The 144179-nt window shown below is 42.2% G+C and overlaps 1 protein-coding gene, 2 long non-coding RNA genes and 1 pseudogene across 7 annotated transcripts; 1 reads left to right on the plus strand and 3 right to left on the minus strand.

Moving 5' to 3' along the window:
- The first annotated feature begins 6076 nt into the window (after nucleotides 1–6076).
- Nucleotides 6077–117668, plus strand: LOC144091218 (ephrin type-A receptor 5-like). 5 transcript variants are annotated; one of them, XM_077623383.1, is made up of 20 exons: nucleotides 6077–6346; nucleotides 8622–9152; nucleotides 23572–23636; nucleotides 34283–34991; nucleotides 58486–58641; nucleotides 59337–59675; nucleotides 65846–65970; nucleotides 68442–68531; nucleotides 70204–70273; nucleotides 70461–70563; nucleotides 83744–83811; nucleotides 93568–93693; nucleotides 96409–96594; nucleotides 97120–97181; nucleotides 100564–100631; nucleotides 100697–100838; nucleotides 106644–106793; nucleotides 112311–112504; nucleotides 112744–112911; nucleotides 113103–117668. In XM_077623383.1, exons 2-20 carry the CDS (start codon nucleotides 9107–9109, stop codon nucleotides 113212–113214), a joined length of 2979 nt encoding a protein of 992 aa, XP_077479509.1. In that variant the 5' UTR covers nucleotides 6077–6346; nucleotides 8622–9106; the 3' UTR covers nucleotides 113215–117668. The 5 variants fall into 5 exon arrangements, with proteins under 5 accessions (XP_077479509.1, XP_077479507.1, XP_077479508.1 ...); XM_077623381.1 differs by lacking the exon at nucleotides 8622–9152; XM_077623382.1 differs by lacking the exon at nucleotides 8622–9152 and having other exon boundaries at nucleotides 112747–112911.
- Nucleotides 54455–55847, minus strand: LOC144091220 (uncharacterized). The gene is made up of 3 exons (XR_013305651.1): nucleotides 55798–55847; nucleotides 54645–54701; nucleotides 54455–54571 (listed from the first exon to the last, which is right to left on the minus strand). It is a non-coding gene; the product is annotated as an uncharacterized LOC144091220 (long non-coding RNA).
- Nucleotides 117669–118898: 1230 nt separating the features above from the next.
- Nucleotides 118899–119953, minus strand: LOC144091336 (girdin pseudogene; annotated as a pseudogene).
- Nucleotides 119954–140649: 20696 nt separating this feature from the next.
- LOC144091257 (uncharacterized) lies at nucleotides 140650–141481 on the minus strand. The gene is made up of 2 exons (XR_013305656.1): nucleotides 141411–141481; nucleotides 140650–141214 (listed from the first exon to the last, which is right to left on the minus strand). It is a non-coding gene; the product is annotated as an uncharacterized LOC144091257 (long non-coding RNA).
- Nucleotides 141482–144179: the final 2698 nt, after the last annotated feature.

Consider the following 144179-nt stretch of genomic DNA (forward strand, 5'->3'; position numbering starts at 1 on the left):
AGCCTTTATTTTCATCATACACAGCTGCGTATAACGAAATAGGTGGTGCCACTTTGTGGAGTAGTACCACTAATTTCATTATGCGCAGCTGTGTATGATGACAATATAGGCTTTTAATTGATTTTGATGTTGTTTATCTTAAAATCCCCCAGAACAGGAAACTAGCACATGGCATTGAAGGTACGAGGTAAAGACACAACGCTAACAGCACTAAGTACTAGTTCGTTCACAAGAAGTAGTAGGTGGTGCGCACAAAGTATTAGCTCGTTTGCACAAAGTATTTAAGCGTGCACACAAGGTAATTTTTTAAAATTCATGTCATGTTTGTGGCTCCATTGTTATGTTATTGTAGCACTCACACAAGGATACAATTATGTGTGTAACTCATGTTTCTACGCGTGCAATATGTACCTCTGTGTGTTAGCAGTTAACGTAAATTAATATACAGTGCTCTGTGCAATAACCAAGCAGGACGTTAGAGGGCAGCGTTAGCCTGTCACATTCTGAGTGAAACAATTGTTCACTTGATAAGGAGGTGACTTCCAGACGCCATTATCAGATGATTCTTGCAAAGCTGCAACACATCTCTGTTCTCCATTTATTCATGTCCTGCATTTCAGGTTACTTATGATAAGGGATTTAGAAACAGGGTCTTTTCGAAACAATGGACTACTATTGAGACAGTTGCCCTGAAATGAATCACTGTCTCGAGGCATTTAACACTCTGCAAAGCTAGGCATGTTTCTGTTTTAACCAAGTGCTCAAAGCCTCATTCCATGTTCAGCATTTACGTAAAATATGTTCAATAAAGTTAATTAAATTTCATTAATCTTTATTAACCATGTGATTGTGTTTTCCTTCTCAAGTGTGATTTACACAAACAGACTATTGATGTCTTCAAAACAGTGTTTGTAATTCATGATAATGCTACATTTGTGTAAGTAACATTGATGTTGGAGACTACATTTGTATTGTTATATGTATATACGGTGGGCGGCCCGGTGGTGCGAGTGTTTAGTGCGTCAGTCTCACAGCTCTGGCGTCCTGGGTTCAAATCCAGGTCAGGTCCACCTGTGAGGAGTTTGCATGTTCTCCCTTAGCCTGCGTGGGTTTCCTCCGGGTACTCCGGTTTCCTCCCACATTCCAAAAACATGCATAGTAGGCTGATTGAACACTCAAAATGGCCACTAATTATGGGTATGAGTGTGCATGGTTGTCTGACTCCTTGTGCCCTGCGATAGGCTGGCCACCGATTCTGGTTGGTATGGTACCCGGTCGTTTCGTCGAAAGACGTTTGGTCGACGGACGTTTGGTCCCCGGACCTGCCGTCAATGGCAGCTTATTGATAATGTGTTTAATTTGGGACAATAATAGTACAAAAGAGGCAAGTTTGTCTATACCAGGGGTAGGCAAACTTTTTGAATGGCAGCTTATTGATAATGTGTTTAATTTGGGACAATAATAGTATAAAAGAGGCAAGTTTGTCTATACCAGGGGTGGGCAAACTTTTTGACTTGTGGGCCAGAATGGATACTAAAATTTGACAGCATTTGGACACGCAAAGGAATTTATCAAACCTGGGGATTGAAATATAAGAAAAAAGACACAATTGAACTTTCCGGCGGCGAATCTGTCGACCAAACGTCCGTTCGACGAAACGTCCGGTCGACCAAACGTCCAGTCGACCAAACGTCCAGTCGACCAAACGTCCGGGGACCAAACGTCTTTTGACGAAACTGTTATGATCGCAGCGCGTCGTCGTAGCACGATCGGGAATGGATTCGGACCCAGGCGCGGGGAAGTAGGATTTGACGAGGTATTAGCTTCAAAACAACATCTTTAATAAATCAAAAGGGCTTACAAAACAACAAAGGCTTGGAACAAAACGGGATCATGCAGGAGCATGCAGGAATATGCAGGAATATGCAGGAATATGCAGGAATATGCAGGAATATGCAGGAATATGCAGGAATATGCAGGAATATGCAGGAATATGCAGGAATATACAGGAATATACAGGAATATGCAGTAGCATGCAGGACGCATGCAGGAGACGGTCCAACAATGATAATAGAACTAATTGGTGTTTAAATACAAACTCAGGAAGTAATCAACAGATTGATTCCAGCTGCTCTGCCTTTACGGCAAGCCTGGAGGGACAAACGGCCGCTCCTGACAGTACCTCCCCTCTAAGGGACGGATTCTAGACGTCCTAATGCCGAATGTCCATGAAAAGCAAAAAGCAGGCTAACCGTTATCATTGTCCGGCAGGCGTCCGCGCCGGCCGGTGACGAGGCGTGGGAGTGGCCGTTCCGGCGGGCGTCTGTGCCGGCCGGTGACGAGGTGTCGAGGTGGGCGTTCAGGCGGGCGTCCGCGCCGGCTTGAGACGAGGCATCGGAGTGGCCGATCCGGCGGACGTCCACGCCGACCCGAGACAAGGTGTAGGCGAGGCCGATCCGGCGGGCGTCCGCGCCGGTCTGAGACGAGGTGTAGGAGAGGCCTATCCGGCGGGCGTCCACGTCGGCATTTGGAGAAGAGTGGGAGTAGCCGGGCAGGCGGTCCTCCCCGCTGGTCCTTTAAGTGCTGGCCTTAACAGACACCAGAATCTTAGAACGGTCGTCGGGCACCTTACCCTGACTGCTCGGGTGGCCGCCAACCCCCTCGGCCGGTAGGGCCGGAGAGTCGCTCTCGCCGCCGCCGACCCCCACGTCCAGGGGCGCCGGAGAGTCGCTCTCTCCGCCGTCGCCCTCGTCCAGGGGCGCCGGAAAGTCGCTCTCGCCGCCGCCGACCCCCTCGTCCAGGGGCGCTGGAGAGTCGCCCTTGCCGTCGCCGAGCCCCTCGTCCAGGGGCCCCGGCGCATCACCGCCGCTTCCGGGCGGGCAAGAGCTGGGCGGGCAAGAGCTGGGCGGGCAAGAGCTGGGCGGGCAAGAGCTGGGCGGGCAAGAGCTGGGCAGGCAGGAGCTAGGCGGGCCAGCCGGCACCGTAAGTCTGGTTCGTGGCTTCGGCACGGGTGCGACTGGCGGCCCAGGTGGCAAAGGGAGTATTTTGCGTGGCTTCGGCACGGGAATTTGGGAAGCTTGGAACGGCATGGTCGGGCGAGGCGTCTGGACGGGCGTGGTCAGCCGAGGAGCTTGGATGGGCGAAGTCGAGCGAGGAAAATGGTCAGGTGCCCGAGCGTCCAGGCCCTCCTTTTGCTTCTCCCTGCGGCGCTCGCTGCCTCGTCCGGAAGGACGGCACAGCACACCGGCCGCCACATGGTGGCCCATTGTAGATGGCCAGCCGACACGGTGAAAGACCTCGCTGCTGCACCTCCCCAAAAAGACAAGTCGGGCGGCGTTCGAAACTCCTCCCTGAGCCTCCCCGCCGGTCGCTGGGTCCATTATGGTCGGATCGTTCTGTTATGATTGCGCCGTGTCGTCGTGGCACGATCGGGAATGGATTCGGACCCAGGTGCAGGGAAGTAGGATTTGACGAGGTATTAGCTTCAAAACAACATCTTTAATAAATCAAAAGGCCTTACAAAACAACAAAGGCTTGGAACAAAATGGAAGCATGTAGGAATATGCAGTAATATGCAGCAACATGCAGGACGCATGCAGGAGACAATCCGACAATGATAATAGAAATAATTGATGTTTAAATACAAACTCAGGAAGTAATCAACAGATTGATTCCAGCTGCTCTGCCTTTAGGGCAAGCGTGGAGGGACAAACGGCCGCTCCTGACAGAAACGTCCGGTCACGGGCTGGGATAGGCTCCAGCACCCCCCGCAATAAAGTGGTTCAGAAAATGAGATGAGATGAGAGGTCATACCTCTTCCTAAGAAATTAATTGGTTCCAGAACTTTTTCGTAAGTTGAAAATTTCATAAGTGGAGCAGTACTTTATATGTAAATTCTCTAATTCATTCCACAGTCCTCACACAACTACCAACTAAACCCTTTAAAATTGGTTAAAATGTCCTAATTTTGTAAGAAAGATGTGAGAAACACACAAATGAGAGAAAATGATCATAACATTATTTATTAATGTCTTAAAATGAATAACAGGTATATACAAAATCTACCCGTATTGAAACATAGGGGAACAAGAGGAAGCTAACGGTAGGCAACATAGAGAGAGCACAAACAGGAATACATAAACATACATCTAATAAACACAGCATTAACAATTCTAACAACAACATTAACAGCATTAATCAACAACAAACTAACATTTTATGGTGTCTTTGGAATGTAATTTTATTAGTCGCTACTGGTTCTTACCTTCTTGGATTTAACTTCACCTTCTACAGTGCTGGTTGACGGACATTTTGAAAAAAACATTCAAAGAAGATTGCCTTTGACGACTTTTAATAATGTTTCTATAGTGCAACTAACAAGCATCGTCAAAATGGGCGATCACACGACCCGTGAAGACTTTTTCTTAGACTTTTTTATAAATTCTTCTGCCGCCTCATTGTCTCACCATGCCGCACAAATGAATGGATTCCACTCCTTTTCTTAAATGTTTTGCTTTAAAGTCCAGGGTATGGACTTGGTGTTCCGAAGATCCTTCACCCTCACCCCCCTCACCAGGTCGCTAAATATGTCCGCTGCTTTTGCAGAAATGGCAGATTCCGTCAATTTATCTCCTGCAATTTCTTTTTTATCCACAGAAGTAAAGGTCTCTCCATCTCATAATTAAGGGATGATCTCTTTTTTCGAAATCAGAATGAGGCCATGTGAAGGATTCCTAGCTTTTAATGCTTCCTTCTGTTTCAATATTGTCACAATTGTGGATGGGTTTCGGTTTGGCCATATTGCCTTGCAATTTCAGTCAACCACGTCACCTTCATATTTTTTCAACACTTTCAATTTTTCTTCTAACGATAACGGGGCACGCTTCTTTTCATTCGCGCTCGTCTTTTTCTTGGGAGGCATGATGATAAAAAAGATGACAAAAAAACACTGTCAGATCTCCGTGACGACGGACGCCAGTCAAAAGTACAGAAGAGAATCTTGAAACATGGATAGTGGTTGTTGTGAGACACCCAATGAGAGCCCAGTTGAGTGTAATGAGGTTATAAAGTGAAAATCAATGCATCCGCCACAAATAAAACAATGGATTTGGGGGGGATTTCATAGCTTGGATCTTTTTCATATCTCGAGGCACTCATTTCGTAACCTGAAAATTTCGTACCTTGAGACATTCGTAAGTGGATTTTTTTTCCCGCTGGCGCTCACGCTGAGGGGAAATTTATATATTTTTTAAAATGAGAAATGGCATTTATTGAGATACTTGGAAGTCTCGCGAGATCTTAGATAGGGATATCTGCTCGCGTGTGCGTACCCGAGTCCACCCTATATAAAACTTGATTGCGCCGAATAGACTGAATGGAAGGAAGTGTGTACGCGAGCAGAGATCCCCCTCTCTAAAATCTCAAGAGACTTCCAAGTATCTTGATAACTGCTACTACTTTCTTGTTTTTTGAATGAATTCTTTTTCCTGGCGAACAGGTTGAGGAAAAAAATAAATAAACGCAAAACGAAGATAAAAAAGTAATTACCCCCCCGCCCCCAAATAATTTAGTTTGAAAAAAAAAATAAAAAATAAAAATAAAAAAACGAGAACATTTAGAGTAAAAAAATAATTCAAAAAATAACCCAAGAATACATTTGTTTAAAACACAAAGAAAAAATAATTCAAACAACAACCTAGAAAAATAATTAATATGAAAACCGAGAAGAATAAAAAAATAATTCAAAAAACAACCCCAGAAAAGAAATTATTTTGAAAAACAGAGAAAAAAAATAAAATAATAACTCCAGAAAATACATTATTTTGAAAAACGATGGGTAGCAAAATATGCCAGAACACTGCCGTGGGGAAATGCAGGGAAGGCCTAATCAAATGCCGAATCCCTTCCAATTAAATAGCCTCACTTGTGCAAAAATGTCAACGCAAGGAGGTATTTGCGCCATTTGCCCGAATGAAAGCCCTGTAGTGGGGTTTACCTGTGGCTGATACACGATTGGCGGGGTTTGGATCCTAAGCCCGCCCCCTCCGGCGGGCTGCCCGTCTTTCCAGCTGGTGAGCAAACAGTTGCTCTCAGCTCTGCTCCGAAGAGGGTGATATTATACTTACCCACGCGGAGCGAATCCTTCACCACATTCCTAATTTCACCGCTCGAAGGTTAAAAGAACCTGCCTCTCTTTAGGCACCAGCTCATCTACGATTCGGCTTCGTTATTGTTTTCCTTATCCCTTTTTAATGCGCCATGAAAGCGCGTTGGAGGAGTTGCGGAGCGAGGCTGCTGGCGTGGACGTGGTTTTGGAGTATGGCGTGGTGCATTCCTGCAAATGAAGGTAAGACCACTCGTGGTTCATGTTGATTTCGACTCACGAGCTTGACAAGTGTTTCATCCGTGAGTGGACCGCAACGCACGCGTGGCTCTCTCCTTGCCCTTGACATGTTGTAAAATGTGTATCAAAGGGTAAAAACATAAATAAAAATGAAGAAATAAAAGTACGTTGTCACAGAATATATATTTAACATTTAATCCGTTACTTGTCTGGACTGCGCTATAACTGTCCCATTACTGCCTGTTCGCGTTATCAACACCTGCAGAAAAAGACATGATAGTGTCTCTTTCACTGTGTTCTCTTTTAGATTGCGGCAGGTCTAAACTGATTTTCTGGCATTGTGTCAACCTACAACATTTAGTCCTTATTTTAGATGACAAAAACAGTTGTTGTCATATTGTTTCCTCAGCAAACATGACGACTTAAGGCACCCTTCCTCAACCAATCCGTCACATTCACCTGTCACAGTTAACATCTAACAAGTTGATGTCAATCCCACATGGAATGGAGTGTCGGGTTGTGTTCCCACGCTTTATCTGCTCACTGTGTAGAATTCGAATAGTGGGATATGACGGCTATTGTCGTGGGTTGTTAGTCGTCATTATCCCGGTAAGGAGAGAACATTCTCCAGCTTTCTTATTGTTCACATAATGGATTTTTTGGGACAATTCTTCAGAGTGAACCATTGTCCGGCTGTAGAATGGATTGGTCTTCATATTGGTTTTTCTAAAGAGCATCCTTCATTTATAAAGTTGTAATTTACCTGATATTGCCGTGGCCTTGTGTGTCCATGTGAGGTTAAGTTGAAAACGAAATCTTAGAAAAATAGTTTCAAGTTCAACCTTTTTGAAATTCTAAGCTAGGAATTGCCTCTTAAAACTCCCAGTAAAAGGATTTAGTAGGAATTTGCTCCAGATAAAATACTTGATGAGTGAGACAAAGCATTCTGAATTGGGAGTTGTTAATGTCGCTTCACCATTTCCAGGTGTGCACCTTTTAAGTCGAAGATCCGAGTTGAAATTGTCAAATACATACCAGCTACTAAAAAGTACAACATTGATTTCAAATATTTGAGGGAAATTGCTTTGCTTTTATTCATATGCTCCAAATTCCTGGAGCAATCCCTGACCACATGACTAACAGAAGATTTACTTCTTTAGATTTCCTCCTCATTCTATTTAGGCAACAAACGAGTAGAGTGCCATTTACAAGGCAATGCTGCCAATTACTGAACTGCCTGAATTTTTTGCATATATTTGGCATGTACACATTATATTCTAACTGATATGACAGTACAACTAACTCAGGGGTGGGCAAACTTTCCAGCACGGGGGCCACATTGACTTGTAAATTTTACAGACAGGCCAGGTCAGCACAAGATACAATATATATAAAAAACTGCGTTCGTTAACAGTACATATGAAACATAAACAGAAAAAAGCATTAGCGTATTAACATACCTTTTAATGAGAACAGTGTTGTTGAGCACCCATTTTAACCAGTGCATTGAAGTCTGGTGTTAATCCTGTTGTGGGCTATTTGTGGGGTGCGCTGTTGGTGTTCATCACACCAAAAGTCTGTTCGCGCACATATGTAGAGCCAAATAACACTAGAATCCTCTTTGCCATCTTCTGGATGTTTGGAAATTTAGCTGCACTTAATGATGCAAAAAACTCATCCAGTTTCAGCGAGTTGAAATTGTCCTTTAACAACATGACACATTGGAGATCAGTCAGTTCAAATCCAGGTCGGTCTACCTGTGTGGAGTTTGCATGTTCTCCCGGGCCTGCATGGGTTTTCTCCGGGTACTCCGGTTTCCTCCTACATTCCAAAGACATCCATGGTAGGCTGATGGGACTCTCTAAATTGCCCCTAGGTATGAGTGTGTGTTTGTTGCTTGTGCCCTGCGATTGGCTGGCGTCCAATTCACAGTGTCCTCCGCCTTTGGCCCGAAGTCAGCTGGGTTAGGCTCCAGCACCCCCCGCAAACCTAGTGACGATAAAGCGGTTCAGAAAATGAGATTAGATGAGGTGAGATTTTGCAATGCAACTCAGAGAGTGGCAGCCTGTCACTGAAAAGCGACAACAAACGGTAGCTCCAGATACAAATATGATTAACACTGAGTTCAGCCAATGATTTCATGCGGTTCATACCATCCATGCATGTTTGCTTGCAATCTTTGAGTAAATTTTAACTACATTGATTGGCTGTGTAACCTGCGTTAGTTACACAGCCAATTAATGTAATTAACAGCACTACATGCGTACGCGTTTTGCAGGTTAGGATATACCTAACAGTTCGGTGGAACTGCTGCCAACCCTCTTTGAAGGCGGAAAGACGGGCCTTTGGCAGAGCCACTCAAGAAGCCAAATTAAAAACGAAATGCGGTTCATTTAAGATGGAATGGCTGTCGGAGTACGTGCAAATCGAAGAAGTAAAACTCGGTGACATTTTTTCTTTTTGAAGTGATAAAGGACTGGTCTGCAAAACATGTTGCGAAGCCAAAGTAGCAAGCGACTTCTCGGAGAAAAAAGTGCGGACTGAATGGAAGTTGGACAATCTCAAGCGTCACACTCAGTACAAAACTCATTTTAATGCTGTTGGAATTGTACGAAGACGCAAGATGGGAATGGGGATCAGTACATTATTGCAGGAAAGCGCAAAAGATCGAGAGAAGAGAAACGAGCTGTCACCCAAAAAAGAAATCCGACCCCGGGCAAGTCAAAGTTCTCATCGACAATATTCTACTCGGCATCAAAATGAATGCAGCAATGCTGTCGGTTCAGCAAATCCACAATCACATGGCAAAGTATGTGAGTATACCGGAAAGCTGACGAAGTAAAAACTATGCCTTTGAATTTGTGAACTCAATCAGTGAGTGCAGAATGAGACGATGTCCAATGTTAAAAATGCACCATGACATATCCTGATAGTAGACGAGAGCACAGACATAACAGTGAAGAAAATGCTCGTCTTATACATCAAATACAGGGAAAAAATGACATCAACTATAAAACTGTTTGATGGCATCTAGCTGACAGCACGCACTACTCACAATATTGCGCAGGCAATCACTAAGTTTTACTCCAAGCATGGACTGGACTTGCAGAGAATGGTGATGCTGACCGATGGTGCCTCAATAATGCTAGGAAAGCACAACGGAGCTGCCGCTTTATTAAAGCGGCAAATACCCCACCTAACGGAACAACATTGCGTGGCACATAGAGAGGACTTAGGCATTGATGCCTGGAAAGATGTGCTCTTCATCCAAGATGTGGAAACTTGTCTTAGAACTGTATATTCCACTTTCTCTCGGTCCACTGTAAAAAGGTTTTGCATGTTTTGTGTTTGTAGTTTGTCATCAACCCCTGTATGTGTATTTAAACCCCTGTGTTCTGGCACATCTTTGGTGGGAGTATTGTTTTGCGCTTCGTGTTTCCTGTTGGATTGAGTGAGTAATGTTTTGCCTCTTCATTTGGTGTGCGTCTTCCCTGTCTAGTTTGATTAAGTTAACTTTGTCCCAGGTTGTATCATTTTTGTATGATTATTTTGGCAATAAGAGACTAAGTTGTGCACAAGCACTTCCCTCTCATTTTTTGCTTCCCGCATCCTGAGTTCGACTTCGCATCATGACAGTGGTCATAGCGAGCACTTCTGATGTTGCTCACAGTGGTCCTTAGTGTGCTCAGAGAGCTTGTCTGTATGCCCAGAAATGTGAAAAATTGGAGGGAACTTTGCTTGTGAGAAGGGATATGACACCACCTGAAGTGCCCTGTCAATTTTTCCAAAATCACCAAACTGACGACAGAAATCCTCATGCAAGTCATCCAGTGATTTCCAGTATTTTTTCCACCTGTTGCGTTTAACAGGAAATGAGCAAATGACTTGTCTAATATTTGCTTCGAAAATAAAACCAGTTTGGTTTAGAAGGCTCTGACGTTTGCTTGCATTTCATGTACAAAGTGTTTTTTCCCTGGTATCTTCACATTCAGCTCGTTCATGTGTGGCAGTATGTCCACAGAAAAAGGTAAATCACAAAGCCAAACTCAGGATATTTGTCAGTATATTCTCAAGTAGCTCCAAAAATGAAATCTCCTGTTTGAGCTCCCACACACATTGACATACTTTTCCCCAAATTTAACCAGCCGACATTAGAATGATGAAGTAAGTCTGTGTTATCTGCGTCAATTTCTTCAAGAAAAGTAATAAACGATGGTGAAATCCTCTCGCTCGAATAAAGTTAACGAGTTTCACAACTGGCTTCTCTACGTGGTCAAGCTGCAACATGTATTTACACTTCTTGGTGAATTATGCAGTGTAGGAAAATTACCTCCTGCTCAGGGTTGTCCTTTTTCATCCTGTACTGAATTCTCTTGAGCATCCCAACATTTTTTCCTGTCAGATTTGGTGATCCATCTGTGGTAACGTTAGCGTTAGCGTACTCCAAGGTAACTTGTGCCTCTGGAAAAAAATAAAAGCTGAGTGGTGTCCTATATATCATTGATTTTGTCTAGTACCAATGAATATAATCTAAATGACTCCAATCTTTTGTTTAGCTTGTTAGTTAAGTGTTCGTCAATTACTTCAATACGTCGAGTCACTGAACTGCGTGATAAGCTAATTTTTTCAAATTTGTTCTTGCTCTCAGGACATACCGTATTTACTCACATATAAGCCGCCTGCGCATATAAGCCGCACCCTGAAAATGGCCTTGACATTTTTGAATCTTACAATTTCTCGCGTATAAGACGCCCCCCTGATTCCCAATTTTCACCTCCATATTCATGGTTTTAATTGTTTGTACAAATATCGGATTGGATTGGATAACTTTATTCATCCCGTATTCGGGAAATTTCATTGTGACAGTAGCAAGAGGGTGAGAATGCAGATACAGGAAAGGCATAGTTACACATAGTTACAAGTTAGACAATACAGTCGCAAAGGCCGAAGAACAACAAAGCAAAAGGACAAAGTACAAAGCAAAAGCAAAGTATATAGGATCATTAAGAATCATTAAATCAAATCATTAAGACAGAAAAGCAGCAAAAACACAAAACGAGCAAGAGGGGACGGACCACTACCGACTGCCACCTGAGCGGTGCCATCTTGGTTGCAGTAGCAAAAACGGATACAGACTCAAGAAAAAGACGTTGTAGAGTTGGATAAAACTGGAACCACACACCGGAAGTCACAGGAAGTCTATATGTTACTTAGAAATATGTTACTTTGAAGGGAAAATCTTAAGAAATATCACGTGGTATTTCTGAGATACTGTATTAATCAAAAGTGCATTATTAGGGTCAATATCATAAGGAAGTTAATTTGCCTGTCTTTGTAAATGCAAAATATCAAATTATTCAATTTGAAAGAAGAAATAAGTCTATCTTGAAGAGAACCTGATGCTTTCTAATGACAGATATTACAATTTTCTTACCAGAAGTTTAAGATGTTGTGGCAGCCATATTGCTTCTGTCAAAATATCTCAATTCGTTCAATGGTTCATATTACTCCAATAGTTGTCACTTTCGAACAAGAAATAAAAGGAAAAATAATCAATATTAGCGAGTTAGCTTAGCGTTGCGATGTTCTTTGATAGCGGTGGAACACCTCATCTACCCAGATACTCCGTCAGAGAGTGAAACGAAGGCACACAGATGATTCTTCAGCTCCTTTTATATCAAATCCAAGTAAATGACAATGTAGAGCATTCTTCTTTAACAGCAAATTCCATTCAACTTTGATGAACACTGAATCAAACGCCGCTGGAAACGTTCGCAGTGCTCTCTACTAAAGACTACAACTATAGGACCCCAAGCTATCCGCCTAGGTGCCTCAACGAAAAGAAGGATATAACCTGCCTTTTAATGAAAACAACGGAAAACATGGAACATTTATAACAATCAAAGAGGAATTTTGTTTTATTTCTAAATTAAGGCTACTCGCGTCTGGCCAGTCAAAGCACGTTTAACTAGGTTTATACGTCATCGCCCTAGGTAAGATGGATGTGCCCCGAGCGGGCAGTGACGGCAATGTGAGCTTTTTCACGTTTTATGCAAGATACGTACGTTTTTTTGTTGAATTTCATTCATGGACGTCAAAATAGATTTTGTTTAGCATTTTATCGGTTTATCTTTCCTCTATTTTGAAATAAAGTATCGGCCGACTTGACTTCGCTTTTGTCGTGACGTCACGCGCCGACGCAATGGCACCATTTTGAAGTGACGTCATTGTGCTGTGGCGCCGTCAATTTGCATTTTTTTTTGCGTGTCGTGTTTTTATGCGCATATAAGCCGTACCCTCTATTCAGTCATAATTTTTTTTGTCAGAGAAAAGCGGCTTATATGCGAGTAAATACTGTAACATACTTGCTGTCTCTATCATGCACTCTTTAAAAAGGTCCCATTCAGAGAAAGGCTTGTTGATTTGAATGCCAGTAAATTACTTGTCTTCGTGCTTTCTCCTTGGATGGAATTTGCCCAAATAAAGATGTTTTGCTGAGGCTGTAAGCTAGTAACCAACCTTTCAGCAGTAGCCGCACCTTCTCATGTTGAAAGGTTGCTGGCGTAATTAGAATGCTTGGTGGAAAAGTAACGGCTGATGTTGTATTGGCAAATAAGACATACAGCCTTGGACCGGATTTCAGTAAAAGAGAATTTATCCGTCCATTCTTTGTTAAACACGCGGCACTGAGTGTCGACTTTTCTTTGACATTGCTGCAGATTGGTTCTGATTTGACCAGTAGAAGAAGCGCGTTAATTGGAAATGGGTCTCTCAAGTTGCTGCGCCTACGTTCCACCTGGTGTTCAAATGCCGTCATTACAATTCAAAATGATATGAATGCAATTATCTACATCAAACCTTAATACTGTACCAATCTTCCGCGGGCCGGATTAAAAAGTAAAAAATGTGGGCCGTAGTTTGCCCACCTCCGAACTAACTAAATGAATAATGATCCATAATGAGCAGTACTGTAATCCCTCGAATATCGCGGATAATGTAGACCAGACATGGCCACGATAATCGAAAAACCGTGAAGGATCACCCCTATAATTACTACCATCCGTTTTCATGCCTATACAGAAATACAAGTACACAAGTACAATTATCAAGAAGTGTATTTATTAAATATTACAGTTATAATCATATAAAAAGACTAATGTATTAATATCTAAATATAATGTATATATACAAAAATTAGAAATACGTTAAATACCCAGTGAAAATAGTTCCCCTCCGCTTGATTTAAATAAATAAAAGGATTAATGGGAGTTTTAATTCAAGTTCTTGAAGGGGACCCCCGTTTCAGTGAGGTACAGCTTCACGTCTGTGATGAAACAGTTTGAAGGCTTCCGTGATCCAAGCTTTCCGGTTGCTCATCCAGTAGACAGGTGGCAAGGCTTTGTTCTTGTTTTCTAAAGCATGAGGACGGACGATCGAACTTGTAGAGTAAGCCTGGTGCCACCATGAAGCCAGCCAGCAGCATCCCCACACATGATGGAGGAGGATCAGGCAATCCGTGTGAACCCTGCCACTTTCAGTTCATCTTTGAATAAGAATATCCGGGTAGGCATCCTCTTCCAAAAAACTTGCTCCGCAAGACAACCATAAGGGCAGACCTCGCTCGCTCGCCGCCAGCACGCGCCGCCGTATCGCCCACCGACCGGCCCCTCGAGGCGTCGCTGTGGCTCCGCTTTTTAGCCAAAGTCCCTGCTTTTCAACGGGGAGGCGGCGGTGGCTCCGGTAATGATTTTTCTACAGGATGCTTAGGAGGCGATGCAAAATCCACACAAAGCTGGAAAAGGCTCGGGGTTGGCTTTGTGCAAGTGGTAAGGTGCACGATGGGAACAAAACAGGAGAAGGCAAGAGCTCGTACTCCTCAGTCTTTTATATTGTATGTCGCATCATTCTTCTGTGTCTAAATTCTTCGTCGCGTCATTCTTCTTTTGCTGTGAATTTTTTCTTTGGTGATGAGTGCCACCTAATTCAGCGCCAAAGAAGCGCAGCTCTGACTTCTGCTATTTTTCATCTCCCGTTTTTCAGTTGCGATTTCAGCGTGAATTTTGACATTTTTATGAACTTTTTTTATACGTCTGCGTTGTACTGAAGTTGAAAGTTGAAGCTGCAAAGTGGTGAAAGATCCCAGTGTTCTGCTAAGACCCCAAATAAACAATTGCGATTTTGACATCCAAATTATTATTTTTTCCCCCACTAATCTCTCGACTATCTTTACGATTAACTGGCACCTCGGCGCTGAGCAGGCATTTAAACAGCTCTACTGCCAAAAGTGTTGTCTGTCAAACGTCAATATTATGATATAAAGGTGCTCGGATGATTCGCCTAAAGACGTTTCGCCGACGGACGTTTGACAGACGCCCCGCCCCCGGATCGTGTGTGTACAAGTTTTGCAACCTCGGCCCGCGGGCCATATACGGCCCGTTAGGATTTTTAATCCGGCCCGCCGAGTAGGTAAATCATATCCCTACGGTCATCGCAGGGGTTTCTCCCCCGGAACAGTGCTTCGTGGGCGGATTTTAATGACACATGCTGAGTTTCATTATCGAGCTCCATATATTTCCCGAGTTTGAGCACTTTAAAAATCGGTGGGGGTTCCCCCCGAGCCTATCCGAAAATAGTGCGCCGTGAGCGGACTGGGTTGGACGACGCCCCGCTGAATTTCTGCAGCTCCAGAAATTTTTCAAATTTGAGCCCCACACACATTGGAGGGGTTTTTCACCGAGCACAGTGTTCTGTTGGGGGACAGGGGTGACACATGCCCCGCTGGAATCCTGAGCACCATATTTTTTTTCTAAGCGTGAGCACCACACATCGGTGGCGTTTTTTCCCGAGCGTAAACAAGGATAGTGACACATGAGCGGATTGGGTTGGCTGATGCCCCGCTGAAATCCCGAGCTCCATAAATTTTTCAAAGTATGAGCACCACACACATCAACGGTGTGTTTGCCCAGTGCCTATCCGACATTTGATGTCGCAAATACAAATACTAGTATTTGTATTTAATCATTAAACGCTGTTTTCGGCTGGATTTGACCGAATTTGAGACCATTTTGAGCCGTTTGGCGAATGGCTCTGTTCTTAAAATGGCCGACAAGCGACGACGTCGAGCTCCGTTGCCTCACAACGCGCATCGGACATCTAGTCTGTATACACGAAGAATATGTGAATTTCCTTTGTCTTCTTTTAAATAAAATACTAGTATAAAATACAATACTAGTATCGTATATACAAATACTAGTATTTGTATTTGATCATTAAACGCTGTTTTAAGATGGATTTTGAAACATTTCTGGAGCTGCAGAAATTCAGCGGGGCGTCGTCCAACCCAGTCCGCTCACGGCGCACTATTCTCGGATAGGCTCGGGGGGAACCCCCGCCGATTTTTAAAGTGCTCAAACTCGGGAAATATATGGAGCTCGATAATGAAACTCCGCATGTGTCATTAAAATCCGCCCACGAAGCACTGTTCCAGGGGAGAAACCCCTCCAATGACCGTAAGGATATGATTTACCTACTCGGCGGGCCGGATTAAAAATCCTAATGGGCCGTATATGGCCCGTGGGCCAAGATTGCAAAACTTGTACACACACGATCCGGGGGCGGGGCGAGCGCGCCGGTGAAACCTCCGCTCGGCCGAAGCTCTGTTCGGCCGAACAGCCGTTCGGCCGATTGACCGTTCGGTGGAACGTCCATTCGGCGACCTGTCCGTCTGTCAAACGTCCGTCAGCGAAACGTCTTTAGGCGAATCATCCGGCCACGTGATATAAAAGATCTAAATGTTTATAGTCTTGTTTAACTTAGATTTTGTTACCAAAGACAGGCTTTAATTTGTTATCATAAATCTCCCCTCCTTCTCACGACTCTGGAGTCCCGAGTCCTCACAAATAAAATATGAAATTTCGCGTTTGCTTCGGGCTCGGGCCTGCAAATCAAGATAATTGGTCAGGCTCGGGCCGGGTCGGGCTTTAGTACTCACGGCCGAGTCGGGCCTGGCTGGATTTTTTTTCGGCCCGATCTTACCTCTAATATTAACTTCCTTATGCTATTGACCCAAATAATGTGCAATCCAGCAGACGATCCTTTAGATTCATACATCTTCTCTTTCTCATCTCATTTTCTGAACCGCTTTATCCTCATTAGGGTCGCGGGTGGTGCTGGAGCCAATCCCAGCTGTCTCTGGGCCAGAGGCGGGGGACACCTTGAATCGGTGGCCAGCCGATCACAGGGCACAAGGAGACAGACAACCATCCAGAGGCAATTTAGAGTGTCCAATCAGCTTACCATGCATGTTTTTGGAATGTGGGAGGAAACCGGAGTACCCAGAGGAAACCCACATAGGTGGACCGACCTGGATATGAACCCAGGACCCCAGAGCTGTGAGGTCGACACGCTAACCACTTGTTCCACCGGGCCGCCATTGGATTCATACAGTATCTCAGAAATAACACATACGATGATTTTTCTTAAGATTTTGAGATGTGTTAAGATGTTAACACATTTGTACTCCCTATTAATACTATGAATATGGAGGTGAAAATTGTGAATCAGCGAGCGTCTTATACGAGAGAAATTGTAAAATTAAATGTTTTTAAGGCAATTTTAAGGGTGCGGCTTATGCGGCGGAGGCGGCTTTTATGCGAGAAAATACGGTACAGTGGTACCTCGAGATACGAGCTTAATGCGTTCTGGGACTGAGCTCGTATGTCGATTTTCTCGTAACTCAAACTAACGTTTCACATAGAAATGAACTAAAAACAAATTAATTCGTTCCAACCCTCTTAAAAAAATCCCAAAACAGGATATTGGATTGGAAAAACATTTTTATTTTTTCTAATTCGCCATTTATTAACAAAGTAACAAATAACTAGGGGTTTAACAGTACTAAAATGTGTTTAATAGTACTCAAAAACACTCTCAATACTTAAAGAAGCCTAACATACGCTAGCATAACATACGCTAGTGGATAGCATAACATAAGTTAGCGGCTAGCATAACATAAGTACGCTAGCAGATAGCATAACATACAATAGCCTAGTGTCATGCTAGCGCCCTATCTGACGAGGCGTATTGTATTGACAAAAAACAAAAATATACAGACGCTCCCCTACTTACGAACATACGACTTACGAACAACGGTACATATGAACATGTCTGCAAATTGCGTTTATGTCGAAAAATGTTCGCAAGTTCGATTTTGTATTTTTTTCCGAGTAGTGCTTCTTTCCGCCGCTAATACCGACGCCTGGCGCTGTGAGGGCTCAGCTCACCCAGCATCTACCTTCTTCTGTTCAATGCGGAAGCGCGTGAACGTATCTCCAGTGCGCAAAGAACCTTTTTCATTTGTATCATTAAATATCTCGTGCATCCATTATTGAATATGGTTGGTAAAAAGCGAAAGGCTTCTATTGAGGGAGTTGCAAGGAAGAGGCAAGCCATTTCATTTGAAACGAGTGGCAATAATAACGAAGCTTGATGCGCGTGAGAGTGGTGAGCGTTGCACATATACAACTTGAATCGTTCGACCGTCAGTACCATTTATAAACAGAAAGATCGAGCAGCAGGACCCAAATATTGAACGTTGCACAAAGTTTGCAAATCAATTGAATGATGCCATACAGTGCTACCGCATTATTTATGATGAAAAAAAAAAGAAAACTGTGCAATCGTCGTTAGATCGCTTCTTTCGGCCAGTTTCTAATACATAAATCTCTCTCTCGCTCTCTCTCTCTCTCTATACAGTACTGTACATATTCTCTCCATTTTATTAAATGTTTTTTTTCAGTACAAACCAATGTGTGTTACTTATACAAGCCTTAAACATAAAAATGCACTCATATAAACCTTCAATATACTTATATAGGCCTGAAACATAAATTATAATACAAAATATAGCACTGAATCAACTTACAAACAAATTCAACTTATGAACAATCGCTCGGAACCTAACTCGTTCGTAAGTAGGGGAGCGTCTGTACCCGCAAATGCGACTGCGCCCAATCACATGGTGCGCTTTATAGGTGTGAAAATACGGCAGTTTGTTGCCAAAAGCTCAAAATCACGTTAGGTCTGGTGAGTTGAGAGCCACAGTTATTCCAAGAGTTTTCCCAGTTCAACAGTTCTATACAAACAAGAGCCAAGAAATTTCACCGCCAACTTATTGCGGCCCATAAAAGCATATTTAAACAGTGAGACCTCTACTTACAAATGCTTCTACACAAATATTCAGGTTACCAAAACCCTCAATGGCAAACCTTTGTGCCACTTTTCAAAAAAATCTGAATTACAAAACATCAAACGGAATCAAACGTCCCCTCAAACGTAATACACCTTACAATTTTCAAAATAATAAATGATACAGCAGGATGAGATTGGAACATTCCCTTTTATTATCTGAGTGCATACATGTGAGCCAAGGTTCGACATTATGACTAGTGAGGTATCAGTGATAAGGTCAATTGAATCCTGCCCTCACGTCTCAGTTGCCGTTCGTAGTGCATGATGTGTCAACACATGCTGCTTTCATCCATGTTTGTCAGTGTTATCAGTATAGTCTGCAATATAAAAATGACCTTTGTGCACTTTATGTAATTTCCATTTTGCAAAAGAAGAACCTTAAAAATGTTCAATAGCAAGATAATAGAAATAGGAAATCACACAAAATGTTCACCCATTCATTCACTAGGGTTTAGCCATCTGTGTGTAGCCCAACCAGAAGCGGGCACAAGTTTTTACGTTTTATAAAATTGCATTTTTGTTTGTGGATGGGTCGGAATCAAATTGGTAGGATGTACTTGAGGGAACACTTGAGGGATGTAGATGCATTGGTCCTTTGAGATTTTTGATGAATTAATCTCCAAACATGAGCTCAAAGGCGTTGCGTCTGGGCTGTGTCTTCTAATTTGTCTGATTTCGATATATTTAATACATCTACTTACAACAGTTCTACATACAAAATGTTCAGGTTACGAAAAGCTTTGATGGAAAACCTTTTGTTCCAAGATACAATAAACAATCCAAGTTTTAAAAAACTTAAGCAAATCAAACATCACCCAGTACCTAAATACACCTGCATCGTTTTTTGTTTTTGTTTTATTGTGCAAGATTCGCTATTCCCAACACCTTGGTCTCCTACTCGCTATAATGACGTTGCGTTCCATGATTCCGGAACTGAGATAAGTGTGCTGTGGGTGGACACTCTAGAGCAGACTCAGACTCGGGTTGGTTCGCGGGCCGCGTTCACGTCAACTCGATTTCATGTGGGCCGGACCATTTTAGATATAATATTTAGATTTTTTTTAAATAAATGGATTAAAAGAACTGAATTAAAAGTCCTGAATATTCAGTTTTTATAGATCTAAAACAATGTTTATTTTAGCTTTTTTATATATATTTTTAGATTTTACAAAATGATTTTTGAACTAAAACACAGAAAAAAATGATTAAAAAATTACTATTATTGATTTAAAAGGGGGAAAATCAGGAAATTTAACATACATCTATATTCTTCATTTTAATTTGATCCTAAAACAGAAAGTCGGCACTCATGATTTACCTTCCCGGGCCACACAAAATGATGCGTGGGGCCAGATTTGGCCTACGGGCCGCCACTTTGACACATGTGCTCTAGAGCCAGCACTGTGCAGGGTAGCGGCCAGCCGGTCGTTCGTGACAATAATTGTTTTTCTGAGTGTGCGTAACAATTTTAAGTTGTTAAGTTGTAGGTCACATGCGTGTGCACGGATGTTTACTCGGCTGCCACTGACAATTCCAGCCCGTTGGAAAAATGTCTTTGCATTTTTTATTCATTTTAATGGCTGAGTAAATAATTTCTTAGCTTAGTTTCTCTTTTTCTCTCATTTGCATACATTTTTCATTCAAAATGTGTACATTTTTATAATTTTTTTAAAGGTAGTAATATTGTGGAATGAATTATGCAAATTCAATGCTGAATATGCTTCTGCTTGCGAAATAGCAACTTTATGAAACCACTTCTGGAACCAATTAATTTCTCAAGTAGAGGTAACACTGTTCTTAATATTTCAGGTTTTTTTTTTATTTATGAATCTGCCATAAAGATCAAACTTAGAAACTATAGAGTCAGGAGTGGGCAAACTATTCCACAAAGGGCTGCAGTTGGTGCGGTTTTTCATTCCAACCCGTAAGAGGGGAACCCTTTTCACCAATCAGGTGTCCTACAAGTGCAGTCAGTGGATTGCAGTCAGGTGCCTTTTGTTTTTTGCAGAAATCTCATTGGTTAAACTTCTGTGCTGGATTGGTTGGAACAAAAACCTGCACCCACAGGGGCCCTCAAGGAACGGTTTGCCCACCCCTGGTAGTTCGTTTTATTCATATATGAAGTGAATCTCAACATATTTGGGGCATTGAGTCTTAAGTTTCTCACCCCTCCAAAAAAAATCACTTCTTATGAGTCGATATTTTAAAACAGTAGGCCCAAAAATCATCTCATATAATTTCTGAACTGCTTTATCCTCATTAGGGTCGCGGAGGGTGCTGGAGCCAATCCCAGCTGTCTCTGGGCCAGAGGTGGGGGACACCCTGAATCGGTGGCCAGCCAATCACAGGGCACGAGAAGGACAACCGCACAATCACCTAGGGGCAATTTACAGTGTCTAATCAGCCCACCATGCATGTTTTTTTTAATGTGGGAGGAAATCAGAGTACCCCGAGGAAACCCACGCAGGATTGGGGAGAACGTGCAAACTCCACGCAGGTGGACCGACCTTGGATTTGAACCCAGGAGCCCAGAGCTGTGAGGCCGACACGCTAACCACTCGCTCCACCGGGCCGCCCGCTCAGAAATCAAACATAAAAAAAAACAGTCCCTCATGAATAAAAAAGGTTTTAGCCAAATATAATTAGGAAATTAACAGGTTACAGGTTTTACTGGCGCTGTTTTTCTGAGGGAATGTGGGGAAATAAGTGAACTCAGCAGCCAGAGATGCATGACACCAAAAACAGACACTTTTACACCTACAGAATATTGGAAGTCTTGAGTTAACCTCTTATGTTTGATTTTGGAATCTGAGAGGCCCAGAGAAACCCCACAAAGGCACGGATAGAAGATGTAAGCTCCAAACAGGAGGACAGGAGGAGTGCAGATTTGAACCTGTGAGCACTGAGCTATGAAATGAATGTGCGAACCAGTCATCGCACATGTAATTCTTGTCAATTTTGGCTATTTTCAGCAATGCAACTGCTTCCTCTCATTCCAAGTTCAGGACTAAAATTTGTGAACTAGATGCAAAAGCTATTCCTGCTTTTTAACTGCGTAAATGGTGATCAAGTGTCAGTCTAAATGTGGTGTTTTTACAAAATAAAAAGTTTTATTTTAGTTTCCAATGGGGTTAGATTAACCAAGGGAAAAAAGGGAAATATTGATAAAATGATAAAACCATCCGTGTGCCAAATTGTCACTGTTATCGTGAAACAGGAACTAAACTTGGTGGGCTTGCTTACTGTTATTTATGAAAATGAGAATGTGGTTTGAAATTCCTCTTTCCTGTTCAAAACAGCTTGCTGAGTGAAATATAAGGAAATCATTTTTTTCCTTAACAAATCGGCATCCAAAAGATGTCCACATCACAAATATTATTTTCACGATTTGTTGCATTTTTATTGATTTCAATTTGATTGTGCTTAAATTCATATATTGATCCAGATATATAAATAGATGATTGATCAAAATTCATGATGATTGGGCACGCAAGCCAATGTTAGCGTTGGTGCTTCAAAAGAGCTATTTACCATAGCTGTTATGTTGGTGACATGACTTAGTTAAGAATGTTACAATAACAGATTTTTAGGTTTTTTTTTTGGAAGGGGTGTGCTTGGGATTGTTTGTATATTAACAGAAATATCTAAAAAGGTGAGGCATTCCCATGTCAAACTAAAATGTTGCTAGTTATGTGGGCTTCCTGAATCTTCTCATCTGCATGAGGTTCCTCCAACACTGAAAGGCAATCCATATCCTTTCTGAAAGTATTGTGCTTTTAGGTGTGTTCACGACACTTTAATCACTGTAGACACATTTTTTTACCGCACTGGATAAAGCAATAGGAACTCTGAAGACTTGCGAGCGATCCTTCACCACTTTGTGGCTTCAACATTCAGTACATTCCGTTTTTTTATATTAAGTATAAAAAAAGTTCATAAAAATGTCAAAATACACGCTGAAGACACTTCCGCTTGCACATGAGAAAATGGCGGAAGATGGTTGGAAGCCGCGGAGGAGCAACGTGGAAGTTGAGTTTAAGTCCGGGCAGCATGCTGACGTCCTTGCTCTTATCTGAAAATAGAGCTCCCTGCACGGGTAATTGACGGCTGGACGGCGCGGAGAAGCAAAAGGAAAGTTTAATTTTCCCCAAACAATGACGGCAATAACGATGTAGAACGTGGTCTTAGTACTTTGAAAAATTGGCAAGAAACTTTCAATATGGCTCACTGTTCGAAGCCAAGTGTCCCAGAGATTGATGACAACATGGTCATAGCCATGAAATATGGCAATCGTCTTGACAGTTTCATGTCGTTGACAAAAGCATATTTGTACCAAAAAAGAAACACCGGTCACAACTCCCCATCAACATCTTCCTTGTGCGCCGAAAACATCTCGCAAAAGCTCTGACACCTCCTGAAGATTCCATCGATTTTTATAGACTATATTTAGATATTAGTACATTAGTCTTTTCATATGTTTGTAGATGTAATATTCAATAAATACACTTCTTGAGAATTGCACTTGTGTACTTGTATTTCTGTAGAGGCGCACAAACAGGTAATATGGTAGCAATAATAGGGGTGATCCTACTTTGCGGATTTTAGATTATATTGGCCATGTCTGGTCTACATTATCCGCGATATTCGAGGCATTACTGTCTATGGACTTTCCTAGAGGGATATGAGATGGGTTCTGTTGAAATGATGTGGTCAGCTACTTGTGCTTGACAGCTTTGAAAAAAGACGCTGATATTGGAAGATTCTAACAGCTGTGTGAGCCATTCTTTATCTGCTTTAATGTATGTAAATCGATGGTCCTCTTAACATGATCTGTAGGACAATTGCATGCAATGAAGATTTGCATTCTGTCAGCAAGTGAAATTCACATGGAAACGATGCTCTACCTTCTCATGCATTGAGATTGGAATGGCTAGATTACTTATATAATGTCTCAATTTACTGTGATTTTTATTTTACAGTTAACTTGCTGGATTCTCACTCCGTGATTGGCGACCTTGGATGGGTCTCATACCCGAAAAGTGGGGTGAGTATGTTATGTTGTGTTGTTTATGTATGGATTATAAATGAGCACAAGATGAGTTATCCACCATATAAAATCTCCACATAGTCTAGTGAAACACGGAACAAGTCATTCGCCGACTGCTCATTAGCCGTTAGTTCCTCCTGTCCTGTTTACTTATAGACCATCCCTACGCTGATTAGTTTTAAGGTATACCGTATTTACTCGCATGTAAGCCGCCCGCCCGTATGAGCCACACCCTTAAAATTGCCTTGAATTTTTTTAATTTTACAATTTCTCACGTATAAGCCGCCCCCCCTGATTCCCAATTTTCACCTCCATGTTCATGATTTTAATAGGGAGTACAAATGTGTTACTTTGAAGGGAAAATCTTTAAAAAAATCATCACGTGGTATTTCTGAGATACTGTATGAATGGTTGGCTTTTTAGGGACAGGGATGATGGTGGCAGATTTCAGGCAGGGTGGGATGATGGATTGTTGCAGGGAACAATTGAAAATCTTTGTGAAAACCCCAGTCAGCTGGTCAGCACAGGCTTTGAGGACCTTCCCAGGTACTCCGTCAGGGCCAGCAGCCTTCCTGGTGTTCACAGTCCGCAGTACCTGTCTCACTTCATGTTCCTGAAGCTTCGGTGTACTGCTACAAGGTGGTGGATGTGTTGAGATTGAATCCGATTTGTCAGTCTCAAAGCGTCGCTTACGAATATGGGTTACTTTTCTGTCCTTGACTGGTACTCCTTAATTTACACTTTCATACTTAATAATGTTGACACTTAAGTAGACCTGTGATTAGAGGTGCTATTTTTGCAGACTGTTTTCAACTTTTACATTGAAATAATTCTGTTGACTTTGAAATTTATTGTTGGCATTTTTTTTCTTACTTCAAAAGCTGTCATCCGTTTTTCTTAAATTGTTTAATTTTAACTTAAAAGCGCCACCCATGCCAGAATGTCAGAAAAGGTGATGACACTCTTAGTAGAACAAACACAGATGTAAAGCTCTTGCTATTTAAAGGAGGCATTGGCAGTCGTCCCACTTTTATATGAAATGTTCAAGGTTAGGTTTTAACTTAGGACAAAGAACACATGTTTCACTCACAGTCGGTCAATGCTTTTGAGCCAAACAGTTATTATGTAACTCCACAGACTTTAGCTCAAGTTGAAAATTTGATCACTGCAACCACACTCCAAAATTTCCCTACAAGTTCATTTTTGAAAATACATTGGAGCAAAAACTGGCACGCGCGCTTGAACAAAATTCAGACTCGATTGTCTTGCTGATTTAGCTGGAGATGCCAGCCAGCAATAAGAGCAGAGGGGTGAAAAAAGTGCAGTTAACAAACAAATACACATTCACAGAAATGGCGGAGAGTTAAGCATCAATGCCAAGCGGTAGCCTGGATCTGAAGCTGAATTGTCCAAGAAAATTAGGACAAAAGAGTAGTTTGAACCAGAAAAGTAAACTATTTTCGATATGACTGATCCTCATTTTCCAATCCAATCATTTGAAATATGATGGATTTTTTTTCTGATCAGCCATTTATGCCTGTGTACATGAGGACAAAAATGGTGAAATAAATCCAATTTCTGGCTGTATGAAGAGAAAAATGGGCATAATTTGGAAAGAAAGCTCAGCCTATGTGATAGGTTCACCAACATGTATTCCCAGATGCACGCACAAATAAAAGAGACATGAGACTCATCTGTGGTGTTCTTGCAAGAGAGAAATCGAACCTGACGCGTCTTCGTCCAAAATTCATTCTGCCGTTCGACGCATCTCTCTTGCTGTTTATTACATCAGATTTACAACATGCATCTCAGTTCTCAAAACAATTGAAAGTCCTCCGGATCTTCCCAAGGGAGCGGTGTGAACAACAGTGTTGAGAAGTCCAGCTGGAGAGAGGAGTGACCTTCCCGCTGCTTAGGCCAAGTGAAGCAAAGCGTTCATTGCAAATATATAATAATGTAAGACTAATAATCCTAAATGAAGCAAAGCGTTCTTCATTGCAAGCAAATATATAATAATGTAAGACTAAAAATCCTTCTCGTCCAACTCATTTTCATAATTTGCATAATCCTGGACATCAATGTTATCACCAGTAGGCTGTCTAATAAGCAGATACAATTCTTGCAATTTGGAATTTGTTAGAACAATTTCACTAACCATAAGTCATTCTAGCAAAAAGCGTAAGCAGGGGACAATACCCACACATTGTCAAAGTATTAGCCAAAACAGCCATTGATATCACCTCGGTGAAGGCCAATTTTTTTACATTTGCCGAAGGTCTTATCCCATCAGTCTGTCAGAAGGTGGACAGTTCCACTCCAGGGTGCTTCTTCATTTCCGGTTCAGGGTCTGCAGGCTTTCAACAGCTCTGGTTAGGGACCCATTGGGGGACGTGTCGTTGAGTGCAACATTTTCAAACATTGCCTACGCCCCCTGCTCCATGAAGAGCACATCAACCGCCAGAAGCATATCAACCGCTTTGCGGTCTTGGAAAGTCATGAGACTGGTGGCTGCCAGCTGTTCCTTCATTGCAAATCCAATTTCTTTTTTTTTGACATTGTAATGGATGTTGGTCATCCTATTCATATTTTTATTTGGCATAACCCAAAGAAAAATAGACTCCTGCTGCAATTTGGCAAACCAACCCATAAGTCAGATCGCCATCCCTCGATGAGGCAACGTCGTCGAGAGAGGCCAGCCGCCGCACCGGAATTCCGAGCCACCAATTGTATCTCCTCCACTCTAAAACAGACACTGGTAAAAACAGTGAAACCAAAGCACATAGTCTTCATTTCTTTTTTTGACAGGAGTTATATAATTTATTTGCCCCACTTCACCACCATAAGCCAAAACGTGGAATCAGTGGCGCAGTTTGCCTTGGACAATAGGCACACCATGTCTCATCGTCCGCACCCAGATTCAGATTCCTGTAAGGTTCAAACAGGTACAGTTAGCACAGTGGAAAAATTGGCTTGTCATTCATTGCTTTCGTAACAGGATAGACACCGTTTCAATATTTTTCCTTTTCTTTACAAGCAGGACACTTTTTTTCTTTTGTAAAAACACTTTCCCCAAAGAATGATGATTGAGCGAGTTGTTATATCCGATTGCATTTTACCTCGTCTGGTCGTTTGTTTTAACCCTTTGTAAGAAGGTTTAGTCTCAATTGAAACGTTCACCTTTTTTCGAAAATAGAATTTGCTCTTTGAAAGGACAATAGATTGCTTGATTTAAAATCAAACGTGTGCATCTATATCAAAGTCAGAGATGCAGTATTTTTGGCATACTTCATAACAAATATCAGCATCCAGTCAGAATCGTAGCCACATCAATTTGCGATTAAAAACCAAAATGTTAATAGTAATTTAGTGAAGTCACTCAGTGCCCCCCGAGGAACCAAATTTCCTTTGTCTTCTTTTTAATAAAATTTGTAATAAAATTAATTTATTTATTGCCTTTTATTTTAAAAATGAGCGCTCAACGTAGGAACCCCGTTTCGTGCGTAGTGTGTTTAGAGACAGTTCCTCTGCGGGCACTGAGTGACTCCACTAAATTACTATTAACTTTTTGGTTTTTAATGGCGAATTGATGTGGCTACGATTCTGAATGGATGCTGATATTTGTTATGAAGTATGCCAAAAATACTGCATCTCTGACTTTGATATAGACGCACACGTTTGATTTTAAATCAAGCAATCTATTGTCCTTTCAAAAAGAGAATTCTATTGACTCTATTAATAGGAGCGAATGAGCCTGTTCTTAAGATGGCCGACAAGCGACGACGTCTAGCTCCGTTGCCTTACAACGCGCATCGGAAATCTAGTCTGTATACACGATACTTAAGGGAATACCAAGCAAAAAAAAAAGAAGGAAGACGACGAATAATATGTGAATTTCCTTTGTCTTCTTATTAATAAAAAGTTTAATAAAATAATTTTATTTATTGCCTTTTATTTTAAAAATGGAGCACTCAACGTAGGAACCCCGTTTCGTGCGTTGTGTGTTTAGAGACGAGCCCATTTAGTACGCACACGCCCAAATGTTAATTAGTTTGTGTTGTCAAGCGAGTTTTTGCTGTTTTATTTTCTTTAATAAAGAATATGTGAATTTCCTTTGTCTTCTTTTTAATAAAACTTTTAATAAAATAATTTTATTTATTGCCTTTTATTTTAAAAATGGAGCGCTCAACATAGGAACCCCGTTTCGTGCGTAGTGTGTTTAGAGATGAGCCCATTTAGTACGCACACGCCCAAATGTTAATGTGTTTGTGTTGTTGTGCGAGTTTTTGCTGTTTTATTTTCTTTAATAAAGAATATGTGAATTTCCTTTGTCTTCTTTAATAGTGGTTAAGGTTAGTGGTTAAGGTTAGGCGAACTGTCTGGCGACGAAGTATCCGGCGACGAATTGTCCGTCGACGAAGTGTTTTCTGTGATTGAGTGATTGAAACAGATACTTCTTTGTCACAAAAAACATTCATGAAGTTTGGTTCTTTTCGGACTTTATTATGGGTGAACAGAAAAAAGTGATGGAATCTGCTGGGTCAAAAATATACATGCAGCAGTGCTTATATTTGGTAACATGTCCCTTGGCCATTTTCACTTGAATTAGGTGCTTTTGGTAGCCATCCACAAGCTTCTGGCAAGCTTCTGGTTGAATCTTTGACCACTCCTCTTGACAGAATTGATGCAGTTCAGTTAAATTTGATGGTTTTCTGACCTGGATTTGTTTCTTCAGCATTGTCCACAAGTTCTCAATGAGGTTTAAGTCAGGACTTTGGGAAGGCCATTCGAAGACCTTAATTCTAGCCTGATTTAGCCATCCATTACCACTTTTGATGTGTGTTTGGGGTCATTGTCCTGTTGGAACACCCAACTGCGCCCAAGACCCAATTTTCAGGCTGATGACTTTAGGTTATCTTGAAGAATTTGAAGGTAATCCTCCTTCATTATCCCATTTACTCTCTGTAAAGCACCAGTTCCATTGGCAGCAAAACAGCCCCACAGCATAATACTACCACCACCGTGCTTGACGGTAGGCATGGTGTACTTGGGGTTAAAGGCCTCACCTTTTCTCCTCCAAACATATTGCTGGGCATTGTGGCCAAACAGCTCGATTTTTGTTTCGTCTGACCACAGAACTTTCCTCCAGAAGGTCTTATGTCTCCATGTGATCAGCAGCAAACTTCAATCGAGCCTTAAGGTGCCTCTTTTGGAGCAAGGGCTTCCTTCTTGCACGGCAGCCTCTCAGTCCATGGAGATGCAAAACACGCTTGACTGTGGACACTGACACCTGTGTTCCAGTAGCTTCTAATTCTTGGCAGATCTGCTTTTTGGTGATTCTCGGTTGAATCTTCACCCTCCTGACCAATTTTCTCTCAGCAGCAGGTGATAGCTTGCGTTTTCTTCCTGATCGTGGCAGTGATAAAACAGTGCCATGCACTTTATACTTACAAACAAATGTTTGCACTGTTGCTCTTGGGATGTGCAGCTGCTTTGAAATGGCTCCAAGTGACTTTCCTGACTTGTTCAAGTCAAGGATTCGCTTTTTCAGATCCATGCTGAGCTCCTTTGACTTTCCCATTGTAGCGTTTGTGGGCGTTTGCATCCAATCAGCCCTATTTAAATGGCCTCAGAGAAGTCACCTGCTGTAGTCACTCTTAATCACTCACAAGAAGTTAAGAGGCCATGCTATGAAGCTCATTTCACTGACACAACTTTCTAAGTCACCAAAATTGCTAATTTGTGTTGCTCTATGTATATTTTTGACCCAGCAGATTTGATCACTTTTTCTGTTAACCCATAATAAAGTCATAAAAGAACCAAACTTCATGAATGTTTTTGTGACAAAGAAGTAAATGTTCCAATCACTCTATCAGAGAAAAATCAGAGTTGTAGAAATAACTGGAAACTCAAGCGAGCCAGGACATTATGTTCTTCACAAGTGTATGTAAACCTTTGACCACAACTGTATTTATATATCAAATCAAAAGCCTTTATTGTCATTATACACAGCTGCGTATAACGAAATTGGTGGTGGTACTCCACAAAGTGCGTTTTCCCAGCAAAAACATAAATAAGTAATATAAAAATATAAAAAGTCACGTCCGAAAGGTAAATTCTAAAATATTGCACAATCTAAGATATTGCACATTGTTATTGCACACCCCGAAGTTATTACACAGAAGGGATTGTATGTCCTGCTAATGCAAGTTCAGAGCCCTGATGGCTGTGGCGAAGAAAAAAAAAATACACACACCATATTTACTTGGATATAAGCCGCCCCGCTTATAAACCGCACCCTTAAAATTGCCTTAAAATCGTTGATTTTTACAATTTCTCGCGTATAAGCTGCCCCCTGATTCACAATTTTCACCTCCATATTCATGGTTTTAATAGGGAGTACACATTTGTTACTTTAAAGGGAAAATGTTAAGAAAAATCATCATATGTGGTATTTATGAGATTTCTGAATCAAAAGCACATTATTAGGGTCAATATCATAATGAAGTTAATATGCCTCTCTTTGTAAATGCAAAATATCAAATTATTCAATTTGAAAGAAGAAATATGTCTATCTTGATGAGAACCTAATGCTTTCTAATGACAGAAATTACAATTTTCTTACCAGAAGTTTAAGATGTGGCAGCCATATTGCTTCTGTCAAAATATCTCAATTATTTCGATGGTTCATTAATATTAACCATCGAAAGTGACAACTATTGGAGTAATCTCCAATAGTTGTCACTTTCGAACAAGAAATAAAAGGAAAAATAATCAATATTACCGAGTTAGCTTAGCGTTGCGATGTTCTTTGATAGCGGTGGGACACCTCATCTACCCAGATACTCCGGTGAGAGTGAAACGAAGGCACACAGATGATTCTTCAGCTCCTTTTATATCTTTGTGCAAAATGCAAAATATCAAATTATTCAATTTGGAGAAAAAAAGATCTTTATGAGACCCTAATAATAATAATAATAATAATCGGACATAGGCCCTGTCGTCATTATCACAACACAAAAGCCTACTTGTCATCACACGCAGAAACTGCGTGTGACGAAATTGATGGTGCTTCTCCATAAGCTACGTTTAATCGGCAAAAGACCTAATAAGTGTAAGTTACGGACTTGTAATTTGTCATTCCGCTGTTGAGGATACAGGTCGCTTACCTCGCGCTTACCTTTCACTGTCTTCCACTTACCTTTCCTCAGTCAGCTAGTAGGAGGCAGATCACCAACCAAACATCTGTTCATATACCGCAGAGGGGAATGTGTGTTATGTTAGCGCGAGTTTAGATTCCTGATGGATGTGGGGAAAAAACTGTCCTTAAGCCTATTTGTCCGTGCTTTGTGGGACCTATAGCGTCTGCCAGAGGGCAGCAGCTGGAACAGATTGTGACCAGGGTGGTAAGGGTCCCCTATGATGTTCTTGGCTCTGCTGAGGTAACGAGGGCTGGCAATGTCTTCAAGTGAGGGCAGAGAGCAGCCGACAATCCTCTGGGCAGTGTTAATCACTTTCTGCATGGCCTTTTTGTCTGCCGCCGTGCTTCCAGCGTACCACACTGTGATGCCGTACGCCAGGATGCTCTCTACAGTGGTTCTATAGAAGGTTCTCAGAAGATTGGTGCCCAAGTTGTTCTTCCTAAGTACCCTGAGGAAATGGAGTCGTGTCTGAGCCTTCTTCACCACTGCCGTGGTGTTTGTAGACCATGAGAGCTTGTCCGTGACGTGGACCCCCAGGAATTTAAAGGACTGGACCCTGTCTACACATACTCCATTTATGAGGAGTGGGGCCAGATCTGTGCCGTGTTTGCGAAAGTCCAGGATGATTTCTTTAGTTTTCGTGGTGTTCAGTGTGAGATTGTTCACCGAGCCCCACGAAGACAAATTGTTGACCTCATCTCTGTAAGCCGACTCATCCCCTCCTGAGATGAGTCCGACCACAGTGGTGTCGTCAGCGAATTTGATGATGGTGTTAGACTGGTGGGTGGGTGTACAGTCGTGGGTGTACAGGGAGTACAGAAGAGGACTCAGTACACAGCCTTGAGGGGAGCCAGTGCTAAGAGTAATGGAGGAAGAGAGGTGGGGACCAAGTCTAACAGTCTGTGGGCGGTTGGTCAAGAAGTCCTTTATCCAGCAGCAGATTGAAGAGGATAGTCCAAGGTGGGAGAGTTTGTCAGTCAGAATGTCCGGTTTTATGGTATTGAAGGCTGAGCTGTAGTCAATGAAGAGCATCCTAACGTAGTTCCCAGGGTGTTCCAGGTGGCTCAGTGCTGTATGAAGAGCAATGGCAATAGCATCATCAGTGGACCTGTTTGCTCTATAAGCAAACTGGTGAGGGTCAATTGAGGGAGAGATTGTATTCCTGATATGGCGGGCTATCAACTTTTCAAAGCACTTCATGATCACAGGCGTGAGGGCAACAGGCCTATAATCATTCATGCCGCCAATGGTTGGCTTTTTGGGGACAGGGATGATGGTGGCAGATTTCAGACAAGATGGAATGATGGATAGTTGCAGGGAACAATTGAAAATATTTGTGAAGACTCCAGCCAGCTGGTCAGCACAGGCTTTGAGCACCTTCCCAGGTACTCCGTCTGGGCCAGCAGCCTTCCTGGTGTTCACGGACCGCATTACCAGTCTCACTTCCTGTTCCCGGAACGTCAGTGTATTGCTGCCGGGTGGTGGTGGGGGTGTTGAGACTGGGTCTGATTTGTCAGTCTCAAAGCGGGCAAAGAAACGGTTCAATTTCTCCGCTAGTGAGGCATCTGCATTAACAGACATATTATTGTTGTTGTAGTTGGTAATATGTCGTATGCCTTGCCACATCTTCTTTGGGTTATTTTCTGTGAAGTGCTCCTCAATTTTTTTGGTATATGCTGCCTTGGCCTTTTTAATGCCTCTTTTCAGCTCAGCTCTGGCAGCGCTATATTTTATCTTGTCCCCTGATCTAAAGGCGGAGTTACGGCCTTTGATGAGTGCCTGTGTCTCATTGGTCATCCAGGGTTTTTGGTTAGGAAAAACCCGTATTCGTTTATCCGTAGTGACGTTGTCAATGCAGTTTTTTATGTAAGAAAGTACAGAGTCCGTGCAGTCCTGGAGGTTGTCGTGTAATCCTTTTTAAAGACAGAAATTTCAATTTTCTTACCAGAAGTTTAAGATGTTGTGGTGGTCATATTGCTTCTTGGTGCAATAATAGCAAGAGATACACATTACGCAAGTATCAAGGCTGATATTTTAATGATTGACCGCAAGACCTTCGATCAGCCTTAACAACTATTGGGATGTGCTGACATGGTAAACGATACGAACAGATGTACAGTAATACCTCGACATACGAGTGCCCCGACATACGAGCAATTTGTGAAACGAGTAAAATTTCGAGCAATTATTTATCTTGAGATACGAGACAAATTTTGATATACGAGCATGCAGCGGACGCGAGAGGCTGCTCATAAGAACATCATGGGGACTGTCATTCTCCCCGCAACTCCGTCGTGTAATGTCTTTACGAGCACTGGGAGGAGTGTTGCATTTTTTTTCAGTGTTTTTTTTCCCGTTAGTCAGTGCAGAATGGCGGATCTTGATCGCTAATACAAGAGGAGTATTCTACTTCTCGTGGTCGTGCGTTATCCTATTGTGAGGACATTTGTGTTATCATTTTCGGAATATTTTGAAGGGAAGACAAAAGCAAACAACCCTCGATACGTTCCTTTTAGCTGGAGCTGAAAGTCAGGGTGTAGGTGGGGCAAATAGAGCCAACCCGGGAGAAGAAAGCTATCAAAATTTAAAACAAAATTAGAATTAAGGTTAGATTAAACTTATTTTTTAGTGTCTGCATCGTAATCCAAGTTCATTTAAATTTGTTTACGTTATGTTACGAGCGCGTTGCCGTGCAAAAAGTCTCTAGTACTATTAAACATCATATCCACTAGTTATGTGTTACTCTGTTAATAGAATTAGAACAAATAAAAATGTTTTTCTAATCCAATATCCAGTTTTTGGTGTTTTTTCAGAGGGTTGGAACTAATTAATTTGTTTTTAGTTCATTTCTATGGGAAACGTTGATGTGAGATACGAGTAAATCAACATACGAGCTCAGTCCCGGAACGCATTGAGCTCGTATCTCAAGGTACCACTGTATCCAAGTTACTCGCATCTGGCAGGCACAAGTTAATTTTTTCACCTTTTATGCAAGATACATTTTTTTTTCTTGAATTTCATTCATAGACGTCAAAATAAATTTTGTTTAGCGTTTTACCTGTTTATCCTTTCTCTATTTTGAAATAAATGACCGTATCGGCCGCATTGTCTTGGATTATGGCGTTTTGTCTTTGTCACCTTGCAGTTTCGTGCGTGTCATCTTGTTATGCACATATAAGCCGTACCCTCGATTCAGTCATCATCGACAAATACGGCTTATATGCGAGTAAATATGATATATATATATATATATATATATATATATATATATTCACATATACATATACACATATACATATATGAGATAGGTATAGAAATAATTTATGGTGTATGGTTTTTAACGGCGCAATTCTGCCAAAAATTAAGTTAGCTCTGTAAAATCTGTCTTGAGCAACTCAGCATTAACTCAGATTTTGTTTTTCGTTTTATTTTTTCCTGCAAAAGTGGGAAGAAATCGGTGAAGTAGATGAAGATTATGCTCCAATCCATACCTATCAAGTGTGTCGTGTCATGGAGCAAAACCAGAACAACTGGCTTCACACCAACTGGATACTGACGGAGGGAGCACATCGGGTATACATCGAGCTGAAATTCACCCTGAGAGACTGCACCAGCCTCCCTGGTGGCGTTGGAACTTGCAAGGAGACCTTTAACATGTATTACTATGAAACGGATGGGACCGAATTGGAGGATGGAGAAATGGGGGGCGAAATAACAGAAGAGGAAGACAGGGCATTGAAGGAGAGCCAGTACATCAAAATTGACACCATAGCTGCAGACGAGAGCTTCACTGAGCTCGATCTTGGGGACAGGGTCATGAAGCTTAACACGGAGGTTCGTGATTTAGGCCCTTTGACTCGGAAAGGCTTCTTCTTGGCCTTTCAGGATTTGGGAGCCTGCATTGCTCTTGTTTCAGTGCGAGTTTTCTACAAACGTTGCCCATTTCTTGTGAAGAGCCTAGCCGAGTTCTCTGATACAATCCCTGGATCGGACGCCTCGCAACTGGTGGAGGTTGTGGGTCGGTGCATCAACAACTCTCTGCCTTTATACGAGCCTCCCAGAATGCATTGCAGCACGGAAGGAGAATGGCTGGTTCCCATAGGCAAGTGTGTGTGCCAGCCAGGTTTCGAAGAAGTCCTTGGATCCTGTCAAGGTGAGTGCAAAAACTTTAGTTGAACTTTTCATCGCACTCTGCCTGCTTTTGTTCATCTGGCATCTTTATTTATCTAAGAGTGGCCTTTTCTCTTTTAACCTAGTGCATTTGTTTTCCCTCAGATTAGTAGAGGGTTTTGCCCCTGAGTCTTGAAACACGTTGCTGCGCTCATCCGGCAGCCTTTCTGCTAAGCCTAGGACCCAAACATTCCCACCTTCGACGTCAACTGACATTCCCGTGTGCACGGACGGTGTCCTCTCGTTTTCTCTGATGGTCTTTTTAATATGGCTGTTTTTTCTGCACGTGATTAACCTTTTGGGCAAAACATACTGAAATCGAACAATCAGGGTGCGATGCGACTGCATAGCAAGCGACAACCGCAGGTACCATGCTCTGCTTGTGTGTCATAGCTTGTCTCTCATTGGCTATGTATTTGAAGGGAACAGATATATTTTTTTATCGAAACTACGCTCAGGCAGAAGTTTTTGAAAAGCTAGGATGGTCAACATCAATGTAGAATACCAACGATATTTTTATCCCATGGTTTTGTTTGTTTGTTTGTTTTATCCTGGAAAACATGCCGTGATGTATTATGAAGTATGTGCTGGTCGCACACGACTAAAATTATGTGCTCTTTGTTGACAACGTTTGGAACATAGACATGATATCCAGGATGGCCAGTGTCCTCGCAGGTAATTTGTCGATCAACAAACCCATTGCTGATTGGCTGTAGTGATAGGTGACAGAAATAGAACACTCCTATTCTCTTTATTTGTGTCGCAGGCCCTCACATGCACTGTTTGTCATGTGTCACCTCGCTGCAAGAGAGGCGATTTTTGCCTCGTCGCGGTACTTTCATAGAAAATGAACTGAACACAATCGCCGTCGCCTCCTACATGTCTTGCTTATAATTCTGCACATTTTCAACCTCAAATAACATCATTTGAACACAAAAGTCTATCAACTCTACATGGGCAGCCAGGACCTCTGATAGTATGTAGTGTCAATATCCGCTGCATCCGCTAATATACAATGGTACCTCTACTTACGAAATTAATTAGTTCCAGAACTTTTTTCATAAATTTAAAATGTCCTTAGTAAAGCAGTACCTTATATGTAAATTTTGTAGTTTGTTCCACAGTCCTCAAAAAACTACCAACTAAACCCTAAAAAAATGATAAAAGTGTCCCAATTTTCTAGGAAAAGTGTGAAGACACAAAAAATCATGATAAACTGATTCAATAAGCCATTAAAATGAATAACAAACATGCACAATTTATTCATGTTGAAGCGCAGGTACACAAGTGTCAGGAAGCTCACGTTAGGCAACAGAGACAGAGTACACAAACACATGCACACAATTAAAAACAACATTACATTGAACATTTACCGTAATTACTCGAATATAACGCGCACTCGAAAATAACACGCAGGTAATTTTGGGCCAAAAAAATCTGGAAAAACGCAGTACTCGAATATAGTGCGCACCTAAAATTTCCCGCTGACGAAAATCAGAAATCTTACCTTTTTTTCTTCGTTTCACGATTGTTTTGTTCAAAACCGGATAGAGAAATCTTCAGGTACGAGCGTGTCGAGTGTCGTGCAGTTGGGAGTTATGCGTTTGAATTTTAGGGCAATAGATGATACACAGAGTGGACAAACATATCATGTAGACATGTTATGTTGCAATACCTTTTAGACTTCCTTGAACATTGACTACATTTCAATTGACAATACCATGTTTTAATTCAAATATCTATTGTCATTCTCAAACAAGAAAAGGAACATACAAATTGAATAAATAAATGATTTGAAGATATGCACAATGGAAAAGACTATCACATGTAACAAGGGAATGTACTGCCCCCCGCTGGACATATTTTTAAATACAAGTACGTACTACACTACAATGTAGTATTCTACTTTCCAGCTTATTAATGCAGGATTGTGATGTTTGTGAGGCTTGACGATCTTTAATATGCGTGTATTTTGAATTCAAAGTTGGAAATTGCACAATGTCCGTGCATCAAAGTGAGTTTGACAATGCTTTTTTCGATCGAAAATTTGTAATTTATTTTAGTTATTGATTATAACACGCACCCCCAACTATTGGAATTAATTATATAGCAAAAATATGCGTGTTATATTCGAGTAATTACGGTAATCTTTTGCATTAACGATTTATGATTTCTTTAGCATCTAATTTTTCACCCTTTTTATTTATCACCACTGCTTTTTGACAGACGCTTTGGGAAAAATGATCTAAAGACAATTGCCTTTGACGACTTTTAATAATGTTTCTAAAATGCACAAGACAGACCTCGTCAAAGTTGGAAATCGCAAGACTCAAACACTTTTTCAGGAAAGTTCTTAAAATTGATTCCTCATTTATTTTCTGATTTGTGCTGTTGGAATAGTGGCTGCTTCCTCCTCAGCCGCCTGAGAGTTGCATTAACTCCTGCTCCGTTGAGAGTTCGTTTTGGTGACAATCGGAATACATGGAAACTAATTTTGTAAAACATTGGCCCCTTTTTAAATTCATTGTACACACTGGTAGAACTAATCTATGCATACGACGCCACATGACAAAAATGGTAGGGTGGATTGCAGCTAAGCTAACTTAAGTCCCAGGAAAAAAATAGAATAAAAGAAAATCCAGCAACTAAAATTAAACGGACGTTTGGTCGAACGGACGTTTGGTCGAACGGACATTTGGTCGAACAGACGTTTGGTTGAACGGACGTTTGGTCGACGGACAGTTTGTCGAAACGGACGTTTGGTCGAACGGACGTTTGGTCGACGGATTCGCCGCCGGACATTTTGTCGAACGGACGTTTCGTCGCTGGATTCGCTCGCTCTCAAAATTATAATCATGAGAGAGAGAGACAGAGAGTTTACTGTTGAAAGCGATTAACCAGGTAATCTCTTGCTCTCAAAATTATAATCATGAGAGAGAGAGTGAGTTTGTAATTGCATTGACAATGTAAGAGCATTAATATCTAAATATCTAATATCAAAATTATCAATAAGTTGAGTATTATTGGCGTGTGTGTACATGTTATTCGTTGCCGGATTCGCTTGCTCGCCCCGCCCCCGGATTCTTTCGTATTAGCGTGTGTGTACATGTTTTTCAAACTACGGCCCGCAGGCCATATACAGCCCGTTAGGCTTTTTAATCCGGCCCGCCGACATTGTCCAAATTATAGTAAAAATCAATGACCTCATTCATTTCCCTTTGCCCTGCAATACCCTCGTTTCCCTGATAGATGGCGCACTAGTCTAGACCTTTGTTGGAGTGTTACTTGGAGAACAACATGTCGCTCATCACTCTCAATTTAAAGACTGCTTTCTTTCGTTGAATAATAATATGTTCTTAATGTTGAAAGTAAATTTGAAAATAAATGTTCACCTTCAATTGTGTCTTTTTTCTTACATTTCAATTCCCAGGTTTGATAAATTACATTGCATGTCCAAATGCTGTCAAAAATTAGTATCCATTCTGGCCCGCAAGTCAAAAAGTTTTCCCACCCCTGCTATAGACAGACTTGCCTCTTTTATACTATTATTGTCCCAAATTAAACACATTATCAATAAGCTGCCATTGACGGGGGTAGACGTCCGATTCATGTTCACTGGGGTGCAGATGCTATTTCTGTTATTAGAGCTCCATCAAGTGGATATATAACACAGCAGTCAACATGAATCGGACGTCTACCGCCGTCAATGGCAGCCGGACGTCCGGCTGCCATTGACGGCGGTAGATGTCCGATGAACCTTCATTCTCTCTATAACTTGCAATACAGCAACTTGCAATACAGCAAGGTGTTGAAATATCAAAATTATCAATAAGAGCACTCATTTAACACATCGGCTGCCATTGACGGCGGTAGACGTCCGATGAACCTTCATTCTCTCTATAACTTGCAATATGGCAACTTGCAATACAGCAAGGTGTTGAAATATCAAAATTATCAATAAGAGCACTCATTTAACACATTGGCCGCCATTGACGGCGGTAGATGTCCGATGAACCTTCATTCTCTCTATAACTTGCAATACAGCAACTTGCAAAAAAGACACAATTGAAGGTGAAAATTTATTTTCAAATTTATTTTCAACATTAACAACATATTCAACGAAAGAAAGCAGTCTTTAAATTGAGAGTGATGAGCGGCATGTTGTTCTCCAAGTAACACTCCAACAAAGGTCTAGACTAGTGCGTCATCTATCGGGGAAACGAGGGTATTGCAGGGCAAAGGGAAATGAATGAGGTCATTGATTTTTACTATAATTTGGACAACGTCGGCGGGCCGGATTAAAAAGCCTTACGGGCCGTATATGGCCCGCGGGCCGTAGTTTGAAAAACATGTACACACGCCAATACGAGCAAATCTGAGGGCGGGGCGAGCGAGCGAATCCGGCGACGAATAACATGTACACACGCCAAATATACGCAACTTATTGATAATTTTGATATTAGATATTTAGGTATTAATGATCTTACATTGTCAATGCAATTACAAACTCACTCTCTCTCTAATGATTATAATTTTGAGAGCGAGAGATTACCTGGTGGATCGCTTTCAACAGTAAACTCTCTGTCTCTCTCTCTCTCTCTCTCTCTCTCTCATGATTACACGCAACTTATTGATAATTTTGATATTAGATATTTAGATATTAATGCTCTTACATTTTCAATGCAATTACAAACTCACTCTCTCATGATTATAATTTTGAGAGTGAGAGATTACCTGGTTGATCGCTTTCAACAGTAAACTCTCTGTCTCTCTCTCTCTCTCTCTCTCTCTCTCTCTCTCTCTCTCTGATGATTATAATTTTGAGAGCGAGCGAATCCGGCGACGAAACGTCCATTCGACGAAATGTCTGGCGGCGAATCCGTCGACTAAACGTCCGTTGGACGAAACGTCCGCTCGACCGAACGTCCGCTCGACCGAACGTCCGCTCGACCGAACGTCCGCTCGACCGAACGTCCGCTCGACCGAACGTCCGCTCGACCGAACGTCCGCTCGACCGAACGTCCGCTCGACCGAACGTCCGCTCGACCGAACGTCCGCTCGACCGAACGTCCGCTCGACCGAACGTCCGCTCGACCGAACGTCCGCTCGACCGAACGTCCGCTCGACCGAACGTCCGCTCGACCGAACGTCCGCTCGACCGAACGTCCGGGGACCAAGTGTCCGTCTACCAAACATCCGTCGACGAAACGTCCGGGTACCGTGCGATGCAGAGTAAGATGCCATGAGTCAAAAGGGCATGTCTCTTTCATTAAAACCCTTTGACCCATTCAAAAATTGTTTTTATTTTCGCCATCATACACTTAAGTAGTTATTTGGGGGGTCAGTGTTGATCAAGGACACACAATATGAGCTCTGCTGGCCAAGTGACCTTGTGACTACAAGGCAACCAACTAGCCCCTTGTGCCCTGCTGGCCCGCTTTGTTGTTTCTTTTTTTTCTCCCGAGCTTCGAGGTAAAGGGTTTACAAGTGTGCAAAACAGCTTTATTAAGGTCCGTTCAGCATGTCTAATTTTCTATGGCACAATGCCTCCAGCAGATGCTAATTTAATTTAACCTCTCTTTTCAATCTTTATCTCTTGATTAATTGCTCGTATCAGCGGCATTTGTATGCAAAAGTGGAAAAATTACTGTAGCTTCATTAATTGCTAGAAGAGTCATATTCATTTGTTTCTTTCCATGGGCAAAGTGAACAATGTTTACTGATGAATAGTGGGACATCTTTTATCCAGTAATAATTAGTAATAAACACATGTATGTCTTTTTAAAGCCAAAAACACAAAAACATGTCTTGTGATGTCCCGTAAGCTTCAAATGGAAAGGAAAAGATTTTGAAAGATGGTCACGTATTTATAATTACTTTTAATTAATTTTAGGTGATAAATGTGTTTTGTACACTGGCTTTTGGTTAAATGTATATGTGTCTTCATGCTTCTCCTTTGTGTCTGATTACAACACTTGTCTTCAGATGTGTGTTATGGTACATATTGGTAGTCTGCCAGCTTCTGAAGGGTAGAATGTGTATAGCATTGCGATTTCTGATTTCTATCAAGAGTTGTCATTTGTGAAGCTGAAAAAGTTCAGCTGAAAAAGTTTTCTGGATTTAGATCAGTGGTTCTTAACCTATAGGTTTTATCGAACCTGAGGGTTCGGTGAGTCGGTCTCTGGGGTTCGGTGGAGCGTCTGCTGCGGAGGTCAAGACACATCATGTCTATTCACGATAACATGCCCCGCTTGACCATTACTGGCTGCAGATGATCACGTGACAATGCTTGGCCAATCAGTGCTGCCAGAAATTTATATATCTTGAATTTGAAAAAAAAAACATATTTTATCTATAATCCTTATAAAGCATGATTTATGGGTGTGTGAGTGTGAGTGTGTGTGTGTGTGTGTGTGTGTTTGTATGTTAAGATTCTCTCGCTACGTTTGTCCAAACCATGCAACGTAGAGAGTTGAATTTTATGGTGGCCAGAAATGGCTTTCGGATCCTAATAGACGAGTGATTGATTTTCTTCACCTTCTTTAAGTGTGTAAACTCAACTTTTATTTGTTAGAGCTGAAAGCAGAGTTGATATATGAATCGTTGTTTTTACATTATGTGCCCTAAACGGACCCCGTGGCTGATTGGTCCGCCAGCGAGTTTTTAGGTGCTCCCCGGAACTTTTGTTTTCTGTTGTGACGAGAGTTATAAAACATCCACCCATCCGTAAATCACGCTTTATCTATTCTCTAATCCTTATACAGCGTGATGTACGGATAGATGTGTGTGTGTGTGCACCTGGAAACTCGCTGGCGGAAATTCTTCCCAAAATGACGTTTGTAAATGACGTGGAAAGACGTATGGGGCCAGCACCATCATGTCTCGCCGAGTCTTTCCGTCATGACAGGAAAAAGTTTCGGGGAGCAGGAACAGGTAAAGCGTGATTTATGGATGGGTGGATGTTTTATGTTAACATTCTCACACTACTTTTGTCCAAACCCTGCATCGTTGAGAGTTGACATTATAGTGGCCAGAAACGGCTGTCGGATCCAAACCGTGCATCATAGAGAGTTGACATTATGGTGGCCAGAAACGGCTGTCGAATCGTAATAGACGAGTGATTGAATTTCTTTACCTGTAAACTCAAGCTTTGAGCATTTACAAGTATTATCAATGAGTCTGCCTGAGAGGAAATATGTTAGCTTGCTTTTTGCTTTTTTCGGACCAAAATGGCGGCGCACACTGGTGCAGCGGCTCTTTGCTCTCCAGTTTGGTGTTTTCTTTTCTCAATCCTATCGTTATTTACCAACATCTGCGAGGCAAACTTTTCCTACAGTCGCCATGACTTAATTGCTATCGGAAGGAGATGCGATATATCCGATTTCACAACAAACTACCAACGAACCTATGATATCCCCGAGGGCATCTCGAGACCTCCGGGATCTCCGTGGATAGTCAGCCCACTCAAAGCACGTCGAACGAGGCGAAGGTGGCGGAGAGAAAGGAAGCAAAAGCGTGGTTGTCGGGCGGGCCTTGCTGCTAAGCTAAGTCAACAACCACACCGAGCACCGCTTCCGAGTATCTTTTTGACCAACGCCAGATCCCTCACCCACAAAATGGATGAGTTGGAACTTCGAATTGCTACCAACAGCTTTGTTAAGAACTGTAACATTATTCTCATCACGGAAACGTGGCTACACCCGCAAATCCCTGACGCTGCGGTATCGTTAGCTAGCCGAACGCTTTTTCGGAACGATCGTTCAAAGGAACTAACAGGCAAAAGCAGAGGAGGAGGACTTTGCTTGTTCATACATAATGAATGGTGTGGTGACAGTAGGATCATTGACACTCACTGTTCCCCGGACTTAGAGCTATTGGCAGTACGATGTAGGCCCTACTATCTACCGAGAGAGCTAACGGTCGTCATAGTAACGGCGATCTATATTCCTCCTGATGCTAACGTCAACACGGCATTAAACCTCCTGCTAAAGGCTGTAAACAAACAACAGCTTGACCACCCCGATGGAGTCTTTATTGTTGCTGGTGACTTCAACAGAGCATGTTTAAAGACTGTTCTACCTAAGTTTATCCAATACGTAAAATGTCACACGAGGGGAGACAAAACTCTTGACCATGTTTATTCTAACATCAAACATGCTTACAAAGCCACTTCCCTCCCTCACTTAGCTGGATCAAATCACCTCTGTCTAGCCCTCACCCCAGCATACACTCCATTCCGGAGGCTAACAAGGCCACAAATAAAGACAATAAAAACTTGGCCCGAGGACGCCCTTTCTCAGCTGCAGGACTTTTTCCCGCACCAACTGGGAACTCTTTGAACACGACAACCTCCAGGACTATACGGACGCTGTACTTTCCTATATCAAAAACTGCATGGACAACGTCACTATAAATATACAAATACGGGTTTTTCCTAACCAAAAATCCCTGGATGACCAAGGAGACACAGGCACTCATCAAATGCCGTAACACCGCTTTCAGATCAGGGGACAAGATGTAATATAGAGCTGTCAGAGCTGAGCTGAAAACAGGCATTAAAAAGGCCAAGGCAGAATATACTAAGTAAATTGAGGAGCACTTCACAGAAAATAACCCAAAGAATATGTGGCAGGGAATACGACATATTACCAACTACAATAACAATAATATGTCTGTTAACGCAGATGCCTCACTAGCAGAGGAACTGAACCGTTTCTTTGCCCGCTTTGAGACTGACAAATCAGACCCAGTCTCAACCCCCCCCCCCCCACTACCCTGCAGCAATACACTGAAGTTCCAGGAACAGGAAGTGAGACTGGAAATGTGGTCTGTAAATACCAGGAAGGCTGCTGGCCCTGATGGAGTACCTGGGAAGGTGCTCAAAGCCTGTGCTGACCAGCTGGCTGGAGTCTTCACAAAAATCTTCAATTGTTCCCTGCAACAATCCATCATTCCATCCTGCCTTAAATCTGCCACCATTATCCCTGTCCCCAAAAAGCCAACCATTAACAGCATGAATGATTATAGGCCTGTTGCTCTCACGCCTGTGATCATGAAGTGCTTTGAAAAGTTGATAGCCCGCCATATCAGGAATACAATCTCTCCCTCAGTTGACCCTCACCAGTTTGCTTATAGAGCTAACAGGTCCACTGAGGATGCTATCACCATTGCTCTAAATACAGCATTGAGCCACCTGGAACAACATGGGAATTACGTGAGGATGCTTTTCATTGACTATAGCTCAGCCTTCAACACCAGGAAACCGGACATTCTGACTGACAAACTCTCCCACCTTGGACTATCCTCCATCTGCTGTTGGATAAAGAACTTCCTAACCAACCGACCACAAACTGTTAGACTTGGTTCCCACCTTTCTTCCTCCATTACACTGAGCACTGGCTCCCCTCAAGGCTGTGTACTGAGTCCTCTTCTGTACTCCCTGTACACTTATTACTGTACACCAACCCACCAGTCTAACTACATCATCAAATTTGCTGATGACACCACTGTGGTCGGACTCATCTCAGAAGGGGATGAGGCGGCCTATAGAGACGAGGTCAACAAACTGTCTTCGTGGTGCTCGGTGAACAACCTCACACTGAACAACACAAAAACTAAAGAAATAATCCTGGACTTCCGCAAACAGAGCACAGATCTGGCCCCACTTCTCATAAATGGCGTTTGTGTAGACAGGGTCCAGTCCTTTAAATTCCTGGGGGTCCACGTCACGGACAAGCTCTCCTGGTCCACAAACACCACGGCAGTAGTGAAGAAGGCCCAGAAACGACTCCATTTCCTGAGGGTACTCAGGAGGAACAACTTGGACACTAAGCTTCTGGTAACTTTCTATAAAGCCACTGTGGAGAGCATCCTGGCATACGGCATCACAGTGTGGTACACTGGAAGCACGGCAGCAGACAAAAAGGCCATGCAGAGAGTGATTAACACTGCCCAGGGCATCGTCGGCTGCTCTCTGCCCTCACTGGAAGATATTGCCAGCCCTCGTTACCTCAGCAGAGCCGGGAACATTGTTGGGGACCCGGACCACCCTGGTCACAACCTGTTCCAGCTGCTTCCCTCTGGCAGGCGCTACCGGTCTCACAAAGCACAGACAAAGAGGCTTAAGGACAGCTTCTTTCCCACCGCCATCAGGACTCTGAATTTGCAGTAGCACGACACACAATCCCCTCTGTGTAACAACTTCGGGGTGAGGAAACATGAAGGACGTTGGGCGGTGATCTGCCTCCTGCTGGCTGACTGAAGGTAAGTAAGCAGACAGTGGGAGGTAAGTGATCCATTTTATTCTTTGTTGGCATCGGTGAGGCAAACCTTTTCGCAGTCGCCGGGATTTGGTTGCGCTCGGGAGGTGATGTATCCATCACGGCAGAGTGCCAGCAAGTCTGAAACTATCACTTGGTTGGGCTCTTGCCTGGGAAAAGCGCACTTTGTGGAGAAGCACTTTCAATTTCATCATACGCGGCTGGGTAGGCTTTTGTCTAGTCAATGATGATGACAAGCCTAAGTCTGATTTTATTTACACATTTATTTATTGCTGCTCTCTTCCGGTGGTTTTAAGCATTACACTCTGTGACGATTCCAAAATCCATACTTTCTTCAGTGCACACTGGAGTGCTTCCGCGTAGTCTTTTCCGTTTGAAGTTAGTTGCATGAACTACGCAACAGCACCGCTATTGTGTGAGTATTTATTTCCATCTATTCTCACTTTGGTTTACAATTTTTAACCTAAAATACACCCAAATATTGCTTAAATAGGTAACATTTGTCAGCCTTTCTTTTGAAATTGACCGTCAGTTTTCCTTACTTTTTCCTAAAAGGCATACTCCTGCTTCTGTATATATTATACATTCCTTTTTTGCATACTTTACATACACACTTTGCATCGTCACTTTTCACCAATTATGCCAAAAAAAGAGGAGTTCTCATTTTGTATCGAATTGGGAAAGGCGTAAACAATTGAAGCGCACCAAGTTGGCAGCACAATCTTCTGCATTCCAAAGTGGTGGCGAGGTTTCGACCTCGGCGGTCATCTATAATCCTTATAAGCGCGATTTATGGATGTGTGTGTGTGCATGTATGTTAAGATTCTCTCGCTACGATTGTCCAAACCGTGCAACGTAGAGAGTTTAATTTTTTTATGATGGCCAGAAATGGCTAACGGATCCTACTCGACGAGTGATTGAATTTTTTCACCTTATCTAAGTTTGTAAACCCAATCTTTTATTTGTTAAACACCCATTTTTCAAAAGATTTTTTAATAGCGCAACAATTGTCTTTTGGTTTTAAACCAGGGGTCCCCAAACTTTTTCTTGTGAGGGCCACATAACTTTTCCCTTCTCTGATGGGGGGCCGGTGTCAGTTTGTAACAGAAAAAGTGTGACGATCGTAGGGGAGCCACACATAACCAAATAACCCTTTCCAGGTTCTTTACAGAAAAAAAGTCAGGAAACATATAATAACACTATTAATGAAATAAATAATAACTAAATAACCCTCTCTGAGTTCTTCACAGAAAAAACAGGAAATAAATAACACTATTTATGAAATAAATAATAACTAAATAACTCTCTCTGGGTTCTTCATAGAAAAAAAAGCCATGGAACATTAACTTTCTGTTGTGCCATGCACAATCTTCTCCCTTTGCTCTGAAGTTTATGCACGACACCACAACCGTCATTACAGAATCACGTCAACATTTTGCAGCACAGTGCTTGGTGGTGAATTTGGCAGTGGACTCGTAGCGGGGCGGTGAGACCCCTTTTTTCCAACTCCCGGTTCATGTGTCCCATTATTAGACCGCGAGTTTCGGCCACCATGCTAGGAGCCCCGTCAGTCGTGATGCTAGCTAGCTTTGAACAGTCCAGGTCCAACTTCTCCATGGTTTGGCACACTTTGTCAAAAACATCCTCTCCCGTTGTAGTCCCTTTGAGACTTTGGAGGGCTGCCAGATCCTCGCAAATCTCAAAGTTTGCGCTAACTCCACGAATAAAAATGAGCAGTTGCGCTGTGTCTTGCACGTCCGTGCTTTCATCCAGTGCTAATGAAAAAAAGTCAAATTATTTCGTCTTCTGCTGCAGCTGGGCATATACATTACTCCCGATTTCTTCAACGCGTCTGGTCATTGTACTCACCGACAGACTTACGGCATTAAATGCGTCTTTCTTGTCGGGACACACCTCCTCCGCGACAGTATCCATACATTTCTTAGCAAACTCTCCATCAGTGAAAGGCTTACCGCTGCTTGCTATCAATTTAGCAACCCAAAAGCTGGCCCGAACGGATGCCTGGTTCTGCTGAGATAGTAGTCCACTTTTTCGCTTTGAGAGTTTGTCTGCTCGTATTTGGCCTTGCAATCTATCGTACTTGTCTTTGTGACGGGATTCATAGTGTCGGCAAAGAATCAATTTTTCTCTCACCTAACTTTTTCGCCATTATTCCGTTCTCAAACAGGTTGCAGTTTTAATATGCTTGAATAGTCCGCGATGGTCCCAGGGCTTCGCCCTCACCTGCGATCGTCCAGATGTCTCGGTAACACTGCTCGTGCATGCAACGGTGGACGTACCCGCATGCATCAAAGGGAAACACTCTCCCCGCGCGTGTAACCAAAGAAGCAATGCGAAGCCCCGCTTCACTGGGATGATTTGTGGGCTCAGCAGGGGTGCAATGAACCAAACACAAGATTAAAACGTCCCAGTCTTCAAGGCCAAATAGGAAAAAAAATCCGATAGCGTCTCTGGTATTGTTCAGAGGGCCGGTCCAAATATGCCGGCGGGCCGCATCCCCCCCCCCCCCCCCCCCCCCCCAAAAAATTAAAAAAAAAAAAAAAAATTAAAAAAAAAAAAAAAAATCCGATAGCGTCTCTGGTATTGTTCAGAGGGCCGGTCCAAATGTGCCAGCGGGCCGGATACGGCCCGCGGGCCGTAGTTTGGTGACCCCTGCTTTAAACAATCAGGGGGACCGGCAAAGCCCGGGCCCCCCTACTTGTATAACATAATAAAGGATAAAGCAACACAATGGGCCCCTATTCACAGAGTACCCCAAACGGGGAACCAAGAAGCACCAAGGACGCTCCTTTGTCTTATCAGAAGAATGCACATCTGGAAAACCAAAATCTCCCATACCTCATATACGATGCGCAGAAGTTAATGGACTGCTGACCAATCAGAGAAAGAGAACTATGCTTTGTTTTTAACTTGTAAAATAGTGCTTACAAAGAAGAGTCTTTCTCATTCTATTAAACATCTGCTATGGTAGTAATAGACTGCCCCAGCGCGCTGTTTTTGACCCATCTGTTTGGGTAATAAATTATTTGGCTTTAGAAAGTGGCTTTTGTAATGTTTTTATACAGGAATGAGCATGCATCTAAGATGGAGAAATAAGGAGTTAACAGGTGATTTAAAATTCAGGGTTCCTACAGACGGGATCACTCCATTTACTATTGTAAATTATGACATTATCATCCAGTATTTGTGTTCACACACTGTAATACACAAATATGAATGCATACGGAGTGTCTGTACATAAACCATGATGGTACAATAATACAAAACCAAAGGAATCCCCAAAACAACACTCCCAACATGCACACTCGCACACAAGCGCACACACACACACACATGCACACTTACGCACAAACATCTAAATATCTTCATGTATTCTTTGTGTTTCTTTGGTCAGATATCAAGTTTAAATTTTGCCCTTTTCATGTGGTCAAATAATGCCACCGGATTATTTAAAAAATGCCTCCTGTAATGATGTTGTTTACTCCTACACACAATTAATTCATCTCCTCTCACTTTTCGATACTGTACATCTCTTGCATTGGATTTCATTAGATCTCTTAAGGGATGTTTGAATACCTGCCATTTTGTTGATCCTAACGACAACACACTCGGTCGGCTTATTCCATACTAAAATACATTGGATTAACATATTTAAAGAAGTGTCAGCAAGTGAAGAGGATGCATTCATAGGACACCACAATGCCCTCAATTGCCAAGGATGCTGGTCCGTGTGATGCATATTAATCGCATATTAAGCACACACATAGACACACAAATGGGGAATTAGCGTGTATTGCATATTAATTACCAATTAGCCTTCGTTCTGTGCATTGAGGGCTCTGTGGCATCAAAAAGACAGCTTGTTCAAGGGCAATATTCACCCTTGCACGCATGTGTATGCCCCTAAATGCAGCAGTGCCCTCCCCCCAACCCACACACACATACACAATGCGTGATGAATCAACACAAATCGAAGTGATCAACATGGAATGAGAATTAATACAGTGATATATTTACTGACGAATTCTTCTACATATCAAATATTCAGGTTGCGAAATGTTTTAATGTGAAAGCCTTTGTTCTATGATACGAAAAACTGTCCAAGTTGCGAAAGATCAGGCATAATCAAATATCCCTTAAAAGGTAAATATATTTCCTGTATACACGCACCAGCCCGACTCAAAAATGGCATGTTCCAGGAAAACGCCTGGTCAACAGAACCGGCCCGAAATTGGGTGGCGGCCACCGGCGGAGTATAAGAGCGACCGTCTAACCCAGGGGTCTCAAACTTGCGGCCCGCGGGCCAACTGCGGCCCTCGGGACGATAATTTGCGGCCCCCGTCGAGATCGATTTTTTTTTTTTTTAATTTTTTTTTTTTTTTTTTTTTTACCCCTTTCCCCATGATGGCGCCGTTTAAGTGGCAGCCAGTGGCAGTAGCTCTGTCCATTCATGTTTTTCTTGTTTTACAGCATGTTTTACATGAAAAATTAGAGGGAACATTGACATGCACCTGCTTGTGGCAGGTGTGATACTGGTGTGCCGATAGCGAGCAATGATGATGTCGTGACCGGATGATTCGCCTAAAGACGTTTCGCCGACGGACGTTTGACAGACGGACAGGTCGTACTAGTATTTGTTAGTTTAATGATTAAATACAAATACTAGTATTTGTATTTAATCATTAAACGCTGTTTTCAGCTGGATTTGACCGAATTTGAGAGCATTTTGAGCCGTTTGGCGAATGGACGTCTATAGACGTTTTTTTGCCTCCATCGCGATATCATCCAGTATTTGTATTTAATCATTAAATGCTGTTTTAGGATGGATTTGACCCGATTGCTGTCATTTTACGGCTCGGTTCTGCTACATCTGCCTGCCCAAGGGTGCTTACTCCCGGACTGCCATTGATGGTAGACGAACATTGATTTTTACTATAATTTGGACAACACCGGCGGCGGGCCGGATTAAAGATCCTAACGGGCCGAGGTTGAAAAACTTGTACACACACGATCCGGCGGGGCGAGCGTTCGAATCCCGTTTCGGCGAAACCTCCGTTCGGCCGAATGGACGTTCGGTGGAACGTCCATTCGGCGACCTGCCCGTCTGTCAAACGTCCGTCGGCGAAACGTCTTTAGGCGAATCATCCGAGTACCGATGATGTCGCTCACACTGGTACTCAGTGCGCTCAGGGAGGTTGTCTTTCTGCTCAGACCAACAAAAAATTAGAGGGAACTTTGGTTCGGAGCTGAATGAACCAATCACGGTGAGGTATACGGCTCTGGAGGGCGGGACATCGGCCGGGCTGTCCAGTGCCTCGCTCACTCACTCATTCATTCCTCCAATCAGCTGGGCGGAGGAGAAGCCGTGAGGCCGATCACTCCGCTCGGCGCGCACACTCCTCCGCTGCTCTCAGCATAGAACTGAATGAGGCGCTATGATCCGTGATCCAGCCTGTGTCAGTGTCTGTAGCCATCTCCGCGATTGAAACGGAGAGCGAAAGTGCACATGCGCCACAAACCTGCGCGACTGAATGTGAAAGATCAACCCGAGACTCATTCCAAGTGGAAAAACATATTACAGAGCCCCAGAGATGTCTCTTTCAAAGCCTGCCGTGAAGAGAAAGGTCGGTGATGAGCACAGACAGTTTCAAGAAAAGTGGGGAGTGCAATATTTCTTTGTTGAACACAGGGGCACCCCGACGTGTCTCATTTACACTGAAAAAGTTGCGGTGCACAAGGAATACAATTTGAAACGTAATTGTACTACGAGACATGCTGAGGAGTACGAAAAATACCAGGGAGATGAGAGAGCCAACCAGGTTGCCAGTCTTAAAACACGTCTTCTGAGGCAACAGGATCTCTTCAAGAAGGCTACCAAAGACAGTAATGCAGCAGTCAAAGCTAGCTACGCCGTTTGTGAGTTGATTGATCCTGTGCTAAGTGATCCCAAATGGCTCATGGACTTGGCTTTTCTTGTTGATATCACACATGAGCTTAATGTACTGAACAAGAAGCTACAAGGCCAGGGGCAACTTGTCAGTGCTGCCTATGACAACGTGAGAGCATTCTGCACTAAACTTGTGTTATGGAAAGCCCAGCTCTCTCAGACAAACCTTTGCCATTTCCCAGCATGCAAGGCTCTCGTGGATGCAGGCACACCATTCAGTGGTGAGAAGTATGTTGAGGCCATTTCGAAGCTACAGGAGGAATTTGATCACAGATTTGCAGACTTCAAGACACACAAAGCCACATTTCAAATTTTTGCGGACCCTTTCTCCTTTGATGTGCAAGATGCCCCTCCTGAGCTTCAAATGGAGCTCATTGACCTGCAGTGCAACTCTGCACTCAAAGCCAAGTTCAGGGAGGTGAGTGGAGAAGCAGACAAGCTTGGGCAATTTTTGAGAGAGTTGACCCCCAGTTTCCCTGAACTTTCCCGAACGTTCAAGCGGACCATGTGCCTTTTTGGGAGCACATACTTGTGTGAGAAACTCTTCTCCACCTTGAACTTCAATAAGTCCAAGTACAGGTCCAGACTTACTGATGAGCATCTTCAAGCTCTACTGAGGGTCTCCACTGCTTCCTCCCTCAAGCCAAATGTGACTATGTGAGAAGAAGCGCTGCCAGGTCTCTAGCAGCAAGGAGTAGGCAAGAGAAGCCGTGTTCAGAATATTTCATGTTCAATGTTCCATTCAAGTTCAGAAAGTTAAAGGTTAAAGAGCTGTTAATACAGACATTTGAAACGGAATAAAAATAATTCATTTTCTCTACTTAGCCAGCCAGTGTATATCTACTGTATGCTCATTAGTATTATTTGGTTTTGTATTACTGATTGATTTATTTTTTATTCATCTTTAAGTTAATTTATTTAATTCATTATTTTTTGTTAAAAAATAAAGATATTTGATAACGTTGGAATGTTTTATCAGTGCTTTTCTTGTGGAAATCCTGATGCGGCCCAGTCTCACCCAGACTCGGCCTCTAGCGGCCCCCAGGTAATTTGAGTTCGAGACCCCTGGTCTAACCCAACGCCCTGTCTTCAGGCACCTTTTAATCTTCTCCTGTTTCTTGAGTTTGCCTAACATCGTTTTGAGTTGATAAATTGTTGAATTGGGGCGGCCCGGTGGAGCAAGTGGTTAGCACATCGGCCTCACAGCTCTGGGGTCCTTGTCTTGTTCCGCCTGAAGTCCAGGATGAAGTCCTTGGTTTTTGTAGACGTTCAGCTGCATGTCGTACCACCCGCTGAGTCTATGGACGCAACAACAAACAAGCAGACACATAGAAAATCAATATATAGTAGAGATAAATAATCACTAAATAATCAATAAATAAAAAATAAATAATTAGTCCATGTGAGGTCAGCAGAGCGGAGCGGACTTGTTCGGTCTGAAGTCGAGGATGAGTTCCACGGTTCTGGAGACGTTCAGCGCCTAGTTGCACCACTCGCTGAGTCTTTGGACGCAACAACAAACAAGCAAACTCAGAAAATCAGTATATAGTGATGATAAATGAATAATAACTACATAGTAATGATAAATAAATAATCACGAAATAGTAATGGATAAATAAGTGGTCAACATAAGAAGTATAAGTAGTACTAATCAGTCTTGATTAGGTCCTAGGTGCAGAACTCGAGTTGAGTATAGCGACAGCTCTTGGGAAGAAACTGTCCTTGAGTCTGTTTGCCTTGGCAGTGATAGCTCTGTAGCGCCTTCCAGAGGGCAGCAGGTTGAAGTTGTGGAAGCCAGGATGTGTATTGTCTTTTATAATGCTCTCTCCCCTTCTAAGGTACTGAGATTCGTAGATGTTCTCCAAATTTTCCTCATAAATGTAATTTTGGAAGCTTTTCTTTCTTAATAATTTCCACTAATGGATTTTAAGTATATTATGGTGGTTCTTTGAGACAGTTTTTTTCTTTCTTTATTTATTTTTTGGCAGTTGGCTTTAAAAGTTTGATAAGCACTACTCTCGTTCATACAGATCGATGGACGGATGTTTGAAAACAGATCTGGATTGGATAGAAATCCTCACATTGATTAAATTTGATCTAGTCATTCATTTATCTAGAAATTCAAATGGGTGGTCCCTGTGCTACAACTTCACAAAAATCCATGAAAAACTACTGTGTGTCAACAAAGAAAACACATGAACCAATCGACATTGGCTCTTCTGATTTGTATAATGCAATTATCTATACGTTTTTACCATACCCAAAAGACTTGACATGAGCACTCACCTACACATGCACACCCATGGTGCTGCTGCCATGCAAGGTACTGCCAACCCATTGGGCAAAAAAATAGTGTTCTGTGTAATGCCCAAGGGCCGATTGGACAGTCGTAGACTGGAATTGAAATGTTGACCTATTGGTCTCAAGACAACTCGAGCTACCAACTGCGCCACGGCCATTAACTTTGACTAAGGTTCACATTTTAGGCTAACAATCTTTTAGAGATGGTGTGAAATCTATGCTGTATGCTAAATGTCTACTGGGTGGCAGTGGATAGAGGGGTTATGAGGTAGTGGTGGTGTAAGTGCGAGTGTGTGTGTTTGCTGTTCAGATAGCAAGATCAGAGAGAAAATTTTCAGACCTAACGTTCCATGACAAATGGCCAAGGTTCCATCAAGGTGACTCACTGCTTCCTGAGATGCACACAAATCTTCTACATCTCCTTTGGCTTCCTGTTGTCTTTTTTTCTACTCCCTTTTCCCCAATAACCCTCACCAGTTTTATCTACCCTTAATGTAGTAGTATTAATCACAGTAGTGATCTGAATAATCCACAAAAGTTCTCTAATAATGAACAGAGGAGTGATCAGGCACATAACTTTAAGAGGAAAAGTCTCCCCTGTGAATGCTCAATTATCACGTGTCTATTTGTTTCTGTCTGGAAGCAACATCAACACAAAGGAGAGGATGTTGCGGCAATAAGTAAGTGACTGGATTGCTGCGGGAACTGAAGTTGTCGATGCATTTGTGCGTGTCAACCCTCCCTTACACACCAAAAGTGTTTTTGCGTCAGAGAGATTACATCTTGCATTCTATGCTGCGATGTGTTCCCCATATGAGATGTTGTTGCATAGAACAGATGTAAGTGTAAATTCTTACTCAGGTGTTGCTGACAAATGAGTGAACTCGAGAATGAGAGGCTAGCTGCAGTGGTGTCTGTTTGAATCGTCCAATAGTGTCCATAAATAATACATTAAACAGGCGGGTCAAACCGGTCCTCAAAGGGCTGCCATGGGTGTCCAGGTTTTCATTCAAACTGAACAAGAGGATACGTTTTTCCAAGTGTAATCAGTTGACTAAAGTCAGGTGCTACTCATTTTAGATGATACCTCATTGGTTAAACTGTTGTCACTGGATCGGTTGGAACAAAGACCAGGACCAAGCCTCTGAAAAAACACCAAAAACAGGATATTGGATTGGAAGAACATTTTTAATTGTTCTAATTCGCCATCTATTAACAAAGTAAAAATTAACTAGTGGTTTAATAGTACTAAAATGTGTTTAATATTACTAAAATTAGATGGATTTCGCGGAAGGGAGAGAGAGTGACAGAGAGAGGGGGGGGGGACTTTTTGCACGGCAACGCGCTTGTGACATAACATAAACACATTTAAATGAACTTGGATTACGATGCAGACACACTCAAAAATAACTTTAATCTAACCTTACACTAAACTTAATTCTAATTTTGTTTTAAATATTGATACCTTTCTTCTCCTGAGTTGGCTCTATTTGCCCCACCTCCACCCTGACTTTCAGATGCAACCTATCGAGGCTTGTTTGCTTTTGTATTCCCTTCAAAATATTCCGAAAATGATGCACACAAATGTCCTCACAATAGGATAACGCACGACCACTTGCAACTTGCCCGGGAAGTAGTATTTCTCTCGTATTAGCGATGGGAAGAAAAAAAAAACACTGAAAGAAATGCAACGCCCAGTGCTCGTAAAGACATTACACGAGGGAGCTGCGACCAGAGACATTACACGAAGGAGTTGCGACCAGAGAGACAGTGCCCATGATATTCTTATGAGCAGCTTCTCGCCTCCGCTGTATGCTCGTATATCAAAATTTGTCTCGTATCTCAAGATAAATATTTGCTCAAAATTTTACTCGTATCTCAAATTGCTCGTATGTCGGCGCACTCATATGTCGAGGTACCACTGTACAATAGTAGCTCTACTTATGAAATGAATTGGTTCCAGAACTTATTTCGTAACTTGGGTTTTTCGTAAGGAGTATTTTATTTCTAAATTATCTAATTCGTTTCACGTTCCCCCCCCCAAAAAAATTACCAATTAAACACAAGGAGGAAGTTAACTTTAGGCAACAGACAAAGCACATGAACAAATGCACATCAACGCACATTTTACAACTTCAAATTATGAATTCAAAACAACTTAGCATTAAATAGAACTTATCTTTTTATTAACATTTTTCTGGTTTAAGATTTTTTTTACCCATTTTAACACTGCTTCTTACCGTATTTACTCGCCTATAAGCCGCCTCCTTAAAATTGCCTTTAAATTTTTGAATTTTAAAATTTCTCACGTATAAGCGCCCCCCCTGATTCCCAATTTTCACCTCCATGTTCATGGTTTTAATAGGGAGTACAAATGTGTTACTTTGAAGGGAAAATCCTTAGAAAAATCATCACGTCATCATGTTTTTACAACTTTCTTTGTTCTGTTAGCCTTGCTTCTTTCTGCTACTTCTTTTTTGGAACCATTCAGCCAAGCCTACGCTGTCATACACATGGGACTAGCTGTTACAATACGCAGCAGAAGGAGCAACACCCCAATGCCGCTGGAAATTCGGAGCTGGACAGAAGTGCCCGGAGAAGAAGCAACGCTTCTGACCAACCATTCCGTCATGCGATAAGATGGAAGAGCTGTCGGCGCTTCCTAGGCCGGAAACGGAGTCGAGGGTTTCTACTCTGCTACTGTTGATTCTTCAGCTCCAGACTACTGAGGAACTGTGCGGATAAGTTTGGAAGAGTGACTCTGCATATTCTCTACCTCGGTCACAGTCTACAGAAGTTCCCCATCTTGTGGAAGACTTCCTGTGTGTGGTTCCAGTTTTATCCAACTCTACAACGTCTTTTTCTTGAGTCTGTATCCGTTTTTGCTACCACAACCAAGATGGCGCCGCTCAAGTGACAGCCAGTAGCGGTAGCTCCGTCCACTCTTGCTCGTTTTTTGTTTTTGCTGCTTTTCTGTTTTAATGATTTGATTTAATGATTTTTAATGCATACCTGTCAACCTCCGCCGATAACTGCCCTTATAAATGATTATTGATTCCCCTTACAAACCCCAAAAAAACCTTACAAACACTGTACGACTCGTACGGTGTTTGTAAGGTTTTTCAATAATCATTTATAAGGGCAGTTATCGGCAGAGGTTGACAGGTATGTTAATGATCCCATATACTTTGCTTTGTTGTACTTTGTGCTTTTGCTTTGTACTTTGTGCTTTTGCTTTGTTGTTCTGCAGCCTTTGCGACTGTATTGTCTAACTTGTAACTATGTGTAACTATGCCTTTCCTGTATCTGCATTCTCACCCTCTTGCTATTGTCACAATGAAATTTCCCAAATACGGGATGAATAAAGTTATCCAATCCAATCCAACCCGCATCAGTTTGCAAATCAGATGATAGATCCCCCGAAGATGCAATAACTACCAGCCTCCATGCTGCACAGAGCACACTTGAGAAAAGGGGAGCTATGTCAGAATCATTTTCATCAACTACAGCTCAGCCTTTATCACCATGATACCGGTAATGGCCAACTTGGGGGCTCCCACCTCCCACCTGCTCCTGGATTAAGGACTTCTGATCACCCGACCCCACCGCACGAATCTGGATCACCACCCCTCATCCGCCCACAAGCTCAGCACTGGCTCACCCGAAGGCTGTGTGCTGCACACACACGCACCCTGAGAATATGATTGTGAAATTTGCTGACGATACAATGGTGGTGGGGATGATCACAGAGGGGAATGAGAGGGCCTAAACCTAAAGAGATGAGGTCCTTAGACTCAGCGACTGGTGTGCTCTCAACAACTTGGCGCTGAACATTTCCATAACCAGGGAACTCCTCTTGGACTTCTGACGGAACAAGGACGCTCCTGTCCCGCTGTATAGCAACAGCGAATGTCTGGAGTGAGTGGAGACTGTCAAATTCCTGGGGGTCCATATCTCTGCTGACGTCACTTGGGCAGCAAACACTCGTCAATAAGGTGCAGCAGAGGCTACCTTTCCTGAGAGTACTCAGGAAGGAGCAACTGAACATCAACCTGCACAGGCTGATTAACACAGCCCAAAAGGTCATCAACTGCCCCTAAGTCCCCCTGTCCACGATCTACAATTCCCGGTTCCTAGCAAGGGCAAAGAGCATCTTAAAAGACAATACACCTCCCGGCTTCCACCTCTTCAACCGCTACAGGACCGTATCATCCAAACAAACAGACTCAAGGACAGATACTTCCCAAGAGTCGTCGCCATACTCAGGAGGACCTAATCAAGACTTCTCTTGTACTGCACAAAAACTCTTTAGGCTGCTAACCACTTCACTTTTGTACCTACTTATTTATGTGATCGCTTATTCATGTATTGACTACTTGTCGATGTTGACTACTTATTTATGTTGTTGACTCATTATTTATTTATTGCTTCTTTATTGGTTATTTATTTATTATTCATCATTATTATTTTTCATTGATTATTTATTTGTTGGTTTGTTTGTTGTTATTTGTTGCACTTCATAGTGACGCTTTAAAACTCATTCTTGTATAAAGACAATAAACGCATTCAATTCATTTCAATATTTGGACAAAAGTAGCAGTTATTAAAAGGGTGTAGTAAATAAGAGTATTTGCAGCCCTGATTTGAAGGAGCTAACGTTACACCTCAGATTTTCTGGTAATTTGTTGCAGTGGATCTTAATTTTGGAGCAAACAGCAAACCGGTTCCTGGTGAGCTAAGGGATCTGAATACTTATAGTGGGTCAAACAAATCAACCAAGTAGTTTGGTCCAAGGCCTTTAAGTATTTTATCGTCTGTCGCTTGACTCACAGGAGGCTAGTGCAATGATTTCATGACCAGTGTGACACATCATCTCTTTTCCACACTTTAAACACACACATGGCATCCCCTACCTCTCTGTCTTTCAGCTTGCAAAGTGGGGTTTTACCGCTCGCTGCTGGAGTTTCAGCTCTGCAGTAAATGTCCACCTCACAGTGTGGCCTGGGATACAGGAGCATCTACATGCAGCTGTGAAGATGGATATCACAAAATTGACTCTGATCCTCCCAATATGGCCTGCACACGTGAGATTGAACTTATTTACTTGCACCTATTTACTACAGTTTACTTTTGATTTGGTCTGATTGAGAAGCTTGTTAAATCCTATTCACAGTTGGGAGAGTGCAATGTTTTAGGGAACTTAAATAATTTTTGTGGGCACGTTAAATGTACATAATATTTTCCAGTGTTCCTTCCATTATCTATTACCACTTGTATTATTGTTTCTTCAAAAAAAAGAAGAAGAAAAGAAACAGGCTATTGGGAGCATTAGTCCAAGTCCTCTTCGTCAGATTTGATAGGCATTGGATCATTGATGGAATCTTCAGGGTGCACCGTAAATTTCTTGCGATTTCTGAAAGTACTGAGAATACATTCTTCATCTATATTGCCTTCATTGTTGTAATCTACTTTTAGCGAACGTAGAATTTAAACAGGATCTAATCAAATGATCTTGGGCTTTGTTCACGCTGCAGGTCAAGTCTGTTTTTTGTTTGTTTTCTTTTCTTTTTTTGCCAGTGTGCTACAGATATCTGATTCTTTTCTTGCAGTGGTAACAGTCTAATTACATGTCCCCCCCTCAAATCTGTCTTGGCTCATTTGCATGTGGATAAGACTCAGATATATATCTGACTTATCTGTACTATGGACGCATATCTAAACTGGGCATTAAGTATGAATGTAGCTTGAGTAATTTCAATTTGTTTTTGCTGACTGTTAGGGCCACCGTCTATGCCGCGCAATGCCTTCTCCAATGTCAATGAGACCAGTGTCTTCCTGGAGTGGTCCGTTCCCATGGAGTTTGGTGGAAGGAAGGACATCCGCTACAATATCCTATGCAGAGAAGTCAAGCTGAATGGAAGGGGGCTGGAGGAATGTGGTCCCAACGTTCGCTTTCTGCCTCGTCAAGTCGGCTTGTCCAACACTTCGGTGATGGTGGCTGACCTGCAATCGCACACAAACTACACTTTTCTCCTGGAGGCCGTCAATGGCGTGTCAGAGCTCGACAAAGGCCGCACGAAGCAGTATGTGTCAGTTAATGTGACCACCAATCAAGCTGGTATGTATGACTTATTCTGTGGTTCCCAAAGTCTTATTGTTTATTACGTATCAACTGGGATGAGGTGAAACTCTGAATATGAATGTTTCGCAAGCACCAAATGATCATGCTATCACATTGCAACTAAACAAATCTGTCACTGTTTACATTTATTCATGCCTGACTCGCAGTGTAAATCCTTTCATTTTTACAAATTAAAGAAAAATCTACAATAATTCCCCCAAAACACCTGGATTCTAAAACTAATAAAAGCTCCATATATTACTGTTTGCTGTTAGATGGTCGCGTTGATGCAGGATGGTCGTTCAGAACAATTATGCTGATAATGTGCAAGTTTTTAAACTGGCATTGTTGCTCTATTTTGTATTTAATGCAGTTTGATTATATTATTGTTTGCAAAATCCTAATCTCTAAAATATTATTGGATACAACCTAATTAATTAATTAGACAACAGAAGTCAGTATATTTGTCATTATAGGGAGCTATATCAGGTTCTTTACAAATCTCCTTGGGAAGCCATTTTTTGTCTTTAGGAATAAATTGTGCCTTTATGGTTTATTTTAGGTGTTTGCCACACGTTATGATGCAATGATCAGAATAAACTGTCTGTACTCTGGAATCCTTCTGTTTTAAGGTGATAAAATTAAAAATATTTTAATGGATAACGTTCTAGTTCATTGACATGTTTTGCATGATTTTGTGGAATACCTATTAGGGGCGGACAGTTGTGGAAGACCGAAATGGTCATTTGGTCTGAGGGGGAAAAAAGAGACAGATGGTTGTCTGACAGTTAAGAAAACCGACAGACCTCTCCTGTCGCTGTGACTGTCAGCAGCCTGAGTGGATTAGACCAGACCGCATAGCTCACTTTGAGTTCATCGGAGTTGTAGTGGGATTAGAGTTAACCAATTTGAGATTAGGGATTATGATAGATTACATATGACAGGCGGTCTATTCTCCTTGGCAATGGGTGCAAATATGATGGATGAATTATAGTTGTTCATTGACTTCCATGGCAAGTCCATGTGTGAAATCTTGTTTCATGGCCTACAAACCGATTGGACCTTGCTCTTGATTTCAGGCTTTCTCTGTTGTCGTGCTTTCAGAAATAATTACTGACATTTCCGGACTATACAGTGCACATGACTTTAAATTGCACTGCCTAAATTTCACAAAATTTAAGAAGAAAAAAAAGTACACCGCACTTAACTACAGAGAGATGTTGCACAGAAATATATATCTATATATGTATCAACTGTATCTTTGGGGTAAAAATGTTCAATGTTTTTAAACATTGCTGATAGTTATGTAAATGTTAAAAATGCATTCAAAAAAAGAACAGGCCCATTATTTATCTGTATTTTGCAAGCAGTGGGTTCTTGATTTTATTCCTAGTCAGTCTAATGCGATACTCGGTCGTTTGGTCGCCGGTCTTTTGGTCGCCCGGAAGGTTATTGATAATTACCATTTAAATCGTTGCTCAAATTCCCTAAATACAAACTGCGAATTATTATTTAGTCATACTTAATGCCCTATTAATTATTAGGCTAAAGAAAACCTCCAAATTTCCCGTACTTTTATTGTGTTTTGTTGGAGAACTTGTTAAGACCCTGACTGACGTCCCTTCCTAAGGGGACAACTCATGTACATACAAACTCTTATACACTCACACGTCCGCTCAGTGAAACTGCTCAGGGCCATTGTTGGCTTTTATTTATTTTATTGTTTTACCTTGTTTTGTCGCCGGTCTTTTGGTCGCGCGTTGTTTGGGTCCTTTGACCAAAAGACCGCGACCAAAAGACCGCGACCAAAACTCCGGCGACCAAAACTCCGGCGACCAAAACTCCAGCGACCAAAAGACGGCGACCAAAAGACGGCGACCAAAAGACGGCGACCAAAAGACCGGCGACCAAACGACCGCACACGGTCTAATGCAGGGGTGGGCAAATCATTCCACAAAGGGTTGTAGTGGGTGTAGGTTTTCATTCCAACCCATTAGAGGAAACCGTTCCACCAATCTGGTTTGTAAGATATACAATCAGTGGATTGCAGTCAGGTGGTTCTTGTTTCAGCAGAAATCTAATTGGTTAAAGTATCTGTGTTGGATCGGTTGGAACAAAAACCTGCACCCACAGCGGCCCTCGAGGACCGGATAGCCCACCCCTGGTCTAATGTATCACCATGAATGAGTACCTTGAAGTAAATTTCGAGGCACTTCGGAGATATTTTTTTCAGTGTGGTGGTATTTGCAATAGAAAAGAAAAGATGCATTTGTTGATGTCCCAATGTTTATGGGCGTTATTTTATTAGTATGTCCCTCCAAGGGACACAAAAAAATAATTACTCATGGCAGTTAAATACATTGCACAAGCCATCTTTATCCACAGACACAGTTGTGTTAAACGGATTGATTTAGGCTGACAATTTTATTTACCAGAGCTTCAAAGCAGTTCTCCCCTTTACCAGAGGTTGCCTTACATACAAGAGCCATCAGTTCAGATGGGCTTTTCTCCTCCGTAGCAAATGTTTCCTCCACGGGGTTAACAGCCTTGTTTTTTTATATTTTTGCTGCACTTCAAGCAATTTGAAGGCCATTTTATTCATAGCTGCAGTTCTAACAAGACCGCCTTGTTTGTAATCACTCTACGACAGTGATCAACACTGCTAGTACAGTGGGGAAAATAAGTATTTAGTCAACCACCAATTGTGCAAGTTATCCTACTTAAAAAAGATTAGAGAGGCCTGTAATTGTCATCATGGGTAAACCTCAACCATGAGAGACAGAATGTGGAGAAAAAAAACCTGAAAATCAAGTTTGATTTTTTAAGAATTTATTTGCAAATCATGGTGGAAAATAAGTATTTGGTCAATACCAAAACTTCATTGCAATACTTGATGTACCCTTTGTTGGCAATAACGGAGGCCAAACGTTTTCTGTAACTCTAAACAAGCTTTTCACACACTTGCTGGTATTTTGCCTCATTCCTCCATGCAGATCTCCTCTACAGCAGTGATGTTTTGGAGCTCCCGTTGGGCAAGACGGACTTTCAACTCCCTCCACAGATTTTCTATGGGGTTGAGATCTGGAGACTGGCTAGGCCTGGTGTCAGTATCCACAGTGGGCAATAACGAAAGGCGCAGGATAGGTTAAAAACAACACGACACAGGCGAGCAAAAAGAAAACAAACAAACAAAAATGGAGGGAAATGGTAACGTTGCTGTACGTAAAAGGGATTACGGATCGTATCCAAAGAGTTTTGAGGCATTGCGGAAACACAATAACAACACACCTGTCAAACCATACACAACACTCGGCCAGATCTTGGTGCATCCAAAGGACAAAATACACCCTGAAAATAAACGCAACGCCATAAAGGAAGTCCCGTGAAAATCATGCAATAAATCCTAAATCGGAGCGATAGGACGTTTCATCACAAGAAAAATAGAACGCAAAAAGGTGGACGAAACAGAGACAGCAACTAGACAAAGAAGAGCAATAAAACAACATGCACAACAGGAACACTGTAAGTCAGCCATCACAGACCACTGCTACAGGGAAAACCATATCATGGACTGGGAAAACGCCAGAGTCATCTGCATTGAAGAAAACAAACATCAGTGCTGGATCAGCGAGGCCTTTGAAATGCGCAAGCGAGGTTCGAAGACCATCAACAGGGACGAGTGGGCTTTCATGCTCTCCACCTGGAGCAGCATCCTGGAGGGGTGAACGGATGGCGCAAGGCGTGATTGCCTGTCAATCCTGACAGATATAAACATGCGGGCGGGTTATATGCGAGTAAATACGGTACAGTGGTACCTCGAGATACGAGCTTAATCCGTTCCGGGACTGAGCTCGTATGACAAGTTACTCGTAACTCGAGGTAAAGTTTCCCATTGAAATGAATGGGAAACAATTTAATTCGTTCCAACTCTCTGAAAAAAACACCAGAAACAGGATATTGGATTGAAAAAAAATGTTTTATTTCTTATAATTCGCCATATATTGACAAAGTAATAAATAACGAGTGGTTTAATAGAAATAAAGTGTTTAATCTAACTAAAATTGGCCGGATTTCGCCGAGGGGAGAGGGGCTTCGTTTTTTTTTTTCCTCCACACAATGCACTCGTAAACAGAACAAACACTCCACCCTCACGTTCGCTATCGATGGGCTGTTTGCTGTCGTACTATTCCCTTCAAAATATTCCGAAAATGATGCACACAAATGTCCTCACAATCGGAGAACGCACGACCACTTGCCAACGAGCAGCAAGCAGTCTTATCAGCGATCGCCCCGCTGCTCATCTTCTTCTTCCTCTTCTTTTTCACCTCAGGCGCCTGAGGATTACCCTCAGCAGCGCTAGGGCTGCCACTGGAACACGGATAAGTTCATCCAGGGAGTTGCCCAAGCCGCGATGGTAGCGTTCGGTCATTAAGGCCGGACAGCGGAGCCATAAGTGTTCAGACGACTCTGTTTCCTCGTCGCACAGGCGGCAGCGATCCGAGTCGGATTTCTCATGGGAGCTTACAGGGGCGCTGGCTAGCGGCTCCTTTTAGCTTGTAGCATCTGTGTTCGCGTCCCATCGAACGGCGCCTATGATAGAGTTGCTACCGGGGATACTTTTGCGAGCACGAGTATACTTCATTACCCAGAAAGCCCTCTTTTCACCGCGCATGCGCGTTGTGCGTTTCCTGGTCTGAATAGCTCATCCGGTGCTCGTAAATATTGTTATACACGAAAGATATGCCAAAAAAAATGCCATGGCAACCTGGCTTGGTCGCATCACGAAACTTTAACCGCATCACGGGCGAATTATTCGATCGAAATTTCCCCCGTAAGACGAGCATTCCGTATGACGAACGGTCGTATGACGAGGTACCACTGTACTTCTAAGTGTTATGTTGGTACCAAAAGGTTTATAGTCTCTATGCGTGTAAGGGAACCCTATTTATAATGTTTTAAACACCAAACATGTTTCATGGATCCATTCATTGCTGGATTTAAATGTACTTCAAGTACATTATGACCATTTAGTCTGCAGTGAAAGAAACTGTCATTATTTCAGCCAAGCCTTTACAGTATTAAAAAAAAAACGTATATGCGTGTGTTTTGGTTTCTAGTTTCAGGCTTTTAAGATGTTGAAGATAGGACTTTTGTGCAACCATCTACTCAGGATAAAGTTACTGTGTTTGGATCGGTGATTTATTCCCTGTATAGTTCGGCTGACACTATTGAAACTTGAACGTCTTATACACCCCACCACCACCACCACACGCATGCACACACACACACACACACACACACACACGCACACACACACTCGCACATGTACACACGCACACAGACACACAAGATGAGTACATTGTCAGGGAGCATTTTCCCTGGTTAAAAGCCTCTTGTGCCGTTTATTCTCCTCTGAGCTCAGGTTATAACAGGATGGCTCAGTGACAGATGCACACTCACGCAACCTATCTCACTTGACTTGAGAGCGCTGAGAATAAATTACTTCAAAGATGAAAATGATTGCAGAGTCACACACAAACTAAGCTTACAACATCTGGTCAACTTAAAAGCAAAAAAATAACAGTATATTTCTTGCTGAGGGGGCAACATGTTTTTTTCCTGTGTAAAAAGTTTTAATTTCCTATAATTATCACGAAAAGTAAAAACGTGAGGTAATATTCAGTTTTTACAATTTTTCACTAGATACTTTTATTAATGTTATGAAGCATAACTTAATGCTGAGGACTCTCTAAGGTCAAGCACAGTCAGTGTTCTGTTACTATCATAAAACATCTTATCTCATCTCATTTTCTGAACCGCTTTATCCTCAGAGCTGTCTCTGGGCCAGAGGTGCGAGATACCCTGAATCGGTGGGCAGTCGATCGCAGGGCACAAGGAGACTGACAACCATGCACACTCAGACCCGTACCTAGGGGCAATTTAGAGTGCCCAATCAGCCTACAATGCATGTTTTTTTGTTTTTTGTTTGGAATGTGGGATGAAACCGGAGTACCCAGAGGAAACCCACGCAGGCCCGGGGAGAACATGCAAATAATTACCGTTATCTACATTTAACTAAGAAAAAGGTGCTCTGAAACATCCTCTTCAGGGTTCGAGCTTTGTTTTTGCCAAATTTTAATTGCGCATATATGTGTCTTCATGTACAGCGCCTTCCCCAGTGAGTGCCGTGCGAAAAGGTTATGCTGGCAAGAGCAGCATCACACTTTCCTGGGCAGAACCAGACCGACCTAATGGCATCATCCTCGAATATGAGATCAAGTATTTCGAGAAGGTAATGTTAGGCCTGGGCAATGACAAAAATTGTTATCAATGTAAAAATGTATATGTTAGTGATTGGTTTTGTTGTGGTTTTCCCCTGTGTGACGTATTCCTGTGATTGCCCATTGAGTTCCCCTATTGTTTCCAAACCCCAAAATTTGTGCTGTGCAATATGAAATAAATAAATTAACAATCAACTGAAGAATCATCACCATTAGTAAGCAGACTATTTTCAGCCTCACTAAAAGAAACTACAAAACTATATATGTAAATTTACTTCACATATGGCCATTTAAAAAATACATTAAAAAGTTTAATGAACTTAACCCAAGTTAACAAGGTTTGGATTTTTGTAACTTTTTCAGGACATACAATGGGAAAAAGAATTACAGACTCTCTTCAAAAGAGGAGAGTAAGTTCAGATGTTTTAAGGAAAATTTTGTGCGCCAGTATTTAAGAAGCATTTTTTAAAAAGAAATAAATTGCTTCCATGTCTTTGTTTAGAAGAGCCAAACTAGTAAATCCCACCCCACTCTGTAAGAATTTCTCTCATTGGCTTGCCATGATATCTTGCCAAATTTTAGCAAATCATTAACCTCTTCTGGTTCGTGTTGTATTCACATTAGAGTGAGAATTAAGAGTCATTGGATTGGATTGGATTGGATAACTTTATTCATCCCGTATTCGGGAAATTTCATTGTGGCAGTAGCAAGAGGGTGATTAGACAGAACAACTAAGCAAAAGCACAAAGTACAAAGCAAATCAAAGTAAATGGGTTCATTGAGAATCACCAAATCAAATCATTAAGACAGAAAAGCAGCAAAAACAAATTGAGCACGAGTGGACGGAGCTACCGCCGCCGGCTTCCACTTGAATGGCGCCATCTTGGTTGTGGTAGCTAAAACGGATACAGACTCAAAAAGACGTTGCAAAGTTGGACAAAAACCGGAACCACACACGGGAAGTCTTCCACAAGATGGGGGACTTCTGCAGACTGGGACCGAGGTAGAGACTATGCAGAGTCACTCTTCCAAGCTTATCCGCACAGTTCCTCAGTAGTCTGGAGCTGAAGACAACAGTAGCAGAGTAGAGCCCCTCGGCTCCGTTGCTGGCAAGCGCCGACAGATCTTCCATATACCATGATCGAATGGTATGTCAGAAGTGTTGCCTCTTCTCCCGGCACTTTTGTCCAGCTCCGAATCTCCGGCGGCACCAAGGTGTTGCTCTTTTCTGCTGCGTATTGTAACAGCTAGTCCCATGTGTGTGACAGCGTAGGCATGGCTGAATGGTTCCAACAAAGAAGTAGCCGAAAGAAGCCAGGCTCACAGAACAAAGAAAGTTGCAAAAACATTAAAGTAAAAAGTATAAAGTACAAAGTAAAGTAAAGAGGAATGTATTAAGAAATCTTAAAATGTAATTTAAAAAAAAGATAGAAGGGCTGTAAAACACGAAAAACATAAGAACATACAGAGCTACTGTCACTGGCTTCCGCGTGACGGCGCCATCTTGGAAAAAAAGTCTTGTCCTAAAAAAAGTCTTGTGTTGATGTCTTGAACGTGTATGCTTGAGGCGTTGGGAGGACATGATTTGGAGTGCTGGCGAGGTTCAGACAATTGTGTTTGCTCTCAGTGTGCCTCATGTGCATTTATTAGTACAAATTAAGTACATGACAGGGAGACTTAACTTTGATCTTTTAGTGGATAGGCTTGGTGTTGTTCTGCATCTCATAATCACTTATTTTGGCTGTGGTATAGTCCTTTCGCTTCCATGCTATGTGTGCACCGCTGTTTTGCTATCCCCGCTAAATGATTAGCTGTTCCCCACCATCTTCTCAGTTTACCGAACGTTGGTCTGGAACTAACGTTCTCTTATATTTATTGACTTATTGAAACTTTTTATTTCCGTTGACAAATTTTTTTTGACCATAATTGCCATTATAATTTATCGCCCCGGCATAAGTAATGCTATCTATTAAACTGATGTGTATTGAATATATACATTGCCATTTCTACAATAGATAATACCCTTGGAAATAACTGATACTGCATTTTATATTAAACAAAATTTGCTGATGTTTTCACACTAAATGACACCTTATGAAAATAATGTTCACTTTCCCAAAGCTGCTTTTAAGGCGGAAATTGTGAAATGGAGCAAGTTGAAGCTTCAGCTCAGCTCCGTGATCCTGTGCTCTCTCTTCCCTCCCCTTTATCCTTGTAAGCATTATTTTCTGGTAAGGTCATAATAAAGGTATACCGGGGAGTTAGAAGGGGAAATCAGCAAGGTTTGTGGTAAGTGGTTAGCAAATGGTTTCTGGCTAATGGAGTGGGCATTTAGCCTTGTTTAAACCTGATAAGGTTACAGCTGCGAAACTGATCCTTCCACACGGACATACATAACACACACTCAAACAATGCACATTGATTGCAAGAAAAAAATGAGACGTGTCTTAAATGTGCACATTCAAATTTTCTCTTCCAACAGGAGCAGGACTCCAGCTACACTATCATAAAATCCAGGGAGACTGAGATGGTTGTGGAAAGCCTAAAGCCCTCTTCGGCCTACATCTTCCAGGTTGTTCAAAAACTTAGAGAATCTCCAATGTAATTGATCTATGATAATGAGCTGACACTGAAAACAAACATAGACAAGTATAAAGAACGCTAAACAGCACTTGCAAACAGACGGCACAGGGGCCAGTTCCAGCCTGTAGCAGGATATTGTGTGACCCACCAGAATAAATCATTTTCGTCGACATCATGCTAAAAGTAAATGTCAAATTTCCGCAGCTCAGAAATTGGAAAAAGTTTCGCCCTCCCCCTTTATTTTTTCAATAAAATCTCAAAGAAAACATTCATCCATGCATTTTCTGAACCGCTTTATCCTCACTAGGGTCGCGGAGGGTGCTGGAGCCTATCTCACCTGACTTCGGGCCAGAGGTGGGAGACACCCTGAATCGGTGGCCAGCCGATCGCAGAGCACTAGGAGACGGACAACCATTCACGCTCACACCCATACCTAGTGGCAATTTAGAATATCCAATGAGACTACCATGCATAATTTTGGAATGTGGGAGGAAACCGGAGTACCCGGAGGAAACCCACGCAGGGCCGGGGAGAACATGCAAACTCCACACAGGTGGACCACCCTGGATTTGAACCCAGGACCCCAGAGCTATGAGGCCGACGTGCTAACCTCTCTTCCCACCGGGCCGCCCCTTTCAATAAAATAATTACAAATATTTTAAATCATATATTTGCTGTTTTCTTTCGGGGCACATTGGACTCACAGCTCTGGGGTCCTGGGTTAAAATCCAGGTCAGTCCACCTGTGTGAAGTTTCCATGTTCTCCCCGGGCCTGTGTGGATTTCCTCTGGGTACTCTGGTTTCCTCCCACATTCCAAAAACATGCATGGTAGTCTGATTGGACACTCTAAATTGCCACTATGTATGGGTGTGAGTGTGAATGGTTGTCCGTCTCCTTGTCATCAGCAGGCCACCAATCCAGGGTGTCCCCGCCTCTGGCCCAAAGTCAGCTGGGATAGGCTCCAGCACCCTCCGTGACCCTAGTGAGGATAAATCGATTCAGAAAATGCAAAAATGAATGAATGTTTTCTTTCGATTTTTTTTTTTAATCACTGTAAATTTGGGGTTAAAAAATGCTACTTTCCCATCTGCTTTGGCCCTTACAGCTTGTAGTTTGGTGTGGCAAATTTGTTTTATTTTACAGGGTAATGAGCTGCATATCTCATTGTGTAAACATCCCATAATACAACTTGGACATCTGCGGAGGTCATTTTGCCATATAGAATAAAACTTATAGTACACCAACAAGGTCATGTTACCCAGTTTCCGATCCAGTTTTTGTTTGTTCATAAATATCAAAAAGTTGAATATTAACTAAAAGAGGGGTCCATAGACATGATGGTAGACATTGACTCAAGTTTCACTTCACACCCCAAAATAACCATAGTATCTAAATTATGATGCCTGCCACAGCCTATGCAAAGTGGTCAAAAATGGATGAACTGGACAAAGTTGCCGCATAACAGGCTATTGATCCTCATAAACCATTGTGCTGCAGTGGAAAAAATGGTGACTGCTTGTCACATTATCCAAATGTAGTAATTAGAGATAAAAATGGGGGTATTCAGTACTCTGGTGTTTTTGTATGATTGTATGCAATGTAATTGTATACTGGATGCAATAATTCAGTTTGGTTTAAACCTGTACCTTGTGTATTACAGGTACGAGCCAGGACATCTGCAGGCTATGGTGCTTTTAGCCGTCGTTTTGAATTCCAAACAAGCCCTTACTGTGAGTTCACATAGAAATGTTGGATGCAGAGTAAGACAGTGAGCATGAGTGGGCAAGCGTGACTATTTGAAACCTTCAGAAACCTCACACCTGTTCTTGATTGCCTACTTTTTTGGAAAGCGTGTGATTGTGGCCAAGTGCAGGCATTTGTATATCTAGTCCTGCTTTAATCTCTTTCTATTGGCAGTAACAGCTAGCAGTGGACGGGCCCAAGCTTCAATAGTAGCGGTAGCCGTCACTTTGGCGCTCGTCTTCTTGGCAGCGGTGGCTGGATTTCTACTCCGTGGACGGTAGGGTAGTATCCTGCTAAATAGAAAATTAATTTAGGACTGACATTCTGATAATTGTAATGATAAATTATATTGTCATTTGTTACATAGAGGAGTTTTCACTTGTACAGCCTGTTTTTACCACCAAGACACTCAAAGCATTTTAAAATTAATTTCACCCATTTACCTACTGATGAGTGTCACAGCATAAGCAGCAACTAGCGATGCTATATCTTGATCGAGGATACATAAACATGGTTACATTGGCTCAGGGCCCAACCGATAACCCTTGAAGTTGAGAGATTGATCCATTTTCAGTGACAGACAATACCAACAAGTAATATAAAGTTTTCATTTTGTATTTCCTCAGTTACAACAAAACTAGTAGCTTATTTAGGTTTATTTTTTTCTCCAGACTGCTACAACATCGATAATGTAAAACACAAATAAACAAATAATACATAAAAAGAGGCCGTGTGTAAAAAAAACACCAATACAGTGGTACCTCTACATACGAGCACCTCTACATACGAGCAGCTCGAGATACGAGGAAAAGTTCGAGCAAATAATTATCTCTCGATACGAGAAACATTTCGAGATGCGAGAAAGCCAGGTGGCCAAGACATGAGAGGCAGTTTATCATTGAAACGCACTGTCTTTTTTGCCGCATCTCTTTCGTGTATAACAGATATCTACGAGCACTGGGCGGAGCTTGCATTTTCCCGTGTTTTTCCCCGTTAGTCAATGCATAATACAAAGTGAACAACAATGGATCCAAAGCAAACAGGTAGAATGAAGAGTTGTGCAAAGAAAAGGCGAATGTTGACAATCAATATTAAGCGCGAAATAATTGAAAAATATGAGAGTGGAATATGTGTCACAAAGCTTGCTCGTTGTCATGGATATCGTGTCACTTGGAAATTCCTTGGGGCTGGAGGTTAACGAGGCAGATGTGAATGACCTAATCGCCGAGCACCACGAAGAACTCAAGACACAGGATTTAATCAAGCTCCAGGAGAGTGAACATTTGGAGGTGTTGCGGGAACTCAGTAGCGAGGAGTAGGTGGAAGAGGGGGGCCGCCTGGCTACAAAGGATATCAAAGACATGCTAGCGAAGTGGCAAGAGTTTTCTGACTTTGTAGAAAAGAGGCACCCTAACAAGCTGGCAAGTGGTCCGCACGTTTTCGTATTGTGAGGACATTTGTGCGCGTCATTTTCGAAATATTTTGAAGGGAAGGTAAAAACAAACAACTCTTGATGCGTTCCTTTTAAAAACTCCCGCTGAACGTCCGGGTGGAGTCAACCCGGAGAACAAAGGTAAAAAAAAATTAAAACAAATTAGAATTCAGTTTTGTGTAAAGTTACATTAAACGTATGTTTGAGTGTGTCTGTATATATTAATCCAAGTTAATTTAAATTTGTTTGTTCTGTTACGAGTGCATTGCCGTGGAAAATGTTTATGTCCATACACGGCCGCTATACTGTCAGGCATTCCTCACCTCAATCTGTTTGGGTCATGGATTCTCATTAGGAATTTTCAACTTATGTTGTTTATATAAAGGGTCTGTGAAGAGTGTACGTAGTACATCCATCAGTATCACAGCTACAACCTGCATTCCTTAGCTGCATCCACTGTGGAGGTCAAGTAGAGAAGTTGCTGTAGTTACAATGCTTTACTGAAAAAGCTTGGACTCGTGAATATTAATTTATCCTTGTTACAGAATATGCTGAGCCTAACTGTTTTCTGATCGTGTTTTGTGCCACTCTGAAAGCATACCAACACCTTTTTGGTTTGGGCATTGTAAAACAAATAATTTGAAGTTTTGATCAGTTCATTCTTTTATATTATCGACGTAGAGATCAGACATGATACTGAAGGTGCAAGGGCAATTTCAACCAAGAATAAAAATCCAAACATCTTAGTACAATAAACTGCGCCGCGACAGTGCATAAATATTTTGAAAGACATTTTTTAGTTACAGAATTGACACTTTTCTTTAGAATGCATGGTTCAAGGGGCGCAGTTTGGGGTGGGATATCTTCAAATGTACACCATACCACAAGAAAGGTAACTTCCGAAATGTATTTTTTCCCACTCTAGCAGAGGTGGCATTATTCTAACAAAGTACAGTCATGCCTCTACTTACGAAATTAATTGGTTCCAGAACTTTTTTTCGCAACTTGAGAATTTTGTAAATTCTCTAATTCGTTCCACGGTCCTCACACATCTACCAACTAGACCAGGGTTGGGCAAACTTTTCGGCCCAGGGGCCACATTGACTTTAAAAATTTGACAGGTGGGCCGGCTCAGCACAAGATACGATACATATAAAAAACTGCTTCCGTTAACAGTACATATGAAACATAAACAGAAAAAAATGACTAAAGTATGAACATACTCATCACTCATCTGGGATTTATTGGGTGCTTTCTTGGTTTTCATCAGACTAAAGGTCTGTTCACACACATGTAGAGCCAAATAACACCAGAATCCTCTGTGCTATCTTCTGGATGTTTGGAAATTTGGCTGCACTTAATGAAGCCTAAAACTCAGAGACTTTTAGGGAGTTGAACTTGTCACATTGGAGATCAATCAGTTCCAACTGCAACTCCTGTGGAACCGTTTCCGGGTCTTGTGAGAAAGGACATGACACCAGCTGTCAATTTTTCCAAAATCACAAAACCGACAGCAGAATTGCTCATGCAGGTCATCCAATGATTTCCTGTATTTTTTCACATGCGGGGGCCTCTTTTAACGCAACCAGTGTGGGGAAATGAGCAAATGACTTGTCTGATGTTTGCTTGAAAAATAAAACCAGCTTGGTTTTGAAGGCGGAAGGTTTGCTTGCATTTCATGCACAAACTGTTTTTTCTCTTGTAGCTTCACATTCAGCTCATTCATGTGTGTCAGGATGTCCACAGTAAAAGTTAAATGTTCAGAAATGTGTCAGTATTCTCAAGTAGCTCCCACACACATTTACATACTTTTACTAGGCTAGTCCGCCATCTATTGGGTTAATGGGGGTATTGGATTGGATAACTTTATTCATCCCGTATTCAGGAAATTTCATTGTGACAGTAGCAGAGGGTGATTAGACAGAATAACAAAGCAAAAGCACAAAGTACAAAGCAGATCAAAGTAAATGGGATCCTTAAGAATCACCAAATCAGATCATTAAGACAGAAAAGCAGCAAAAACACAAAACGAGCAAGAGTGGACGGAGCTACTGCCGCCGACTGCCACTTGAACGGCGCCATCTTAGTTGCGGTAGCTAAAACGGATACAGACTCAAAAAGATGTTGTAAAGTTGGACAAAAACTGGAACCACACACAGGAAGTCTTCCACAAGATGGGGAACTTCTGCTGTCTGTGACTGAGGTAGAGAATATGTAGAGTCACTCTTCCAAGCTTATCTGCACAGTTCCTCAGTAGTCTGGAGCTGAAGACAACAGCAGCAGAGCAGTTTACGGAGCTACCGCTACTGGCTGTCACTTGAGCGGCGCCATCTTGGTTGCGGTAGCAAAAACGGATACAGACTCAAGAAAAAGACGTTGTAGAGTTGGATAAAACTGGAACCACACACAGGAAGTCTTCCACCAGATGGGGAACTTCTGTAGACTGTGACCGAGGTAGAGAATATGCAGAGTCACTCTTCCAAACTTATCCGCACAGTTCCTCAGTAGTCTGGAGCTGAAGAATCAACAGTAGCAGAGTAGAAACCCTCGACTCCGCTTCCGGCCTGGTAAGCGCCGACAGCTCTTCCATCTTATCCCATGATGGAATGGTTGGTCAAAAGCGTTGCTTCTTCTCCCGGCAGTTTTGTCCAGCTCCGAATTTCCAGCGGGATTGAGGTGTTGCTCCTTCTGCTGCGTATTGTAACAGCTAGTCCCATGTGTGTGACAGCGTAGGCATGGCTGATGGTTCCAAAAAAGAAGTGGCAGAAAGAAGCCAGGCTAACAGAACAAAGAAAGTTGTAAAAACATTAAAGTAAAAAGTATGAAGTACAAAGTAAAGTAAAAAGGAATGTATTAAGAAATATTAAAATGTAATTAAAAAAAAGATAGAAGGGCTGTAAAACACAAAAAGCAAATAAGAGTGGACAGAGCTACTGCCACTGGCTTCCGCGTGATGGCGCCATCTTGGAAAAAAAAATATAATAATTTGGACAACGTCGGCAGGTCGGATTAAAAGGCCTAACGGGCCGTAGTTTGCCCATGTCTGATTACTAGACCCTTTAGAATTGGTCAACATGTCCTAATTTTGTAAAAAAAAGATGTAAGAAACACACAAAAATGAGAGAAAATGATGATAAAATTATTGATTAATGTCACAAAATGAATAACAAGTATATATACAAACTTGTGTGTGTTAAAACGCAAGGGAACAAGAGAAAGCCACCGGGATGCAACATAGAGATAGCACACAAACATGAGCACACATTTAATAGACAGCATTAAGAATTCAAACACCAACATAAATCAACAACAAGCATTAACGTTTTGTGATTTCTTTGAAATGTAATGTTACACCCATTTTATAAGTCACTACTGGTTCTTACCTGCTTCTGCAGTGCTGGATGATGAACATTTTGGGGGGGAAAACTGCTAAGACGGTTGCCGTTGAGAACTTTTAATAATGTTTCTAAAATGCACAAGACACGTCGTCAAAGTGGGCACGACTCGTGAGCACTTTCAGGATGTTTTTTCCACCAAGTCGGAAAGTTCGTTTCTCCCCCGTTTTTTTTTCTGCTTGGTGGCTGATTCTTCCTCCGCTGCTTTCTCGTTGAATTCCTCGTGTATTGGTGAGCGTTGCATTTACTAATGCTCCGTTGAGAGTTCGTTCAGGATGTTTTTTTCCACAAAGTCGGAAAGTTCTTTTAGGGCTTTTCGAAATTCTTCTTATCTCGAGGCACTCATTTGCATAGAAAGAGCTTTCGTAACCTGGAAATTTCTCACTTAAAGGCATTCGTAAGTAGAGGTATGACTATATGTAAAGTGTAGTTGTAACTATAAAAAAATAAAAGATGCTTTGTGTGTTGAAAATGGGAAATTGCAGACCAGCCAGACAAATGTTTTCTATTGAATTTGTGGCACACAATCTATCACCCACCCATCCATCCACTCAATGCTACAGGCAATACCGGCCCATCTTAAATGTCCAGACACTTGACACACATTAGTTGACATAGAAACAGTGCACACATATTTAAACGCATTTCTACAAAGCGTTTCATGTGCACATAAGTTAACATTTATACACACAGACATCCCCATACAGGAAGTAGGAAGGCAGAGCGTCCACTGGGCAGGGCGCACTCTTAAATCCCTTGACCAAACAGATCCGGCAAACCAGACACCCCCAGGCAGACACAAAACACACAGGCTCAAGCACACACCATGTGTAAACTGAATATCCAGCTGCCAATGTAAACCTTCCTGTCTTTTCTGTCCGATAGAGAGGATACGCATGCATGAATAAAATAATACATAATAATAGTAAAAAGTATTTTTATTTCAAGTGCCTTTCAAACAATTCATGAGCACTTTACAAGAAATACAAGTTAAAACAAACAATAGCACAAGTACCCATGACATCATATACAAAATCAGCCATCTTTGTTTTTAAATTTATAGAATGGCCTGGATTTTGGAAATTTTGACAGAGAAATTGATTTGACACAAGAAGATTTTTGGATACACCTAATAGCAACAAGAGAATTGCAGTTACCAAAATTTTGGGACTATAAGTCACACTGGACTATAAGTACCATTTTGAATATAAATATCTATCTAGTCTCATCTCGTTTTCTGAACCACTTTATCCTCATTAGGGTAGCGGGGTGTGCTGGTGCCAATCCCAGCGGGCAAAGGCGGGGGACACTCTGAATCGGTGGCCAGCCGATCACAGGGCAAAGGAGAAGGACAACCATGCACACTCACACCCATACCTAGGGGCAATTTAGAGTGTCCAATCAGCCTACCTTGCATGTTTTTTGGAATGTGGGAGGAAACCGGAGTACCCGCAGGAAACCCGCGCAGGCCCAGGGAGAACATGCAATGCAAAATCCACACAGGCGGACGTGACCTGGATTTGAACCCAGGACCCCCGACGCACTAATATATAATAATAGTAAAAAGTACTTTGTATACAGTTGTGGTCAAAAGTTTACATACACTTGTCAAGAACATAATGTCATGGCTCTCTTGAGTTTCTAGTTATTTCTACAACTCTGATTTTTCTCTGATAGAGTGATTGGAACAGATACTTCTTTGTCACAAAAAACATTCATGAAGTTGGGTTAACAGAAAAAGTGATCAAATCTGCTGGGTCAAAAATATACATACAGCAACACGAATTAGCAATTTTGGTGACTTAGAAAGTTGTGTCAGTGAAATTAGCTTCATAGCATGTCCTCTTAACCTCTTGTGGGCGATTATGAGTGACTACAGCTGGTGACTTCTCTGAGGCCATTTAAATAGGGATCATTGGATGCAAACGCCCACAAACGCTCCAATGGGAAACTCAAAGGAGGTCAGCATGGATCTGAAAAAGCGAATCCTTGACTTGACCAAGGAGCCATTTCAAAGCAGCTGCAGGTCCCAAGAGCAATAGTGCAAACAATTGTTTGTAAGTATAAAATGCATGGCACTGTTTTGTCACTGCCACGATCAGGAAGAAAACGCAAGCTATCACCTGCTACTGAGAGAAAATTGGTCTGGAGGGTGAAGATTCAACCGAGAATCACCAAAAAGCAGATCTGCCAAGAATTAGAAGCTGCTGGAACACAGGTGTCAGTGTCCACAGTCAAGCGTGTTTTGCATCTCCATGGACTGAGAGGCTGCCGTCCAAGAAGGAAGCCCTTGCTCCAAAAGCGGCACTTAAGGCTCAACTGAAGTTTGCTGCTGATCACATGGACAAAGATAAGACCTTCTGGAGGAAAGTTCTGTGGTCAGATGAAACAAAAATCGAGCTGTTTGGCCACAATGCCCAGCAATATGTTTGGAGGAGAAAAGGTGAGGCCTTTAACCCCAAGTACACCATGCCTACCGTCAAAAAGTAATTAACACTGCTTAGAAGATCGTCGGCTGCTCTCTGCCCTCACTGGAAGACATTGCCAGCCCTCGTTACCTCAGCAGAGCCAGGAACATTGTCGGGGACCCATACCACCCTGGTCACAACCTGTTCCAGCTGCTGCCCTCTGGCAGACGTTATAGGTCTCACAAAGTATGGACAAATTGACTTAAGGACAGTTTGTTTCCCACATCCATCAGGACTCTAAACCTGCGGTACACGACACTTCTGTGTAATAACTGCGGGGTGAGGTAACATGAAAAGACGTTGGGCGGTGATCTGCCTCCTACTGGCTGACTGAAGGTAAGTGAAAGACAGTGAGAGGTAAGTGATCCGCTCGGGGGGTGATGCAATGTATCCATCACGGCAGAATGCCAAATTACGAGTCCGAAATTATCACTTATTTGGGTCTTTTGCCGGGAAAACCCACCTTAATTGAGAAGCACTTGCCAATTTCGTCATATGCAGTTGGATATGATGACAATTAGGCTTTTGTCGAGTCAATGATGATGACAAAGCCTATGTCCGATTCTTATATTATAACCTGAAGTCATCAGCCAAAAGATTGGGTCTTGGGCGCAGTTGGGTATTCCAACAGGACAATGACCCCAAACACACATCAAAAGTGGTAATGGAATGGCTAAATCAGGCTAGAATTAAGGTTTTCGAATGGCCTTCCCAAAGTCCTGACTCAAACCCCATTGAGAACTTGTGGACAATGCTGAAGAAACGAGTCCCTGTCAGAAAGCCATCAAATTTAACTGAACTGCACCAATTCTGTCAAGAGGAGTGGTCAAAGATTCAACCAGAAGCTTGTGGATGACTACCAAAAGCGCCTAATTGAAGTGAAAATGGCCAAGGGACATGTTACCAAATATTAGCGCTGCTGTATGTATATTTTTGACCCAGCAGATATGATCACTTTTTTCTGTTCACCCATAATAAAGTCATAAAAGAACCAAACTTCATGAATGTTTTTTGTGACAAAAAAGTATCTGTTCCAATCACTCTATCAGAGAAAAATCTGAGTTGTAGAAATATATATATATATATACACACATACATATATGTATAGATATATATACATATATATGTATATATACATACATATATAGATATATATATATACATATGTATGTATATATAATAATAATAATCGGACATAGGCCCTGTCGTCATTATCAACAACAAAAAAGCCTACTTGTCATCACACCCAGAAACTGCGTGTGACGAAATTGGTGGTGCTTCTCCATAAGATGCGTTTACTCGGCAAAAGACCTAAATAAGTGATAGTTACGGACTTGTAATTTGGCATTCTGCTGTTATGGATACAGGTCGCTTACCTCTCACTGTCTTTCACTTACCTTCAGTCAGCTAGTAGGAGGCAGATCACCACCCAAGCATCTTTTCAGATTACCTCAGAAGGGAATATGTGTTATGTTACCGCAAATTTAGAGTTCTGATGGATGTGGGGAAAAAACTGTCCTTAAGCCTATTCGTCCGTGCTTTGTGGGACCTATAGCGTCTGCCAGAGGGCAGCAGCTGGAACAGATTGTGACCAGGGTGTTAAGGGTCCCCTGTCTCTGGCTCTGCTGAGGTAATGAGGGCTGGCAATGTCTTCCAGTGAGGGCAGAGAGCAGCCGACAATCCTCTGGGCAGTGTTAATCACTTTCTGCATGGCCTTTTTGTCTGCCGCCGTGCTTCCAGCGTACCACACTGTGATGCAGTACGCCAGGATGCTCTCTACAGTGGTTCTATAGAAGGTTATCAGAAGCTTGGTGCCCAAGTTGTTCTTCCTAAGTACCCTGAGGAAATGGAGTCGTTTCTGAGCCTTCTTCACTACTGCCGTGATGTTTGTAGACCAGGAGAGCTTATCCGTGACGTGGACCCCCAGGAATTTAAAGGACTGGACCCTGTCTACACATACTCCATTTATGAGGAGTGGGGCCAGATCTGTGCCGTGTTTGCGAAAGTCCAGGATTATTTATTTAGTTTTCGTGGTGTTCAGTGTGAGATTGTTCACCGCGCGCCACGAAGACAGTTTGTTGACCTCATCTCTGTAGGCCAGGGGTGGCCAACTCCGGTCCTCGAGAGCCGCTATCCGGTCTGTTTTCCATGTCTCCCTCCACCAACACACCTGAATCAAATAATCAGGATCGGTATCAATCTTCTGGACGGCTTGCTTATGAGTTGGTCATTTGATTCAGGTGTGCTAGAGGAGGGAGATATGGAAAACACACCGGATAGCGGCTCTCGAGGACCGGAGTTGGCCACCCCTGCTGTAGGCCAACTCATCCCCTCCTGAGATGAGTCCGACCACAGTGGTGTCGTCAGCGAATTTGATGATGGTGTTAGACTGGTGGGTGGGTGTACAGTCGTATGTGTACAGGGAGTACAGAAGAGGACTCAGTACACAGCCTTGAGGGGAGCCAGTGCCTAGTGTAATGGAGGAAGAGAGGTGGGGACCAAGTCTAACAAACTGTGGTCGGTTGGTCAAGAAGTTCTTTATCCAGCAGCAGACTGAAGAGGATAGTCCAAGGTGGGAGAGTTTGTCAGTCAGAATGTCCGGTTTTATGGTGTTGAAGGCTGAGCTATAGTCAATGAAGAGCATCCTCACGTAGTTCCCATGGTGTTCCAGGTGGCTCAGTGCTGTATGAAGAGCAATGGCAATAGCATCCTCAGTGGATCTGTTTGCTCTATAAGCAAACTTGTGAGGGTCAATTGAGGGAGGGATTGTATTCCTGATATGGTGGGCTACCAACTTTTCAAAGCACTTCATGATCACAGGCGTGAGTGCAACAGGCCTATAATCATTCATGCTGTCAATGGTTGGCTTTTTGGGGACAGGGATAATGGTGGCAGATTTCAGACAGGATGGAATGATGGATTGTTGCAGGGAACAATTGAAAGTTTTTGTGAAGACTCCAGCCAGCTGGTCAGGACAGGCTTTGAGCACCTTCCCAGGTACTCTGTCTGGGCCAGCAGCCTTCCTGGTGTTCACAGACCGCATTACCAGTCTCACTTCCTGTTCCCGGAACGTCAGTGTATTGCTGCAGGGTGGTGGTGGGGGTGTTGAGACTGGGTCTGATTTGTCAGTCTCGAAGCGGGCAAAGAAACGGTTCAATTCCTCCTCTAGTGAGGCATCTGCGTTAACAGACATATTATTGTTATTGTAGTTGGTAATATGTCGTATTCCTTGCCACATCTTCTTTGGGTTATTTTTTTGTGAAGTGCTCCTCAATTTTCTTAGTATATGCTGCCTTGGCCTTTTTAATGCCTCTTTTCAGCTCAGCTCTGGCAGCTCTATATTTTGTCTTGTCCCCTGATCTAAAGGCGGTGTTACGGCATTTGATGAGTGCCTGTGTCTCATTGGTCATCCAGGGTTTTTGGTTAGGAAAAACCCGTATTCGTTTATTTATAGTGACGTTGTCAATGCAGTTTTTTATGTAAGAAAGTACAGAGTCTGTGTAGTCCTGGAGGTTGTCGTGTACAAAAAGTTCCCAGTTGGTGCGGGAAAAAAAGTCCTGCAGCTGAGAAAGTGCGTCCTCGGGCCAAGTTTTTATTATCTTTATTTGTGGCGTTGTTTGCCTCCGGAGTGGAGTGTAAGCGGGGGTGAGAGATAGGCAGAGGTGATCTGATCCAGCTAGGTGAGGGAGGGAAGAGGCTATATAAACTTAGGTAAAACAGTCTTTAAACACGCCTTGTTGAAATCACCAGCGACAATAAAAACTCCATCGGGGTGGTCAAGCTGTTGTTTGTTTACAGCCGTTAGCAGGAGGTTAAGTGCCGTGTTAACGTTAGCATTCGGAGGTATATAGATAGCCGTTACTATGACGACCGTTAGCTTTCTCGGTAAATAATAGGGCCTACACCGTATTGCCAATAACTGTAAATCCGGGGAACAGTGAGTGTCAATGATCCTACTGTCACAACACCATTCATTATGTATAAACATGCACAGTCCTTCTCCTTTGCTTTTGCCTGTTAATTCTTTTGAACGGTCGTTCCGAAAAAGCGTTCGGCTAGCTCGCGATACCGCAGCGTCGGGGATATGCGGGTGTAGCCACGTTTCTGTGATGAGAATAATATTACAGTTCCTAACAAAGCTGTTGGTAGCAATTCGAAGTTCCAATTCATCCATTTTGTGGGTGATGGATCGGGCGTTGGTCAAAAAGATACTAGGAAGCGGTGCTCGGTGTGGTTGTTGTTTCAGCTTAGCAGCAAGGCCAGCCCGGCATCCACGCTTCTGTTTTCTGTCCCTTCGCCGCCTTCGACGTGCTTTGAGTGGGCTGGCTATCCACGGAGATCCCGGAGAGTTTGTTGTGAAATCGGAAGTATCGCATATCCTTCCGATAGTGATTAAATCCTGGCGACTGTAGGATAATGAACGACATATAGATATATATACACATATATATATATATATATATATATATATATATATATATATATATACAAATACATGTATATATACATACATATATAGATATATATATATACACATGTGTGTGTATATATATATATATATATGCAAGATGTCACTCCGTGGCATCAAAATGATATATATATATATATAAAAATATATATAAAAAAATATATGAATATATATATAAATATATTTATATATATATATATATATATATATATATATATATATATATATATATATATATATATATATATATATATAAAATGATAACAAAATGATATATATATATATATATAATTTTGTTATCATTTTGATGCCACGGGGTGACATCTTGCATGGAGCCCCAGATCGAGGGAGATTATCAGAGGTCTTGTATGTCTTCCATTTTCTAATAATTGCTCTAACCCAATGTTCCCTCTAAGCTGCGCGCGTGCGCAATTGCGATCTAGTCTTGCCTTCTCTGTGCACAGCAAATCATATGGAGACAAACAAAAAATTTGAGGGAACATTGCTCCTACCGTTGATTTCTTTACACCAAGCGTTTTAACTATTGCAGATTCAGTCTTCCCAGCCTGGTGCAGGTCTCACAATTTTGTCTCTAGTGTCCTTCAACTGCTCTTTGGTCTTGGCCATAGTGGAGTTTGGAGTGTGAGAGACAGAGGTTGTGGACAGGTGTCTTTTATACCGATAATGAGTTAAAACAGATGCTATTAATACAGGTAACGAGTGGAGACCTCGTTAGAAGAAGTTAGACCTCTTTGACAGCCAGAAATCTTGCTTGTTTGTAGGTGACCAAATACTTATTTTCCACTCTAATTTGGAAATAAATTCTTTAAAAATCAAACAATGTGATTTTCTAGGTTTTTTCTCTCATGGTTGACGTTTACCCATGTTGACAATTACAGACCTATCTAATCTTTTCAAGTAGGAGAACTTGCACAACTGGTGGTTGACTAAATACTTATTTGCCCCACTCACTGTGTGTATATATATATATATATATATATATATATATATATATATATATATATATCCACTCTCTCTCCCCTCCATGCACTCCGCGTCTTACTAAATAATGTCTTATCATTTTAGTACAACCACTAGATAATTATTTGTTTTGTTAGTAGATGTTGAATTAGAACCAATAAAAATAAGTTTTTCCATTGTAATATCTTGTTTTGGTGTTTTTTCAGAGGGTTGGAATGAATTAATTTGTATTTAGCTCATTTCTATTGGAAAGGTCTATTTGAGATACAAGTGAATCAACATACGAGCTCCGTTAATTATTGTACAATCTTTATTTTATTTAATATTAGTATCTTACAGGCGATTCTACAGGTTTTCCGTGGCGACATCTGAGGGGATAAGCCGAAGGTCCGCCCACCACCAATATTGAAATTATCAACACAGGCCTCACAATAACTTAAACAAAATATATAGTTTAAAAAAACATTTCAATCTATTTGTATCAAATTTTAATGTTGAAAAATATTTGAAATGGAAGCTCATGTATGAATAGTCCACTGTTGGTTAAAACAAACCTGCCATGGTGCCCTTTTCCTGACTGTATGAATCACAATGCAATGCACCCTTTCGTTCCAATGCATGGTAAATTCGAGGAACTATGAATTAAAAACTAAGTTTCAGACTACTATAGTCTACAATACGACGCTTTCCTAATAATTTCTTCTCTTTCTTAGCCGGTGTGGCTACAGCAAAGCAAAGCAAGATGCCGAAGAGGAAAAAATGCATTTCCATAATGGTCACAGTAAGTCCACAGCACGCTTTGTAATAGTACAAAGAAAAATATGATGAAAAATGAATTGGTTTAATTTGGCTTCAATTCAGTTGGTGTGTTTGTGTTGAATTTGTGTTTGTAGAGCAGATTTCAAACAGTGACCACCACGTTATTATTGGTTAGTCTACCCCTAAGGCCTGAGCATGTGTGCCTGCCAAACAGTACAGTCAAAGATCCTGAGGGCTTTTCATTGTTGCCATACTGTCCCATTCCAAACACAGCCCTCTTTACAGCTTCCTATAGTATGTGGCAACATTTCTACATTGTGTTTTGCATGCCATCTGTTACAATTAGGCATCACCGAAACTTCTATCTCGACTCGTAAGAAGCAACAACATGCAGTGTTGCTGCTCTTAATAGAAAATAGTGTCATTATAGAAATACACAGAATTCTACAGTGAACCTGCCATGCATTGATTAGATTAGAATAAATTAGAATATATTAGAAAAGATTAGAATATATTAGATTAGATTGGATTGGATTAGATTAGATTAAACTTTATTTCATCCCATATTCGGGACATTTCCTTGGTTGCAGTAGCAAGACAGACACAGAAGACATTGTAGACCTAGGTAAAAAACTGGAGCCACACACAGAAATTCCACAAGGTGGGGACCTTCTGTAGACTGAGGCTTAGGTTAAATATGCAGAATCACTCTTTCAAGATGATCCGCACAGTCCCTCAGTAGTCTGGAGGTGATCATCTTCCTTGCCTAGATCCTCCTAAGATGTCCTAACACCTGATCAACAGCAGCGGAGAGGCCGGTGGGGGGCTTCAAAGCACACAAGCCCACAACTTTCCCGTTGCAGCCCAGCAAGCACCGACAGCTCCTCCATCTGACCGGGGAAAGATCTCACGCTCCCGTAACAATAATGGAATGCTCGGTCTAGAGTGTTGCCTCTTCTCCCGGCACAATCGTCCACTGCTTACAGCTGCATGACAGTGGAGGCACGGCTGAACGGCTCCAAAGACGCCTAGGACTAGCACAAAGAAACCAAGCCACGCGACGGGTGTGGTGGAGTCGCAAAGGTTGCAAAGCAACAAAGCAAAAAGTACAAAGTACAAAGTACAAAGCAAAGTATATGGGAAAGCATTAAGAAATTTTAAAATGCAATTAAAAAAGATAGAAAAGCAGCAAAAACACAAAACGAGCAAGAGCGGACGGAGCAATCGCTACCGGCTGCCATCTTGGTTGCAGTAGCAAGAAAGACGACAGACACAAGAAAAGGACATTGTAGAGTTAGATAAAACTGGAACCACACACAGGAAGTCTTCCATAAGGTGGGGGCAACTTCTGCAGACTGAGACGGAGGTTGAAAATATGCAGAGTCACTCTACCAAGCTTATCCGCACAGTCCCTCAGTAGTCTGGAGCTGAAGAATCAACAATAACAGAGTACAGACGCTCCCCTACTTACGAACATTCAACTTACGAACAACGGTACATACGAACATGTCTGCAAATTGCGTTTAAGTCCAAAAATGTTCGCAAGTCCAATTTTGTATTTCGCGCCTTTTTCGGAGTAGTACTTCTTTCCGCCGCTAATACCGACGCCTGGCGCTGTGAGAGCTCAGCTCACCCAGCATCTACCTTCTTCTTCGTTGCAATGCGGAAGTGCGTGAATGTATCTCCAGTGTGCAAAGAACCTTTTTCATTTGTATCATTAAATATCTCATGCATCCAATATTGAATATGGTTGGTAAAAAGCTAAAGGCTTCTATTGAGGGAGTTGCAAGGAAGAGGCAAGCCATTTCATTTGAAACGAGTGGCAATAATAACGAAGCTTGATGCGCGTGAGAGTGGTGAGCGTTTCACGGGCATTGAATCGTTCGACCGTCAGTACCATTTATAAACAGAAAGATCGAGCAGCAGGACCCAAATATTGAACGTTGCACAAAGTTTGCAAATCAATTGAATGATGCCATACAGTGCTACCGCATCATTTATGATGAAAAAAAGAAGAAAACTGCAATCGTCATTAGGTCACTTCTTTTGGCCAGTTTCTAATACATAAATCTCTCTCTCTCTCTACAGTACTGTACATATTCTCTCCATTTTATTAAATGTTTTTTTTTCAGTACAAACCAATGCGTGTTACTTATACAAGCCTTAAACATACAAATGCACTTATATAAACCTTCAATATACTTATATCGGCCTTAAACATAAATTATAATACATAATATAGCACTGAATCAACTTACAAACAAATTCAACTTATGAACAATCGCTCGGAACCAATTGCGTTCGTAAGTAGGGGAGCGTCTGTACAACACTCCTGATACCTCGTTTACGGCCTGGTAAGCGTCGACAGCTCTTCCATCTTATCGGGGAGGGATCGCACTTTCCACATAATAGATGGAATGATTGGTCTGAAGCGTCGCGTCTTCTCCCGGCACTTTTGTCCAGCTCCGCATGTCCAGCGGCATCGAGGTGTTGCTCTTTCTGCTGCAAAACATAATAGTTTAAACCAGGGATGGTCACCGTTTTTTGCTTCAAGCTCCACTTTTCAAGTAGCCAACATCCTGCGATGTACCTTATTCAAGTAGCCAACCTCCCGGGGGCATCGGCACAGAGATTGGAGGGAGGACAGGTCAGACGCGTCTGATTATCAACAAAGGGCGACCAAATTGAAGCTGTTCAACATCAAAGGAAAGCCTTTGCTAGCAGGTGTGACAGGTTGTATATATTAGCCGAGGCTATCGGCACCACACTTAGATTCCGATGAGCTCTTAACAATAATTCACTCCTATTATTTCTATCATAATACGTTTTCGTGACTAAACAGAAAACGGCACAACACAAGTACAATTATCAAGATGTGTATTTATTAAATATTACAGTTATAGGCATATGAAAAGACTTTAATTTATTAATATCTAAATATAATGTACGTCCCGGAGTCAGCTGGCAGAGGCTCCAGCACCCCCGCGACCCAAATGAGGATAAAGCGGTTCAGAAATTGAATGAATGAATAAAAAATGTAAATACTTTAAATACTCTAGTGACAGTGAAAATACCCCACTGACGAGTCATTACCTTATCATGGTGTTGGGGTTTGTGTGTCCCAGTGATCCTTGGAGCTATGTTGTCTGGGGCCTTGAGCCCCTGGTAGAGTCACCCATGGCAAACTGGTCTGAGGTGAGTGACCAGACGAAGAAAGGCTCAGAACACCTCCTAACATTATTGGACGACGTCGTCCTTCGCCCGGATGCGGGTCACCCCACATGGGAGCCAGGCCCGGAGGGGAGGTGCGATGTCGGGCGCCTGGTGGCCGGGCCTACATCTATGGGGCCCTGCCGGGCACAGCCCGCAGAGGCGACATGCGTTCCCCTCACATGGGCTCACCACCTGTGAGAGGAGCCAAAGAGGCCGGGTGCGCCGACAGTTGGGTAGCAGCCAAAGGAGGGATCCTTGGCGGTCCGATCCCCGGCTGCAGAAACTGGCTCTTGGGATGTGGAATGTCACCTATCTGGTTGGGAAAGAGCCTGAGCTAGTGTGTGAGGTTGAGAAATTCCGGCTCAACATAGGGCTCACCTCTACGCACAGCTTGGGTTCCGGTACCACTCTTCGACTCTGGAGTTGCCCAAGGTGAGAGGCGCCGAGCAGGTGTGGGCATACTTGTTGCCACCCGGCTCGGTGCCTGTATGTTGGGGTTTACCCCGGTGGACGAGAGGGTAGGAAACCTCCATCTTCGGGTGGGGGGACGGGAACTGACACAACAGGACACCCTAGGCTGCAGTTTGATGATTGACTTTGTGGTCATGTCATCGGACCTGCGGCCGCATGTCTTGGACTCTCGGGTAAAGAGGGGCAGGGCTGTCAACCGATCACCACCTGGTGGTGAGTTGGCTCCGATAGAGGGGGCAGATGCCAGTCTGGCCCAGGAAACCCAAATGTTTCGTGAGGGTCTGCGAGAAAACCCTGGCGGAGTCCCCTGTCAGAAGGAGTTTCAATTCCCACCTCCAACAGAGCTTCTCTCATGTCCGGGAAAAGGCGGGGGACATTGAGTCCGAGTGGACGATGTTCCGTGCTTCAATTTCTGAGCCGTAGACTTGAGCTTCTCCCGCAAGGTGGTCGGTGCCTGTGGTGGCGGAAATCCTAGAAGGGATGTTGTCAGACTGATAAAGGAGTCCTACCGGGCCCTTTTGGCTCATGGGACTCCGGAGGCAGCTGATGGGTGCCATGATCCATGTGCCATGAATTTAGAGTCCTGATGGATGTGGGAAAAAAACTGTCCTTAAGCCTATTTGTCCGTACTTTGTGAGACCTATAGCGTCTGCCAGAGGGCACCAGCTGGAACAGATTGTGACCAGGGTGGTATGGGTCCCCGATGATGTTCCTGGCTCTGCTGAGGTATCGAGGGCTGGCAATGTCTTCTAGTGAGGGCAGAGAGCAGCCGACGATCTTCTGGGCAGTGTTAATCACTTTCTGCATGGCCTTTTTCTCTGCTGCCGTGCTTCCAGCGTACCACACTGTGACGCAGTATGCCAGGATGCTCTCCACAGTGGCTCTATAGAAGGTTACCAGAAGCTTAGTGTTCAAGTTGTTCCTCCTGAGTACCCTGAGGAAATTGAGTCGTTTCTGGGCCTTCTTCACTACTGCCATGGTGTCTGTCTACACATACTCCATTTATGAGGAGTGGGGCCAGATCTGTGCTGTGTTTGCGAAAGTCCAGGACTATTTCTTTAGTTTTCGTGGTCTTCAGTGTGAGATTGTTCACCGAGCACCACGAAGACAGTTTGTTGACCTCATCTCTGTAGGCCTACTCATCCCCTCCTGAGATGAGTCCAACCACAGTGGTGTCATCGGCAAATTTGATGATGGGGTTAGACTGGTGGGTTGGTGTACAGTCGTATGTGTACAGGGAGTACAGAAGAGGACTCAGTACACAGCCTTGAGGGGAGCCAGTGCTCAGTGTAATGGAGGAAGAGAGGTGGGGACCAAGTCTAACAGTTTGTGGTCGGTTGGTTAAGAAGTTCTTTATCCAGCAGCAGATGGAAGAGGATAGTCCAAGGTGGGAGAGTTTGTTAGTCAGAATGTCCGGTATTATAGTGTTGAAGGCTGAGCTATAGTCAATGAAAAGCATCCTCATGTAATTCCCGGTGGCTCAGTACTGTGTGTAGAGCAATGGCGATAGCATCCTCAGTGGACCTGTTTGCTTTATAAGCAAACTGGTGAGAGTCAACTGAAGGAGGGATTGTATTCCTGATATGGCGGGCGACCAAGTTTTCAAAGCACTTCATGATCACAGGCGTGAGTGCAACAGGCCTATAATCATACAGGCTGTCAATGGTTGGCTTTTGGGGGACAGGGATAATGGTGGCAGATTTCAGGCAGGATGGAATGATGGATTGTTGCAGGGAACAATTGAAAATGTTTGTGAAAACTCCAGCCAGCTGTTTAGCACAGGCTTTGAGCAGCTTCCCAGGTACTCCGTCTGGGCCAGCAGCCTTCCTGGTGTTCACAGACCGGTCTCACTTACTGTTCCTGAATCTTCAGTGTATTGCTGCAGGTTGGTGGTGGGGGTGTTGAGACTGGGTCTGATTTGTCATTCTCAAAGCGGGCAAAGAAATGGTTCAGTTCCCCCGCTAGTGAGGCATCTGCGTTAACAGACATTATTGTTATTGTAATTGTTAATATGTCGTATTCCCTGCCACATCTTCTTTGGGTTATTTCCTGTGAAGTGCTCCTCAATTTTCTTTGTATATGCTGCCTTGGCCTTTTTAATGCCTCTCTTCAGCTCTGCTCTGGCAGCACTGTATTGTACCTTGTCCCCTGATCTGAAGGCGGTGTTACGGCATTTGATGAGTGCCTGTGTCTCCTTGGTCATCCAGGGTTTTTGGTTAGGAAATACCCGTATCCGTTTATTAACAGTGACGTTGTCCGTGCAGTTTTTGATGTAGGAAAGTACAGTGTCCATGTAGTCCTGGAGGTTGTCGTGTTCGAATAGTTCCCAGTTGGTGCAGGAAAAAACAGTCCTGCAGCTGAGAAAGGGCGTCCTCGGGCCAAGTTTTTATTATGTTTTATGTATTATATATATATATATATATATATCGTATATATATATATATATATATCGTATATATATATATATATATATATATATATATATATATATATATATATATATATATATATATATATATATATATATATATATATATATATATATATGTATTATATTATGTTTTTACTATGTCACCGATTCTGTTCATCACTTTCATGGACAGAATATCTATTGTCCAGCTGTGGCGTTGAGGGGGTCCGGTTTGGTGGCCTCAGGACTGTATCCCTGCTTTTTGCAGATGATGTGGTTCTGTTGGCTTCATCAGTTCGTGATCTCCAACTCTCGCTGGAACGATTCGCAACCAAATGTGAAGTGGTCGGGATGAGAATCAGCACCTCCAAAACTGAGACCATGATCCTCAGTCGGAAAAAGGTGGCGTGCCCTCTCTGGATCAGGTCCTTCCCCAAGTGGAGGAGTTTCAGTATCTTGGGGTCTTGTTCACGAGTGATGGAAGAATGGAGCGGGAGATCGACAGGCAGATCGAGGCAGCGTCTGCAGTGTTGCGGACTCTGCACTGGTCCGTCGCGGTAAAGAAGGAGCTGGGTCAAAAGGCGAGGCTCGCTATTTACCAGTCGATCTATGTTCCCACCCTCATCTATAGTCACGAGCTTTGGTTCGTGACCAAAAGAACGAGATCCCGGATACAAACGGCTGAAATGAGTTTCCTCCGCAGGATGTCCGTACTCTCACTTAGAGATAAGGTGAGACGCTCGGTCATCCGGGATGGGCTCGAACTAGAGCCGCTGCTCCTCCAGATCGAGAGGAGCCAGACGAGTTGGCTTGGGCATCTGATCAATGCCCCCTGGACGCCTCTCTCGGAGGTGTTCCGGGCACGTCGCACCGGGAGAAAGCCACGGTGCCGACCTCAGACACGCTGAGGAGACTATGTCTCCCGGCTGTCCCGGGAACGCCTTGGGATACTGAAGCTGCTGCCCCCGCGACCTGACTTTGGATAAGCAGAAGATGAGATGAGATGTGATGACACAGTGAAAATAGTTACTCTACACTTGATATAAATAAAAATGAACAGGTTAATGGGAGTTCTCATCCAAGTCCTTGAAGGGGAGCCCCCTTTCAGCGATATACAGCTTCGCCGTTCAGGTTGAAACGGTTTGTGAAGGCCTTCATGATCCAGGCTTTCCGGTTGCGCATCTAGTAGGCAGCATTCCCACACATGATGATGATGATCCGCATGTTCTGTTCATCATTGAATAAGAATTCCGGAAAGGCATCCTGTTCCCAAAAAACTCTCCCGGAGATACCGTATTTACTCACATATAAGCCACCCCGCGTATAAGCCGCACCCTTAAAATTGCCTTAATATTGTTGAATTTTACAGTTTCTCAGGTATAAGCTGCCCCCTGATTCACAATTTTCACATCCATATTCATGGTTTAAATAGGGAGTACAAATGTTTTACTTTGAAGGGAAAATCTTAAGGAAAATCATCGCACGTGGTATTTCTGAGATACTGCATGAATCAAAAGCACATTATTAGGGTCAATGTCATAAGGAAGTTAATATGCCTGTCTCTGTAAATGCAAAATCTCAAATTATTGAATTTGACAAAAGAAATTGTTACGTCTGACGACGACGTCGTGGCAAGGAAACATGGAGTAGGACCCAATCGCAGGGAAGGTCGAGGGAAATGGAGCTTAAACAAAAACATCAATAACTTAGGCAGGATCTTTAGAAAATAACGACTTCGAAATCAAATCACAAAATCAAACCTGACGGGAAGATATGGGGATACGAAGAACATGGAACAGGGAGTGTGGCATGGCATGGCAAGGCAATGTGGCATGGTACAAACAAAGCGGACTAACTGACACTGGCCAAACAATTTGTGGGGTTTAAAAAGACAAAACAGGAACTAATTCTCAATGACGCGCAGCTGCGCGAGCGGACCGGCAAGTCAGCAGGGTCAAACAAAAGTAGGAAAGCGAACATAAGAACACAGGGAGAAAACAATGAAATAATACCAACCCAAACCTAACAGAAATAAGTCTTGATAGGAACCTGATGCTTTTTAATGAATTACAATTTTCTTACCAGAATTTTAAGATGTTGTGGCGGCCATATTGCTTCTGATGTCGAAATATCTAGATTTTTTTGATGGTTCATTGATAGGTCTGAAAAACAACTTCCGGAGACAGGTTAAGAAAGTGTGAGACCAATTTAAAGGAGATTTAGTTTATTATCAAACTGCAGAATGGGGAGAGCTCAAACAGCGTGAACCGCTCATGGTCTGTTGTCATGCAACTCTCACCGAATGGCCAGGGAGTGAGTCTTAAATACAGGCAAAACTGACAGTTGTCAGCAGGACTTTGGACAGATACGTTTCAGTAATTTCAAATGGTTTTATTTTGTCTGACTGGGGAGCTAAAAACAAAATTTGCAAAATATTTAGTATATATTTAAAAATAGTCATTATCTGCTTTTATCAAACTTGACCTAACATTTGGTACCATCATGGCAATATGCAATCATTCCTGTACACTGCAGTATCATTACAAAGACCTAGATCACTGGTTCTTAACCTGGTTAGAGCTACCGAACCACACCAGTTTCATATGCGCATTGGCCGAACCCTATTTTAGTGTAAAATAAAATGTTTTTTTTTTCTTTTTTCAAATTGAAGATATATAAATTCCTCGCAGCACTGATTGGCCAAGCAATGTCACGTGATCATCCGCAGCCAGTGATAGTCAAGCGGGGCATGTTATCGTGTATAGACATGATGATTCGGTGTCTTGACCTCCGCGTCAGAGGCTCCCTGATAACGACTCACCTGATAGATCTGAAATACAACTTCAGGAACATGTTAAGAAAGAGTGAGATCAATTTAATAGGAAATAGGTTTATTACCAGACTGCACGATGGGGAGAGAGCTCTAACAGCTGTGAACCGCTCACAGTCTGTTGTCCTTGCAACTCTCTCTCCAAATGAACAGTGGGTCAGTCTTTATATAGGAAAACAGGGTAATATTTCTAAGACAGCGATGTAGGACAACGTTTATGTAAACAAAACTTTAGGCTGATATGGTTAGACATTTGCAGGGCTAAGTTGTATGCAAACACGGTATTTTTATAGTTCACACAAAGTGCCGCAGGCTATCTTACATTGCGCGATGCGAACAAACAATTGCAAACCGAGTTTGCCACATCGCACAATACAAGCAAACAATTGCAAAGCCAGCTAGTTAGCCTATCTTACATTCCACGATCTTAACAAACAATTGTAAAGCCAGTTTGGCCACGTGGCACGACATGAAGAAACAATTATTAAGCCAACTGGCCAGTCTATGCCACAACCAAACCCCTAGGGTTCGATTGATACCCAGGTTAAGAACCACTGACCTAGATGGTTTAGCTAGCGGCTCTGGAATGCAAACTAAAAATACACAACCAATTAAAACACCACTGTAACATTTAGATGTCCAAACACTGGTTCAGCTCTTCTAAAGTGGAATCATGCATTTAGTTTACCCACTATCTTCAGTGGCATACCAGTTTTGTTATGTACTATTTATGCTTATGCGGATGCGCATGGCTTACCTGTGTGCTTTAATTTCAGTTTTTCTATACGTACATATTGATTATCAAGTGTAATGTGTGTATAATAATGCCATAAAAAATATTATTGTGTCTGCAGTAAAGTTCTCTGGAGTGCGTACTTACATTGACCCCCTCACCTATGAAGACCCAAATCAGGCTGTGCATGAATTTGCCCAAGAAATTGATGTCTCATTCATCTCCATTGAAAGGATTATTGGAGCTGGTGAGTTGTACATTTCAGTGATTACATAAAACTTCAAGATGCTTAAAGGCAATATATTGTGATGGTTGTTGGTACATATTTTTATAACATTTAATACAAATTTTATGTTATACGCAAGATGATTCTCAATGAAAATTGATAGATCGTTTAGCCTATCATACACTTATCTTACCTGGTAAGCTATTTTGTTAAAGATCCTGTAACGTCAAATTGATTATTTTCTTCTAAATAGTACATAAAATCTGTTTGACAAATTGAGAACAAGTGACTGCCGAATCTCTCATTCATTGGCAGAAACTCTTTTGGTCAGATTTTTTGAAGTTTTTGTTTTAAGTATAGATTAGTGTCGTCACTGCTTTCTGGCCCATGCCTACCAGCATATTAGTCAGTCAGTTTTACATTTTAGCAATGAACAATACCACAATGCCTTTAATATTAAAATGCAATTTCCTGGATCACACAATGCAATAAACAACATGGTAATGTTATATAAAATACAGAAAAATAAGGAGTTCAAAATACTTCATTAGCAGCCACACAAATAAATATCCGTACCTATTTGACGGAAATCCCCTCACTCATTAGAACAGTCAGTATGCTGCTACGATGGGCTGCCATAGTAATCTACGGCCCCTTAAAATATCAACAACACAGTGATAGAAGTGGGATAAAGAAATGTTCGTAATTACAAAGGACAAACGTGAAAAGGATTGTATTTCTCCTCTTCTCATTCAACTTTTTATATTATCCTAAAGATGGAAATTTACAGTTTTGAATGGGTGGCAAAAGATTTGCAGAAAGACACTAATGGGTATTGATAATTTTAAAAGGATAAACTACTATACCAACCTCTTGCAAACTCAGAGAGAGAGAGACACTCACACTCCCCCTCTAGAATTATATTCTTTCTCGGATGGTTCAAACGTGCACGATCATCTTGACAGATGAAAACTAAACGTACTCAACGCTACCAGGCGCTGGGCATGTGATTAGCTATTTTAATTTGATGTTCTATAGAGAACCTTTAACTATCAGTGCTAGCGTAGCACCCTTGTTGTAGAACACTGTCCACTTTAAAGCGGTCAAAACCGGTCCGACAATAGACCCTTGAGGAACCCCACAAGGGTAATTTGGTTCACTCACACTCATGCTTTTTTCTTTGCGCCCATGCAACGCATTTACAATCATTGCACATCATCTGTATTTAAACTCATTTTTTGTCATAACTGAAGTTAGCAATTGTAATAACAGAGATTGAATGTGTGTTGAGTGTTAAATTATTTCATATGAGATGAGATAAATGGCAAGTGTGCTTGTATTATTATTAGTGCTTTCAAGCAATTTAAAAAAAAAAATCGAGTTAATAGCATGTATCCATAGTTAACTTGCGATTAATCACATTTGTTTTCTAAATGCAACAATGATTATGCATTGTCAAAATCAAAAATCAAATGAAATCAAAAGCCTTTATTGTCATCATACACCGCTGCATATAAAGAAATTGGTGGTGCCGCGTTGTTATCAGGAGGAAAAAAATATCACATTGTTGAAAATGCAATTATCAAATATGATGCATTTGCCCAGATTGGGTTAAATATATCGTTTGTTATCATTAGTTTAATATTATTTATGAAATAAAATTACAAAAAAATAAAACATGAAAATGAAATCAAATGATTGAATTCACCAAAACGGATGTCTCCCAGATCAGTTCTTCAGTTAATCTGTGCATTTCAATGCTATCAATAACATCTTAGAGCAGCGGTCTCAAACCGGTTCTCAAAGGGCTGCAGGGGTTGCAGGTTTTCATTCAAACCGAACAAGCGAACCTTTTGCAAGTGTAATCAGTTCATTGCAGCCATGGGCTACTTATTTTAGAAGACCCCTCATATGTTAAGCTGTCGACACTGTATCATTTGAAACAAAGACCAGGACTCACTGCAGCCCTTTGCAGAATTGGTTTGAGACCCCTATCCTAGAGTGTCACATTTTGGATTAAAAAGACAAAGTTACATTTTTGCACGATCACTCTGATCCTTTGTCTGCTGGAAGCCGAAAACGCTGAGCTTTGGGCTGTTAGAGAAAGGCTGCATGTGGTGCTGGAAAAACGTTCTTTCATTCATCGTGATCGTTTTCTCATTCTACATCTTCATTAATAGTTTATCTGTGCATTGTAGCTCATTTAATGCCACAATGGGCCCCAGAGTACCACATTTTGGGCTCAAAAAGCTTTAAGTTTCAGGATTTCACCCTAACCTCCTTATGTCTGTGGCCGGCTAAAGTATGTTGTATCATCACGTATCATTGTTTTTCATCCAAACATGCTAAAAAATAACGATAAATGGTCATGTAGAGCACCCAGGTGAGTTTACCCTTGTCCTTCTGCCCCAATGTACCCATTTTGCCCATAAACACTCCAAATTAAATTATATCAGGATCCAAACAACAGAATAAGGCTCACTCCCAGAATGGGCCGCGTTATCTTGAATTCCAAACTTACGGAAAAGGCCATAATTAGTTTTAAAAAATTACTGTGTCACAAGCTAATTTTTGTACATTATGAACGTGTTTAACTGACGGCATTCATTTTTATTTTGTGATTGAAAGTAAAAGAAAATCCTAAAACTGGAAGCATTTTTTATCTTTTTTAATCATTTTAGAAGTTGTTTACATGCCAGGGTGAGTTGCTAAGTTATTGTATTCGCTTTGCATCAGGGGAGTTTGGTGAGGTATGCAGTGGACCACTGAGGTTGCCGGGGAAAAGGGAGATGCAGGTTGCTATCAAGACATTGAAAGCAGGATATACAGAGCATCAGAGACGTGATTTCCTGTGGGAGGCGTCAATTATGGGGCAATTTAACCACCCCAACATCATTCGACTGGAAGGAGTGGTCACCAAAAGTACGTGTATTCTTAGAACTGAAATGTACAGTTTTATTTATATTAGAACAACATTGATAAGTCAAGATTTAGATGAATAGTTTGGAATTGACTTCAGTTTTTGAAAACGCATAATAGTGTGTTGACTGTTGATTCAGAACATGACCTCAAAAATAGAGAGTTCAATCACTTCTGTGGTTGGCATTTTTTTGCTCAATAATATACTGGCATTCAAGCCAAAACCTATGTACACACTTCATAAAATTTTCTGTCATATTAAATATAATCCTAATTATTGCAAGTCACTTATATTTGCTTCCTTTTATACGTATCCAATGTAAAACATTTTGTTTAAAAGAAATCTTCTCACATTTGCACATTGCAACCAACAGGATAACCTAAAGCTGTGTTGAACCAAATTACAATCATTATTATTACCCTTTTAATCACAGATATATATGAATAATATTGATAATTCAATATAGTTTGTCACAAAAGCATGTATTTTATGTTTAAATAATTGTTGTTTTATACTTACCTTTTCAGGCAAACCAGTCATGATCATCACTGAGTACATGGAGAACGGGTCACTGGACACATTTCTTAAGGTAGAAAAACTAGAATTTCTGGTGTGACAAAGGGCAATATTAAAGATAAGTGTATTGGGTAGTAATTTAAACATTAGGCTAAATATTATTGGTATTTTTATTTATTTTCCATACTGCTTATCCTCACAAAGGTCGCTTGGGGTGCTGCAGCCGATCTCAGCCTCCTATGGGCACTGTGCGACAACACCATAAACTTCTGGTCAGCCAATCGCAGGGCACCACGAAACGGACAACCATTCATGCTCTCACTCATCGTGACCGGACGTTTCGTCGACGGACACTTGGTCGACGGACACTTCGTCCCCGGACGTTTGGTCGAACGGACGTTTGGTCGACGGACAGTTCGTCAACCGGACGTTTCGTCGAACGGACATTTGGTCGACGGACAATTCGTCGCCGGATTCGCCGGCAGACTTTTCGTCGAACGGACAATTCGTCGCCCGGATTCGCTCACTCAAAATTATAATCATGAGAGACAGAGAGAGAGGGGCAAAGGGAAATGAATGAGGTCATTGATTTTTCTATAATTTGGACAACGTCGGCGGGCCGGCTTAAAAAGCCTAACGGGCCGGATATGGCCCGCGGGCCCATCTCTGGTTTAGTTGGTAGTTGTATGAGGACCGTGGAACGAATTGGAGAATTTACATGTAAAGTACTGCTCTACTCCGCGTTAACTTGCAAGTGAGAATCCATCCTGGCTCGTCCTCGCCACGGATCATTCTAAAGAAAGACATCCTCTTCTGTCCATTTAGTTGCATTAAAATCAAAACAATTAAGGTTATCTTATTCAAAACAATTGCATAAGCTAACCGAATAACACAATTAAGGTCAAAAAACAACTGCAACAACAATTGCATATCAGGTCTTCAAAACAACAATTAAGGTCGGAAACCAAAAACAACTGCGTAAGAATTTACACAATGTTACGATCGCGCCGCGTTGTCGTGGCATGATCGGGAATGGATTCGGACCCAGGCGTGGGGAAGTAGGATTTGACGAGGTATTAGCTTCAAAACAACATCTTTAATAAATCAGAAGGGATCTACAAATCAACAAAGGCTTGGAACCAAAACGGGATTATTCAGGAATATGCAGCAGCATGCAGGACGCATGCAGGAACGATCCGACAATGCTACTGGGACTCATTCATGTTTAAATACCAAAACAGGAAGTAATCAGCAGATTGACCGCAGCCACTCTGCCCTGACGGCACGCCAGGAGGGAAAAACGGGCTGCTCCTGACACGCAAGCAAAACAATTTCCATATTAGGTGAAACGTGTAACACTATTTTAAAACAATATGCGAGTATTTTTCGGAAGTCGATTCGACTATCGCCATCTGCTCCGGAGTCCAAGTCAAAGCATTTTAAGAGTCCTTCACAGATCTTCATTGCGAACTTGCATCTGGGTAAAGGGTCGTGGTTTTACTCCAAGTCAACAGTCCTCAGAAACAAGGACTGGGTGAAGTGTTAAGTCAAATAATCAACAAGCTCGGAGCCAGCTGCCGTGGAGAGTGACCTTCAAGCTTGTTCGGTAACAAATTAAAGTAAGCGTTTGTCAAGCATATAATGATTAATATTTCAAGCACATTTATAATAGTACCCAAAATAACCCCAACAGACGCCAAGCTCGGACTTCATATGCCAGACTTGGTGTTTCACTTCAGCCATTCAACCAAATTTAAATGAACTTGGATTACGATACAGACACACTCAAAAATAAGTTTAATCTAACCTTACACAAAACTTAATTCTAATTTAGTTTTAAATTGTTATACCTTTCTTCTCCCGGGTTGGCTCTATTTACCCCACCTCCACCCTGACTTTCAGCTGCAGTTTTTAAAAGGAACCTATCAAGGGTTGTTTGATTTTATCTTGCCTTCAAAATATTCAGAAAATGATGCACACAAATGTCCTCACAATAGGATAACGCAAGACCACTTTGCCAACGGGAAGTAGTATACTCCTCTCGTATTGGCGAGCAAGCTTCGCCACACGTACACTATTCTATGCTGACTAACGGGGGGAAAAAACACTGAAAAAATGCAACGCTCCGCCCAGTGCTCGTAGAGACATTTACACGAGCGAGTTGATGGGAGAAAGACAGCAGCTTCTCGCGTCGGCTGTATGCTCATATATCAAAATTTGTCTCGTATCTCAAGGTAAATATTTGTTTGAAATTTTACTCCTATCTCAAATTGCTCATATGCCGGGGCACTCGTATGTCAAGGTATTACTGTACATGAACACACATCTAAACAACACCCTTAAATGGTGGCCATCCAATCCTAGTGCACAAAGAGACAGACAACCATTCATTCTCACACACATAACTAGGGGCAATTTAGAGTGTTTAACGAGCCTACCCTGCATATTTTTGGGATGTGGGAGGAAGCCGGAGTACCCGGAGAAAACCCACATAAACCTAGGGAGAACATGCAAACTCCACAAAGTTATAACCGACCTGCGATTGAACCCTCGACCCCATAACTGTGAGGCCAACGTGCTAACCACTCACCCGCTGGGTCACCCCAGTTTAGGATGTGTTGTGAGGCTTTTTTGCAAGCACTGCCCTTATAGTATAGTTTTGTTTTTGTAGCGGGGGGGTTGATATGAGGATTTCATCTGACAGGTCAGTGAAAAGTGCTTTCAGGACAGTCCTGAGTGCCAAAGGCAGGATGCGTGACAGGCGGAAGGGTTCAGTAAAGCCTAACAAGTAATTACATGGGTGGCTGCTGTACTGAGGATGGTTTAAGTAACACTGCCAGGTTCTGGATGGGACTGGATTCGTTTTTTTACAATGCTGTAAGAAGATGCTCTTTGAATTGACTTATTAATTGGTAGATTCTAGTGATGGAGAAGGACAAACATTCATCTTCCATACCGCCCATCCTCGAAAGGGTTGCGGGGGTTGCTGGAGCCTAACCCAGCGTTATTCTGGCGAAAGGCAGACTACACCCTAGACTGGTGACCAGTCAGCTGTAGCGCACACAGAGAGACAAACGACCATCTGCACCCCTAATCATACCGCCACCAGCGGGAATTGAGCCCGCGCCTCGCCACACCGAAGTCAGGACAAACAAAGACGTCCAAACGCAGACTAAAACCATATGGATCAACAAGGAAATTACTTTCATAATCAGACTAGAAGATATTACTTTATTTCTCTGCTTCGGACCTCTTGCACACAGGAGAGCTGCATGTCATTTGGTGCCAATATTATAATTTGAATTACTGTGGTTCATAATTCAGTGTGGCCTATTTTTTGAAAAAATACAGTTTACTTGTCAAAACTGGTGGGTTGGCTTTGTACATGCTGAAAAATACTAAAGGTTCCTTTTCATATGCTTTTCCTAACATTCATTTTCTTGTGTTTATTCCAGAAAAATGATGGGCAGTTCACCATTATCCAGCTAGTTGGTATGCTGCGTGGCATTGCATCTGGCATGAGGTATAAAAATGACGGAGAACTGCATAAGAATCAGTAAATCACCCCCTTTTCACTAATAAATGTAGGTATTTGTCTGACATGGGATATGTCCACCGGGATTTGGCAGCTCGCAACATTCTGGTCAACAGTAACCTTGTGTGCAAAGTGTCTGATTTTGGACTGTCTCGAGTTCTAGAGGACGACCCTGAGGCTTCTTACACAACAAGGGTATGAATAAGTGTTTTTTTTAACAATAAATAAATTTTCAAAAAACAATTCATCTAAATCATTTTTTTTAATACAGTCATACCTCTAATTGCGAAATTAATTGGTTCCAGAACTTTTTTTCGTAACTCGAAAATTTCGTAAGTAGAGCAGTACTTTATTTGTAAATTCTCTAATTCGTCCCACGGTCCTCACACAACTACCAACTAAACCCTTTAAAATTGGTCAGTGTCCCAATGTTGTATGGAAGATGTGAGAAACACACAAAATTGAGAGAAAATTATATGAAAATTATTTATTAATGTCTTAAAATAAATAATAAGCATACAAAATATATCCGTGTTGAAGCATGATATTCCCTATGACGTCAGAAAGGCGTCCACTTTGTAGTACATTTTAGACTTTCACGTGTGCTGTACGTGTGTGTGCGTGTGCGCACACGTGTGTGTGAAAATATGTGCCACGTTGCATTTGTACGGGTTTTATTGCTTAATAAGGGTAATTCTCATCTCATCTTCTCCCACTTTATCCGAAGTCGGGTCACTGGGGCAGCAGCTACAGGGAGGCCCAGACTTCCCTCTTGCCAGCCACTTCATCCAGCTCTTCCGGGAGGACCACAAGGTGTTCCTGGGCTAGCCGGGAGACAGTCTCCCCAACGTGTCCGAGGCTGGCCCCATGGCGTCTTCCTCCCTAGGGAGGCATCCAGGGGGCATCCTGATCAGATGCCCGAGCCAACTCATCTGGCTCCTCCGGAGGAGCAGGGGCTCTACTCCAAGCCCCTCCCAGATGACCGAGCTTCTCACCTTATAATAAGGGGATTTGCAAACATTAATAAAGGGAGCATTTAGCCCAGGTGGACAGGGCATGATATGTACATGCGCATTCCCCTTTGATCCGTCCACGTCAGAAAGCCATGCACTTTGTAGTACATTTTAGACTTTTACATGTGCCCTGTGTGTGTACAGTAATCCCTTAAATATCGCAGTTAATGTAGACCAGACATGGCTGCGAAAATCGCGAAGTAAGATCACCCCTATTACAACTACCACAATACATGCTTTACATGCTTTTTGCGCCAAGTACACAAGTCTAATCATCAAAAGTGTATACAGTAATCCCTCGAATATCGCGGTTAATGTGGACCAGCAGTTTCAGCGTAGATTTTCACCTTTTTATGAACTTCAAAAAAAAAATTTTTTTTCTTCAGTGCTGAGTCCTAGTAGCAAGCGGAAGACAGGGAAGTTGCTTCCGTTTGAGAGTTTCAGCGTGGATTTTCACATTTGCTATGCTATAAAATAGAAAAAAAAAGAAAAAAAATAAAAGATAATAAAAATGAAAAATCCCCAGAAAAAATTCCGCAATGTAATGAAGCCGCGGAAGTTGAACCGCAAAATGTTGAGAGATTACTGTATTTATTAAATATTACAACTATAAACATACCAAAAGACTGTAATGTATTCATATCTAAATCCAATCTATATATAAATAAATTGTAAATACTTTAAATGCTGTACTCAGTGAAAATAGTCCTTCTCCACTTGGAAAAAATCAGGTTAATGTTTGTAATTTAAAAAAAACAGGTTGATGATTGTGTAATCCCCCCCCCCCCAAAAAAACAGGTTGATGATTGTTTAATCCAAAAAAACAGGTTGATGATTGTATAATCCAAAAAAACAGGTTGATGATTGTATAATAAAAAAAAAAAACTGCGTGATGATTGTAATCCCCCCCAAAAAATGTTGATGGTTGTTTTAGTCCAAGTCCTTGCTGCCTGAATATTCAGGAGGCACAGTCGGGGCAACAGGAAGAGTTTCCACGACAAGTTTTCGGCGCACAGGGAACATCCTGATGAGGAGTTGATGAATTCAGTTGTTTTTGTTCTAGAAATATGTTTTTGTACACCGACATGAGACCGTCCAGACGATTACCAAATTCGTTGGCCCTGACCATGTTCTCGTCAATCTCCTGGATCTGTAGTTTTAAATTGCGTGCCTTATCAAAGACTTCCTTGAACTTTTTCAAAGACAAACCACATTCTTCATTCTCGCCCGCATCCTCATCCTGGTCCTCCTCGTTGCCTGCTCCCTCTTCTTCCTCATTCGCCGACTGCAACGGTTCAATGAGGTCTTGATCAGTTGGGACTGTTGAGTGGCTCTTGAGCAATGTGTTAACCTCATCCGCTGTCATGTCTGAAAATCCTTTGGTGGATACCGACCGAGCCAGCATCACTGCCTGATCAATGGCGGAGACTGGACCGCGTGTTCCGCAGCGGTATTTATATACTTAGCTTTCTTCCTCTGTGGTAAGGTTGGTGCTTAGAGCCAATTATATCAGCCGCCATTTTCATCTATCTACCAGTTGCGAACTTTTTTAAAAAAGTAATTAATAGCGAAAAATAATTGAATTCCCGATAAGTGAAGTTGCGATAATCGAGGGATTACTGTACATGGATAGTGGTTGTTGTAACACAGCCAATGGGAGCCCAGTAGAGTGTAGCAAGGTTCTAAAGCAGGGGTCTCAAACTCGCGGCCCGCGGGCCAACTGCGGCCCGCGGGACGATAATTTGCGGCCCCCGTCTTAATATGAAAGATTAATGTTCGTGCGGCCCGTAAGATTGATATGAATGACACTTGTTGTGTTCGGAGCTGAATGAACCAATCACGGTGAGGTATACGGCTCTGGAGGGCCGGACATCGGCCGGGCTGTCCAGTGCCTCGCTCACTCACTCATTCATTCCTCCAATCAGCTGGGCGGAGGAGAAGCCGTGAAGCTGATCACTCCGCTCGGCGCGCACACTCCTCCGCTGCTCTCAGCATACAACTGAATGAGGCGCTATGATCCGTGATCCAGCCTGTGTCAGTGTAGCCATCTTCGCGAGCGAAACGGAGAGCGAAAGTGTGCATGCGCCACAAACCCGCGCGACTGAACGTGAAAGATCAACCCGAGACTCATTCCAAGTGGAAAAACATATTACAGAGCCCCAGAGATGTCTCTTTCAAAGCCTGGCGTGAAGAGAAAGGTCGTTGATGAGCACAGACAGTTTCAAGAAAAGTGGGGCGTGCAATATTTCTTTGTTGAACACAGGGGAACTCCGAGGTGTCTCATTTGCACTGAAAAAGTTGCGGTGCACAAGGAATACAATTTGAAACGTCATTATACTACGAGACATGCTGAGGAGTACGAAAAATACCAGGGAGATGAGAGAGCCAACCAGGTTGCCAGTCTTAAAACATGTCTTCTGAGGCAACAGGATTTCTTCAAGAAGGCTACCAAAGACAGTAATGCAGCAGTCGAAGCTAGCTACGCCGTTTGTGAGTTGATTGCTAAAGCAGGAAAGCCATTCACAGAAGGTGAATTTATCAAAAAGTGCATATTACAGCCTGCACATATTGTCTGTCCAGAAAAGAAAAGTCTGTTCAACCACATCAGCCTTTCTGCCAACACCGTGGCAGAGCGCATTTCTCACCTGTCAAGCGACATTTATGATCAACTGTGTGAGAAAGCACAATGTTTCAGTGTATATTCAGTGGCTCTTGATGAGACCACAGACATCACAGACACTGCCCAGCTCGCAATATATATCCGTGGTGTTGATGACAATTTTAAAGTAATGGAGGAGTTGCTCACAGTAATTCCAATGCATGGCCAGACCACCGCGAAGGAAATATTTCACCAACTGTGTGATGCCATTAAGAATGCCGGTTTGCCATGGAAGAGCTTTGTTGGAATAACAACCGATGGAGCCCCATCAATGACAGGGAGGAAGAATGGACTGGTAGCACTTGTTCAAAAAAAACTGGAAGAGGAGGGTGTGGAGGAGGCCATAGCTCTGCACTGCATTATACATCAGCAGGCCCTTTGCAGCAGATGCCTGAAGTTTGACAATGTGATGTCTGTCGTTGTGAAATGCGTCAACCAAATCAGATCCAGGGGCTTAAAGCACAGAAGGTTCCGTGCTTTTTTAGAGGAAATGGAGTCAGAATATGGGGATGTGCTCTACTTCACTGAGGTACGTTGGCTCAGCAGGGGAAACGTGTTGAAGAGATTTTTTGAGTTGAGAGCAGAAGTAAAAGACTTCATGGAGATAGACGGGGTTGCTGTTCCTGTGCTAAGTGATCCCAAATGGCTCATGGACTTGGCTTTTCTTGTTGATATCACACATGAGCTTAATGTACTGAACAAGAAGCTACAAGGCCAGGGGCAACTTGTCAGTGCTGCCTATGACAACGTGAGAGCATTCTGCACTAAACTTGTGTTATGGAAAGCCCAGCTCTCTCAGACAAACCTTTGCCATTTCCCGGCATGCAAGGCTCTCGTGGATGCAGGCACACCATTCAGTGGTGAGAAGTATGTTGAGGCCATTTCGAAGCTACAGGAGGAATTTGATCACAGATTTGCAGACTTCAAGACACACAAAGCCACATTTCAAATTTTTGCGGACCCCTTCTCCTTTGCTGTGCAAGATGCCCCTCCTGAGCTTCAAATGGAGCTCATTGACCTGCAGTGCAACTCTGCACTCAAAGCCAAGTTCAGGGAGGTGAGTGGAGAAGCAGACAAGCTTGGGCAATTTTTGAGAGGGTTGACCCCCAGCTTCCCTGAACTTTCCCGAATGTTCAAGCGGACCATGTGCCTTTTTGGGAGCACATACTTGTGTGAGAAGCTCTTCTCCACCTTGAACTTCAATAAGTCCAAGTACAGGTCCAGACTTACTGATGAGCATCTTCAAGCTCTACTGAGGGTCTCCACTGCTTCCTCCCTCAAGCCAAATGTGACTCAGCTATGTGAGAAGAAGCGCTGCCAGGTCTCTAGCAGCAAGGAGTAGGCAAGAGAAGCCGTGTTCAGAATATTTCATATTCAATGTTCCATTCAAGTTCAGAAAGTTAAAGGTTAAAGAGCTGTTAATACAGACATTTGAAACGGAATAAAAATAATTCATTTTCTCTACTTAGGCAGCCAGTGTATATCTCTCATTATTATTATTTTATTTTTGTATTACTGATTGATTGATTTTTTATTCATCTTTAAGTTAATTTATCTAATTCATTATTTTTTGTAAAAAAATAAAGATATTTGATAACGTTGGAATGTTTTATCAGCGCTTTTCTTGTGGAAATCCTGATGCGGCCCAGTCTCACCCAGACTTGGCCTCTAGCGGCCCCCAGGTAAATTGAGTTTGAGACCCCTGTTCTAAAGTGAGAATCACAGCATCCGTGACGATATTATCAAAATAAAATAACGGATGATTGCAGTTCCCCTTTTTAAGCGATTAACCGTGCAAATGCAACGCAGCACATATTTTCACGCACACACAAACACATAGGGCACACGTAAATGTCTAAAATGTAGTACTATAAAGTGGACGGCTTTCGACCATGGTAGAACGGGCTCTTGCCGCCATCTGGCGGACAAACACGGGTGTCACATATCCCATTATAACGGCCGCGGGGGGGGGGGCTTATTTCAGCGGTGCAAGGCACATTTTCATATGCTTTATTTATTTTAAGACATTAATAAATAATTTCCTTATAATTTTCACTCATTTTTGTCTGTTTCCTCACATCTTTCATACGAAATTGGGACACTGACCAATTTTAAGGGGTTGAGTTGGTAGTTGTGCGAGGACCATAGAACGAATTAGAGAATTTACAAAAAAGTACACCTCTACTTACACCAAGAAAACCAATTAATTTATAAATAAATAAATATGAGGAATAATCACTGATGGCGTTCCCTGATCTTGGTGAATGTGTATTTTAACTGTGAAAACTCAACGAGTTTACTATATTTGTATTCTTCATGCGATCATAGGGTGGGAAGATTCCAATTCGCTGGACAGCTCCCGAGGCGATCGCGTACCGGAAGTTTACCTCGGCCAGCGACGTGTGGAGTTACGGCATCGTCATGTGGGAAGTGATGTCATATGGAGAGCGGCCCTACTGGGAGATGTCCAATCAAGATGTAGGTGTCATCACATTTATTTGTTTCACTTTGGTGGTGGAAGCTCCTAACAGTTGAAAATTATTTTAAAAGAAATGTATACATGTCATCAGCAGAGTTAAACAGAATTACTGTATTTTCATGCCTATATGGTGCATCGACTGAAAGGCTGCTGTCTCAGTTGCTGGTGCAATTTCTGTTTTTTTGGCCATAGAAAAGGTGCTTCGGCTCAATGGGCACTAGCATGACACATACGCTAGCATGCATGCTAGCGTATGTGTGTGTGTGTGTGTTTTTTTTAAGGCAGCAGGAGCAAATCTAAGTTTGATTGTGCTTTTTTAAGGTAATCTGTACTCATGTTAATAGAAGTTAAAACATTTAAACATCTACAAAACTGTCAAACTCCTCATCTTCTGTATCTGATATAGAGTTCGGCCAAGTGGCCGGGTTCGCCATCCAACACGCTATGCTTCATCTCAATGTCAGAGTTGTTGCTGCGATATTCCGTGAACATGATGGTGAAAGTTCGAACTACAGTGCTTTCCGGCACTTGAGCCCAGGCATCCACAAACCATTCACAAATTGTCACATAACTCGCCCGACGCTGCCTGCTGGATAACTATGTATACCATCGGACATCCATAGGTCCCAAGCCGTTCGGGTTGCATTCGCTTGTCGGCAATATATTTGCTGCAGTAGGAACGGAAGGCTGTCATCTTTTACTTATAGTCTGCTGAACGGTAGTTCTTTCTCGGATGTATAGATGGCTTTGTTTTATGAAGCCAAAGCACCAAGATGGACCTCTGGGACAATTTTCAATTTTCATTACATCAGCAAGCTTTTTTGCCCTTAATCGAATGGTGACTTTAGAGACGCTTCTCCCCACTGCTCTTTTGTCTTCAATCCAGTGCTTGAGAACCTTTTCCAACTTGGGCACCTCGCTTTAAATCCACGGAAACCCAGTCTTTGTCTTTTTGACCTGTCTTAGCTGATTCTCCAGCTTCCTCCACTTGCAAAAGTTTGAACTGTGCCCTGTAAGCTTGTCTCTTTGCAGGTACCATTTCTGACGGTCAAAATAATATTGTTTTTCCACAAGGCATATCCACACTATTTTTGGGTACATGCTCTATCCTTGCCCCCTCCGCTTTCACACCCACATTCTGTCGTCAGTCACGTCAGCCTTTTCACTACAGTAATACCTTGACATACGAGTGCCCCATCATACGAGAAATTTCAGATACGAGGAAAATTCCGAGCAAATATTTACCTTGAGATACGAGCATATGAGACACCCAGGTGGCAGAGTACGCGAGGAGCTGCTTATGACAACAGTGCATTGTCTTTCTCGCCGCATCTCCCTTGCGTAAAGATATCTACGAGCACTCGGCGTACAGGTTGCACTTTTGTGTTTTTTTTGCGTTAATCAGTGCAGAATTAAGGGGAAAACAATGAGTCCAAAGGAGGTCGGTGCAATAAAGGGTAGTGAGAAGAAAAAGTGTATGATGGCGATTGACATTAACCACGAAATAATCGAAAAACATGAGTGGTGTACGCGTGACTGAGCTGGCTCGCATATACGAGAGGAATACTTATATACAATACAATATGTACTATCCTTAAGCAGAAGGATGCTATAAAACAGGGGTCCCCAAACCTTTTCCTGTGAGGGCCACATAACTTTTCCCTTCTCTGATGTGGGGCCGGAGTAGAGCTAAGATCGGGCCTAAAAATTCCAGCCAGGCCCGACGGTTTAATTACCCGACCTGAACCCGCTAAATTAACTTGATTTGCAGGTCCGAGCCCGAAGCAAACCTGAAATTTCATATTTTATTTGTGAGGACTCAGGTCTCCAGACCCGAGTCGGGAGGAGGAATGGTGATTTATGATAACAGATTAAAGACTGTCTTTTGTAACTTAATCTAAGTAAAACAAGACTGTATAAACATTTACATATTTTATATGATAATATAGATGTTTTGACGATTTCAACATGCCTGCTCAGCGTCGAGGTGCCAGTCTTTTTGCTCTCGTATGAGAGCAAAGCGGCTTATTGACTACATTCAGCGAAGCCAGTGCAATTTTCTTTAACATATTCATCAATCAATTTGAAGCTTTTCCAACACTTACCGCTACCAGTGTGTGTTTCTCTGTTCAGTTCTCCTATTTATTTATCCTTAATGTCTTGCGGTGTTCCCAACTTCCCGTGATGTGCGCAGAGCATGGTATGTCTCTCTGCAATTGCAATGACATTACAGCGCATTCTCTGATTTATCCAAATTATTTATTTTATAACAAGTAATTCTTAGTTTAGTATCCACACATCATTTAGTATACATTTTTAAAAGAATGTTTTTTAAAGTCAGCGAGAGAGAGACCACACATCATTTTAGTGTACTTTTTTTTTGCAGCGAGAGAGAAGACCGAACCCGAAGTAATGATTGAAGGCTGATAGAGGCACAGACTGCAGAATGATGGAACAGAATGTCACGTTATATGCGTGTATAAAATACTAGTTACTAACAAATATAATTAATAGCTAAGGAACATTTTATTGCAAAAGTCCCACTCTATTATCAAACACTTATATGAAAAAAAATCTAAATGCTCTCTGGTATTGTTTAGGTGGCTGGACCAAATGTGGAGGCGGGCCGTATCCGTCCCACAGGCCGTAATTTGGGGATCCCTGCTATAAAGGATATCAAACCTTCCAAAAAACTAAGCATAATTTCCATGCTGTCAGTGACATTCATAACTAGATGGAGAGCCTTCGTTTAATATGGATAAAAGATCTACATGGTCTTGAAAGCAAAGCAAGCATCTGAAAAAGGGGACTCTACGACACCAGCTGAACCCTTCAAAGTGAGCCGTGGCTGGTTCGATAATTTTAAAAAACAAACTAGGTTCTGATGCATGGAGAAGCAGGAAGTTCCGCCTCGAAAGCCGCGGTAGAATACAATGACAGCTACAGAATCTTGAATTTTGTGCATCCAAAAGGTGCACCAACTGTTTGGGCGCTGCGTCCACTATAGGGGAAATGTTAGACATTTAAGTGCGTCATATAGCTGTGAAAATATGGTAATTGCTGAGCGAAATGACGTGGGCAAAAATATCATACACATTTTAGGCGTTACTGAACCATACATAGAGCTTTCATTTGATTTCAGCTGTAAACCCCACAATGTCTCAAATTATCACATTTTCCGGACTTTAAGTCACACTTTTTTCATAGTTTGGCTGGGCCTGTGACTTAAACTCAAGTGACACTTGCTTTTTATCTGTTTATTTTTTTCACTCTGAACTTCAATAGCTTATGTTGAGGTTTTCAGGCTCTAGTTATGCAGAAAACTGTTCATGTGTGATATTAACAGATTGTTGTTCCCTATTTTACGTTTACTTTAACGCATACGTTTGTTCATTCTTTCTGGTAAAAAAACTGCCCCCTCCAAATGCAACTTATACTCCAGTCTGACTTATATACATTATTTTTCCCCTTTCATTGTGCATTCTTTGGCTAGTGCGACTTATACTCACGTGAATCTTATACCCTAAAAAATGAAGCACGTGACATTTTGAAGTGACTGTGAATCGTTGTGGCTTAATTCACTTGCGAGTTATTAGGAGAGCTAAAGCGTGTCGGATGAGTCAGATGATATCACCTAAAAGTCATCCTGATTAGCCAAACTTATACGGCGTGGCATTCTGATGAGTTGGTGGGAGGCAAATAACCAGTGCAGTGACCTTTTTATCCCCCTGCCTCAAGCCCCTCCTACGTCTTTTTGCTGATGCATCTGTCTGTCTCGGAGGAGTGGAAAGAGGCCGAGGAAGGGAGGATGAGAGGAGGTAAGTAGAGGAGAAGGTGTTTGATGTTTAATTGAAAGTGTTGCTATATTTTCTCAGATCTCCACCAGAAATTGAAGCCTCTTCCACTTTTCCTCTAAGCCCTCTTCCTTCTGTTCTCTTTCTTGCTCTCTCCTCTCCTCCACCTCCCCTCTCTGTCTACCTCTAATTTTCTGTGTTCTTTTTGTCTTTGAAAATTGCGGTCTCTTTCTGTGTCCTTTCATGCCTTGCTACTGCTTTTTTCTTTCTTTATTTCGCTCCTTCCATGCTTTTCATCTTTGTGTGCTTTTTATGCCTCTTGGCATTCTAGTCTTCTCTATGCAGACTCCCACGCAGTGTTTGAGTGCTGTCACAATTTTTTTGCTTGTTTGTTTTTTTGAAGTGCGGTCGAGAGAGAATTTTATAAGTAGAAGCTATCCTGAACTCAACAGCCTATTTCCCTCCAGTGTCTTTGCACTACCAAAAGTAGGCTGAGACCTGCCTGCCTGCTTACGTTCCACTGCAGAATTAAGTTCTGCAACCAAAAATTAAATTTTTTTCACTGCTACATAATCCAAAATGCTCAACTAGGCTCTGTAGTGTAGCAGAAATGGCAAATGATGTGGTTATGAACTGTTACTTTTGTCAAATCTAGAACACGGCAACATTTTATTCTTACTTTGGGAGTCTGTTCTTACATGAGGATTTGGTTGTGCTTATCAGCATCAGTTTGGTTGACATTCTGTGTTATCAATATGTAAATACAAATTACCTTTACATCAACAATTATTGGGTGTACAGTAATACCTAGAGATACGAGCTTAAGGCGTTCCGGGAACGAGCTCGTATGTCAATTTACTCATGTCTCAAATCATTTTTTCCCATAGAAATTAACTAAATACAAATTAATTTGTTCCCACCCTCTGAAAAAACACCCAAAAACAGGATATCACAATGGAAAAAACAGCTTTTTATTGGTTCCAATTGACCACCTACTCACAAATACCTATCTATTGGTTATGAACTTCAATACTAAAATGTGACATTACTCAGTACAGACAGACGGCGCGGACGATAGAGAGGGAGAGAAAGGACAGGAGAGAGACTTGACAGACGCGCTCGTAACATAACATAAACTTTAAATTTAACTTAAATGAACTTAGATTACCATACACACACTTAAAAATAAGTTTCAATTAAAACCTTCTTGTGCGATAACCGAGGCAAAGATGTTAATGTATTTCACCGTGGCTTTCGAGGCGGAACTTCCTGCTTCTCGCTTTTTACATTTATCAAACCAGCTATGACTCGCTTGGAATGGTTTCGCTGGTGTCTTTTTCAGATGCTTGCTTTGCTTTCAAGTCCATGTATATTCCGCTATCTTTTTCGCAGATTGTCGACTCGGTCACGCTATCTCCAGTAAAAAATGCAACTTGTACGGCCCGGTGCTCGTAGATATCTTCACGCGAGGGAGATGCGGCGAGATCATAAGCAGTCTCTCGCATTCTCGGCCACAAGGCAGTCTCGTATGCTCGTATCTCAAATTTGTCTCGTATCTCAAGGCAAATATTTGCTCGAAATTTTCCTCGTATCTCAAATTTCTCTTGTGTTGGGGCACTCGTATGTCAAGGTATTACTGTATTCCCTTGCAGTTTATCATATCCCCACCTGTCATAACACCCTCACAATTGATTTAGCGCAAACTAAATTGATGTTTTGTAGGTCATAAAGGCAGTGGAAGAGACCTATAGGTTACCAGGTCCGATGGATTGTCCAGAGGCTCTTTACCACCTCATGATGGACTGCTGGCAGCGAGAACGCAGCAACCGACCCAAGTTTGATGAGATCGTATGTCTACTAGACAATCTCATTCGCAACCCTTGCTCGCTGAAAAATCTAGTCAACTCCTCGCACAGGTGAAGACTTTACATATAACTCTACTCACAAAATTATTTACAGAAGTGATTTCATAACTATATATATATATATAAATATATATATATATATATATATATATATATATATATATATAAATATATATATATATATATATATATATATATATATATATATATATATATATATATATATAGTTGTGTGACTAACTCTTTGAATGCATCATTGCCCCTCCTTCGATGACTGCCTTTGACACCAGCAGGGTCTCCAACCTGTTAGTGGAACATGCCAGTGTCGACGTGGACTGCAACATCTGGAGTAGAACGGTCGGTCAGTGGCTGGATTCTATCAAGATGGGCCGTTATACGGAACTCTTCATGGAAGGAGGATATTTGTCACTGGACACAGTCGCTCAGATGACATCAGAGTAAGGCCACCTGTTATGTCATTTGGGAATAGGGATGTTAATGTCTGCGGAAAATACTGACACGCACAGCAACTTTTAATTGCTTCTACATTGCTTGTTTCACAGTCACGTCAAAAGGTTTCATGGAACCAGTGGACTTAAAGTGTGTTTATGTCTAACAAGCTTATTTCTGTTTTGGTGATTTTTTTTAGAGACTTGCGGAGAGTCGGGGTGAACCTCGCTGGCCATCAAAAGAAAATCATCACTAGTATTCAGGAAATGAGAGTCCTCATTAACAACTCCAATACCAGTGTCAACATCTGATGCACCTCTGTAGATGCAGGCATGCACACTCCCGCACAACATATGTGGACCTAATATGAAGGAGACTGCAGTTGGACCTAGATCTTCTTGGCACTTTTTAATGATCAGATCACAATTTCAACACACCAGAGAGCAGATTTTTTTGTGGTGTTATGAACAAAACTAAAGAGGGGAGCGTTTTTACAACTAAGAAAACTCGTCGGCTAACCAACATTTAAGTTTAAGTCAAGGTTTACATTTGGATGATTACAGTTTGAGGGAATCTCTGGTCTCAGCACCCATTCTAACTTACCCACTTCAGCTGTTTTATTCTTTAAAAGGACCATGACGCGTTTGTCTACGTCTTTTGAATATATTTACGTAGAAGGGATTCATTGAGCAAAGAAAATGTGTCACATAATTCTCCAATATTTTTCAAAAGCAAAGATGTCATGACCTTGAAATGTGATGAGGCGGGATGAATCAGTTGTTCATGCATCGACAGAATATTTGTTGAATTGCTAGTGGAAGGGATCGCCCACGTTTGAGGACATGCTTGACCTTAGAATTGGATCCTTCCCACAAATTCAAGCACCATTTCAGTTTTCAACCCAGATCCCAACAGAGCCTTCATTATCCATCCACCTTCAGGTACTCCAAAAACCCTTCAGCTATCCCTTCTCTGACTGAAAGCTTTTCATATTCTGTCTACTACACCACTGTCCACCTCATTCAAACTGAACTGTTGGCAAACAAAGGCAATATTGAATAAATTTGTAATCACTTTTTTTTTCTTGGATTTATAGAAGAGCCAAAAAATTCTCGTGTTTGCGATTCATCTGTGAAGCTTTGCCTACATATATGTCATATATATAATGTAATGTTTAAACATGTATTTAAAGCAGGGAGCATTGTTCTTCTGTTTGCCATTATATGGCAAAGTTGATTTTGTTCAAACATCTCACAGTAGAATATAATGCTTAATAATGATGACCTTTTAAAATCAGCATTCTTTAAAGTGAAGCATTAGAAATTAAGGATGACTGGCACATTTTACCCTTTGCAGAAAAATATACTGTTCTTTTTTGCAAGTTGGATGTCATTTCAGATTTTTTAAAATCAAAATCTAGTGATATCTCCAGCAGCATACACAGAGAATTGGCAAATATGTTATCTACACTTAATATCTACAATATTTAGGAAATGTGTCGATAATTTGCCACATGAACACCATGTGTAAAAAGGTTTCAGGTTGTTTTGATATTTGTCAATGATCACATTATTAATTATAATGTTATTGGTATTTGCAATCACCAAGCTAATTTAAACCTACGCCTAGGGCATGAACAGTTGAAAAATTGTACACCCTTTTAAGTGCCTCGTATCTTTTTAGCACCATAATATCCTCCCCTTTCAAAATGCTTCATCCAGATAGAATCCCAAATTGTATTTACTTTTACTGATGTCGTAGACTGGCAATGAGAAGAATGTAAAACAGGTCTCTGTTGGAACAAATTTTATTAGCACATTATGAAAAATCCGTTGTCCTTTATAATTTACCCAGTGCAAAATTACATCAGTTAAAGAATCTGGTTCTTTGGCACTTCCTATCATGCCTTTTTGTGTTATTCATTCTATTGTATAAATCATTACACAATGGCACAAAATAACGTTAGATCATATGATGAAACAGACTTATTTTTGTTGAACAGCACCATTTTTTGTATATACCACAGTTGTCTCCGTTTAAAGGTCCAGCAGTCATGACTTGAACAAGTGCTTTGAAGCTGACTTAAACGTGTTGGCAAAGTGTACTACAGGGTGTTTTTGACATTCCTGCAATTCTACTTCTAATTGGCGTTGTCTATATGTCTATTCATTTGTTTTGATTTTAAAATCAATATTATATAATAATTTATTAAAAAAGCATTGTTAGTGGTAATTGTCTAAAATAATTCAAATTGATTCAGAATATATCTGAAGTTATGTTACCCAGCAATGTTGATTCAGGCACATCCGTCAAGTGTCAGATTCAAAACACATTTAAATTTTTGTCTTGTTGGAAAAGCTTTTTTTTTTTAAACTGATACTCATAACGCTCTTAGCCAATATCGGTAAGGTCGTTTAACAATATTAATAAGTTAACCACTTTTCCAACATGTGACTAGCATTTAAAGTCCCACTGTCACCTCAGCAGGTACCTTACTGAGTTTGTTAGATTGGACTTCCCCCTCTTGTTCTCCTATTCTTTGTCAAGTAAAAGAAATAAACACAAAATGCCATTTTAATCCCAGTTTAAATCTTCCCCATGATCCCAGAGTCCATAACAGGAAGCAATGTATAAAGACGGTGTTATATTACAACTTAAAAGCAATAAAACTTTAACTACACAATTAACATAAAATGCATAGGAAGAAAACGACATGGTGTCTTTACAATGACAAAACAGGCCATATTTGCTCAGCAACCAGAAAATTGATACTTTTACCACAATCAATTGAATTGAATGCCTGCATTTTCCTTATCCAAGTACAATTAGATTTAAGCTTCCCCATGAAGTGCACACACAAATAAGTAGTGATAAAAAGATATACAATATAATTAAGTGAGGTGGAATAAAATGACTAAAGTGGTTAGCAGCACGTGAGGTAGCTATAGTGTTTTAGTGCAAGTATCAAAATGCAAGATAAAAATTTGCAGTGCTAAGAGTGAAATGAATGTCTGAGAACATTAATTATTCACAGTATACCCTTGTTGTTCGAGGGGGTTTTGTTCCAAAAAGAACCCGTGATAGGCAAAATCCGTGAAGTAGAAACCTTTATCAAATACTATTATTAATTGAAAAGAAAGAACAAACCATTTTACAGGCTCAATCATTTGTTTCACATATAAAAGCACTGTACTTTAGAAACGTTTTTTTCAACAAATAACATCTGTACTGTACTGTCAAATAATAATTTTAATTATCAATGTGAACAGAAGGCAGAAGGAAGTTTCATTAATTTCGTAATCCCAACCTACAGCCTTTTACCTTCCCTTGGCATATCCAGAAGTTTAACTTTATCTGCGATAGATAGAATCTTCCCGTTCCTTTTGGGCCCTGCCGCAGGTAATTTTGTCGGTCCAGAGCGTTTTGTCAACATTATGGGTTTTAGAGAAACTCAAAATTGCAAGCGAATTTGCACGTAAATAATGTAAATTTGGCAAGCTGTTTTACGTAATGTACATATTAAACTGCAAAGTTATTGACGGACAGGTAGAGAGGAAGCGGAGTGACTTTTAAGGCCAGGGGTAGCGAACCTACGGCTTGGAGCCATATGTGGCTCTTTTGATAGGTGCATATGGCTCTCCGCTAAACTGTGAAATAAAATATGGGAACCGCTGTTGAGAGAGCTCAGTCCTGAATGCATCAATAGGAGCGTTACGTAATCATTGTGGCGCCGACACCACTTCTAGTGCGCCTTTAATCATTTTTTTCCCAATAGATTCTTCTGCATGCATACTCCCATTGATTATCATTGATCAGCAACAGCACAACAATGTTGTCAAAAGATCTCAGAGAATGGGGTCCTGGGTTCAAATCCAGCTCATGTCCACCTGTGTGGAGTTTGCATGTTCTGCGTGGGTTTCTTCCGGGTACTCCGGTTTCCTCCCACATTCCAAAAAACATGCATGGTAGGCTGAGTGGACAATCTAAATTGCCCCTAGGTATCTATGGGTGTGAGTGTGCATGGTTGTCCGTCTCCTTGTGCCCTGCGACCGGCTGGCCACCAATTCAGGGTGTTGGCCCCCGCTTCTGGCCCGGAGTCAGCTGGGATAGGCGCCAGCACCCTCCGTGACCCTAATGAAGATAAAGCAGTTCAGAAAATTAGATGAGATGAGACATAGAAGGGAATAGTTTTTGAGGCAGCAAATATTTGTGGAGGACTTTTTTACCCTTATAGCTGAATGATTTATTCAGTTGAATCATATCTTTCAAAACAATGTGCTGTTAAACATTTTTATTTTAATCTTCTAGCTTTGCACTGAAGTAGTTATGACACAACTTATCTTAAAACGTCATCTACAATTTATTAATCCTTTCCAAAAATATTTGAATTTTCAAAAACTTTTCAATCATATTTGAATTTTTGGAAATTCTCATTTTTGTGGGCTTCTCTCTATCAATGCCACAGACGTCATGAATCAAATGTTCTACCTGTCTATCTGAAATCTTTATGAATATGAATTCTAACCTTACAACCTACGATTGACACATGGTGATCATGTTTTTGCCTTGTTGGAAACATTATATTGGTTAAACACGGACACTTTTCATCCAAAACTGACTTTTTTTGATTCATTGAAAGCACATTGGAAAATAGTAACTGTTGTGCTATAAGTTTGTCTTTGAAACTGTCATGTATTCTGTTTGTGTTGCTGTTTTTGTAGTGTGTTCTCAAATGCTCTATTTTTTCAATTAAAATTAAACAAAACATGGTGTCTCTGTGAATTAATTGAGACAAATAGTGGCCCTCTGGCCAGCAGTTTTGCACCATTTTCAAGGGGTTTCAGGTTACAGCGTCAGGTTTTACTGTATTGCGTTCCCAGGTAGTGTGCGTGTGATACATTCAAAATCCTGTATATGCAACTTAACTATAAGTTATGAGCATAATATATAACTTTATTCATTGAACGGACAGCATGTGACGAGTAGATACACCTATTAACACAGGTGTGCAAACCGGTCCTCAAAGGCCACAGTGAGTCCTGGTCTCTGTGCCAACCGATCTAGCACAAACTGTTAACCACTTAGGTTTTGACACCAATAAGAAGCACCTGACTGCATTCCGCTGCCGACTAGCCATCGATTGCCAGGGGCGCAGGAGGGGGCAGAACAGGGAGTGACAGAGTGCTAGAAGAAACCAGTTTTAACTAAGAGACATGGAGTGTGACCCTGTCCTGAGGGACAAGGATTTGGTGGGTAGTCAAACCTTTTGGACCACACCGTAAGCGGATGCCATAGTCCGGGACAGTTTGTCTGGAAATAGGACTTATTGGTGGCCTGAAGGAGCACAGAGCAAACCTTGTTCCAGACCGGGGAACACCTTGTTCCAGATTGGGGAACAACGGTCGATGTGGGCCTGGACCAATGGGAGAGCTATGCCCTGTTTCTGTGATGGGAAACAATGGTTGAAAACCAAACAATGAAACGGACATACTAGATGACGGGCGTCTAAGAGAGAGTGTATGCATATTCGATCCCTGGAAGGTGTTGGGTCCAGAAGGTAGGACCATATGGCGTGGTACAACGTAGGGCGGCTTCCAGTTATTGGTTAGCGCACTCGCACTGGCTGTTGGTCTGGGGGTGTTATCCAGAAAAGAGACTTACCCCCACATAGTGCCATGCAGAACAACTTCCAATCTTCAGTGGTGAATTATGGATGTGGATCAAGGCATCAACAATCGAACATCGACACACATCTAATCCAAACCAGCCGCACATCCTCAACACGCGATTGCCAATAAATCAAACACTCTAGCATGTTACACTCTCCCCCACAAAACAAATGTCGTCTCGACATCAGTACATTCCAAGTATCTCTCCACTTGTTGGTTGTTATCCTGAACAGTCTTGTGAACTTGTCACTTCACATCCTCTTCTATGAGCTGATACTCATGAAAACTCCAGACGGCAAGGTATTAAATATCTTCTGTTTCACTGGCTATGTAAATGACATGTTTTCATCTGTCAATAACTTCCAGCCACCACACCAAAGCGACTGTTGGGCATCATCCTTCTCACTGTAGTGAGTATGTTTGTAGGACTGCATGCTGTTGTGAATATGGACAGATCTGAGCTCTTCGACAGTCTGGAGAAGACTTTGGTTCCCCTTCTCCAGTTTTAACAGTCGACTACAGATCTGCTCACTCACCTCCTCACTTAGAGTCTGCCGCCCCTGAAAGTTGTCATTAATTTTAGATAGTTGATCTAGCTCCCATCCTAGGTGCTGAGACTCCTCCGTGATCCTCCTCTGAGCTAAACACAAAGTCAAGTTTTCATCCTGCAGCTCCTCAGTGCATTTACGATCTGCATCCCTTCCTTGTTCCATATCGTAGATCCGGGCCTTCAGCAGCAGGCTGTGCTTCTCCAGCTGGTGGATTTAATCTGAGCGTGCCCTCCAGCCTGCCAATTGATCCTCAAACATCTCTTTGGTTTCCTGCAGTATTCTGTTATCCTCTTTGAGATCCTCCACTTTGGCCTTGTAAAACTCCATCTTGTGCATTTGCTCCCTGTAGCATGCCACCTCACTCTCCAGCATGTCAGCTTTGATTGCGCGTTCTCTCAGCGCATCCAGTTCAGCGCGGTAGGCGCGGGCTGCACGGGTGTCTATGAGCAGCTTCAAATTCTCCTGCTGAAGCCTCTTTATTTCTCCCTCTGTGTTTTCCTGCTCGTGTCTGTTGTCCAGCAGTTGTTCATTCCTCTCTTCTAGCTCTTGCCTAAGTCGTCTGATCTTTGCCTTTGAATCGGCAAATTCCACCATCAGGTGTTGCTGAGTTCCCACCGATGCTGTTGCATGCTGGGAGGATTGACAATGGACAGTGGACTGGATGTGCCACAAAGCACACGAACCACACCTTCCCTTTCCTGAGTTAGCTCTGCTATAGTCTCTTCTTTTGGTATGGAGTTGATTGATGCAGCAGCTGTCTCATTTGCATCTGACACTGAACAACACATCTGTAAGGAAGGCAGAGTCAAAGGGGACATTTCCTCGTTCATGGTTGACACTTGTCCCGCAGGGGCAACCGCTAGCCGTTTAAAAGGGGCTTCTCTTAGTGGTCTGACTCCTTGGATTTTACATCCAGCTTGGAAATGTTCTCCACTCCCACACCGATAACAGTGTGTGCACTGTACATCTCGCCCTCCCTGCTGACAGTCAAAACACCTCCTTGGGACATAAGCAGGGTGGCTAGTGTTCCAGTGGGGTGCTAGGGGCTGGCTGTAGTAATTTTGTTGTTCAGAAGGTGGCTGGGGTCCCTAACTGGTCTTCTAACTGAGGGTGGGAGTTAAGACTGGCTGAAACATAGCCTGCTGTAGTGTCTCTTTGATCTGAGCTATTTCTGCACTGAGATCTTTAAGAGAAGCAACACTTATCTTAAGTTCAGTCAACTCCGCCAGTACCTCTGGGGACAATTTTGGTTTTTCTACTCCAGGGCAATTGGTAGGTCGTAGGTCTTCTGACTGTACCTTGCTAACATGTGTCGCTGCCTGTAGGGCACTAAATTTCTTTTTATTTCTCCTTTCCATTTCATTAGCACAGGCTACATTTAACCGCTCTAGTAAAAGCTCATCTGAAGTCTTATAGTCCAGCAAGAGAGGCTGCATATCTACCCTAACGCTGTCACTCTGGAGACCACTGAGTATCGTGTGCAGGCACATATGCTGGACTAAACTTGGGTCGTACTGTAGTTCTGATTCTGATTCTCGAGATGCAAACAGTACCTTCTGCCTAAGACACAAGACTCTCATTAAGAAACTTTGAGGAGTCTCTTTGACATGCTGCACTTCTGAAGCTAACTGCTTATAGAGGTCGGTAGCACTCCTCTCCTGAAAATGAGCGCATAGGATGCATTTGAGTGTGGGAAGAGTGAGGTTAGGTTTGTCTTCCAAGTAATTACGTAGCTGCAAACTGGGGGAGATAGCCTTGATAACAGCATCAATGATTTCCATATCTATGTAACCCCTATTCAGTCCATTTTCAATTTGATGAACAAGGCTGGAGAATGTCACTTATCCCTCTGGCCTGGTTCACCTATTTGGCCAGCAATTTTGAAGTTCTTGCGCCGGTATGAGCTTGGCTGGGGCTGGGGAGACACACCCCCTATTTTCTGTCAGGTTGTGCAATGTTCCTACCACCTCTTCGTGCAACTGTTCCATTTTGTTGACAATGTAGGAGTTCTGTTGACTACAGGAGTGAACGCTGAACAGGCACGTCTTTACTGTCCTTCTGATGATCTCAGATTGGCCTCAGATGACAAGTACTCAACCGCCAACTTCCTGTTCTTCTTAAACAGCAACACCTCTTGTCATTGCCATCTGCCTGGTTTGTAGTGTTTGGGGGGATTTAGCTGGCTCAGAATTCAGTGAGCAGGTCATGGACACTGGACATCTGAACAGCAATTCCAGCGGTGCCTCCAAATGTTGCACCGTGCATTTTATCTTGAAACACAGAGAGAAATAATCAGGACACCTGAACACTCATCCCAGCCTGTGCCTCCAAATGTTGCACCCTGCATTTTATCTTGAAACACAGGGAGAAATAATCAGAACAGTGGTTCGTTGTTTCTTCTTCAATCCAACTTTACTGTTATATTTATCAACACCAAAAACCCATAATATACAATTACACCCATAAATATATATATTAGCAACATGTTAGAACCCAAAACATAATGTACAATTACACCCGTTCAATATACGGTCATAACTTGTTTTATCGTTTCTTTTTACAACTTCAAGAAGTCCTTCTCAACTATTCAACAGGGCAAACAATGAAATATCAATAACATAACTTCCTTGCTATGACCGTCAAAGACACTCTACAGCAGGGGTCCCCAAACTTTTTCCTGTGAGGGCCACATAACTTTTCCCTTCTCTGAGGGGGGGCCGGTGTCAGTTTGTAACAGAAAAAATGTGACGATTGTAGGGGAGCTTAAATTTTTTATTGTTTTCCAGAAAGCCACACATAACCAAATAACCCTTTCCAGGTTCTTTACAGACAAAAAGTCAGGAAACAAATAATAACACTATTAATGAAATAAATAATAACTAAATAACCCTCTCTGAGTTCTTCACAGAAAAAACAGGAAATAAATAACACTATTTATGAAATAAATAATAACTAAATAACTCTCTGGGTTCTTCATAGAAAAAAAGCCATGGAACATTAACTTTCTGTTGTGCCATGCACAATCTTAACAGATAAAAGTTCAGCTCAGTTGTCAGAGCAGAATCTCTCTCATGTCAACACTTTGCAGCACAGTGCTTGCTGGTGAATTCGGCAGTGGACTCGTAGCGGGGCGGTGAGACCCCTTTTTTCCAACTCCCGGTTCATTCGTCCCATTATTAGACCGCGAGTTTCGGCCACCATGCTAGGAGCCCCGTCAGTCGTGATGCTAGCTAGCTTTGAACAGTCCAGGTCCAACTTCTCCATGGTTTGGCACACTTTGTCAAAAGTATCCTCTCCCGTTGTAGTCCCTTTGATACTTTGGAGGGCTGCCAGATCCTCGCAAATCTCAAAGTTTGCGCTAACTCCACGAATAAAAAGGAGCAGTTGCGCTGTGTCTTGCACGTCCGTGCTTTCATCCAGTGCTAATGAAAAAAAGTCAAATTATTTTGTCTTCTGCTGCAGCTGAGCATATACATTACTCCCGATTTCTTCAACGTGTCTGGCGATTCTACTCGCCGACAGACTTACGGCATTAAATGCATCTTTCTTCTCGGGACACACTTCCTCCACGACAACATCGATACATTTCTTTAAAAACTCTCCATCAGTGAAAGGCTTACCGTTGCTTGCTATCAGTTTAGCAACCCGAAAGCTGGCCCGAACGGATGCCTGGTTCAGCTGAGCTTGGCGTAGAAATGTAGTCTGCTGAGATAATAGTCCAACTTTTAGCTTTGAGAGTTTGTCTCCTCGTATTTGGCCTTGCACGCTATCCTACTTGTCTTTGTGACGGGATTCATAGTGCCGGCGAAGATTGTATTTTTTGAATACTGCCACCGTCTCTTGACAGATGAGACAAACAGCCTTTTCTTTGCATTGAACAATAAAATAATCGTTTGTCCACTGCCGGTTAAATACCCTGCATTCTGAATCAATTTTTCTCTTAACTAACCTTTTCGCCATTATTCCGTTCTCAAACAGGTTCAGGTTGCAGTTTTTATATGCTTGAATAGCATCGCAATAGCCATGGCCCCAGGACTCCGCCCTCACCTGCGATCGTCCAGATGTCTCGCTAACACTGCTCGCGCATGCAACGGTGGAAGTGCCCAAATGCATCAAAGGGAAACACTCTCCCCACGCGTGTCACCAAAGAAGCAATGCGAAGGCGGCGCTTCACTGGGATGATTTGTGGGCTCAGCAGGGGTGCAATGAACCAAACACAAGATTAAAACGTCACAGTCTTCAAGGCCAAATAGGAAAAAAAATCAAAAATCATCATCAACCAGCGTCTCTGGTATTGTTCAGAGGGCCGGTCCAAATGTGCCGGCGGGCCGTATCCGGCCCGCGGGCCGTAGTTTGGTGACCCCTGCTCTACAGGATAATGGCGGCCGAAGGTAGCGTGCTGAATGTTATATCCATGTGCATGACCCGAGACTCGCTTGATGACCTTTAGAGCTCTGTTGATCTCCTTCTGCAGTCTTTTCCTGTCTGCTTCTGTGCTGCTTGAGTGCCACACTGACTTCAAATTCATTGTAGAGTTCTCTTTAGTCATGATGAATGACCTTCAGTAGAACCTTAACTATCATTTCTTGTGAAACCTGTTAGCTCATGGAGGATTTGACAGTAGAATTGTTGTTTTATGTTTACATGCGTTGAAAGCAACTACACGTATACAAGCATCATGAACTGGCTGGCACTATTTCTACTCACGCTTGACGCTTGAAAATAGGAGTCCAGTTTTTACTATTTTACTTTAAAATCGCAAGCTTTCACATTCTCCAAATGAAATGTGGTGAGTCGTAGATTATTTACGAATAAATTCACCTTATATGTTTATTTTCGACTTTTTTTCTCTGAAGTTGTATGTGAATGTGCATTTTGACGAGGACCCATTATTAGCATTGGGAAATAAATAAATATAGAGCGAGGGCGAGAGAGAGGGGGCACGTTGGATGAGCAGAAGACTAGACTATGTACTGGGGTTCTGGGTTTCAAATAAAAAAAATTGCATGTTCTCACCACGCTTGAAAACTCTTGGCTTTCTGTAAGTACTCCACAACTGAAAAAATTGCATTAGGTTAATTCAGTACTATAAATTGAAATCTGATGACAAATAACTAAACTAAGAAATGAGTGGAGCAAAGTGCCTCTCCCAAAAAGTCAGTCTATTTGGTGGTACTGAACATAGTGATTTTTGGGGAAAAAACAAATACCATGTGATATGAACAATTAACTCCGCTGACAAACCTTTAATAAGTGCACTATATTTTTATTGGTCTTATTTATTTAGCCAAGGTGAACATGAGCAGTAAAAGATTGTCATTGTAGTAGCAATCCTTGGACATGAAAATCCATCAGAAAGTCTGACCCCTCACAAATAAGCTGCGGGTAAATAGCCTTATTCAGTCCGCTAGTGATCCGAAAAGCCTGCCATGAGACGGCCATGTGATGTCAAGTGACTGCTTAGCAAGGACGCACAGGAACACAAGCACACAGACACGTCACTGGCTGGGCTTTGTGAAGCATTGGAGAGCCACCCACAGGCGGACATTTAGTCACCGCCCCCACTTTTTTTCTCATACCCTTGTTGCCTTTGCAAAGTAGCCAGAGGGAGGTATTTGTCACCTGCCCAGATGTTTTTCCAAGGTCCTTTGTTCTAACCAGTCAATCAGAAAGGCACTGAAATGACCCTAGCCGGATGTTAATTTAGGACCAATGGGCTCTATCTGTGTGTGACCACATTTAATACCAAGGAAGATATGTTATCAGGAGACACGGGAATGAGATACTGTAAAAATATATTAAAAACAACGATATGACACTCATGTTAGCACTTATGTGACATGCTAAAGTGTTTAATTTATTAACAATCGCATGTTGGGGATTTGCAACTGGTTTGGATTGTGTATATCGGTATTCGATTATTGATGCCTTATGCAAATAGCTTGACCAACACGGGAGATTTCCTTCATATCAGTAAAGCTGGATTGAGGAAGCAACAACGAAACACTATTGTGATTATTTCTCCCTGTGTTTCAAGCGAAAATGCAGGGTGCAACACTTACAAAGCACCATTACCGTATTTACTTGCATATAAGCCACTTTTGTCAGACAAAAAAAATGATGACTGAATCGAGGGTACGGCTTATATGGGCATAAAAACAGAGACATGCACGAACCTGCAACTTGGCGCCGCCATTACAATGTGACGTCACGACACATGGTGCCCTGACGAAAGACGTGAGACAATGCGGTCGATACGGTCATTGATTTCAAAATAGAGAAAAGATAAACAGGTAAAATGTTAAACAAAATTTATTTTGACGTCTTTGAATGAAATTCATGAAAAAAAAACTATCTTGCATAAAACGAGAAACGTTCCCGTCACTGCTCGCTCGGGGCACGGCCATCTTAGCAAGGTCGGGGCGCAGCCATCTTAGTGAGGTCGGGGCGCTGCCGTCTACATTTTTTTCACCAGGCGCAAGTAGCCTTGATTTTTAAATAATACAAAATTCTAGCTTGATATTTTTTCATTTTATTTCTTGTTCAAAAGTGACACTTATTGGAGTAATATCATCCATCAAAAGATTTGAGATATTTTGACATTAGAAGCAATATGACTGCTACAACATCTTAAACTTAAGGTAAGAAAATTGTAATTTCTGTAATTAGAAAGCATCAGGTGCTCATCAAGATAGACTTGTTTCTTTTTTCAAATTGAATAATTTAATATTTTCCATTACAAAGACAGGCATATTTACTGCCTTATGATATTGACCCTAATAATGTGCTTTTGATTCATACAGTATCTCAGAAATACCACATGTGATGATTTTTCTTAAGGTTTCCCCTTCAAAGTAACACATTTATAGTAATCCCTCATAAAAGCATGAACATGGAGGTGAAAATTGAGAATCAGGTTGCGGCTTATACGCGAGAAATTGTAAAATTTGACCATTTTAAGGGTGCGGCTTATATGCGAGTAAATACGTAAGCTTGGGAAAATGTACGTGGTTGCAGTTTTTTCTACTGAACTTTGTTGTCCTCACACTTTGGCCTCAATGGCCGACAGCAGAGGATTTAAACGGGAATTAATACTGCCTGTAAAGCTTCCTTGGGTTATAAGAAAATGTGTCTCACTGAGGTACAATCTATGATTATCCCCCCCCCCCCCCCCCCACACACACACACACACAAACACGATCTTAGGTGACAGTGCCCCTTTAACCTCCTAAGACCCAGACTCTTGCAAGGCATGCATTTTTATTTTCTCTTTGATATTTAGGCTAATTGGGACCTGATGAGTGTAAAAACAAAGAATTATCTTTTTACATGATGTAGTTTCTGAGAAAAATGACATCCACATCATAAGTGGATGCCAGGCCCGTGTGGTCCAAAATTTAACATTGTAGTCTTTGACAACCAAAGATGTGATGTCCACACATGTGGACGACAAGTTATAGGAGGTTAAGTCCTCTCACTGCCATCGCTAGTGATGTATTACAAATCAATGATTGCTTCTGATTGACAATTTACAGTCACCCTTTGATTGGGGCCTGAGCTAGATGTGATAGGGACCAGCTCTGCAGTGAACCTGAACTAGAGCCAGATATGTGGCATATAAAATGGATGGATAGATTAATGGAATTTAACAACACCACTTATATGTGCCCCTCCATTGTTGAAGTAACAACCACCTCAAGAAGTTCTTCATGGAGTACAGTTAAACCTAAATGGCATAGGTGCTCACCCTAACTGCTCCGATAACCTTTTAGGGTAAAACTAAACTGTAATCTAGGTTTTCCATCAGCCTGCCCACTTTATTGGGACTTTCTATTCTCTTAATAGATGTTGATCTAAATTATTCAACATCAATTATAAAAGCATCGGTGGAAGCCTGGGAATTTTACAGCAGGCATGTTTACCTCACTGTTCAGAGGTTCAAATCTCACCCTTCCTTTGAGCTTCCGTGCTTGCCTGAGTCTCTCTCAAGCATGGCAGCTTCTCAGTTGGATTGTATTGTAAACCGCAATTTCAACAAGATAAAAAAATAAAATACTACAACTGCCTGGCTTGCTTTCTAAATGTCTCATCAGCCCAAGGATATGGAAAAGCACAACCAAACAAAATGCATATGCCTTCTACTATCTAGCTCTAAACCTACATGCAACGTTTAGTCAGAACTTAATTCATGTAAATAATCAACCATAAGACAAAGAAAACAGCAATAGGGCTCTGTCGATCGATACACATACTTCTTTCGAGTATACCAACCGAATTCCATTGTGATCCATCCACAATAACAAAGTACTAATTTCCCACGATTAATGATAGAATTTTATTATTCTGCCCTGAGACAAAAATCAAATTTAAAAAAATCAGGCTCCATGGATTCATTCATACGATGCATCCCTGGAATTTACTGATTCATTTGTTTGTTCTAATTCATCCACAAATAACAACAGTTGTATTATATTAAGTTATGACTCCCATCAATTTTTATATGTATAAATTGGATCCTTAGAATGTCATTTTGGGGTAAAACATTCAATTTGACATAATTTTCATTGCTTGCACAAAAGACATACTAATGACTGCAATGCATCACTTGAATTTGAACAAGAACATCCATTTTCAAAAGGAGACGCCTTTCTGTGATCTGCCCTTTGTTGTGTAAGTTGCCATTTTAAGGCATTTTGAATTATTCAGAACTACCCATTGTTATTTTTATGCCTATAGGGCGCACTTTAAAGTTAAAAAAAAATCAGAAAGGATGGGGCACCCGATAAGGCAGTGCACATTGTGTGTGGGTTAAATACAGAAATTGATATTGAGGTTTATCAGGTGTTCTGTTGTGCCGTGACAGACGCTTAATGTATTTGTGTACCTGGGTAAATAAAATATAAAACTTTATGACAAGGGTTGACGAAGACACGATGGTTTAAATAATTCAATTCAATTCAATTTATTGGCGAAAGAAAAGCACAAATGCTAAGGGCCATGTAAAGAAGATAAAAGAAGTGTGTAAAAAAAAATAACACGGTGTTGTCACTGGTTCACGGCCAACACGTCATTCAGAGCTTTCTTGAACTGAGCGACCGTCGGCTTCTCGACCACACTCTGCGGAAGCCGGTTCCTAGGTCCGGCGATGCGCACCGAAAAAGCAGCCTTCCGCCGATTTAACCGGAACCTGCGAGGATACACCTTCCATGGATGGCCCCTCAGACCTCGATCAGGTGCGGGCGTGAAGAAGAGATCGCGGGGCATGTTGTAGTCACCGTGGAGGATGTTGTAGGACAGTATCAGGTCCCCTCGCAAACGCCTAGCCTCAAGGGTCGGAAGATTGAGTCGCTGGCATCTTTCCTCGTAGGACATTGTGCTGAGGTCGCGGATACACTGATGGGTTGACAAAGTTAAGTTTCCGGAGCATGAAGCGTGGTAACACCCAATTGCAGGGAAGCAGGTAAAGACGGGAAGTGCGGACTTGACTTTCATTTATTTGGTAACAAAAACCTCACAAAAAAATACCAGGAAACAAAACTTAGCGCCCTGCGATCGGCTGGCCACCGCTATTATTGCACCCACCCACAGAGCTGGTGATAAGTAGACCGCTACGGACACGCCTCCTGTATATACCGCTCATAGGAATTCTCTTTAGAATTGAGGTTTAGCTGCATTTGTGTTTTTGAAATAAAATAAATTCCGCTTAGATATTTTTTCATTTTATTTCTTGTTCGAAAGTGACAACTATTGCAGTAATATGAACCATCGAAAGAATTTAGATATTTTGACATTACAAGCAATATGGCTGCCACAACATCTTAAACTTCTGATAGGAAAATTGTAACTTCTGTCAAAAAGCATCAGGTTCTCATCAAGATAGACTTATTTGTCTTTTTTTTAAATTGAATAATTTGATATTTTGCATTTACAAAGACAGGCATATTAACTTCCTAATGATATTGATAATAATGTGCTTTTGATTCATACACTATCTCAGAAATACCACATGAGAGGATTTTTCTTAAGGTTTTCCCTTCAAAGTAACACATTTGTACTCCCTATTAAAACCGTGGATATGGAGGAGAAAATTGTGAATCAGGGAGCTGCTTATAAGCGAGAAATTGTAAAATTCAACAATTTTAAGGCAATTTTAAGGGTGCAGTTTATACGAACGGGCAGGTTATTTGCGAATAAATACCGCAATTGTTTATTTTTTGTCAACGATAATAATAATAACTATTGGACAGGGACATGACATTGTCAAGGTGATTGCCATATTCAATGGCTATGACCATGTTGTCATCAATCTTTAGGACATTGTTTCAAACTTTGAGCCATATTGAACATTTCTAGCTTATTTCTCAAAGTACAGTGGTACCTTGAGATACGAGCTTAATCCGTTCCGGAACTGAGGTCGTATGACAAGATTCTTGTAACTCGAGCGGACGATTTCCATTCAAATGAATGAAAAACAAATTAATTCGTTCCAGCCCTCTGAAAAAACACCAAAAACAGGATATTGGATTGGAAAAAATGTTTTATTTCTTCTAATTCGCCATATATTAACAAAGTAACACATAACTAGTGGTTTAATAGTAATAAAATGTGTTTAATCTAACTAAAATTGGGCAGATTTCGCCGATGGGAGACAGAGACGTTTGGGGGGGTGGGGTTCGTTTTTTTTTCCACGACAACCCACTCGTAAACGGAACAAACAAATTTAAATTAACTTGGATTAATATATACAGACACTCAAACATACGTTTAATGTAACTTTACACAAAACTGAATTCTAATTTTGTTGTAATCTTTTGTTACCTTCGTTTTCCGGGTTGGCGGTTTGCCATGCCTCCACCCTCACGTTCGCTATCGATGGACTGTTTGCTGTTGTATTGCCTTCAAACTATTCCCAAAATGATGCACACAAATGTCCTCACAATAGGATAACGCACGACCACTTGCCAACGAGAAATAGTCTTTAAAGAACGATCGTGGGAGCTTCTTTCCTTAGAAAGAATAACAGGAAATACAATAGTTGAGCTTACCCACGTATTGATTGTGGGTAACGAAGTTTTATTCTGAGAAAGGTTGCCATTGCCTATGGGTGTTGTGTGCACGAGTATACTTCATTACCCAGAAAGCCCTCTTTTTGCCCGCGCGTTGTGCGTTTCCTGGTCGTATGAGAAACTCGTCTGAATTAATCGTTACGTGCTCGTAGATATTGTTATACACGACAGATATGCAAAAAAGACCTGGCTTAGTCGCATCACGAAATTTTGATCGCATGACGGGCGAATTATTCGATCGAAATTTCCGCCGTAAGACGAGAATTTTGTACGACGAGCGGCGTATGACGAGATACCACTGTACTAAGACCACGTTCTTCATCTTTATTGCAGTCCTTGTTTTGGGAGAAATTAAACTTCCACTTCACTCCTCCGCGCCGTCCTGCCGTCTGAGCCGCCCGTCTATTTTTGGATAATGGCGATGGCGTCCGGCCATTGCCCGAACATAAACGGACACCCAACTTCCACTTTGTCTTCTTGTGGCCATGTCTGGTCTACATTATCCGTAATAATCATCATCACATTATCCGCGATATTCGAGGAATTACTGTACTCACCTGGCTAAGCGGGTGATGGAAACATGTCAGGTCACAAAACGACCTAAAACACAATTTTCTGTTATAAATTAATCATTTAAGGCATGAGGACGGTCGAACTTGTGGATTTAGGCTAGCTTTTTCATGAAGCCAGCCAGCAGCTTCCCAACACATGCGATCCGTGTGAAGCCTGGCATTTTCAGTTCAGCTCTTCCAAAAAACTTGTCACTGCCTGTTACGGCCAGGGCCAGGCCAGACCTCGTTCGCCACCGGATCGCCGGCTGATGTCGCAGGCATGGGTCGCTGGATTGCCGGTCGACCATTGGGGAAATTAAACTTCCACTTCACTCCTCCGTGCCATCCAACAGTCAATTAGCCGTCCAGAGACCTCCATTTTCAGATAAGTGCAACGACATCAGCCCACTGCCTGGACTTAAATGGAATCTCAACTTCCACGTTGCTCCGCCTCAATAAGAAGGACAGACTGGGGGTGTGAAGTCTGCAGCCGCAACACAGTGGTGTGAAAGAGCTCGCAAGCGCCTGCCACATCGGCAAAAGGGGGTATATACGCAGTTATTGCGAGAACTCAAACGCGATGTCAAATGCCCTGATACTAACAGCTGCTAGCTCAAAACCATCCAGGGAGACGAGCGAGTCCGGTGTTAATTCATTCAGGCAGGTCTTCTTGAAGAACATAATACAACACCCCTGATAATCCTGTTGCAGCCTGGTAAGCGCCGTTAGCTCTTCCATCTTATTGGGAAGAGATCTTACGTTCCCCATAATAATAGATGGAATGCTAGGTCTGAAGTGTGGCTTTTTCTCCCGAATTTTTGTCTAGCTCTGCATCCTCTTCTCTTCCTCTTTAACTCTGCGGAGATAACCAGAGGCATCCAGGTGTTGCGTAGCGCTAACAACTGATCCCATGTGTAAGACAGCGGAGGCATGGCTGAATGGGTCAAAAAAAAGTCCAGAACTTGCAGAAAGAAACTAAACTACCGTATTTTCACGACTTTTTGGCGCACCACATTTAAAGGCGCAGTCTCAGTAACAAGTGCTATTTCTGTATTTGACAGACACACAAGGGGCACCGCACTAACAAACGCAGCCAGGCATGGCAAAACATACACCAGCTTAAACATACGGGCACACGCTAAAAACACGTTTTTAAAAAAGCAACGGAAGCAAAACTGAGTTCGGTTGTACCTTATTTAGCCATTTTACAATGTACTCACGTTTTTTGATCAAACATCACCCACAAATCCATCAAAGTCCTCATTTTCTGTGTCCGAAAGGAACAAGTGTCCAAATGATTCATCAAAAACGCCGGGCTCCCTCCCTTCGTTGTCGGAGTCACTCACATTGCCATGTGGCTACACAGAAATGATGCCGGCTTTGGCAAAAGCTCGAACAACAGTGCAAGCAGACACGTTAGTCCAAGCGGCCACAATCCATTCAAAAATAGTGGCGTAACTTGCCCGGCGCTGCCTCCTACTCTTCGTAAAGCTGTGTTTGTGACCTATCATCCATTATTCCCATGCCGCTCGCAAATTTGCTTTGAATGCCCGGTTGATGCCGATCTCCAGCGGTTGGAGTTCTTTAGTTAAGCCTCCGTGAATGACGGCAAGCTCAGAGTTCATTTTCGTGACTTGGTTTTTCACCGCTGCTGTGAGTCGCAAATCAAAAGTGACGGCGAGCCATCCAGTCTCTTAACATACACCTCACGTAGCCAATCTCTCATTTTCTCCTCGTCCATCCAGCCCTTTGGTTTGCCTTCACGATGACGCCGGCTGGAAATTTTTCTTTCGGCAGCGTCTTTCGCTTAAAATTCACCATAGGTGTTAGTTTCTGTCCATTAGCATGGCAACCAAGAACGACAGTAAAAGCGATCATCTTAAACACACCCCCTCCGCATGCCTGACCCCACCCACGTCCGCCTTTTCTCTATATAAGAAGCGTGTCGGCCGGAAGTGCTCTCAGTCAGGCTTTGGAGCGAGCTCGGAGGATACACACAGCGCTTCTTTAAGACTTTTCAGTGCGCCTTATAGTCGTGAAAATACGGTAAGAGAAAAAAGACTACCTCTCACATAATTGGAAGAGTGGAGTCTTAAAAGTAAAGTTCTAAACATTAAAGTATGAAGTAAAAAGTATAATGTAAAGTATCAAGTAAAGTATTAAAAATCAATAAAACAAAAACAAAAAATTTTAAAAAGCTGTAAAAACACATACGAGTAAGGACTGGCGGAGCCGCTTGAACGGCGCCATTTCGCCATTTTGAAATAATAATAATTATAGCCTGTGACACACATTTCTATCAGCAGGACGGGATGCTAGACGGGTGCCTGCAATATTAAAACAGACAACTGTGTAATGGGCCGTGGACCCCAAAGGGAAAAGAGAAAATTAAAAGGAAAACAGAAGATTCAACAACATTTCTAGGTATGGATTGGATTGGATTGGATAACTTTATTCATCCCGTATTCGGGAAATTTCGTTGTCACAGTAGCAAGAGGGTGAGAATGCAGACACAGAAAATACATTTTAGACATAAATAGATAGGTAATAAGTAAGTTAATAAATAAAATAAAAACATGAATAAATATATAAATAAATAAGTGTGTTGCTGAATATATATATATATATATATATATATATATATATATATATATATATATATATATATATATATATATATATATATATATATATATATATATATACATATATATATATAAACGTATACGTATAAACATACATAAATACACATAGATGTACATGTATACATAAGGTATATGTATATATAAACCAGTGGTGTGCCGTCAGGGCCTTCAGGGCCTTCTCTGCTAGCCTAAAAAATATCTGAATCACAGACTGATGTTAATTATATTTTTACCATGAATACTTATTAAATAATTCCAAATTGTCTGTCAGCTTCCTTTCATTGCTTTCCCCCTGGTTGCACTGCTTCCAGATGTGTGTTTTCATATTGAAACATTTAACCAACCACAGACAGACGTGGTGGTGGAGTTATCATCTATGCTAAGGGCGAGCTAAAGCCCTCCCTTTGTCCTCTCCCTCCCGCTGCTCAACAGACCGACTTCTTTGAGGTTGTGCGATGCAATATAACTGTGGGCGGAGTCTGTCTGCCTATCTTGGGAGTCTACCGATCTCCACAAGCTACCGCCGAAGACGACAACCACGTAATCAGTGCAATTCGCTCGGTCTCATCACACCAGGACTGCCTTATTGTTGGCGACTTCAACGCACCATCAATAGACTGGAGCGATGTCGTCTGCTCATCAGCCGACCGGTTCGACCAGGCACTCCTCGACACAGTTGATAACTGCTTTTTAACACAGCATGTTGCAGCTCCGACGCGCTTCCGCAGTAACCAACGCCCGTCTCTTCTGGACCTGGTACTCACGTGCTACCCGTCGTCGGTATCGTCTCTCATCATCCTCCCGCCGCTCTCCATGTCTGACCATGTGGTGCTCAAGTTCAACTGGCACGCAACAATTCCGGCCTTACAGAGCGAGATGCTTCCGAAGAGAAGGTTTGCTACCCTGAATCATCACGCATTGGAGGAGGCTTCCGAGGCTGTTGACTGGGCTTCCTTCATGGAGATCACTTCAGTCGGCGAGCTGTGGGCATTGTTGAAACAATCCATACTCCGGGTGACTGAGCGCTCAGTACCATTGTCGATGCCACGGCACCAGAAGCACAAACCCTGGGCGACGCAAAAGGTGAAGCGGGAACGGACTCTCAGAGATGTTGCTTGGCGCGAATTCCAGGAACGAGGCACGGCAGCTGCATATGAGGTCTATAAGCAGCAACGAAATAGGGCAGTGTTCACTGAAAGGCAAGAGCGGAGCAAGTATGAGCTGAGGTTGGCGCAGTCATCTCGTGCAAACCCCAAACGCTTCTTCGCCCATGTTCAAGCCAACAAACGTCTGCACAATCAAGTGGTTAAACTCAGGGATGCTGATGGAGTCGGTGTCACGGATGCAGAGGGGCAAAGCTCTCTTTTTGCTAGGGTGTTCGCAGGCTTTTACAAAGCCGATGATGGGCGTCCAACACCCCCATTTGCTCGGGATGTTCCCCCAATGCCTGCAGTTGCCATTACACCTCCTGAAGTCTACCGAGCCTTGATGTGTCTGGACGCCACTAAAAGCCATGGTCCGGATGGTATTCACCCGAGGGTCCTCCAGGCACTCGCTCCGACCATAGCACTTCCCCTCGCATATCTCTTCACATTGTCCTTGCAATCAGGTGAAATCCCCGAAGACTGGAGACGGGCCGTCATCTGCCCTATCTACAAGAAGGGAGACCGAGAGGACCCGTTGAATTACCGACCGGTCTTCCTCACTTCAGTAATCTGCAAAATGTTAGAATCAATTATCAAAACGTCCATGATGGCCCATCTCCAGAACACAGCGGCGATCTCCGATAGTCAGCATGGATTCGTGTCCAAGAGATCCTGCCTCACCAACTTGCTGATGATGGAGGAATGGGTCACTCAATTAATGGACGATCGACAAACTGCCGACCTGGTCTTCCTGGACTTCGCCAAGGCGTTTGACTCGGTCAACCATCGCTTGCTACTCCGCAAGTTGGAAGCGTATGCGATTCACCCAGCGGTCGTGAGGTGGATTGATGCGTTTTTGGCTGGCCGCACCTTTCAAGTACAAGTCAACGGCATACTTTCAGAGACTCACAACGCCCCCAGTGGTGTCCCCCAAGGCTCCGTTCTTGGACCACTGCTGTTCGTGGTGTTTGTAAACGACCTGCCAGAGCACATCTCCCAGCGGGTTCTCCTCTTCGCCGATGATGTGAAGCTCGTTGCTCCCCGGAGCGACTACGAGGACCTGCGTAGGTGCCTTCATCATGTGTGGAGTTGGTCGAACCTGTGGGACCTGCGGCTCAATATCACGAAATGCAGTCATCTGGCTATTGGGGCTCCTCCTGATTCACCTCTTGACTTTGAACCTGGACGCCTGGAACTGGAGCGAACTCAACGGTGCAAAGATCTGGGCATCATTGTCGACGACACGTTCAAACCATCGGCCCAATGCATCCAAGCAGCCAACAAAGCTCGTGGAGTACTGTTCCTAATGTTCCGGTCCTTTGCCGTCATCACAGCAGACATCTTCCTTCCGTTGTATGTTTCCCTGGTGAGGCCCATTCTCGAGTATGGGATCCAAGCCGCATCACCGTACCTCGCCAAGGACATCCAGCATCTGGAGCGGGTCCAGAGGCTTGCAACGAGGATGGTCCGCGGCCTCAGCTAAATGTCGTACGAGGAAAGATGCCAGCGACTCAACCTGCCGACCCTTGAGGCTAGGCGTCTGCGAGGGGACCTGATACTGGCCTACAACATCCTCCACGGTATCTACAGCGTGCCCCGCGACCTCTTCTTCACGCCCGCACCTGATCGTGGTCTGAGGGGTCATCCGTGGAAGCTGTACCCTCGCGGGTTCCGGTTGAATCGGCGGAAGGCTGCTTTTTCAGTGCGCATCGCCGGTTCTTGGAACCGGCTTCCGCAGGGTGTGGTCGAGAAGCCGACGGTCGCCCAGTTCAAGCGGGCTCTGGATGACTTTTTGGCCGTGAACCAGTGACTACACCGCGTTTTGTGCACATTTCTTGTATCTTGTTACATGGCCCTTAGCCTGGTGCTTTTTCTTGCCAATAAATTGAATTGAATTGAATTTCAACCATTATGTGTTGCCAGGGTCAGAAATCTGCCTCAAGGCCTTCACAATCAGTTCAGCAGGCTCTGCTGCATAAACCAAGCGTCAATAAAACTGTTGCTTTAACCAATCAGAATTCGATTTGGCGAGACCAAGGCCTTCTCGCAGGCGTAGGGATACGTCATTGCTGTTACGGGCGGGGATGGAGGACCCCAAAGCAGGCGAGGGTGCGAGTCTGGTTCGTTCAAATCTTTATTTCGATCGTCCGCGAGGCGGGCGAGCACAAGAGGGGACGGCGCAGGCGGGTCGATAGCCGTAGCGGGATCGTCGGTTGCCGTGGAGTCCGTGTGGCGTGCACTGGTTCGAAGGCGTGTTCGTTGTCCGTGGTGCGTATTCCGTGCTCGTTGTCCTTGGTCCGTGATCTGTGGTCGTTGTCCTTGGTCCGTGGTCGTTGTCCTTGGTACATGATCCGTGGTCGTTGTCCTTGGTCCGTGATCCGTGGTCGTGGGGGGGGGGGGGGGGAGCGTGGTCGGAATCCTGGGTGTAAACAAGAGGTCGATTATCAATAAGACAGGCAAGGTAAAACGCGAGAGGGTACCTCACAGTATTCTGATTTGACGATCCAGCAGCATGGTCATGTTCCTGGTGGCCTTAAATACTCCTTGTAGGGTAATGACTCACACCTGGCAGCACTCGAGTCATTAGGGGCTGGACCTGTGATTGGGTGACAGGCGCAACCAGCCACTAGTCTAGTCTGGGGCCTGACAATTGCCTTCTCGCAGGCGTAGGGATACGCCATCGCTTTCACCAACTATGATTGGCTAGTGATAGAGTAGGCGGGCCTAAGCCAGAGTGAGCCAGCCGGTACACGGCGACCAAAAGACGGCGACCAAAAGACGGCGACCAAAAGACCGGCGACCAAAAGACCGGCGACCAATCGACCGCACACGGAGCCAGCCAGAGATCGCAAACTCCACCCACAATGGCTGACGGAGGAAAACAAATTTCGTTGCAGATTTGCTAACAAAGCCATTTTCCAGATGGACTTTTCCAGATGAAAAATGGACATCATTAAAAAAGGGTGGTCAACTCTGAAGCTAGCAAGCCTGTTACAACCGGGAAAAGGGTTTGCCTGCCACTTTCAGTTCGCTAACTACGAGTGCTACCCCTGGCTGGTACACGGTTGATTGGTCGCCGGTCTTTTGGTCGCCGTCTTTTGGTCGCGGTCTTTAGGTCGCCCGGAAGTCTGGTCGCCGGTCTTTTGGGTCGCCGGTCTTTTTTGTTGCCAGTCTTTTTTGTCGCCGGTCTTTTGGTCGCGGTTTGGTCGCCCAAATGATCGGCTGCTGCCATCTACTGTCAATTTATTAAAAAGAAACAAAGCAAATTCACAGATGGTATTTTTATTGAAGCAGTCCAATGAACATTCATTCTCTCTGGGAGAACTTGCAATGTTGAAATACTTTAGATTAGATCAGGGGTCTCAAACTCGCGGCCCGCGGGCCAACTGCGGCCCTCGGGACGATAATTTGCGGCCCCCATCTTAATATGAAAGATTAATGTTCGTGCGGCCCGCAAGATTGATATGAATGACACTTGTTGTGTTCGGAGCTGAATGAACCAATCACGGTGAGGTATACGGCTCTGGAGGGCGGGACATCGGCCGGGCTGTCCAGTGCCTCGCTCACTCACTCAATCATTCCTCCAATCAGCTGGGCGGAGGAGAAGACGTGAAGCCGATCACTCCGCTCGGTGCGCACACTCCTCCGCTGCTCTCAGCATAGAAATGAATGAGTTAAGTTCAACCCGAGACTCATTCCAAGTGGAAACACATATTACAGAGCCCCAGAGATGTCTCTTTCAAAGCCTGCCGTGAAGAGAAAGGTCGGTGATGAGCACAGACAGTTTCAAGAAAAGTGGGGAGTGCAATATTTCTTTGTTGAACATAGGGGCACCCCGACGTGCCTCATTTGCACTGAAAAAGTTGCGGTGCACAAGGAATACAATTTGAAACGTCATTATACTACGAGACATGCTGAGGAGTACGAAAAATACCAGGGAGATGAGAGAGCCAACCAGATTGCCAGTCTTAAAACCCGTCTTCTGAGGCAACAGGATTTCTTCAAGAAGGCTACCAAAGACAGTAATGCAGCAGTTGAAGCTAGCTACGCCGTTTGTGAGTTGATTGCTAAAGCAGGAAAGCCATTCACAGAAGGTGAATTTATCAAAAAGTGCATATTACAGGCTGCACATATTGTCTGTCCAGAAAAGAAAAGTCAGGGTGTCTCCTCTTGATTTCTGCATGCTTTTATGTATGTCTAAACGACAACCCTGATAATGATAATATATTTGGTATTGCTTGGCATTGAAGGATGATCTTGGCATCATTGGAATTATGCTTTCAGACTAAATTTTTTTGGGGATTGTCATATTTTTAAGGTTTTTTTTCATAAACAGTGGCAGTCTTTAAATGTCCACTCTTTGGATATGAATTATACCATCTAAGAGCTGCTTGTTCAAACTTGTGCTGTCTTGACCACAAAATACCAAAAATGAGTTGTAAAGATGCTAAACCAGACAGCTACTTGGCTGTGGAGGAACTCAGAGACAAGACAGCTGTGAGACGTGCTTGTTGGTGTCTGTGTCTAATTAGGCTGCAGATTTGATGCTCACACTCAATCCCTCTCTGGTGTGATTACATAACGACCGATGCGGAGAAAAATCTGTGCAGGCAACCTAGCGGTATGCATATAAAAATCAAAAGTTGAATGAATTTTTTTTTTTAATTCATCGAGTCCGGGTGTGACCTAGAGACATTGTAAAGAATCTTGCAGCTTCATTATATCACCCAGTTTCCATCTTGTGTTATTAATTTGTTGTCATAGATCCACCCTGATGTCTCCTTGTCATATGCTAGGTGCAAAAAGTTAGTGGTTCAATAATAGCATGAGATACACATTATGGAGTTATCAAGGCTGATATTTTAATGATCGACAGCAAGACCTTCGATCAGCATTAACAACTATTGGGTTGTGCTGACATGGTAAACACTACGAACATATCTATCAAGACTACTCGCGTCTGGCCAGTCTGAGCACGTTTAAATACGGTAAGATGGCGACGCCCTGAGTGAGCAGTGGCAGGCACAAAAGTGAAGTTTTGCAGCTTTAAAAAAACTCTCTTTTGAAAAATGGTTGTTTAACAAATAAAAGATTGAGTTTACACACTTAGAGTAGGTGAAGAAATTCAATCACTCGTCTATTAGGATCCGACAGACGTTTCTGGCCACCATAAAAAAATGTCAACTCTATACGTTGCACGGTTTGGACAAACGAAATAATCTTAACATACACACACACCCTTAAATCACGTTTTATAAAGATTATAGATTAATTTATTATTGTTATTAGCACCTATTTTGTTCAAAAGCTCCCAAGCCATTTGACAGATTGACACGAAATGTACAGAAAACATTTACCTTCTGTTTAACGAAAACCTTTTACTTTTTCAATAAAACATTCCATTTATTAATTATTAATTTATTACTATTATTAGCACCTAATATCTTCAATAGCTCCAAAGCCATTTGATGTATTGGCAACAAATGTACAGAAAAGACAGGTAATTACCGTCTGTTTAACAAACACCTTTTAGTTTTCAATAACACACTCCATTTATTAATCACTTATTAATTTATTATTGTTATTAGAACCTAATATCTTCAATAGCTCCCAAGCCATTTGACTTATTGACACCAAATTTACAGAAAAGATAGGCAATTACCTTTTATTTAAAGAACACCTTTTGTTTTTTAATAACATATTTCATTTATTAATTATTACTGTATTACGGTTATCAGCACCTAATATATTCAATAGCTCCCAAGCACGTTGATGTATTGGCACCAAATTTACAGAAAACATATGTATTTACCTTCTGTTTAACGAACACCTTTTAGTTTTTCAATAACACATTCCCTTTATTAATTATTAATGTATTGCTATTATTAGCACCTAATATCTTCAATAGCTCAAGAGAGCAGCAAGCTAACATATTTCAGGTCAGGCATACTCATCAATAATACTTGCAAATGCTCAAAGCTTGAGTTTACACACTTTGAGAAGGTGAAGAAATTCAATCACTCGTTGTTACGAGTTCCCCTGGTGGTAAGATATACCAGGGAGTTGCAACTACCACAGCAGAAAAACCCGGCCAATGAGGAGACAGAAACACAAGGCAATTAGCATTAAATGATAATTTATTAACAACAAAGTCCACAGAAAACCGTGACTATGGGACAACATAGGGGAAGCAAAAGATACTAAAGTGGCACCCTTAAATGAAAAAGGTAAAAAAACACCCTTCCAGACAGGTGTTCACCCCCAAAATACAGGAAATAAGGCCTAAGAGTGCCACTGTCAGAACTGATGGAATAAAAGTCTAGACATGGGAATAAGCTACATGTATAAGTGCAACAAACTATATGTATACCCTGGGGTGTCTAAACTTATCTAAAGTCCCCCGATGCAGCCCAAAATAATTAACTTTATCAACATAAATACTCAATATAACAATGAATATCGTACTCACAAATCAGGTGAAGCTGGGGCAAACAAAACTTACATAACTAGACAATTGGTGCCTTCTAAAGCAATTAAGGAATCCACTGCCTTATGAAAAAGAAGAGGGTTTAAATAAGGGCAGGATGTGGATCTTGATTGGAGGACGGATGAGTGGGAAGTCGTCACAGCTGTGTTGGCCTGGGCAGGGCTTTGCCACAGGGGTGGAGCCACAGTTCCAGGCACCTGCAGAAAAAAACCCCCACAAAAACAACTCAACCTACAACACTCATCTATTAGCCAGTTTCTGGCCACCATAAAAAATTTCAACTCTCTACATTGCACGGTTTGGACAAACGTAGCGAGAGAATCTTAACATAAACACACACACTCACACACCCATAAATAACACTTTATACGGATTTTAGATAAAGAAACAAACCTAATGGGGATAGAACGTACGCACACTGACAGGGAGACAACATGACCAAACACAAGCAGCAAACAAGAAGCAATACTCCGACGCCGACGTCACCAAACATTTTCCTTATATACCTCCCAGGGCTAATCAAATTAACACAAAACAGCTGGCTATGAGGGTAGGTGAAAACACGCACACACATACACACACACCTCCACCAAAATGTGACACTGCTCTAGCATGATCAGAAACTATTTCCAAATATTATTTCGTCACTTACCAACCAGTTTACAGGGCCTTTCTCATCCCAAATTTCCCACCTACTTCTCATCACATTTTTTGAACCGCTTCATCCTCTCTCTGATGCATATAGGGCGTACCCTCGATTCAGTCATCATTTTATTTGTCCGACAAAAGCGGCTTATATGCGAGTAATACAGTATATATGGGTGACAGCGGAGGAGAATGATTACTTCGGATGAAGCATTTCTGCAGCATTTCGTTACCTCACATTCCCTCACTTTTTACTTTTTTCCCTGCCTCATGACCTCTCATTCTTTCCCCTCCTCCTCTGGCGTTCTCTCATCTCCCCCGCTGCATCATCTGCTCTGAGCACCCTTTCTCTGCCTCTCTTACCCCTCCTACTCTTCCCCACGTCTGGCTGTTTGAAACTGGAGCAACAACATCTTAATCGAGGCTTAAAGACGTGACAGGAATTTCTGAACAGCCCCAACTCTGCAGTGGAGAGATTCTCTCACACTCACACTCACTGCTCAGCAGCCAATTAGCAGCTCCCGATTCAATGCCAAATGAATGACTGCACGTGGATGAGGTGGTGATGTGTTTGTGTGCGGTCCTCATAAGCACTAAGATATAGAGAAGATAGTTGGGGGTATCTTTTATGTGATTGAAGGAAATAATATGATTATGGGTCATTAAAAAAACATCTCCATTAAGGGAAAGAATGAAACAAGAAGGATGTGGGAGTTTGCACATGAGGTTTGCACGTGAGGTTTGTTTGTGCGGTGTAACCATGTTGTCTCACAACTGCCATTGCGAGAACAATGAATATAATTTACATGGACCAGATCTTTGCTTTCTTATCCTCCTTCGTTCTCGTTTTTTTTCTACGTATCATTCCACCCCACTTTTTTTTTTAAATCTCCTGCCTCCGCTTTAGGGAGTTCATCCAAAGGTGAAGCCAACTAAAAAAATGCTGTGATATTCTTTTTGTATATCAGCAATATTGACAACAGCTTTGACACAGTATCCCACGATAGTGATGTGTTGTTTGGGAACACACTTTTCGTCATCTTTCTTTAGAGACGGAATATGCCCCAACACAGAAAATCTGCCATCTCGGTTGTTGTTGACCCACTTTCCTACCTGGTTCTTCCTACTGACTCCATGCAGACAACTGAAACTAAATATTAACATTTAAATGCAATGGCATATGATTTTGTTTATATATATATATATATATATATATATATATATATATATATATATATATATATATATATATATATATATATATATATATATATATATATATATAATATTAACAGACCTAATTGGGTTGGGGTAGAATGTGTCATTTTATTTCAGCTTTGACTTGTGATTTTTTTTCCTTTGTGTTCTTAGTTATTTCAAATTACTGTACCCCAAGTACAAAATTACACATACGCGTGCCATACAATGAGTTATTCCTAAATAAGTACATTTTTTTAAAAATATTATTCATTAATTCATCTTCCATACTGCGTGCCTCACAAGGGTTGTGGGGTTGATGGAGTCGATCCTAGCGGATTTCGGACGAAAGGCAGATTACACCCTGGACTGGTCGCCAATCAATCATCGGGTACACAGAGAGACAGACAACTATTTGCACGCCCAAGCATACCACCACCAACTGGGAATTGATCCCACGCTTGCCCACACAGAAGTCAGGCGAGTGAACCCCTACACCAGGGTTGGCCAACTCCGGTCCTCGATGGCCCCAATCCAGTCTGTTTTCCATATCTCCCTCTTCTACCACATCTGAATCAAATGATCAACTCATCAGCAAGCTGTCCAGAAGCTTCATACCGATCCCGATTATGTGATTCACGTGTGTTGGTAGAGGGAGACATGGAAAACAGACTGGATAGGGGCTCTCGAGGTCCGCAGTTGGCCACCCCTGGCCTACACCATCCGATGGCTTAATCATTGTTAGTATTCTTTAATTTTCATGAAGGTCTATTGAGTCCAGGCAGCTGCATGATGAATAATTGTTTAAGTCTGCCACCTTGTGGGGAAATATATTGGAAGCGCTTCAAAGCCCGTCTAATTTTTTATTTATTTATTTATTTTTAAGAATAAGGCTGAATGAGCTTGGATTGGTTTTGGTAAACTCAAAATTGAGAAGTAATGATTTTTTGAAAATACTAATTGTATAGACTAGACCTGGGCAATTAATTCCACAAAGGGTGGGTGCAGGTTTTTGTTCCAACCCATAAGGGGAAACCTTTCCAACAATCTGGTATCTTAGAAGTGCAATCAGTGGATTGCAGTCAGGTGCGTATTGTTTCAGCAGAAATCTAATTAGTTAAACTGTCTGTGCTGGATTGGTTGAAACAAAAACCTGCACGAACAGCGGCCCTTGAGGACCGGATTGCCCAGGTCTGTTATAGACTGGCATTCTGATACAACATTGTTTTTTTCTACATTTACATTTTTTTTCAATGAAATCTTGGGCTATATAGTTTAGCAATTTGAATCGGAGCAAACTACAGACCAATACAGTAATCA

This window comes from Stigmatopora argus, chromosome 16, assembly GCF_051989625.1.
Source record: "Stigmatopora argus isolate UIUO_Sarg chromosome 16, RoL_Sarg_1.0, whole genome shotgun sequence".
Lineage (NCBI taxonomy): Eukaryota > Metazoa > Chordata > Actinopteri > Syngnathiformes > Syngnathidae > Stigmatopora > Stigmatopora argus.

Coding starts and splice junctions, on each gene's coding strand:
- LOC144091218 (XM_077623381.1), top strand. CDS start 6,259: ATGAAAGCGCGTTGGAGGAGTTGCGGAGCGAGGCTGCTGGCGTGGACG. Junction 68,532..70,203: donor CTTCGGCCTACATCTTCCAG/GTTGTTCAAAAA, acceptor TGTGTATTACAG/GTACGAGCCAGGACATCTGC. Junction 112,505..112,743: donor CTAGTCAACTCCTCGCACAG/GTGAAGACTTTA, acceptor CTTTGACACCAG/CAGGGTCTCCAACCTGTTAG.